The sequence below is a fragment of the Amphiprion ocellaris genome, chromosome 18 (assembly GCF_022539595.1).
Source record: "Amphiprion ocellaris isolate individual 3 ecotype Okinawa chromosome 18, ASM2253959v1, whole genome shotgun sequence".
Lineage (NCBI taxonomy): Eukaryota > Metazoa > Chordata > Actinopteri > Pomacentridae > Amphiprion > Amphiprion ocellaris.
This window is the reverse complement of record NC_072783.1, coordinates 20282036-20402834: the sequence shown is the minus strand read 5'-3', so window position 1 is coordinate 20402834 and position 120799 is coordinate 20282036. Positions and strand designations below refer to the sequence as shown.

General features: G+C 40.0%; 8 protein-coding genes across 15 annotated transcripts; 5 read left to right on the top strand and 3 right to left on the bottom strand.

The window, feature by feature from the left end:
* Positions 1 to 9125: 9125 nt before the first annotated feature.
* Positions 9126 to 26698, top strand: l3mbtl2 (L3MBTL histone methyl-lysine binding protein 2). Of its 2 annotated transcripts, XM_023278981.3 has the most exons (18): positions 9126 to 9261; positions 10004 to 10456; positions 10583 to 10700; positions 10861 to 10994; positions 14748 to 14823; positions 15147 to 15223; positions 15867 to 15984; positions 16288 to 16422; positions 17467 to 17555; positions 17724 to 17970; positions 19446 to 19513; positions 20503 to 20607; positions 21494 to 21641; positions 23420 to 23502; positions 23703 to 23937; positions 24195 to 24260; positions 24386 to 24535; positions 24617 to 26698. In XM_023278981.3, exons 2-18 carry the CDS (start codon positions 10106 to 10108, stop codon positions 24997 to 24999), a joined length of 2583 nt encoding a protein of 860 aa, XP_023134749.1. In that variant the 5' UTR covers positions 9126 to 9261; positions 10004 to 10105; the 3' UTR covers positions 25000 to 26698. The 2 variants fall into 2 exon arrangements, with proteins under 2 accessions (XP_023134749.1, XP_035808130.1); XM_035952237.2 differs by lacking the exons at positions 9126 to 9261; positions 10004 to 10456; positions 10583 to 10700; positions 10861 to 10994 and adding an exon at positions 12490 to 12911.
* On the bottom strand, positions 26593 to 35920 carry chadlb (chondroadherin-like b). 6 transcript variants are annotated; one of them, XM_055004780.1, is made up of 13 exons: positions 35763 to 35899; positions 35092 to 35226; positions 33746 to 33823; positions 32838 to 32999; positions 32523 to 32717; positions 31686 to 31841; positions 31444 to 31589; positions 30454 to 30735; positions 29944 to 30163; positions 28535 to 28808; positions 28018 to 28430; positions 27757 to 27923; positions 26593 to 27471 (listed from the first exon to the last, which is right to left on the bottom strand). In XM_055004780.1, the coding sequence occupies exons 4-13, from the start codon at positions 32997 to 32999 to the stop codon at positions 27162 to 27164; spliced, it is 2325 nt and encodes a 774-aa protein (XP_054860755.1). In that variant the 5' UTR covers positions 33746 to 33823; positions 35092 to 35226; positions 35763 to 35899; the 3' UTR covers positions 26593 to 27161. The 6 variants fall into 6 exon arrangements, with proteins under 6 accessions (XP_054860755.1, XP_054860754.1, XP_035808131.2 ...); XM_055004779.1 differs by having other exon boundaries at positions 35092 to 35410; positions 35763 to 35880; XM_035952238.2 differs by lacking the exon at positions 35092 to 35226 and having other exon boundaries at positions 35763 to 35896.
* A 263-nt stretch (positions 35921 to 36183) lies between these two features.
* rangap1b (Ran GTPase activating protein 1b) lies at positions 36184 to 46681 on the bottom strand. The gene is made up of 16 exons (XM_023278953.3): positions 46608 to 46681; positions 46150 to 46266; positions 45889 to 46016; positions 43910 to 43969; positions 43535 to 43714; positions 43297 to 43431; positions 42808 to 42966; positions 42595 to 42708; positions 42401 to 42500; positions 42079 to 42163; positions 41800 to 41974; positions 40799 to 40882; positions 40530 to 40632; positions 40239 to 40327; positions 37764 to 37885; positions 36184 to 37402 (listed from the first exon to the last, which is right to left on the bottom strand). The coding sequence occupies exons 2-16, from the start codon at positions 46259 to 46261 to the stop codon at positions 37324 to 37326; spliced, it is 1725 nt and encodes a 574-aa protein (XP_023134721.1). The 5' UTR covers positions 46262 to 46266; positions 46608 to 46681; the 3' UTR covers positions 36184 to 37323.
* A 2414-nt stretch (positions 46682 to 49095) lies between these two features.
* zc3h7bb (zinc finger CCCH-type containing 7Bb) lies at positions 49096 to 66404 on the top strand. The gene is made up of 21 exons (XM_023278952.3): positions 49096 to 49320; positions 50191 to 50252; positions 50374 to 50410; positions 50679 to 50876; positions 51366 to 51524; positions 51750 to 51890; positions 51977 to 52019; positions 52107 to 52348; positions 52471 to 52759; positions 54537 to 54595; positions 54780 to 54879; positions 55160 to 55321; positions 55452 to 55657; positions 55768 to 55868; positions 56086 to 56267; positions 57031 to 57110; positions 57904 to 58169; positions 58412 to 58517; positions 60219 to 60327; positions 60765 to 60898; positions 61256 to 66404. Exons 2-21 carry the CDS (start codon positions 50194 to 50196, stop codon positions 61289 to 61291), a joined length of 2709 nt encoding a protein of 902 aa, XP_023134720.1. The 5' UTR covers positions 49096 to 49320; positions 50191 to 50193; the 3' UTR covers positions 61292 to 66404.
* A 1003-nt stretch (positions 66405 to 67407) lies between these two features.
* tefa (TEF transcription factor, PAR bZIP family member a) lies at positions 67408 to 78357 on the top strand. Of its 2 annotated transcripts, none has more exons than XM_023278962.3 (5): positions 67408 to 67630; positions 72810 to 73181; positions 73702 to 73922; positions 74887 to 75098; positions 75777 to 78357. In XM_023278962.3, exons 1-5 carry the CDS (start codon positions 67555 to 67557, stop codon positions 75796 to 75798), a joined length of 903 nt encoding a protein of 300 aa, XP_023134730.2. In that variant the 5' UTR covers positions 67408 to 67554; the 3' UTR covers positions 75799 to 78357. The 2 variants fall into 2 exon arrangements, with proteins under 2 accessions (XP_023134730.2, XP_023134729.2); XM_023278961.3 differs by lacking the exon at positions 67408 to 67630 and adding an exon at positions 71170 to 71481.
* A 2489-nt stretch (positions 78358 to 80846) lies between these two features.
* Positions 80847 to 82735, bottom strand: phf5a (PHD finger protein 5A). Its single transcript, XM_023278992.3, has 4 exons — positions 82602 to 82735; positions 82265 to 82288; positions 81277 to 81443; positions 80847 to 81031 (listed from the first exon to the last, which is right to left on the bottom strand). The coding sequence occupies exons 1-4, from the start codon at positions 82651 to 82653 to the stop codon at positions 80942 to 80944; spliced, it is 333 nt and encodes a 110-aa protein (XP_023134760.1). The 5' UTR covers positions 82654 to 82735; the 3' UTR covers positions 80847 to 80941.
* A 796-nt stretch (positions 82736 to 83531) lies between these two features.
* aco2 (aconitase 2, mitochondrial) lies at positions 83532 to 92433 on the top strand. The gene is made up of 17 exons (XM_023278963.3): positions 83532 to 83682; positions 85778 to 85920; positions 86247 to 86505; positions 86593 to 86685; positions 86781 to 86939; positions 87068 to 87218; positions 87319 to 87423; positions 87767 to 87858; positions 88371 to 88476; positions 88632 to 88789; positions 88895 to 88968; positions 89063 to 89174; positions 89267 to 89545; positions 89628 to 89819; positions 89990 to 90122; positions 90372 to 90493; positions 90590 to 92433. Exons 1-17 carry the CDS (start codon positions 83647 to 83649, stop codon positions 90722 to 90724), a joined length of 2349 nt encoding a protein of 782 aa, XP_023134731.1. The 5' UTR covers positions 83532 to 83646; the 3' UTR covers positions 90725 to 92433.
* Positions 92434 to 100310: 7877 nt separating this feature from the next.
* On the top strand, positions 100311 to 112881 carry csdc2a (cold shock domain containing C2, RNA binding a). Its single transcript, XM_023278993.3, has 4 exons — positions 100311 to 100470; positions 106327 to 106680; positions 106805 to 106927; positions 110474 to 112881. Exons 2-4 carry the CDS (start codon positions 106493 to 106495, stop codon positions 110634 to 110636), a joined length of 474 nt encoding a protein of 157 aa, XP_023134761.1. The 5' UTR covers positions 100311 to 100470; positions 106327 to 106492; the 3' UTR covers positions 110637 to 112881.
* The last annotated feature ends 7918 nt before the right edge of the window (positions 112882 to 120799 follow it).

The window sequence follows — 120799 nt, the reverse complement described above, 5'->3', positions numbered from 1 at the left end:
TCTTCTAAAATATACAAAACACCTTCTGGACACGTTAACAAAGTGAAATACCTCATTTGTTCAGTGATTTGTGCTATAACTTGGGATGAACTTTGAATAAAATGTGTTTATAGTCAGCTGTCAGAAAGAGTAGCATTTTGTAGAAAGAGGAGTGAAGAACATATACAGGAAATCCACCTTCTAAACTTGTCTAATTTTGGCCTTTTGGCGATGTACACTGTGCCACTTACAAAACTGCAGATCACAATTAGCAGAACATACACTGCCTGCAACCGTTACTTCATTGGTACTTTGTCAGATTTGAAGTTACCACATTGAATATATAATCCATCATACATAACACTTTTTGCATACAGTCAATAGTAAGACAGAAGTCCTTCTAACTAAAAAATGTTCCAAACATTTAAGTGTTTGCTCTTTTTTTTGGCTTTTTCAGATCTATTAATGACATAAGTTCTGCATCCATAAATTTGAACAATTCAGTCAACTTTGATTTGGGGTAAGTTTTGTGAGAAACAGATTATAGTCAAGTCTGTCCACATCTCTCTAAAAGAAATGTCATGTAGCTGTTCAGTTTTGTCCCTACTTTGCAGCAGACACTATACTGTATAAAAGCATTTCAATAGTCACAGTGATTGTGTTGCCCTACTGCTATCAATGAATGGCCTTCTACTGCATACTAAAAACATATCAGGATTTCATCAAACCTACGTTATCCCATATTATGACATTTGGCGACAGATTCATATAGTAAGCTCAAATGTTGTACTGTACGTGAAACTCTGTTAATGTTGGCATCCTCAGTCACAGGACCAGGATCATGGCTGTATTAACCCACTAGACGGCCTCAGGGTGAAAAACCTCACTTTTACTAGCTATCAGCTTCATCTATTACAATCTTCATAAACTTAACATCCTGTGTAGGTTGTAGCAAATAGGGGTGTACTATTCTATCCAAATAAGCGTCAGCTAAAGAGGGCTTTAAAATGAAATATCAGCGTTGGCCCAAAATGCACTGTGACTGACAGATAACACCTGTCAGAGTTTAGTTTAAAAATCTTACATGAAGTAAATATGGCATGTTTTGTATTTAAGTTGAATTCTTTTTCTTATTATGCCCATTTTGAAAAGCATTACATTTTATGTTTGGATCTAAATGTGGGGCGTCATGACAAGAGTAGGCATAATAATATGTTGCTTCGACCATGAACAGACTGGATGTTTCTTTGCAGTGGGATGGAAAAAATATTTGCATATACACTACCAGTCAAAAGTTTGGACACACCTTCTCATTTAATGGTTTTTCTTTATTTTCATGACTATTTACGTAGTAGATTCTCACTGAAGGTATCAAAACTATGAATGAACACATGGAATTATGTAGTCAACAAAAACGTGTGAAGTAAGTCAAAACATGTTACGTATGTTAGATTCTTCAAAGTAGCCACCCTTTGCTTTGATTACTGCTTTTCACACTCTTGGCATTCCATGAGCTTCATGAGGTAGTCACTTGAAATGGTTTTCCAACAGTCTGGAAGGAGTTCCCAGAGATGTTGAGCACTTATTGGCCCTTTTGCCTTCACTCTGTGGTCCATCTCATCCCAAACCATCTGGACTGGGTTTAGGTCAGGTGACTGTGGAGGCCAGGTCATCTGACGCAGCATTTCATCACTCTTCTTCTAGGTCAAATAGCCCTTCCACAGCCTGGATGTGTGTTTGGGGTCACTGTCCTGTTGAAAAATAAATGATTGTCCAACTAAATGCAAACCAGATGGGATGGCATGTCGCTGCAGGATGCTGTGGTAGCCATGCTGGTTCAGGGTGCCTTCAGTTTTGAATAAAGCCCCAACAGTGTCACCAACAAAGCACCCTCACACCATCACACCTCCTCCTCCATGCTTCATGGTGGGAACCATGCATGTAGAGACCATCCGTTCACCTTTTCTGTGTCGCACAGAGACATGGCGGGTGGAACCAAAGAGCTCACATTTGGACTCATCAGACCAAAGCACAAGTTTCCACTGGTCTAATGTCCACTCCTTGTGTTTCTTGGCCCAAACAAATCTCTGCTGCTTGTTTCTTTTCCTAAGTTGTGATTTTTTAGCAGCTATTTGACCATAAAGGCCTGATTGGTATAGTCTCATCTGTACAGTTGATGTAGAGATGTGTCTGCTACTAGAACTATGTGTGGCATTTATCTGGGCTCTAATCTGAGGTGCTGTTAACTTGTCATTTCTGAGGCTGGTGACTTGGATGAACTTATCCTCAGCAGCAGAGGTGACTCTTGGTCTTCCTTTCCTGGGGCGATCCTCATGTGAGCCAGTTTTGTCGTAGCACTTGATGTTTTTTGCAACCGTACTTGTGGATACATTTAAAGTTTTGCTCATGGCACTTATCCAGGTTGTTTTCTAGACTAGATCCTTGCTTGTGTTGTATCTACTCTCAGATGTACATCGCTTTGGATAAAAGTGTCTGCTAAATGAAACTGTAGAATTGTACTCTGATTATACATCAACTGATGCCTCTAGACACATCTTCAGTGATGTTCCTGTAATCATTTTCAACATCATACACCCTCCTCCAGCTGGCCCAACTGGGGACGATCAGACCCCAGTTTTTGTCCAGAGGGCTAGCTAATATGACTCCATGGCTCTCCTCTCTTGAGCCACAGCCATCTTGAAGCTTTTTCTGCCACTTCAGAGGTTCTGCAGATGGCTCTCCTCTTCCTCTCTCCCTCGATGTCCAACTGGCTGAAAACTCTAGTTAAGGAACGGACTACAAAACCCCTGCATCTCAATTCCACTGGAAGACTCCTTGCTCTCCATCTTGCCTGCTGACAGTTGTTGAGCAGCTCTGCATATTTGCAGAGCTTTCATTCAAAGGCCTTTTCCAGGCAGTCTTCAAATGGGACTGTCAGCTCCAACACCACAACCTGCTTGGTGGATTCCAACACGAGGACAATGTCTGGTCTCAGGCTGGTAGCTGCAATGTGGGTGGGGAACTTAAGCTGCTGCTTGAGGTCCACCAACAGCTGTCAGTCCCTTGCAGAGGTTAGGATGCCTGATGTTCTTTTGGCAGGTTTTGGTTGCTCTAAAGCTCTGACAAAGGCAATGGTCTGCTTTGAGGTTTGGAGCTGCCTTGCCCACTCAACTCCTGTGCTGATGTCCTTAGCGATGCTTGTCTTGTAGAATAAACCACCAGAAATACAGGCACAGCAAAACAACAGACATTTTAATAAGAGTTGGAAATCACAAGTTTCATGACAATACAATATTATACTGATTCTTTGGACAACAATATGATATTTTCAAGTATCACAAAGTCTGTCACAAATCAGTTCAGTTCAGGCGCCTATGATCTATATGAAGACAACAAACACGATCAATTACATTTAAAACAACTCATAAAACCAAATAAAGCATAATCTGATTATTTGATTTCTGAACTACTTTCTGTTTTTGTCTATACAATGCCACACTGAAGTGCAAATGTTTACCATCGGTCAACTTAGAGTTAAAAAAATGCTGTTGATATTTCTCTTTCCATTGATCCTACTGGATTGCTGGATCGCATTGATCTAGATCAAAGGTTTGCTACACTTCAAATTTTGATACCTTAAATACAGAGCAAGTTAACAGGTTATTGCGCGTATATGAAGTTCTTAAATGGAAACAGATGTAAATTATGTCAAACCAACAGACACAGTGAATCTGAGGCCTTCTGGGTCCTGTAGCCACCTTTGACATGTCAGTGATCCAGCCGCCACCAGGAATCATGTTTGCTAATTTGGTTAAAATACAAACATATGGGCAACCCGTTGACCGGGTGGTTGTGGTTCATACCACAGTCGTGAATATGCCTTCGGGCAGCGAGTCTGTGGTCCCAGCAGGCCCTGACCTTTGTTGCATGTCATTTCCCTGCTCTCTTTCCCTACATTCCCTGTCTTTCCTTACTGGTACTATCCATTAAAAATGAAAATGTGCATAACAAACATAAGAACTGTTCATTTGTATTTATTAACTCTATTATTCACACCACACCTACCCTGCATCCTAGAATTTTCAATATTCAACACAGAAATTAGAAGACTGGAGTGTGGAGTTCCAGCAGTGAGAAAATCAGCCATCTAAGTACAAATACCAGGCTATAATAATATAGTGGCCCAACAGTGTATCAAGTGGTGCTGTAAAGACTTTAAAAGACATTTGATTTCATCAGTAAGGAACATTTAGAAATGATCATTCCACATGTTCTGCACCTTCTCTTCAGTGTCCTGTGCTGTTCAGCTGAACACGGTATCACTGGTTGTTCAGCACTCAACGGATCCTGTTACAAATCAAAGTAAATCGAATTACATGCATGTGCAGTGTGCTACCTCTGCATATATTGTGTGCATGTTTTCTGCTTAGAGTGTGCTGTATATGTGTGTGTATTGACTTCAGTGATGTATGAACCATGTCTGTTGCTGACTCTCTAACTGTCTATTAAATATACTGAACCTGTAATGGTGATAATGTAATATACTCCATTTGTTGAGATGATTTGTCATGTTTTGACTGATGGTGTCAGAGAGATATTGTCCCTTTGGTATAGTAGCATTATTTCCCCTCTCAAGACTGATGCAGAATCTATGTTTTAACTCCTTGAAAGATCAGTTGAAATGAGTAGTGCTCTTTTGAAACCACATTGTCAAAGGTTAATCAGTTTTAAGTTATGGGATGACAGTAATGATTGGTCAGTTGAACCCCTGACTTCTCCTTATGGGCCACCAGCTGGCTCAGATTTGTAGTTTTGAACAAAATGTCTCAACAATTATTGAGAATGTAGATATTTATACACGATTTAGACACAATTTTAATGAGACTCCTTAACTTCTGATCTAGAATCATAATCATGTAAAATTTGAATTTGTCCAATACTTTGATATGAGCAATGTTTATGTTTGTGTAACTGATTAACATGTACATTCCATACTATCAAAACTGGGACACATTTCTTCCATTTTGTCCGTGCGTCTATACATTCAAGTTAAAATAAATCAGTAGATTCTATATTCAAAAGCATCAATTTGAGTAATTTACATCAAGATGCAAAGAAGTGTGTGTATGATACAGTGATTTTAACATACAGCGACCAAACAGCAATGGTTTTAGCATAATTGGCAATGATAGAAGTATTTAGATCATTAAGTAAAAGTACCAAAAATATCAAATTACTCATAAAAGTCCTGCATGTAGTTACAGTATTAAGTAAATAATCAGATTTAGTCCCTCTGAGTGATATATTATTGTATGAGACATCATGTGGTATTAATACTGAAGCATCAGTGCATCAGCAGATTGTTACTGTTGTAGCCGCTGCATGTGGAGCTAATTTAGAACTACTTTATGTACAGTTTTATATACAGGAACAGCAGATACACCTGAGGGCTCCAAACATGATTAATATACTGTAAGTTCGGATACACAAATCTGTTTTCAGTTTTTGCACCATTTCCCCAATTTTTGATTTTTGGTGAGATATTGGATCATTTGAATATTTATTGTTAGAAAATCACATAACAACTTTAGATGGAAATCTTACTGTTTGGTGGACCCATTAACAACTCATCGACATCTGAAATGCAACTCTGACAACTCTGCACACTGCTTTTTGTAAGATAACAGAAGCCATAAAGGTTGGAAACCACTGGTGTAATCTTTAACAGTGTGCTGTTTTTCAGAAGTTTGTTACATTATTCACTGTTTAAAATCTTCATCTTTAAAGTAACTAAACTGTAAAGTAAATGTAATGAAGACAAAAGTACAATATATTGTCTGAAATGCAATGGAGCGGAAGTAGCAAGTAGCATAAACTAGAAATACTCAAGTTCCAGTGGCTCAAAATTGTGCTTAAGTACAGTACTTGAGTAAATGTACTTAGTTACTTTCCACCGTTGGTAACTGGAAAGACCCACAGACATCAGCAGATGCTAGTGATTCTCTCTCAGACCGTTATTGTGGCCTCCCTCTGCTCTTGATGTCTCTCTGCCTTTAGTTTGACCTTCAGCAAATAGAGTTTATACTTCACGATTATTTATTCCATCAGTTTGATCAAGGTTGATTTTTAGGAGTTTATTCGAGAACTTGACTGATTTCTTTCATCTCCACCTCAGTCTAAATGACAGCTCTCACTTAACTCTGAGCCACTTGCAAGCTCATTAATGAGCTAATGTTGAAACAGCAACAGTTACCCAAGAAACACTGAGTAGCCAAGCGTGTGATTGCTTTTGGCCCACTGTAAATTGCAGTATGTGTTAAATAAGCTATATGACACACAGTTTTTCCACTTTCTCCATATTCTTGCTCAAATTAAAGCTGACACTTGGCACTTTAATGAAGTATCCATTGTTTCAATTTGGATGTGATGCAGAACATAATGTGAAAAATAGTGTAAATTTCTAAATACTTACCCAGACTATAAGTTCCAGCTATGTTCCACATACAGAGGTGTGGCTTACAGGTGAAAAATTCCCATTTATGAATATTACGGACATCAACAACGAGTAAACAGCCAAATACCATTGTCAGATTCAGGGCTGTCTAGTGTTGGTCCCTGTGCTGATCAACCTGTCATTCAGTTTGGACTTTAATTCTGATTGCAGATTTGTCCTTTATTTTGAACTTTGCACCAAGAACAAGACCATAATTGAGCAAAACCTAAACATGTACCATGATTTTACAGATCAAATCACAGATCACTGTACTCTTTCTTTAGCGTCTTCTTCTTCACATCTGAAGTTTGTCCTGATGATGACCTGAGAAAACCTCTTCTGGTTATTAGGGTCCTGAAGAGTTCTTCTTCTGGTGAGTATGACTATGTTTCTTAAAATTAATGGCAGATGCAAATAAGATTTAGATATTTTTAGTACAAATGTTGGGCATAAGGTGGAACAAGAGGAAAAGTCTGAGTATTACCAAAAAATAGGACCTTTAATATGTACAGCAAATTGAATAGAAATCCTGCCGTTAGACTGAGGGACTATAAGTTAACACTGATAAACACAGAGTGGAAAAGTTGCAGATCTGAATGAATATAATAATGTAATATTTATATTCAAAATCTGTTGGTGTTGCTAAAAAACGAATTTATTATCTAGTGATTTCTGAAGAAGATCCTTTGACTTAATGCAAGTAGATATCAGTTGCTTTGTCTTGATGAGTAACTTTTAAGTGGATAAGAGGGACTTATCTGTCAATACACCGATAGATTCTACCAACAAATTCAACAGCAAGTGCAAAAAGTGACTTTTACTTGTTAAGATGTCATGAAATAAGTTAGACTGACTGTCATAATAGCACACAGAATGTTGAAGGAAAGGCAAAAGGAATCATTTTAAACATCCAGTTAAGCAACGTTGAGGGCTTAAAATCAGAAGCGCATTTTTGCAGTGCAATGTTCAAGGGATTATATTAACCTGATGATGGTGAAAAATGTAAAAACAAACTGATTGTCATCACAGCGACAGGAAGTAATACTAAATGTCATACAAATCTCAGCGCGATTGTACCTGAAGCTGCAAAAATATCTTGTTCCACTTAAAAACTGTGAACAGACCGAATGATTGACATTGTTGTCGCGTTGCCGTGCAACTATCATGGTGAAAAGATCATAGGCAGCTTAACAGAGTTCATGTGTGGCAAACAGCATTGATGAATTCCTCTGAAAATAAGCTTTTGTGATATTGACATAAGCAGAGGTGGACAGTGTTCATCAAGTGAAGACATCCATTGGCATATAACTTGTCTGCATACTCTGACATAATTATGAAAATTATAGGAGATTGCATAATTAATACTGATTGTCACTGATTGTATTTTTGTATTTTAGATCTATCTTGGACTCATCTTTGGTTTTGATAAGTTTGCGCTCTTAATTCTGTGATCCAGCTCCATGAGGTCATCACCTGCAGCTTATCCAACAGACTTGGAGGAGTTCACACACATGCTGAGAACTTTTTGAATGTTTTTCCTTCTTTCTGCAGTTCAACTCATCATATACCATCTCAGCTTGGTTTAGGTTAGATGATTGTGGAGGCCATTTCGCCTGATGCAGCAGCTCTCCACCTGATGCTTTCTGGTCTTTTGTCTCCTAAACAGTTGGTAGACATCTTCTTCGCTGGTCTTGAGTGCAGGTTGGGTGGTGGGAAGATGGGGAGCCGGGGCTGCAGGAGGTGTTGATGGCTGTGTGGAAAGATGGTCGGTGTGGGTGTGAGGTGGTTGGTTCTTTTCAGATCTGCAGTAAAACCGTTTCAGGTCGTCGGCCAACTGTTGTTGTTGGCTCCTAGCACAGGTGGGGGGGTGGTGGCTTGTAATTTGTGATGTCTTTCAGGCCTTTTCACACTGATGCAGGGTCATTGGCTGAGAAATGGCTCTTCAGCTTCACAGAATAGCTTCTCATATTTGCTCTGATCTCCTTTGTCGCTGTGTTCCTGGCCTGGTTGAACAACACTTTGGTCCCACTTCTGTAGGCCTCTTCTTTAACCTGATGCAGCTGTCTCAGTTTTACAGTGAACCATGGTTTGTCATTGTTGAATGTTAACCGAGTCCTGGTATGAATACACATGTCCTCACAGAAGCTGATGTAGGACATCACTGTGTCAGCTCAATCAAGGTGTCAGCAGCAGCTTCAAAGATGCCCCAGTCAGTGCAGTCAAAGCAGGCTAGATGGTCCTGCTCTGCTTTGTTGGTCCATCTCTGCACAGTTTATTACAACAGGCTTAGCAGGTTTTAGTTTTTGCCTGTAGGCTTGGACGAGATGGATCAGACAGTAATCAATCAGAGAGTCCCACAGCTGCTCTGGGAACTGAGTGATAGGCATCCTTTATAGTGGTGTAACAGTGGTCCAAAATGTTGTCTCTGGTGGGGAAGGTTATGTGTTGTCTGTAAGAAAACTAATGTTTCCCATTAAAGGAAAACCACTCAAATTTCTCCTGTTGTAAGTACTGCTACTACTAATAATAACCTCTGCTTTAATCATTGGTAATTGAACCAACCTTAACACTTGTACTAAGAGAATTGCTAGTTTTCTCTTTCCACTTCTGCTTAAAACTTCAATTCCCAGAATTCCGTTTCCGCGCGTAAGATGACGTCAGACCTAGGCGACCACAGTACAGTGCCGGGAGATGTGAAGAAACAGCGCAAACAGCAGAACAACTTACATCCAAATACTTTTGCTATTAAATGCGACACTTCACAAAGTGCCTACAACTTATTACCCTCAGTAAGTAGTAATTTAAAGTAATGACGAGCAAATGTCTGCTTCATAATTGGACAAACGTGCTTTTGGCTTTATTAGCAGTTAGCTCGTGTGTACAGTAGCATGTGAGCTAGTCACACTTTTGTTTATGTTGACTAACCTAGTTATGAACCTGCAACAGTGAGTTTAACAGCCGAAGTAATTGAAAAGTTTTTTTCATACTGGGTCTGTTAATAACGTTAAATTTCTGTTCAGTTAATAAATGTTTGGAATTCTATTTAAAATTTGTCTAGTTGTCTCATTGTGTGTTGTACTTGGTGTGTTGATTAGGCTCTTTGTTTAGGACTTACTCTTAGGATATTGTCAGCTAAACAAATATCAAGCCTCTTAGCCAATCAGTTTAGTAAAAGTATTTTAAAATATATACATACGTTACTAAAATGAAAATATTTTCATATTCTTTATGTTTATGGTTAAGAAAATGTAGATAACAGATATACTGGTAAAGGCATGACCCATCTCAATTTGAACTTACACCAATACTTTTAAGTGTAATTCAGCTTTTAAGACAAAGAAATACTGGACCAAGAATCTGCCTTAATGTTTTACCAGTTATGACCCAGCTCTATCACAATTGTTTTCTCATCTTTAGTGTCTTATAATTGGTGTTTCCTAAAGATAACTGTTACAAATTGTTTGACTTTGATTTATTAATGCTTATTTCTATCTGAGTTCTAACATGCAACCACTTCTTTCCCTTGCACAGCTCATAGAAACACTGCATCTCAAAACAAGAAAGAATCCTTTGAAACTGGGCCATGCATTAAGCTTTGAAGAATTGACAGTCCTCCTGTGAGCACAACACACGATGCCTTACCACTGTGTCGCCTATGGGTGTGGCAAAACTGCCGAAGATGGCGTAACACTGTTTAAATTCCCCAAGGACCCTGAAGAGTTTCGCAAATGGGAGAAGCAGGTCCAGCGGACCCGCACCCACTGGGTCGCTTCACCCAGCTCTTACCTTTGCAGTGAACATTTTGGGAGGGAGTACTTTGAGCCCAGACCAGTTACAGGATCTCTGAAGCTGAGGCCAGGAGCTGCTCCGACAGTATTTGTCCGTCCACACTGTTCATCCTGCAGTGGAGCAGGCTGTAGTAGCTGCCTACCTGCCATCCAACGCCGGAGCATTACAGCTGAACCAAAAGAGCGCAGCGCTAGTGTGAGTAATAGGGCTACTGCAGTGAGAGAAAGGCACCGTTGCTGCTGTTGTTTACAGATACAATTGCAATGCAAAGTCAGAATTTTCTTCATGCTCTCTAGCCACCATATTGTTTTGTCTTCACAGGGAGACCACCATGAAATGACACCTATTCAGTCTGATAATGCTGTTGTAAGAGGTAATGAAGAACATCTGACAGGATCAGGGTTGAAGCTGGGGGAAAAAAACAAAGATGATCGATCAGGTGAGGTTAAGAAATGAATCAAATGAGTGAAAAGCAGCAATGACACCCGACATTCAAAATCTCAGTCTGCTGTATAGGGCATGAACAAACTTTCATGGTGTTTTAAATTTAAAAAAACAAAACAAAACAGCTATTTTGACCGCTTTGTGTATTTTTACAGTGATGTGTGAGATGTGTGGAACCACCGGCACTATTAGCTCCTTCTTTTCAAAGACGAAGCGTTTCTGCAGCATCTCCTGCTCACGCTCCTATTCATCAAACTCTAAGAGGTCCTCCATACTGGCACGTCTACAGGTGAGAAAAAGACTATGTTTTTTGTTCATTTAAAAAGACTCATTGCTGTTTAAACTATGGGTCACATCAGTGGGACAGTTTTGCTTAATGGCTTTGATTAATTAAATAATGAGATTATCTTTTTGGGAGTTTGACACTGGGATGATCGTACTTATTAAGTAACAAGAGGTTTTCCCCTAAAACAGTCTTTGTGTCTGTGACTTAATCAGTTCTGTCTAGTTGTAGGTGACAAAATTAGTTATCCAGAGTTAGTATTGATTTTGAAAATCTCTCTAGCCTATCTTAGCTGGCACTGTGTGAGGGGCAGGGTACAGGTTGGAAAGGTCACCAGTCAATCACAGGACTAACACGGAGACACAGCCATTCACACTGACACCTACAGCCCATTTAGAATCACTATTAAACCGACCCTGCATGTCTTTGGACTGTAGGACGAAGCCGGAGCACCTGGAGAAAACCGACGCAGACACAGGGAGAACATGTAAATGCCACACAGAAAGTTTGTAGCACAGAACCTTCTTGCTGTGATTCAGCAGTCCTCACCGTTGCACGACTGTGTTACCCATTCATAAAATCTTAAATTTAAATAATTCATTATACAGAAAGGTACATTTTTCACATAACTATTTCTGTCCTCTCAACCCCCTCTGCTGGTCGCAGGACATTGATGGAGTCACTAGCCTTGGCTCAAGGCAAAGAAACCCTGAGATAGAGACAGATCGCCACACACATTTGTAGATTTCAGGCAGAGCAGTCGTGTATCCACCAGAGAGGTGCACTTGACGTAGAAATGAGGAATGTTTTTTCCAGCTCAAAGTTTTCAGTAATGAAGGAGCAATTCCGTTCAGTTTTTATCACATACAGGTTCTTATTACACGGTCAATATTAACTGCACTAACTAACCTTATGCCCCTGCACTAAAGTGATAGGGGCATCAGGGTAAGAAGAGAGGTGGATGAAGTGATGCACTCATTGTTCCTAGTGCCTACAAGCCTGTGGGGGTTAGGGTTATGATCTGGGGTTGGTCAGGTTCAGCAACATTATGTTCCCAAAGAATGAGGTCAGCTGACTACCTGAATATACTGAATGACCAGGTCTTTCCATCAATGGAGTTTTTCTTCCCTGATGGCACAAGCATGGTCCAAGATGACGATGACAGGATTCATTGACACACATTGAGAATGAGTGGATCAGGGATCACCAGACCTCAGCCCCCCTGAGAATCTTCAGGATGTGCTGGAGAAGACTTTGTCCGACTCTGCCATCATCAATAATAGATCTTGGTAGAAAATTAATGCATCTCTGGACAGAAATAAATGCTGTGACATTGCAGAAGCTTATCGAAACAGTGCCACGGTGAATGTGTGTCTTTCTCAGCGCTAAAAGCAGTCCAATGAAATATTAGAGTGCGATTTTATAGAGGCCACACGGTGGCAGTGTTTGCATACAGCTGTTGACCTGCAGCTGCCGCAGAATGACGGCAGTAGAAGAAGAGCTGGAGGACCGCGCTGGACTTAAATGTGTCAGCTGCGACCTGAGCAGCATCCTGTGTGTCCGCCTCTCATCGCTAAGGTGTTTGTCGTCTGTGAATCAAAGACGACACAAATGGTTGTGAGGTGCTGCGTCGACAGCTGCTACAGCACCAAGCGGCCCAACCTGTCCTTCCACCGGTTCCCTCTGGGAGACCCGGAGAGGCTGAGACACTGGCTGTCCTCTCTGGACATGGATGTGAACACGCCCCTCCGGCTCCTCGGCAAGCTCTTCGTCTGTCAGAAGCACTTTGAGCCCGATGATTACAACAACGATCCGCTGGATCAGCCGAGCCGCCGGCACCGGACCCTCAGGACCACCGCGGTCCCGACCCGGTTCAGACACTCTCAGCTGTCTGAGGCAGGAGACGTTTGCCGGAGGACACCGGTGAGTCCGGACAGAGAGGAGGCAGAACATGTAGATGGACCTGAAACAGCAGCTCCTGGTCTTCAGACATTTAAAATACATGTTTAAAAAATGAAAAAAAATAATGGGACTGATTATTAAAAACCCAATCAAAAGGCTCAATATGACAGAGAGCAACATTATAGTATTTTTCAATTCAATTTTATTTATATAGCGCCAATTACAGTCAAATTGTCTCAAGACGCTTTACAGAACCCATATGCCTGAACCCCCGGAGCAAGCCCCAAATTTTTATTTATTATTTAAAATAAACTACAAGCAGTGTGATTCATTAGTAGTCTAAAATATGCCCAATATAGTGAGCTTTTATATTAATTGTAACATTTATAATCATATTTAAATGTCACATTTCTTGTAGAAATGGCTTCAAACTTGCATTGTTATTATTTTCTGGTTTTCTCAGTCCTTTGATGTTTAACTGAACCTGCCTCTCTCCATGAGTTTCAGAGGATAAGCAAAAGAAGAAGTTTGAAAACCACAATTATAACTCTGGGTGAAATAAGTGCTATTTTAACCAATTAATTGCGATGCTCACTGGCAGGTTAACTGATAATGAAAGCAGTGGTTTCATGATTGCGTTCATAAGTGATCATGCACTTACTGTGGTCAGCCATGGCAGTAAGATCACTGATTGGTGATAGATATTATTGATTTTTATTCCAGTGGCATCTTCCAGTGGGTGGATACATTAGGCGGCAAATGAAGTTGATGTGCTGGAAGCAGAAAACAATGGGCAGCTTAAGGATCTGAGTGACTTTGACAGGGATCACATGGGTCGATAGATCAGAGAGTCTTCAATCCTTCAGATCTTGTTGGTGTTTCTGGTACACAGTGGTTAGTTTCCACCAAAACTGGCCTGAGGAAGGACAACCAGTTTAACAGCAACAGAGCCGAGTTAGCTCAAGACTCACTGATGCACGTGGGGAGTGATGGCTGATGTTTGTGATCCTATCCAACAGAGAAGCTACTGTGGCACAAACTGCGAAAAAGTCTTGCTGCTGCTATGATGGAAAATTGTCACAACACAGAGTGTACTGCAGTTTGTTGTGTCTGTCTATCACCAAAAGCACCGGACCATGGAGCAACTGAAAAAGGTGGCTTAGTCTGAGCTCCACTTTCTTTGACATCATGTTGTACGTGTTTGGTGTTCACCTGAAGAAGACATGGCAGCAGGTTGATCTGTGGGAAGAAGACAATCCAGCAGGGACAGTGAGGTCCTCTGGGAAATGTTCTGCTGGAAAAATGTGGGTCCTACATTCATGTGGGGGTTACTTTGACATACTTCATCTATCTAAACATAGTTTCAGACCACGTACAAGCCTTAAAGCCTCTTCATGCTACACTGCAATCATTGTTGAGGAAAGGTTTAAGTAACATGATAAAGACTTCAAAATGGTGATTTGGCCTCCAGATTTCTCAGATCTTAATCCGATCAAGCATCAGGGGGATGCATCACAGAACATTAAAAAAAAAAAACAATCTGCTGCTAGTACCTTGGTGCCTGATACCATAAGAGCCCTTTAGAAATCTGTGGAGTCCACACCTCAATGGATCGCTTGGCTGTGTGAAATTTTGTAGAAGCATGGTCTGACTAGTAGAAAATGTTATTTCTGACAGCTGGTAAAGCTCTTTTGACATTTCAAAGGCTGCAACTTATCCTTATTTTCACTTTCATGATACTCCTTGGCTGCAGTGATTAGACTGTGTCCCATTTATTCTCCTCTATTGCAGTTTGTGTCACCAGTGTAGAAGTTACATGATCTGATAGGTGTTTATTTTTCCTTTTTGTCTCTGCAGGGAAAGCCCCCCTCAAAAAAATCTACTGTGCTGAGTAAGATGAAAGGCACCCAGCCAGCCCCAACAGCAGTGGAAGGTAAAGATGCCTAATAAACACTTGTACAAACATTGTTTTCACAGGACCGTAAATGTACATGAAACAGCGCAGAATGATTTTAATATCTGTGTTTCAAACATTTGCACTTGATGCAGAAAATATCTGTCCTTACTTTCAGTTACAAACACACAAAACAGGAGAAATGTACACAATCTTTGGTCATCTGCACTTTTACATTGTTGGGAGAAGCCATAGTTTTTCATCGATAAAATGTAATGTAAGGCGGAGAAGCTACAGGTACACATTCAGACATTGCCAACTTAATACTTTAGCCGTATGATTCCTCTGTTTTTATTCTACAGCGTCTCCTGGCTTTGACTGGGGCTCCTATTTGGAGAAGGAAACATCTCTGGCTGCATCTGTCTCCTGCTTCAGACATGTGAGTTCTCTCTGCAACATATAAATGGAGAGTGTTTTGTGTAAAGACACATACAAGCAGTTTATATAGTGTATACTTGCACACGCAGCCTTTCAAACTGCATTTATATTATCATGAAATCTTTGTACCAACTCATGAATGTGAGGTGAGTCACATTTGTTAGCAGTTAATGATTGTCTGAGCGACTTCATGTTTTCAAAGCTATTTTTTTCCACATTGGAGTTTATAAAAATACACAAAACACAATCCAATAGTATTTTTACAATATGGGACTTTTAACAAAACTGTGCACATTAAGAATAAATTCCTCAAATTTAGGAAAAACTGAACTAAGTAACATGTAAAATGAAAAAAATACTAAGGTTTCACATGTTGTTTTGTATTGCTGTTAAGACAAGAAGAGAAAATAGTAATTTTATTTTATTTGAGAGACAACCCTCATTTTCAGAGGTGCTGAAGCACTTACAGTGAGCATTGCAATTATTAAGACAAATAAACAAAATGAACATAACAAACCATTACAGTTAGAAATGCACTGTGTGTGTTGTAATAATAACTCTTGAAAATCCTAAAGTTTATAATCAAAGTACATAATGAACTTCCCACTGATCTGTAAGGAAACCTCTGTTCTCCTCATCTTCAGGCTCCTCTTTGTGCCTACTGGGACGACATCAGTGTTGGGATGAAAGTGGAGGTCCTGAACACAAACGCAGTTCTTCCCAGTAAAGTCTACTGGATCGCTACCGTCATCCAGGTTGCAGGTGCGTACATCTTTCTGTCAGTTTTTATTTTAACACCGACAAACCATAAATTCTGTAATTATGATGATAAAATCATTCAAAGTAAGACTAAAAAGGCTACAGTGCCCTCAGTATCTCGAGATATAAAAATGTTAAATGAACAAAAACCATACGTTTTGTTAAGTAACCAACACTGAAATTTACATATCTCAGCAATTGCAGTTTCTTATTATGAAAGCATAATATGTGATCTTAACTTAAACTTCCAAATTTTGGCAAATCAGTAACATCACATTTCTTCTTCTTGCCCTCCCTTGTCTCCAGGATATAAAGCTCTGTTGAGATACGAAGGCTTTGAACACGACAGCACACATGATTTCTGGTGCAGCCTTGTTTCAGGAGAGCTGAACCCAATTGGCTGGTGCGCCATGACGAGCAAACTGCTGGTGCCACCACAAGGTGAGGAATCAAACCTGAAGCACATTGAGCTGTATGACCATGGTCACACTCATGTAGATGGAAATAAAGTATTTAGTGTCTTCTAAAGCGATATGTTGACAAGAAATGTGAGTTCCTACGATGCACTAGTGCAGGGGTGTCAAACTCATTTTAGTTCAGGGGCCACATTCAGCCCAATTTGATCTCAAGTGGGACAAACCAGTAAAATCAAAGCATTATAACCTATACATAACAATAAGTCCGAATGTTTCCTTTGTTTTAGTGCGAAAAAATACATTCGGAAAATATTCACATTTAATGAATTATCTTTTTACAAAACATTATGAACAAATTGAAATTTGTTAAGAAAAACAAATTCAATTTCAACAACATTATGCCTCAGTTTATCATTTACACATTACAACTTTTATCTACGAAGGTACAATACATTCACAGTTATCTGGAACTGAATGATATAGTATTTTACTTTTTAAAAGGCAAAAAACAAAAACAAGACAAAATGTTACAAAAATGAGACACAAAATGACAAAAATAGAAAGAAAATGACAAAAAATGAAGCAAATGACATGAAACAAAACAAAAAACAGTCAAAAAATTAGACAAAAAAGTTAGAGTGACAAAAAAATGGACAAATGACACGAACGAGCCAATAAATTATACAAATGACACAAAAATGACAAAAGCGTGAAACAAAATGGCAAAACGATGCACAAAGCAATGAATAAAGCAAAACAAAATGACAAATAAGACAAAAAAGTCAAGCGAGACAAAAAGGAAAAAAAATGACAATGAGACACAAAACAAAAGTCAGACAAAAGACAAAACAACAAAAACAAGACAAAATATTACAAAAATGAGACAAAATGACAAAAGAACAATGAGCAATCTAGTATTTTACTTGATCAAAACAGCTTGTCGTGGTCAGGAAATTATTTTAAATTTATAGTTTTATAAATTTATAATTTACAGTTAATGTCTTCTCTGTAATTTTATGGAATTTTATCGAGATTAATGTGACTAATTTGACAAATTGAATGTCTTAAGATGTGAATCCAAACATCCCAGACTGGAAAGAGTATCTGATGAAGAAGCTGGTGGGGGCCCACACTCTCCCTGTTGACTTCTACCTGAAGGTAAATTTAATGCTGCTGGATGTTACAATCAGGCTCATGAATGGGACCCTCATCTCTCTTGTAGAGAGGCGGAATTAATTAAATTAGATGAATAATTTAATTTCACTGAATTAATTAAACACATAATCACCATCTCTGTCACTTTGCAACTCTCTGTCCTCTTCCCAGTTGGCAGAACACATGAAGACCTCTTTCAGAATTGGCCTGCGGGTGGAGGTGGTGGACCCCAAACACGTGAGCCGGACACGCGTGGCCCTAATAGACTCCATCATCGGCGGCCGCCTGCGGCTGGTGTACGCAGACCAAGGTGACGCTCCTGAGAACACCATCTCTGATTTCTGGTGCCACATGTGGAGTCCCCTCCTGCACCCAATAGGCTGGTCCAGCAAAGTGGGTCACAACTTAAAAGAAGCTGGTGAGTGTAAAAACGAACATTACAGCCATGCAATCCAGAGTCATCCAAGGTAACATGAGGACTAAAACCCCATCATGGGAAGAACAAGTTGAGATGAATATTTAAATTTAAAGCCTACAGAGCCAGTGAATGAAGTAGTAGCAAAACAAGTTAGCCCTGTAAAAGCCATTGTTGCAAAAATAAAACATCAGTTTTCTTTTTTATTATTGCTTTCTATTATTTATACGTTTTTATATATATTATTTTTGCTCATTTTTTCTATATTTGGCTTATATATATATATATATATATATATATATATATATATATATATATATGTATATGTGTATATATATATATATATATATATATATATATATATATATATATATATATATATGTATATATATATATATATATATATATATATATATATATATATATATATATATATATATATATATATATACATACACACACACACATTTGTTTTATTTCTTTTATTTTTTGTGCTAATTTTTTCTGTATTTGGGTTTTTATATATATTTAGCTTAATTTTTTTTGGCTCCTTTTTTTATGATTAATTAATTAATTAATTTATTTATTTATTTATTTTAATAGATATTTGGGTCTTACAGGGTGATTGTGGAAATTTGTGGAACTGGATTACTAACCTTTAAAGGGGAACAAACTGGAGGTGTTAAGTTGCATTAATAAGAACAGTGAAACCTCCAAAATAGACCTCAGAATATAATGGTGGCCGTTTAGATAGTGCAGGTTATTTCTACCCACTTAAAGACAAGATAGATTTATGATATCTGTTACAAAAAATGCAATAATATTAAAAAGCAGTAGCACAACATGTGTTCTCATGTATGTTGACCATAAGCGTGTCAGTCAGCCCCTGAGAGCTTTGATGTAACGCAGTGAAACATTGCAAGATGCACTGATTGTTAACGCATTACTTTTATGGTGAGGTACAGGTCACATATCAAGAACTACATTTAATATTACCACTATTTTTCTGAGATCTGTCACAAGTCCTTTTAGCTTGTAGGACAGTCAAGTGCACATTAAATTACATTCCTTAACAGGTTCTTAAAAAAGGAAAACTGTTAATCCCCACTTGATTTTGAATGTCACATGTGTTGTCACCTAAATAATGTGCTACTTTTCCCGGTTTAACAGTTTGAATGCACAACTTTCGATGTCATGTTTTAGGTAAGAACTGTAGGAGGTCCAGAAGTGAAATGCAGGAAACCAAACACACGGATTCACTTTGGCTACTTGTGTTAAGACTGGCTATTTTCATGTCCGCCTTAATGGGTATTATGTGCTTAAAGTAGAATAAATCAAATAGATGGTGAGGTAAATGCATGAAATTTAACCTATTTGAAATTCGTGAGCTGCTGCTGTTAGTGGAATAAAAGTCGGTTTCTTGCCTTGAATGATTAAATGTTGTTGTGAAAATGCAGGTTTTTCTTTTTTTTTCTTAGCCAATACCATTGAAGCCTATGGTGGTTTAAGGAGTAACTCTGACAGCTCATTCCTGCTCTTTAAAAAGGTAAGGAAATGTTCATACTAAAGATAGGATTTATAACCTGAATATGCAGACATACTGTAGAGTCATGTTTACCTTCTGTTGTAAGGGAAGTGTCCATGTGCTAGATACTTAGCAGTAATATTAATACATAGGATTGTACAATTTCATTAAGGCACCTATTTTTTGATGCAGTTTTCTGTCAATTCATAGTTAGTTTTTACTAATTTAATTGTCCACTATAAAAAATTTACCTGTGAAGCACAATTTGTATGTGCTAATAAGAACTGGCATTTGCATTTGGCTCATACACTGCCTGGCCAAAAAAAAGTCACCACCTGGCTTTAACTAAACAAATAGATGAGAGCCTTCCATTGGATTATTACTGCAGTGATGAATACATTTCAGCTGGCAACAACTTATTAAAGCTTCTCATTTCCTAAACAATATTCATCAATATAAAATGTTGGTATAAAATTAATGCACATCTGGGCAGAAATAAATGCTGTGACTTTGCAGAAGCTTATTGAAACGATGCCACAGCGAATGAGTGCCACAGTCAAAGCTGAAGACAGTCCAACAAAATATTGTGTGCGACTTTTTTCTGGCCGGGCAGCGTATTATGCATGTCATTGTTGCACTGCTTTCTAGGTTCTGTTGCACCCATTCTGGGAGTCTGTATAGCTGCAGAATTTCCTTAGGGAGCTGCTTATAGTTCATAGCAAAATTAGTGATGTATAATTTGGTTGTCCTGCTTTGTCATAAAATGTAGAAAAACCAAGCGTGGAAGGTGTTTGGAAGATAACTGTTAGGCTGCAGCATGTTGTGATAGCTTATTGTATGAACATAATCAAAATAAACAATATTCTTAGTCCACGGTCATCATTCTGTTCTTTTTGGGGTTTTTTTTTTGTTTTTTGGAGTTTAATCTTTTTACTGTGTCACATGACTGCAGACTAGACACATCATGAGGGATAATGAATGTAAAGTAATTGCTGTCATCCAATCCACAGCCAAGATTTGTCTACATGGAGGGAAGTTTCTTTGAAAAAGGAATGAAGCTGGAGGCCATCGACCCTCTTAACCTGGGAAATATCTGTGTGGCTACTGTACAAAAGGTAAACTGTTGATGGTTTTGTTGCTGATCTAATCTGATCTGATCAGTCATGTAGGTGAAGATCTGCCAGTTGAAGACAGAATTATTAGCTGCCTTATGAAATTTTCATTTAAAAAAAAAAAAAAAAAAAAAAATCCCAATTGATGTTAAAGAGATCAAGGAATTTTTAACACAGCTTTTCCAGACATCCTAGTTTTATCTTGGATGCTGACATTATTTTACTTTGCACACAGAAACAAAATTATTAAACAAAAAACAAAAACTACTGGAGTCAAAACTTGGAAACACTGTGATAACTTAAGATTCTCTTCTCCTGCTTTGTAAGCATCAACAATTCTTTTTCTCAAGTCTAAACTGATTTCTTTTGTTTTTGGCATGATGCTTTCTCAAGTGACAGCTCAAATCCTAAATGAAGTTTTTATACTGTGTGTAAAGTGTAGGACAAGCTTCAGTTTTAACTTGACTGACTGATTGATTACAGGCTGTGAGTATTACAAAGTTAAAGTACATGATTGCACAACAGTGGTTTGTGGTTTGACTCAATAAAAAGGTCACTTCTTAAGGAGGTTAATAGTTTGGACCCTGGTAGTTTTTGTTTTTGTTAAATAATTTTGTTTCTGTGTGTAAAATATAATAATGTAAGCTTCTAAAATGAAACTAGGATGTTTGGGAAAGCTGTGTTAAAAATTCCTTGATCTGTTTAACAGCACATGGGGAATTTCAAATTCATAGGAGAGCTAGTGATTTTGTCTTCAACTCTATCCCTTAATTACTGTATTTTGTATAATATCACATTGTTTGAAACCCACTAACTCCCTCACTGTGATCAGTTTATCTGCATCCCTGTCTTTGCTGTCTCTCTGACTGTTCCTCTTCACTCTTCTCAGGTGCTGTTGGACGGCTACCTGATGGTGGGAATCGATGGCACCGTTTCAGACGTTGGGTCTGGCTGGTTTTGTTACCATGCTTCCTCTCATGCCATCCTTCCAGTGGACTTCTGTAAAAAGAACAACATCCCTCTCACTGTACCTCGAGGTAAATATCAGCTGCCTTTTTCTGCTACTTTTAGATTATAACTCAGCTCATGTTGTCTCCTACAGTGATGCAAATTTAAACACTTTCCCTGATAGTCGGCCACGTTTACAGTCAATAATCAGTTCATCTTGAATGAAATAAAACAAAATAAATCAAATATAGCAGACACTTTACATATGTTGATAAGAACATTTTTAACCAGTGACTCATCATGTTTGTTGCAAACTCAGCTCAGTTACATGAAGAATCTAAAGAACAAGGAAACACCAGGCTGCACAGCAAACAAACTGCAGTGTTCCACTGTAAATAAGCTGTAATATTAAGTTTTTCACAGAGGTTTGTTATCAGAATAATCCTCGTACCTCATCTGTGATGATGGAGTAACTTGTTCTCTGCAGTTAACGTTAGTCCAGCTGCCTAAACAGCTGCTCAGCTTGAACAGAACAAATATTGTCGCAACAGTTTTGTTAGTCCAGGAAAACTGTCAGTATTTAGAATAGAATAGAACAGAATAATACTTTATTGATCCTTTACAGGAAATTACTTTGTTACAGTAGCATGTTAACACACAGACAACACACAAACCTGACAGAACACCAACACTAACAGTCATCAGTATGACCATATACATAGTATATAAGTTAGAAAAAATTCTAAAAGTTACAACATATATGCACAGCACATACATCATAAGTTAAATTATTAATGTGAATTGAAAAGCCTGGTAGCAGCTGGTAGTAGGACTTGTTGCTCAGACCTGCTCTGAGAGAGGATGAGTCTGTGGCTGCTTTGCCCAAACACCTCTAGATTGTGTAGTGGGTGAGACACATTGTTCATAATAGAGTTCGCTTTTCTTAAGCATTCTCACCCCAGCCACCTGCTGGACTGACTCTAGCTCAGCACTAGCTGTGGAGCTCGCTTTCTTTATCAGCTTATTCAGCCGGTTTCTGTCCCTGGAGTGAGCCGTTTACTACCATCTTGAAATGTATTTATACTCAGAGCGGAGCATCATAGATACACTTCATCATTTTAATTGGAATATTGTTAGAAGTGTGTAATGAGAGTCCTGCTGTTTCTGAATATTAGCGGTATTAGCAGCTGCAGCTCCTCTCTGCTGACAGACACACAGCAAATAGCCTGTTGGTGTTTACAGATCCTAGTTTGGCGTTAGCATGAGCCTCAGGTGGCTAATTTAACCAGGCCGATAGATTTCTGTAATAACTTTACACTGCGGGTTCACCCAAACGATTGTTTGCACTTAGAAGCACATTTTATTCAGAACTTTTGGGCATGCAGCAGAAACACCTGTACCTCCATCTCATTAAAAACTCAGAGACATCACTTGGTGATACAACCAGGTACTACAGCAAGTCTACAAAACATTTTCTTACAGCGGGCTGCACAGTGCCTGCTGGTTAGTACTGTCGCCTCGCAGTGAGAGGATCACATCCCAGCCTGGGATCTTTCTGCATAGAGTTTGCATGGGTTTTCTCCAGGTACTCCAGCTTCCTCCCACAGTCTAAAAACACACTGAGGTTAATTGGTGATTCTAAATTGTCCATAGGTGTGAATGTGATTGTCTGTCTCTAAATGTAGCCCTGTGACAGACTGCTGACCTGTCCAGGATGTCCATGCCTTTACCCAAAGTCAGCTGTCCTCGTCTGTAACACTCAAGTCCTTTGTTCTGCTGGTGCTGATATGCTTTACCCTGCTGGTGCTTGATGAGTAAGTTGAGAACACTAAAAAACACTTTTATAATAATATCTGTTTCCTGGCAGGTTATGACTCTCAGACCTTCACCTGGGACAAATACTTGAAGGAGACGAACGCTAAAGCTGCACCGGCAAGACTGTTCAACGCTGTGAGTCTTCTGAAGCTGTTGAGCAACATGACTTTGAAAAACCAACTGCGAGTGTGATCACACCTACAGTTGGTTTTCATGGTCATAAGCTGAACTTCTTAATTGAGCAAGACAGTCTTTCTGTGAGCCCGTTTTTGGACATGTAGACTGAAATAACAGTGATGCAAACTGTCAGTGAATTAGTTTGGTTCTACTTCCAGGACTACCCAGGTCATAGCTTCTCCCCCAACATGAAGCTGGAGGCGGTGGACCTGATGGAGCCACGTCTGGTGTGTGTGGCCACTGTGAAGCGCTGCGTTGGCCGCCTGCTGCTCATCCACTTTGACGGCTGGGAGGATGAGTTTGATCAGTGGATCGACCACCAGTCCCCAGACATTTACCCTGCTGGCTGGTGTGAGCTCGTAGGCTACCAGCTCCAGCCGCCTCCTGGTCTCGGTAAACACCTTTAACAGAAAACGGCAATAGTACTGCAATATTTGGAGCAAATGTAATTGAACAGATTATAATTTAAGTCTTTAATAATTCAGATTATCGGTGGAATGATTCCATGTAAATACCGCATATAAATCGAATGAAGCAGAAAACTGTCCACCAAGCTTTGACAAATAGGAGCGACTGATGACGTCGTTTAGTAGTGTGTTGATGTTTTTGGGCCTGTAATAAAGTGACAGGTATTTTATTTTGTCTTCCAGTTGATTTAGTTGAAAACCCGGTGGCACGGAACAAGAAAACCAAGCCCTATGTGTATGGGAGAAAGAGTACGTTTTGCTGCAGAAATGTACATGGAGTCTTGTGTCTCGCCCGCCACAACACATAAAGTGTTTTTACCTTATATCTCATGTGATGTTTAAGGAAACTGACCTCACGGTATTGCTTTCTGTAGGAAGGAAGTACACAAGGAAGAGGCTGTCTCAGGAGCAAGCTGGAGACGATGAAGATCATCAGACTGAGGTCGCCAGCACCGACAGTCCTCAAGATCTTCCTCCAAAAATGCCGCTGATCCAGCCCAAGGCCGAGCAAGAGGAGCAGGAGAGTAAGTGGACTGTTTAGTTCTTCTCATTAGCATTTTATTTGGTCATTTTTGTAATTTGCTGACTTAATTGTGTCTCCACAGTCTTTGCAGTGGAGGTGAAAGTGGAGGAGATGGAGACTCCTATTGAAGACTCTGAACAAGCCTCTGTGGGTGCAGTCGAACAGGAGGGTGGAGGGCAGCAGGTTAAGTCAGGACTACATCAGGAACCAGAGCAGAGCAGTTTGGAAAATGCGGAACATGAGAAGATGGGGCAAAGCGAAACTGCAGACGACAGAGGTGAAGAGCGCAGAACGCTGGATGAGAGCTTTACCGGTGACGCTGACATGGAGCAGAGTGAAAATGAAGGCCGACAACTAAACCAAGAGGAGGGGAGCCAAGAAAATGATACCAGCACCATGGAGGAAACACCGGAGATCGACACAGAGCGAGACAGTGCAGGAGAAGCTGAAGCAATGAGTACATGAGACGAGTGTTTCTGCTTAAAGAAGGGAACGGTGGAAGAGCAAAGAGACTGAACTAACTACTTTAAGGAGTAAAATAAAACCAATGTGGGCAAAAAGCAGACTGACGTTCCCTTAGAGCAAACAGAGTTGTGAGAGCTATTGTATCTTTTAAACTCTGGTGGTTTACATTTATATTTTGGGCTTCAAACTTTAATCCTGGCTGTGTTGGCAACACCAGTGGTCAGTTTAAAGTACATTTCCTAGAATTCTGTGTGCAACAAATACTCCTTAAATAGCTGTGTTTTCATAAATACAACAGAAGAGTAGCTGGCCTATCTATTAGGGGCACAGCCAAACAAATTCACATTTTAAAGAGCCCATGTCATGCACATTTATGGGATTGAAATTTCATTTTTGTGGTCTACTACGATATGCTGCAACTTTTTAAAAAAAAACAAAAAAAAAAACCACATTGATTTTCTTCTGCACATTGCTGCAGCTCTTCTTCTTTCCATCTGTAAAATGCTCAGTTCTGTAGTACAGTTTGCTCTGACTGGTCAGCTGACCCGACGAAAACAAGGTGTTGCTAATTAAATAATCCCAACTCTCCAAGTACAGGTATGCAGCTCTGGCTAAAGCAGCTCCAGTTAAGAGATAACGGGAGACTTTGAGGAAGCTGATCTTTCTTTCTTTGAGGGCCAAACCAGCTGCTCGGCAGGTGTTACGCAAATGTGTAACGAAGTGATGTAAAGAAGTTATTAAAGAAAAGGCTGGACTAGCAGGTAAGGAGTAGTGTTTTCTGTGGGAGAGAATAGCTCCTTTGTAACTTTGTAAGTTTTCAGACATTTTAAATGCACAAAAAGCAGCTACATAACACACTAAAGGAAAGGGCAGCAGAATATGTGCTCTTTAATAAAGTCAGCAGACTGCATGTTCTTACCTTACTAAGAAGTTGACGTGCCGCTTGTCAGGCCAACTTAATTTCCATATCCATTAGTGATTGAGGATCTGTGCAACGTAAATTTATCTCTCCAAGCCTGCAGATCCTTCCATGTGCGGCCCAAAATTTGCGTCTGCATAGTAACAACGCAATAAAGGGCAATAGTGCTTGACAGCACTAAGTATGCATGGAATATATAGATACGACTTACTGTGCAGATGGTGTCGAGCATAAAAATGATCTGCTGCCAAAAAAGCGAACACTTTGCATGACCGTTAATAAAAGACTTCTGATAGTGTTTGGTTGTAAAGTTGAAATCAGAGTTCTAAAATTATAACCACTAACCTGGATTAATGGATATCATGCATAGGTGAAGTGTTTGACTACGAAAGCTGTTGTTCAAATAAACACAATTTTAATACAGTTGAATGTTTGATGCATAAAAATGTGCCCATAGATGGTAACAGTGTTCAACCCTAACTTTTGTGTTGTAGCTTAAAAGCTGGTTGCATATTGCTAACAAAGACCAGCTATGGCAGTTTTAAAACTACCTCTTCAACTACACAATGATGTTTCGACAGAAGTGACTGGTTTACTCATTTTGAGTTCAACACGTCTAACATCAAATCTGTAACTCTAAGTCTTTTCTGTGTTGTAATGAAATCAGCCAAATGTTTGTTGTAATGGTTTATTTTATATCCAGTTTTCCATACAGATATTTTCTGTTTTGTCAATAAGCATGAAGCGATTAAAAAAAAAAAATACAGTTTTCTAAATGAACTGATTTGATGCTGTCTTCTATAAACCTGGGACTTGATGTTTTGACATAGTGGTCAAGGATGTGTAGCATGAAGCGAAAGATTATTTCATTCACCTGATTGAATAACAGCAGTGCTGGATTTGTGCTTATGACGCTGACTTCATTTACCTCTTTTAAGATGCTAAAACTTCAACTGCAGTGAGTTTAACCAACATTACATAGCTGTGAACGTAACTAGAAAAAGTTCTGTATTAATTAGACAGCAGAAGGAAATTCTGTAAATAACTGGCTGATAAATGGTGTGAATGAAAACTGGCAAGATGTGTAAAATAGAGAACAGCCTCAGCAGCTACACATTTCATAGCTGGCAGATTATAGTCTTTTAAAGTCAGAGAGTTCAATCTGATGTTTAACCTGAAAATCTTTGTTGTCAGTTCACTGGAATTTCTGGAAAAAACAGTACAGAAGTGAGGTGCAGCAGATTTAAGCCATGCTGCGTCTCTTTGTGGTTTTGGAGGATTTCTTTGCTGCTCCCTGTTTTGCATTTGGACTCTTGCGAGGCTTGGATTTGGCTTTGAGCATTTTGACCTGCCGAAGGCCGTTGAGGTGCATCGGTTTGGGTTTGGTTGCTTTGGGGGCCTTGGCTGGCTTGGGGGTGGCGGTCGGGGCGGCGGGCAGACTCTCTCCCCCGGGGCAGGCTTTGAAAATGTGGACATCCTTGACTCTTCGACCTCTCAGTTCAGGAGGGTTGGCACAGGTGGCTCGCACCTTCAGGTTGACCTTCTCAATCCACCTGTATGAAGGGGAAAGATGGAGATATTAAAATGCCTAGAAACAAGTAAATTGATAATATTAGTAACAAATGCTACGGCTTTGCCACTGTATTTAAGCCTCTATATTCATGTTATTAAGCTAGTGGATGTAATATGTGCAACTTAGAACTGACAATCATAGAGACAGATGTATCACTGTAAATCTAAACTGGTTTTGTTCCTACACAGACACAATAAAAAGATGTTTCAGATTTCAGACTGCTGAGTCATGCCTGACTGCACTCATGGTGCTGCGATTGTCTTACATGCGTAGTGGCAGCAGAGGGCAGTCACACATCAGAGGGTTGTCAGCCAGGTTGATGACCTCCAGAGAAGTGAGTGGATGGAGGTCTGGCACCTCCTCCAGCTGGTTGCCCTCCAGAAACAGACTCCTCAGCCCTGGACCCAGTCCGGCCAGGGAGTTCTGTGACATCTGGAGGAAAAGAGATTGTATCAGGAATAGTGTTTGCAAAGCAAGATCCAGGTTACTAACAAAAATGTGCGTTCAGTTTACATTGGCCACTCACTTTCTCCAGTCCCATGTTATCCAGATAGAGCTCCTTCAGTGACCTCTCCAGGGGTTGAAAAGCATTCGGTCCCACCCAGCGGATTGAATTTCCCGATAGCCTGAGGTCTCTGAGGTTGCCAGCCTTGCTCAGGGCTTCAGTAGGAATCTCCTTCAGCTTGTTTCCTCCCAGGTGGAGTGTATCGAGATCGCTGGCCTGGTCCAGAGCTCTGGGTGACACACTCCCGATGGCGTTTCCGGTGAGGTAGAGGGCTCTGAGGCTCTCGGCTCCGCTCATGATACCCGGCTCCAGCTTAGTGATGGCGTTGTTCTCCAAGTGAAGTGCCAGCAGACCGGGCACCAGTTTGAAGGCTCCTTTAGGGAAGCTGGTGAAGCGGTTCTTCTCCAGGTGGAGGTAAGTGAGCTGAGGTAGACCTGAGGATTGACAGAAACTGAATTTGGATCTTGTTTAAACACACGTGTGATGATTCAATACTGTTAAAAATGGTCTTTTCTACTAAAATATCTGTGTAACAGACCTTTAAAGGCGTCAGGGCTGAGAGACGTGAGGTCATTCTCGGACAGGTAAAGGTATATGAGACCCTTCATCCCACTGAAGGCTCCTCCCTCCACCTCCACGATCTTGCAGCGCTGCAGGTGCAGGGACACCACCTGGGCGACGCCAGGGAAGCTGTTGCTGGGGATGTAGTGGAAGTTGTTTCCACGAAGGTCTAGGAGGCGTGTGTTGGGAGAGAAACCCCGAGGAACTTTAGTGTGGCCCCGGTTCTCACATGAAGAGTGGTGTGTCTCCCCCTGTAGACCAAGACAACATAGAAATGTAGAGGAAAAGAGGACCAAAATGCAGAAACAACGCCCCTTCCTCTCTCTTCTATAAATACATATTCAATGTCTCACTATGACACATTCATTTTTTTATTGAAATTTGCTTTTAAAGTGGCATATATGCCAGTAGTTCCTAACTTTTTTTTTTAGAGGCAATGTCAGTCTATGATTCCTAATGTCAGTGTACAGTGCTGTGAAAAAGCATTTGCCCCCCTCTCAAATTCTTATTTTTTTTTTGCATATTTTCCCCACTTTAATGTCTAAAATCAAACAAATTTTGCCCAGTCTCTTCCTTATTGTTGAGTCATGAACACTGACCTTAAGTGAGGCAAGGGAGGCCTTCAGTTCTTTAGATGTTTTCCTGGGTTCCTTTGTGACCTCCAGGATGAGTCATCACTGTGCTCTTGGGCTAATTTTGATATGCTGGTCACTCCTGGGAAGGTTCACTACTGTTGAAAGCTTTCTCCATTTGTAGATAATGGCTCACGTTGTGGTTTGCTGGAGTCCTAAAGCTTTAGAACTGGCTTTGCAACCCTTTCCAGACTGATAAATGTCAATTACTGTATTTCTCATCTGTTTTTGAATTCCTTTGGATCGCGGCATTTTGTTGCAGCTTTTTGAGATCTTTTTTCCGACTTCATTTTGTCAGACAGCTTCTATTTAGGTGATTTCTTGACTGAAAAGGTCTGGAGGTAATCCGGCTTGGGTGTGGTCAGTGAAATTGAACTTGCTTTCCAAAAAATGGGATTAGCCACAGCTAATTCATGATCTAACATGGGGGGAAATTAATTTTTCACACAGAGCCAGGTAGGTTTGGACAGTTTTTTGTTTCCTTTAAAACATTATATCATCATTTAAAAACTGCATTTTGTGTTTACTCTGGTTATCTTTGTCTGATATTTAAAATTGTTGAATGGTCTTAAACATTTAAGTGGGGGATATATGCAAAAAAAATAAGAATTTGAGAAGAGGGCAAACACTTTTTCACAGCACTATGACCTAATGTAATTGACAAGGGCAAGAAAGATACGCACCTACAAGTAAAACCAACTACAGTATAACTAGACAACAACTGAGTTCCGGTAAAAACAGTCTCCCCACTTACCTCACACACACAGTTGGCGGGACACTTGACCTTGTTCTCAGGCTCCTCAGTAGGCGGTGGTGCGTTCCTGGTTGCTTCCTCAAACTCTGCCTTCAGCATGGCCTCCTGGCTCTGGCAACGCAGCTCTGGAGGATAGACGGCCTCCAGATTCTCTCCTGAAAGATGAGCCGGTCCTCCACACGTCCCCATCAGCTTCACTTTGTTACGGATCGCCCACTCTCTGGAGTGTGGTGGAAAAGGAAAAACAAGATCAAGCGGTCAATATAGAATGCCTCTGAGTGAGGACAACACAGGAAAAGATGCTTTGGGTAATAATGGAATGGTGTTTTCACATAGTATGTCCAGCACAGCAGCTATGAATACATTGCTTACAAAACTCCCATTGACCAATATATCAATATAGATAACTGGAAATTTTTACTACCCATAAAATGTTATCGCTTTCTGCCCCAAATACCCAGTAACGGTCATTCTCTATTATACAGTATAATCCAAACAGGGGTGCTGTACTTGAGTGGACGCAGGTAGCAGTTGCAGTAGATGGGGTTTCCTGCCAGGTTGAGGCGTGCCAGCTTGGGTGAACCTTCAGAAAAAGGCTGGATGACACGCAGCTGGTTGTGGCTGATGTCCAGGTGGACGAGGTTGGGGGATTTAGATACAGCTGTGTTGGCCAGGTCCTGCAGGGACATGTGGTCCATGAAGAGGTGGGTCAACTTGGCCATGGACACCGCATCCTCTCCCAGGTACGTCATGGGGTTGTAGCCCAGATCAAGACGAGTCACTTCTGGCAGTCTGGATGCAGAGAAAATGTGGAAATAACAAAAGGAAATATGCAGCTTACATTAGTCACATATTACTGTAATGAAGGTTAGATCTGTTGTTTGTATATAATTTAGACGCCAGGAATAGTAGTGTGAGTTTAACACACGTCACTGTTACTATGACAACAAGTGAACGATCACATGATTGGGATCCTGCTACATATCGACCACTGCGGACTTATGAGGACTTATCCCTTGGTAACGATACAAGGAACAATTGATTAAATTGTGGGGGTGTTTCTGAGTCCCATTAATTCCCGCCGCCCTCTACATGCAAGGTCTTATTGTTTATGGGTACATCTAGATTAAATGGCACATTCTATGTTGCTGTGATTTCTGATCATCAATAACTAATAAAAAAATGCTGCATTTCTGACAATGTCATAAGGGGGAATGAGCAGCCTTGGCGGAGTACTGCGCTCTCTGAGTGCTTTCCTTGTTCTTGATGTTGCACTTGAGTTCTCCTTTGCTCTGCTTTAGGCTTACATTCATCCATTGATTTTCTATTTTATCCTTGGTGTTATATTTTATGTTCATTTATCAAACCCATGTTTTAAAGGTTTTTTCCTGTTTTACGTGCCTCTGTGTTTTATTGTGTTGCTCTAAAGCACTGTGTAACACTGGTTTTGCCATACAAATAAACTTCATCATTAAGTGTGAGAGTCGTGTGTGGTCTAACCTGGTCATGGTCTCAGTGGGGAAGAACTGCAGCTCGTTGTGGTCCAGACTGAGTCGGGTGAGCGTAAAGAGACCAGCAAAGGCCTCAATGTCCAAATAGTTCAGAGAGTTGTGACTGAGACGAAGCCACTTGATGTTCTGCAAGCCCTGAAAGGAAGAGTAGAGAGGTCGACTGTTTCATCCATGTTCCCACAACAGGAGACATTTTCTTTAAGCTGTGCACAGGTTGTTGTGTTTGTGTACCTGGAAGGCCATGTTGGGGATGTATACGAGCTGGTTGTGTGTGATGGAGAGCAGGTTGAGGAAGCCCAGCTGAGAGAAAGCTCCAGGCTGGATCTCCTCCACACGGTTACGGTCGATCATGAGCTGCTTCAGCGAGGACAGACCATCGAACGACTCCTGGACTCACAAAACACGAAGGAGCATGAAGCACTGCAAACACGTACATGGATGGTGGGTAGAGTTTGTTTTAAAAATGAAGGAGGTGACTGCAAATATCTAATTAAAAAATAAACATGTAATATTGGGATATACACCCATCAGCCACAACATTATGACCACTGACAGGTGAAGTGAAAAACATTGATCATCTTGTTATAATGCAATGTTCTGCTGGGAAACCTTGAGTCCTGACATTCATGTGGATGTTTGACATGTACCACCCACCTAAACATTGCAGGTCAAGCAGCCCCCCATCCCCCACCTCCCCTTGACAACAGCAGTCCTTGATGCCAGTTGCCACCCTCAGCAGGACAATGCACCCCGACACACCACAAAAACTGCTCAGGAGTGGCCCAGGGAACACAACAGAGCTAAAATGTTCACCCGGGTTCCACACTCCTCAGATCCACATCTTTAAGCATCTGTGGGATGTTCCAGGATCAGCCTGATCTAGATACGTCCCACTCTGAAACCCACAGGACCCAGAGAATCCACTGTCACCATCCTCAGAGGTCCTGTGTCCATGAACCACGGGGTCAGAGGAGTTTTAGCAGCATAAAGGAGACCAACACAATATTAGGCAGGTGGCCATAATGTTCTGCCTGATCGGTGTATGGTGGTTGTGAGAATGGTGATCACCTGGTAGAGGATGTCAATGTTGTTGTTGGCCAGGTTGAGGAAGACCAGACGACCGAGGCCGCGGAAAGCGCCCTCCTTCACCCTGCGGATGTTACAGCGCTGCAGCGACAGGTGGGTGAGGTAGGGAGTGTGTTTGAAAGCCCCAGTGGGAAGCTCCTGGATGTCGTTACCTCGAAGATCTAATTTCACTGTGATCTTTCGAGAAAGGAGATTACATATTAAATGACGTTATAGTGCTTTAATATTGTCACTAAAGTTTGCATTCTGTTTAACAAGGACACTGCAGAGATGTTTGTGTGTGTGTGAACAAGAAACCTCATCAACAGTAGGAGGAACTTGGGTCAGGTTCTTGTTGACGCAGGTCACGGTGAGCTGGATCTGGTCACAGACACACTGCTGAGGACATTTTGCTGTGTTAACTGTAGGGATGCAGAGGAGCAGCAGGATGCAGAGGGTGTGAAGGAGCAGGGAGGACATCTGAGGAGGAAAATAACAGCATTTACTTCATTCATATTTCTACATGTGGTGGTATTTCATGAGTAATAGTTTGGGCCAGTGACAGTAAACAACAATGTAACAGGGCCAAGCTCCAACAACTGGCAGCTGCTTTGAGGTTACTTACAGTATTAGATTCATTACTCATTCATTCATTCATTCAAGGTTTCAAGCTTCATTTTGCTGCTCTTACTGATTATGAATGCAGTTGCTCTTAATGTTTAATTTATTCTTGCTCCTTTATTTGTCTCACTGTTAATTCTCACACTTTATGGCATTGTTAAATTTAGTTTCAATCTGACACAGTCGTGTATTGTTTTATTGCTATTTTTTTTAAAAAAATGCATCTGTATATTGGATTGTCCTAAAATGTGTTTCGCTAAGGTTTTAAACAAAGACTAAAGAATGGTTGAAATGACTGAATGTGAGCAGCGCTTTACATCTGTGATACTGTGTGTGTTTTGTTCAGAAATGGAAAGTTTTGGCATTAATCTAATTTCCCTAAAGGTTAGTTTTTGTATTGTCTCTTATTAGACCTTAACTCTGCTGTCCTCTCTAATATGACTGGTCAAAACCTTTAGAACGCCCCAATTTTTACAGTTTATTGATATTCAAGTAGTTTCAAGTTCGGTGAATAGCTTAAAATGGTACAAAGGTAAGTGGTGAAGTGCCACAGGCTAAAAAAAAAAAAAAAGGTTCTGTTCTGCAGCAATGGAGGCTGATCAAACCTTGAAAGCTGGTGCTACCAAATCTTACAGGTGTCCCAACTTGTCTTGATTACTTACAACCTCCTCTGTAGTGTGTTGCTATGAAAAATGAAGAGGAAAAGGCAGTTAACAATAGAAGAGACAGACAGTCATGACACTTAAAAATGTAGGTCTTTCCTACAGGGAAATTGCAAAGAAAGTCAATGTGTCAGTGAGTAGAGTTTTCTTCTCCATCAAAAGGCTCAGAAACTGGGGGAAACTCTGACGGGAAGAGGTCTGGAAGACTCAAAGCCACAATGGAATCAGAAGACAAGTTTCTGAGAGTCAACAGAGTGAGAGGAACCCTGAACCAAAACAGCTACCACAGCATTCTGCAGCACCATGCAGTACTCTCTGGTATGTTCCTAGTTGGTCAGTGGTTCATCCTACAGCAAGATAATGACCCAAAACATAAGTCCAAGCTATGCCACAACTACATTAGGAAAAAAGAACAAGATGGTGAGCTTGAAAACATGGAGTGGCAGCACAGTCTCCAGACTTAAACCCCATGGAGCTGGTTTGGGATAAACTTCTACAACAGAGTTGGGAAGAACTGTGGTTTACCGAAACTAGCAAGAAAAATAGAATAATAATGTTAGTATGTACAGTAAGTAGAATCAAAACAGATCCTATACTTAAAAGAGGTTTCTACCTCCAAAATCGTACAGGCCCTGCAGCATGATGTTTGGTGAAGTTACAATGTGTACAGTAAATGACAGGATATATTACTTTCTGTACAGTTAATACTCAATTCTAACTGTATGAAAGAAAGGCGTGCATCACAATGATTTGTTTTTCCTTTCTAAAGCCTAATCTGAAAAGAAAAGCCTCCATCACCCTGTACTTTTTGGGATTAGTGCCATTTGGTCAGATTGGTCTGCCCTAGTCTTCACTGGAATGCCTTAAAACCACATTCCCATGTCGGATCAACAGTCTTGATCCACAGGAATGGACATGAAAAGCTTCACAGCCCCATACTCTGAAATTTGGAGTCTCAAAATGTTGACACGTGCAATGGTGCCATGATTAGACCCTTCTGTCAAAACTGCCGCATCATACCTGTCATAGACGGACCTTATAGAAACCCATGGCTGCATGACACAAAAATAAAATTAAATGTATTTAATTCATTCGTTCTTTGCATTTGAGGTCTTTCTGTTTGACTCCTGCAGCTAATTGGAAGAGCAGGTATGTCTGGATTTTTTAAAATACTTTTTATCTCACAAACTTTGCGGTCTGGTTTGAATGAACTACTTTTCAGGACTGTAAAGTAGCAGAAAAACTTAAACTGACTACAGTATGAAAAGTACTGATGTATAGCAGCATACCTTGTTTTGGTCATAGGACCCCCTGTACAGAAAGGGGCCGAGAAACTAGAGACGGAGGAATTTCCTCAGACCGGGCTGTTTGTCCGCGTCCCCCCGGGGATCAACAGTCCAAACCGCAGAGGAGCAGCCGCGCCGCTGCGCACAAAGACGCACAGTGTCTTTCTCTGCCAGTGTTGTGCCAAAACGCGCTTCCTCCGAAAAAAAATGTGTGTCCTCTGGCCAGGGACGGTGAGAAGACTGTTTCCAATCGGCTCTGAACACTTTCACCAGAAATTCCCTTGCATAATTCCCACCGCATTATATTCAATACTGCGCTGCCCTGTGCGTAAAGATGTTGATTCAGTTTAAGAATGGCCAAACTTGCTGTAGTTTGGGCAAATACGAGTCATATATCTGTTCAATTCAAGCACGAAATATCATTCATGAAAATATTGAGTCATCAGAATGTTAAAAAAAATAAGATTCTTTTATTTTGACGCAAAAAAAATAGCAAACTGATCAAATTCACACGATTGGATAACTGAGCATTTCATATTACGTGCTCAGTTTTGATTCAATCATAATAAATTGCTCATCAGTTTACCATTACAGTCGCTTGAATAAATATAGAAGTTTAAAATCCTGACTTTCTTCTGTTTTAATACAGGAATCCACTTTACGCACAGACTCACCGTGATTCGCTGTGGTTCGGTCCAGCTGCAGGTCGTTACTGGCCGTTGACTCTCTCACGGACTCCTGCTCTTCCCCCGGTTGTCCCCCATCCAAAACTAACTCCGTTTATCCCCTTCATCCACGACGGCTCCCTCCCGACGCACACACACCTCCACCTCCCACCGCTGGAGTCTGCACACTGCTCCTCTCAGCCTGTTAAAGGAGAAGTTCACCCCAAAGCGAAAGATCTCGTATTCCACACAGCCCCTTCAAACATCAAGAAAAGGTATTTACAGGTATCATCTTCACCTGTTCTCTTCACCAAGGACGAACTGTAGCATCAGGAATGAAGGAAAATTAGGTAAACTCTAGACCTGCACAGGTTTATTGCTGAGTAAATGAGCTGATGCAGACATTACTTGAGACACAAAGACAGAGTCATACTTGTTAGAGGAGCTTTATTTTTAAAAACAGAGCGTTCAGTACAATTCAACAACATATCAGGCAAACAAACATCCTCCCAACTGAATAAATGCAGATGATCTAAATGTCAAAAAAGTATGTTCCTTTCCCGTTTCCCTTAAATGCTCCATCACACCACAAAGAGCTATATGAGGTAATACACAGTGAGTAAATTTGTGCAACACAAAGTCATATAAGAGCACATTTTTCAAGTAGAACCATCAGATAAAAGTGATTGCGGTCTCCTGATCTCTGAAGTTCTACAGCTGGGTTCAGTTCAGGCTGATTTGAACACACGCTGTGTTTTCAGGTTCATGGGTGAGGATACGTGGTGCTTCTATTGTTGCTGACAGTGCTATGAATTGACTGGATCTTTACGAGCAGCAGTGGGGTGATTATAGCTGATGACAGATTGTCCCAAAAGTTTGTCATCTTTATAAATAAGCACTGTCAAGAAACAATAAAGTCACCTCTGTGCTTTTGACTAAGTTATTTTCATTTATAGATTGTATTTATTTTGGAATTACCATTTAGTTTCAGCACTCGTTAAGTTTTTACAGCAACAGAAAGAAAAATGCATGTCTAAAACCACAGCTAATCTGTCACTGTGTGCTTATTAAGACAATGTCTGCCACACTTTGCTTGTTTTTATTGTACCATTTCCAAATTTATCAAGACCTGGGCATAATCTCCATAAACAGATGTACTATTTTGTCATTGTTTAACAGTGAATTTTGAAGATAAACCTATCTAAGCAACAGATATGTTTCAAAAGGTGCCAGATGGACAGTGCCTAAATGTTAGCTTCACTTCAGATTACAGTCAGTTTTTTTTTGTTACACATTATACCCACGGCTAGATGATGTGCAGTTCTATATTTTTGTTTTTTGTATCTATTTTCTATAAAAATATAAGTCACAAGCAAAAGTAGAAAAATAATTAAGACATTCTGGACAGTCTTGCCTTCATAAACTATACAAATCAGGAGTGGACAGCAGCGGTTGTACTTGTCCTTTGTTCAAGTGTAAAGCATCCCTGTTGGTTCTGATGGTGAAAAAACATGAATGTCAGTACAGTGTGTCCCTGTGTAAGTACTGGCACTGGCTGGCTGGATCAGTGTTAGTTGTGGCACTTCTTCTCCAGAGCAGAGCTCAGCCGCTCTCTGGCACTGCTGCATGACTTCAGAGCTTCGCTGTTCCTGCAGAATCACACAGGAACGCAGAGCGGAAGACTTTAAGTACAGGTTACATTTATGCAACGTGTTCAACAGCACTACTTTATTGCTTTATTTGATCGTTACATTTACTCTCCCTAAACATAGCAGGTCAAATTTTTATTCAAAGTCCAAAGATAGACACTTTTTCTCCCTGAGTTTAGATAAAAACTAGAATTTAAAAAATGGTCTAATCAGTTAATATTTAAGTCCAGGTAGATGTTTACACCAGATGAAATAACATACAACCTAAAAATATTAATCCTCCAGCCACAGCTACTGCCTGAGCGGAGGCATAAAGAGTTAATCTCAGTCAGAGCCTTGTGTAGATAAAAGATTATCCTACTTGGACAGGAAGATGTGAAGCAGTGAAGCGTGATGCTGAGGGAAGTATTCCTGCTGGACGGCATGTTCCAAACATAACAGCTGACCCGGGACCAGCAACACTTTTTTCATTTTCCCCTCACCCTGAAAAGCAGAGCAGAAAAACTTAAAAATAAATAAATTCATAGAGATAATTAATATTGAGTTACATCAGAGCAAACAGTGATACAGACAAGCAAAACATTAAAATTCAGTCTCCTTCATGAAAAACACAAATGAACAAGCTAGCTGTTGTTTTTTCCACTTTGCACCCATTTCAGATAAAAATACAGTGATAAAATAATTAGTAATACTTCAGGCTTAGCAGCAGAGAAGTCTGTACAAAAAAGCTTTTCCACAATTGGTGAAAATTAGAAAAACGGTAGTGCTTAGAGGGCTCACAGCAACTTCAAATAAATGAATTTCAAGAATTATAATAATAATAAAAAAAAGTAGAATTAACAGAAAACTTTCTGTGGAAACCTGTTAAAGCACAGTGTGTTACAAACACATCACATTCATCAGCTACAACTAAAACAAAACCTTTGAACATCCATAACAAGGCTGGCTTCATAAAGCTGTTGAAGTGCAGGTTTTATTATTCAGACAGACACTGTATGACTTTTAAAAGTTGAAACAGAATGAAAGTGTTTCCTGTTCTCTCCCACAAGGTATCATAGATGGATTGTAAAATTATTTAGCTTTAGTGAGAATGACATCTGAGCGGCTACAAGACGAGATCTACAGGATACCAAGTTCGTAGTCTTGTTTAACTCCTGTTTGCACACATGCCGCTTGTGAAAGGTTTTATTGGATGTTCCTTTTTTCTTCTATGCAGCAGGCATGAATGAACACTGGAAACACAATGGAGAGACTAACTGGCCAGATTATTATTGAAAGATGTGTTTCCATAAACCTTGAGAAGGAGCTTTTTTTTAAAGGATTGATCTGAGAAACTCTTTCTATGTTCCATAGTTTATTAAACTGAATCTGTGCATATCAGTTTAAAACTGAGACAGGACAGTTAACCCTTTCATGCCTGAATTTATTTACAATTATATAAATAAAATTATTATTTGTGTTTTTGCTTTCCAGCTGATGCTAAATTAAGTGGAGATTGTTAATTTGTCTATTGCACATAGAACAGATATATAATAATAATAACAGATATATAATAATTAGGTCCCACTCCGACCAGTCCTATGAGAAATCAGTGCTTGCAAAAGGTTCCGAGGTACATATTGATTATGCACGAACCAGCATTGGGGAAATGCATACGCTCTCAGCTGCAGTCTGAATGAAAGTGGTATGATGCGAATTTGCGACGACCGGCGTCAAATGGTTAATACAGTGATATTAGAGGGTGGTACAATAGAGGCATTTCTTTATCTTTCCCTCTTCGTATGCACTGCTGCAGTCTTTATTTTAATCTGACAATTCAGTTAAATTCAGACTTCTGTTCTGTGTTGAAAGTAATATGAACATGTTACGAGGTCCAACCTAGTAAGGCCGCTATGGCCAGGGTGCTCTGAAGACGTGATACCAAATACCATGATTTACAGATTAAAAGTAAGGAGTGAATGAATGAATGAGGCTAAGTCTCTTATAATCGGGGAGAGTTGCTGTGAGCTCCACATTCAGCACCTTGGAGAGAGCACAACACACTATTCTGACATATTTACAAACAAGAACTCAGAGAGCACAGTACTCTGCCAAGGCTGCTCAGTTGTTGTATTATTTACGATGGGTAAGTCCGGAGAAGTCTGCAAGGGTTGATTTGTAGTAGGATCGTAATCATGTGATCGTCAGCAGGCAGCTGATGTAGTGTTCACTTACTGTCACAGCTACAGTGACGCCGTGCTGCTATCTTGCATTGATACGGAAATTGTTAACAAATCCGTGGATAATGAGGTGGTCCTTGTGTCATTTCTGACCTTCCCTGAAAATTTCATCCAAATCCACTAAGTCTGTTTTAGAGTAATGTTGCTAACAGACAGACTGACAGATGGAAAAATGTATGCTGATCATCACATAACTCTGTCGCGTTCCTTGGCGGAGTAACAAGATGACTGACTGCTGGGTTCTCTGACCCCAGGCTGTACTTAGTCCTGAGCTTGTCCTGTCCCCGAAGCCTCAATCTAATGTATTACTTTCTCTAAACATGGGGTTCCCCAAACTTACCACTATTTTAATTTGCTTTCTAATCACATTCCTTTAATCAGAACTGTTTTTGGTGCGTCATAGTTAAAGTTGTGGCAGACAGACAAAGCCCTGACTACTTCAACTGTTATGGAATCTAAAGATACTTGAAGAAAGTATGTGTAAAAATTCAGGTGATTTGTGTTTTTTTTTGTCTTAGACAATGAATCAATCATCATGAGAATTGGTGCAGTTGATGTTTTGCTGCCACTGGTTTTGTGTCAGATTCTGGCTCTGGGGAAATGTAGCAGTTCTGTACCTTGAGAAGTCCCATCATGACCATCAGTGTGGAGAGGAAACAGTAGGACTGGAGGGCAGAACCAGAGAGCAGCTTCTTCAGCACTGCATCTGTGGGTCACAGTAACACGGGGTATTAAAATAAGTCAACAGACTGAACTCTCACACAGTCACATCACTCTGTATAGAAACTTCAGAAGGAGACATCTGGAGAGGACCATAGTCTGCAGTTGCTCTTAAAATGTGCATTGTGTTATTAGATATACTGTATTACACTGTTGAATGACCGCAAAAAAAATGAAATTATATTTACCAACAGTTTCTAGAACAGCTGCCTTTGTTTCTAGATCCTCATTGTACAAGGAGCTAATTTTCAAAAGGACATCAGCCGCCTTCTGTGGCTCAGATGCATCGAACTGATGAGACAAGAGAAGAGGTCAGCAACAGGTTATACCCCTTTTTGCATATAGTAATATATCCATATACAAACCAGCTCAGTAAAAACAGTTGCATCGAATTGTTGCTTCCTGTTAGTACTTATCAGCCACATGCAGGGGAAATTTATTTGTGTAAACTTGTCACCTGTTGGTGAATGCTTGTCCTCATATCTCCCAGCTGAAGGAGCTTTTCTGCAGAAGGGCAGTTAAGGAAGGACATGACTTCTGCCTAAGGATGGAAAAAAAAGCACAATCAGAACAAATGAGAATCAGTGTTTTTCTGGTTCATGTAAAATAATTGAGTTGGCTTTTGGATGTAGGGCTGTAGTCTCCAGGTCAGCTTATCGTGAGGTGGTTGATATGCTGTCAAATTGTCACTGATTGGACAATGACCACTGTTATATTCATGAAAAACCACATCAACAGCCTGACAGGAAGAACACATTTTCAGCAAGTTTGAACTTGTCTGACCTAATGGAGGTTTATCTTAATTAACATTGATTAAACATTTACTCCACATCAGCAGAGATCCTGTTCAAGAAGTCGTCTGTATGGCTGCATTTTTTTCACACAAATGGCCAAAAAGTCAAGTGCAAACTATGTAAGCACCAATTCATGTACCATAGTTAAACAATCAACATGGCAGATAACCTAAGAATAGCAGGCTAACTTGTCTGTGTTATATTTCTCCACAGTTCTTGTGCTGCGATCACCAGAGAATAGCTCTATTTTCAGAGATCATATGAAGATGGCAGGCATACAGCAGGTACTCTAAGTCTTCAGTATTAAATAACCAGTATCAAATGATTTAATGTGCTGCTAATAATTGTTTTCAGAGTTCACTTAGAATTAATTTCAGCTCATAAGGCTTGCAGGTAGATTGCACTTAGGTACTGTGTCCAATTTAGTTCATCTAGAGATAACGTGCAGATTGAAGAGTAGGTATGATTTCAGTGGACCAAGGTTTTCTCTGGTTGCCTAGAGCCATAACTGAATGCATAATGAGCCATTTATTGCTGAAAATCAAGCCTTGGGTGGCAGTCAGTGCAACACTTGTTATTTTGACAAAACACAGGCCAACCCAAACAGCACATGAGGCATATAAATAACTAATTACATGAATTTTGTTTGTTTTCTGATTCTTACCGGACTCTGAGGTTTCACAGGACTGTCTTCTTTTCTCAATATTCCATTCTCCTTCACAATTTCACCATACTCCTCATCCTCCTCATTACAATCGTCAGCATCATCATTATTGTTTTCATCCTCATCATCATCTTCCTCATCTTCGTCCTCGTCATCTGGTTCTCCCTCATCATCACTGTAGTCAAGTTAAACAGACAAAAATTAAGATCTGCTATTTGAATGTTTATGCAGTTTAACAACAGATTCAGTGGATTACCTAATATCACACACACATCTTACCTGAGTGATGCCAGCATGTCTCCTTTGTCCATGTTCTCCATAGCTTCTCTCAAAGCCTCACAGCCCTCCTCTCCCAGACAATTACCTGTTAGAGTCACATACAGGACTAATGTAAACCTTTGTCCAAAAAAGTTATTATTTAACTCTCAGGTTTAAGAGAACTTGGGCTAACTGTAATTGAGCTTTTACAACATATTTAACACCCTTCCAGGAACATTTAGTTTGTTTAGAAGCAAATACACATAATATGGCAGGATTTTTATGATCCTGCTACTTCTGTGTACTTGGATAGCGGGACCAGTCCTCCAGTCAGTGTACGCACCGTTCAGATCCACTTTCTCCATGTAAGGCTTTTCCATGACAGCCTGAGCCACCACCAGAGCTGCTACCTCAGTGATCTCACCAAATGACAGACTGAGCTCCTGTAGACAGGACACATAAGAGAGCACTGTAACATCAGCTGTTGATGGAGCAGACAGAGGAACCTGACCATAAACACTTGAACTTGGGTGGCACCTTGAGGATTGGTAGTCCATCTCTCAGAACTGCAGCAAGGGCAATGGCTCCCTCAGAGCGGACCAGACAGTCGCCAAAGTTGATCACCTGGACGTTCCTGAGGTGCCTTAAAGCCTGCATGGCCAACAGGAGGGGAAAAACTACGGTATAAACAACCTAGACACAATGGATCCTCTCTGCTAACAGGATATTCCTAAAATGAACAGGCCTCACCTGAGCCATGGCCAGTGTTCCCTTCTTGGTGAAGGTGTTGTCATTGAAGTTGAGCACTCGAAGCTCTGGGTTTTGTCGCATGGCTGAAGCCAACGCCATCACACCCGCGTAGTTTATTCCATTCTGAGGCATGTGAACCTCCTCCAGGCTGCCCATCAACTGATTTGCAGAGAAGTTTAAGGTTACACAAGGCTGCATCTTCAAATGTCGCATATTGACTGACACTCCGAAATGCTATTAAACTTACAAAAAGTTTTAATTTAAAGCAAGACAAAACAGAGAAACTGCAACTATGTAATAGCAAAATACACAAACAATATTTCCTGAATAAGATATCAGTCCCACACCGATCTTAAATTAGCTCGAGCCTAGAGATTTTGCAGGTGAAAGTTCTGACTGAACGTTGCACATGTGAGGCTGGAAGCTCTATTCAGTCTGACTGCACTGAGAGCAAGAAAAGTCAGTCCATTGAGGATGAGTAATTTCTACCTGAAAAGCCTTCGCCAGTGCACTAGCTCCCTCGTTTTCCAGGCGGTTCCTCCCTGCGACGAACACTCTCAATTTAAATGGAGCTCCAAGGGCTGATGACTGTCTGTGACACTCCATCAGAGCTTCAGCCAGAATCTACAATAACCATACAAGTAAAAACATTACAGAACATTACAAAACCCATTTTATTCTTGGCTTATTTGGCTGATTGAAGGACCATCGGTGTTTGTAAGCTGACCTTTCCTCCGCCGATCCCCATGCCGCAATTGTTGAGCCGTAGCTCCCTCAAGGTGTGGCAGGAAGGGCTCTTCAGCAGCTGCTCAATCCCCTTAACACCATCTGGCCCGAAAGCATTATCACTCAGGTCCAACTCTGTCAGCCTGGCTCCAGCACTCATCAAAGCACCGCCCAGGGACCTCTGACGAAAGAACAGAAAGAGAATGTGTGAAGCAAAATTATAAAATGCATATAGGAAGACATCAAAACACTACAAACATGATCACAAAACAAATTCTTAAAACACAATGAATTTCTTAAACTGAAAACATATCCAACAGTGGGGAGAGACTCTTCCTTTAACTGGGACCAGTAAACTAGTGGCTGCAATTCTCACCAGGGCTGTTGGGATTTCAGAGCGCAGCCTGCCGGTGAACATGTCACTCCAGTAGCATCTCTGAAAGACACAAGGAGTTGTTAACATAATGAAAACATTGTGACATTGAAGCCTATTTCAGGCATGCACTTCTCTGTTTTAAAGTGACGACAGCTGAAAGTGTCAACTTCATGTATCAATGAGTTCCCTTGTAACTTTTCGTAAAAGTTGCAGCAGTAGTTTTGTCAGATATAGTAACATACCTGTTTCACTTTTAACATGGTACAAGTCTGACCCACATACTGTTGAATCCACAGGTCAGAATAACAAGACTCACCGATAGTGAATGTAATCCGGTTTTTGTAAAATGTTAGTGGATGCTTAAGTTTAGTTTGTTGCTTCCAGCTCTTTGTAAGAGTCTTTTAAGTTTCTGAAATACCTGCCACATCACATAGCAACATGATCCATGATTGCCCCTAACGGGAGAGTGCACACATTTATGCACATAGAACAACATTAACTTGATTATTTATACAAAACTGCAAATTATCCGCAACATGGAGACAGGATAAATCCCAATCTAATGGCAAGATGTGCCGTGAACTTTTTGAGGTGAGCTGTCACACAGTCACAGTTCAAAAGCTAAAGTTAAATCATTTCTTACACAGCAGATTTAAATTTAGTGTTATATTTGTTATCACATTATTGTATATTATATATCACTTGGTGCATCTAGCCTCTCATGAATGACAAATATCATGTGCATACCGCAACTCTCTCTGTCACTACGGTGGGTTTGTCTGCATCAAGCCATGAATGTCCATTAATGCAAAAGTGCCCGAGTCATCACTTTAACCAATTAATAAAGCAGCAATAGCACATATTCCATGTCTGAAAAGGGCTTAGAGTGAGTGGTGTGGCTTATTTACTGTAAGATTACACAGTATATGAGAGTACAGACACTTTAAGTCTGACATACAACCACAATACTTTGTGATCTGACCATCAAAATACAGTACAGAGAGTTGTATTGCTCAAATTGGTAGTTTTATTACCACTACATTATGGAGCTAAACATTTATTAAGCTGTTTTTTCTTCTTCACAACTGACATTGATGCATTTCACATCTAGATTAGATGAGAAAAAGAGTCTCAACAATCATGTGAAAATACATTCAGGACAACATTTAATGTTACTTGAATCAAAACATTACAATATTCAAGTAGTTATACTCCCAAGAGTATAGCTACTGACAATACCTTTCCAAGTTTTATGCTAGTGTGCAGATTTTTTTTTTTGTCTGCATTTATTCTCATTGTTTAACTTCACAAAAGAGGTGTCAACATTATATGAGATTGATGCATATTTTAGTCTTGCAGCCAAATATTTTAATATTTAGTGCATGTGTGTGACCATCACCAGCCCTCCCTGAAAGCTAAGCAGACATTCTTTATTAGAATTCCCTATTATGAGCCAGGGAGGGCAGTGCTACACCTCAGTGATGTGTGGGGGAAACAAATACTGGACAGGACGAACAGGATGAACAGGGATAGAAACTAACAGGCGGTGCTATTGCAATTAAAGATTGTTAGGTGATGTGTTATTCCCAACTACTAACTGCCCATCAATAAAACAGAAAAAAATACAAAAAACAAAAAAAAAAACACGAAAGAAAAAGAGATTCAATAAATAAATAATTAAACAAACGGTACTGAGCACCATAATTGTGGATGTCTTGACAGTATAGAATAGAATAGGCCAGAAGAGGATACCAGTGAAAGAGAGAATGAGTTTAGGGTAGAGAGTCTGGAGAGATTCTCAGCACATTCTGGCGGGTCCCATCATTCGCTGACAATGGGACTCGGCAGTAGCTGGCGAGACCTGGTCAAACATGCAAGTGTGAAGAACCCCGAAGCCCAGAAGTGTAGATTAAAACCAAAACATGCTGTGCAACTCATGTTTGCTTTACTATGACTAGAAACAATGAACTGAGGATTACCTGGAGCAGGTCTTTGTTCTCCAGAGCTTTAGCAATGGCTTGGGCTGCCTCCACTCCCACAGTGTTTCCTTCAAGACGCAAAGCTCTCAGACCCTGGTACTGCTCGATCTCCCGGACCAGATCCTCCACTGAAAGCACACAGAACAGGCTGTAAAGTCTCAGGAAAAATCAGGGGCTGGTCCTTTGATGTCAACAGTACACAGTTAGGGTAAATAAGCAGAGAACATAAATCGAATTCCTCTTTGCTGCCCAGTATCTGACCTGATTCTGCGTTGTCAAGCTTTAGTCCCAGGCCTTTGTAGCTCAACTCTCGATCCCCGACATGGGTCTTCGAGAGAACATCAGCCAGCTGAGCGATGTCATCTGAGGCCATGTTGACTGTTAGGAAGCAACCAGATGTCAGACAACAGACAGAGACATGACTTTACAGTAGCTTAATCAGCATGTAAATAATAGTAACCGAAACAACAAATAAAGTTCAGTGACAGTTGAGATTTCCTAATGGCAGATGAGAACTAGAACTAGCAACTACCTTGTTAGCTACGTAGCTTCACCGGTGCTAACTGGAAGTAGTGCGCAACGTTAGAACAGTTGACATTACTAAATAAAAACGACAGTTGGTTCGCGTTTTTGAGGTGAATAATTGTGTCTCTTCGTCTTTTGACGAGTCGTACAGCTTTTATTAGAGGACAGACAGCTGTTAATAGCGGCGAACTTACCACAAAGAGCACTTTACAGGAAGATACGAGCGAACACAAGCCACTTCCTCCGTACCGCGCGCCGGTTGCTAAATCATGTGACGTCATACGTTTTCTTTTTCGTTGAGTCCGTTAACGTCTATCTAACGGTGTGTTACCGCCGCCTGCTGTCATCGTGTTACCCGGTTTGAGGTAATAAACCCTAAATTTGTTTCGATTAATTACTTGAAAATGTAATTATTAGGCGTTCATGTTTTATTACCATGGTGTTTATATGTTTTATCGGTTGAAAGCGGACAGGGGACGATGGAGGACCGACACGCCCACAGTTCAGAGGAGAGTTTAGAGACCAGTGGAGGAGTTCAGGGAAAAGGTTGGTTGTCTTCACTTAGCACGACTGTAACTCATGTAGTAAAGGTTGCTCTATTACTTTTTTAAACTTTTACAGGGTTTCGGTTGCTCTTTACAGGGATATTTGGAAGTTTTAGTCGCTTCTTTACTGCGTATCAACGTGGGCCCCCTCCAAGAGAAAGTGACCCAGACACCCAGGTCTCGGATCCATCCGCAGGCCCACCTGCAAAGATGGAGACAGAGAGGAGCCACAGAGAAGACGATGGAGGCTCTGTGGTTGACTCCAGTGAGGGGTCAGAACTCTGGGAGGACTCCATTCTCTGGGAAGACCTGAGGCTCATGATCAACTCTGAGAGACCTTCACAGAGGACCTCTCTTGAGGCAAGGCTCTGTCTAAGATATATTTGTTCTGTCTTTGCTCAGTTGAGACTATTTAATTACCTGTAAACTATGTCTGACTAAAACACTTGTTCGCATCATATAGCCAAAATCACAGACAGTGTTAAGGGAGAACTGATTGGAAACTGAACTTAAAGCGCTGAGCAACTCGTTCTTTGTTTTTCCACATTTTAATCGTGTTAGACATTTGTTGACAAACCCTTCATGGTGTCTGAAACTCCCTTTCAAATCTGTGAAACATTGAGTCAATGTAGTCTTTGTAAAAAGTGAAGAGTAAGAGAGATTCCACTGCCTTTTTCACATCCTGACTACTTTAAATCACTGTATGTAGACTGGTTAAATCTAGACTAGATTGTCCTCCAGAGGATAAAGATTCTTGTCATTTTTTAAATTTTTTATTTTTATTTTTTTAAAGAGATTTCACCATTTTTTCCTCATTTGGACCACTTTAGACAAGGTCCAGGTGTAGAACCATTATATAGACTGGTCAGATCTGCCCACAGTGTCAGAAGGAACATCACTGCTGGTCTTTCAATTCTCCAGGAGTCAGACTTTTCAAAATGATCATGACATAATGTAACACTACCACTCTCTATAACTTTTAAAGTGCAGTTCTGCACACCATGTGTGTCTTACAATTATGAGTGCACCTATCCATCAGGCCATATACACTACTGTTGAAAAGTTTGGGGTCACCCAAACAATTTCATGTTTTCCATGAAAAATCAAACTTTTATTCATGTGCCAACATAATTGCTCAAGGATTTTCTAATCATCAATTAGTCTTTTAACATGATTACCTAACACAATGTACCATTAGAACACAGCAGTGATGGTTGCTGGAAATGTTCCTCTGTACCCCTATGTAGATATTCCATTAAAAATCAGCCGTTTCCAGCTAGAATAGTCATTTACAACATTAACGATGTCTAGACTGTATTTCTGATTAGTTTAATGTTGTCTTCATTGAAAAGAATACCTTTCTTTCAAAAATAAGGACATTTCTAAGTGACGCCAAACTTTTGAACGGTAGTGTATGTACATACACAAGGCATACAGTATATATCGTCTTTATTATCTCAATTTTACCTTGTATTTTTTCTCCTTATGCTTAATTTTTTATCTACCTGCCATAATCTATGGGTTTCCTCAGTGAGGGATTAATGATCAATGAACTGATCTTTGTCTTTATCCTACAGAGGATAAAAAATGTTTACAACACAGTTTCTGGTTTGTAAAATGTTTAGTCTATTTGTGAAAATGGAAGATTGTATTATAATTGTTTTAGATCTGGGCTGGTCTTACATGGTCTACATCCAAAAAGCAGTGGAATCTCACTTTCTCATTATCACAAACATAATAAAGGCCATCTTGGTTTCAGACAGCATCACCAGTTTACCTACAATCTCTAGCAAGGTTTTACATGACTAAAGTATCAACACAAAGGTGCTTTAAGCTATCCTTTAGTTCCCCGTGGCTTAATCTTGGCAGATTTTACTTGATGCACACGCAAAACAGAGAAATCGACCATTATTCAATACATCAAGAACGGAATAGATCATAAGTCATTGTAATGGAATACAAGTGTGCTGCAGTTAGTTTTCAGTCTTCACATAATTCTCACTAAAGTAACAGGTGTTTTGGAGATCACAGCCAAAGCTGTTAGGGGGAGACCGCATAACCAAACAGTGCTACACTTTGTGCTGCCCTCTTGTGCCCATACTTGTCCAGGAAACTTGTTGCAGTATTGCACTAGCCATAACAGCTAGCAGGTAGCAACGTTAGCCAGTCAGTAGTATCAGCAGCAGTCGTAGCAGTAGCAGAGAAACTCGTGCTCCGTCCACTCACCAATGACAGGGACACTAAACTCACAAATATGCGCCTGGACACTGACTGATATTTGGCTGGCTGCATTTTCCTACCGTTATCAACAACGCTCTGTGGAGCTCTCTCTGATCTGAAAAGCCCAGCAACTTAACTCTCGGTGAGTTGCCGTGCTAAGTCAGTGTTCGGCTACTAGCTTGGTCTTCACTAGTAAATTATGTCAGCTAACTTGCCTGGTAGCTAGTTAAATCTAGGTTACTTATGCACTGTGGTCATACATGTGAGCTCGACTAGCTACATGAGCCGATGCAATGCGAGTGGCATCGAAGAGAATTTAAATATTTTTTTAAAAGCTGCCCCTGCTTTTCTTTTCCTGAGTAAAGCTAACTTACAGTGATTAGCATTTAGCCCGAATTAGCACGTAGCATTGGCACGCTAATCCTAACTGCCGGTTAAACTCAAGCAGCTGTCCCTACATTAACGGCATTAGCATCTCACCTGATGGAAGATGTCTATATTACATGCATTTTTCTTGGAGTAATGTACAGCATGAGTTGACAATATGTACGTGTGCTTATTGCTCGCTAACGTTAGCTAACATTACCCAACATTGTTTTGGCTGTGGTTTAAATTTGTATGAGATACCCAAACGCCCTTTTTTTCCAAGCATTCCCTAATTTGTGAGTCAAATAGCGTTTTCTCTCGCCGTGCAGTGTCACCCTACGTTTAGCCTAAAATGTTAACGTTGCTAACACTAATTAGTCGCCAGCCTCAGCATTCCTTTCCCCGTCTGTTTGTTTACGCAAGTCCGATGATTGCAGAGCTTGTTTTATTGCAGGCCTTGGTTTGTCTAAGACCTGAGTAGTTAGCACTGTTTGCAAATGAGTTAATAATTGCAGAACCCAAGCTTATCCCTCAGCATTCTCGTGCTAAGTGTGGATATTTGACCGTAGCAGTCAAAGCTGTTAATGCTATTGTGCAAGAAGCAGAGTTTTAAGCTGCTGCACGTCAATATTGTCTTCTTCCTCAGGCTATGGATCCTGACCGACAGAAACGAAGGGAGGAGATTCAGAAGGCAATGAGCTTTATCCAGTAAGAGAACAAATGTTATTGACGTTTAATGCATCCTTTAAATGCCAAACGAGATCAAATCTAAAATGCTCACTACTTGTGTATGGAGGAAGCAGACATCCTTTTTGTTTTCTCTCCACAGGTCATCACTGCCTTTCCCAGAGCCAGAGAGTTATGAGGTTTGCATTGAACCTTTTTATCCATTTTTCACATCTTTTTTTTATTAACCATGTGCTCCTATTTACGTGATCCTACTCACATTTTGTTTTGTTATTAGCTGGATGCCGATATATATTAGGAGCTTCACATTCATTAGATCTCCTCTTTGATCTTTTTCTTACTGGCTATGCTTTTAATATTTGTTTTCTATGTGTCCTAACCATTTCATCATCCTTACGCAATATTTTACTTTTTTTTTGACCTACTTCCTTTGCATATTCCTTTCAGGCATTTCTGACACAGTTGGTGTGTAACTTGCTGGACGAGGGTAATTCTTGTTTTCGAGATGAAGATTGGCGTCAAGCAGCCCAGCAGTATGGAGAGGGGATCAGTGTTGCTCGATACGCCCAGGCTGAGGCACTCGTTATTCCCCATGAGCTGCTCGAGAGCCTCTACGTAAACAGGGCTGCTGCCTACTACCAGACGGTGAGGGAGAAGGGGGAAGAGGATGTGTTAGCTACAGATGTGTGTTCTTGCAAATGGAAAAAACAAAACAACTATTTTTTTCATAGTGTATACTAGCAAAGTTCAATTATTTTGTGTCACTGACATACAATTTGTGGTTAATCTGCTATTTAATGTTGCAATTTGTCATTGGCATTCATACAATACTTTATCTCCCTAGCAAGGTTTCTATGTCTGTCGTCTTTAAAGGACTCAACTTTCACATATATTTGAGTTTCACTACATTTACAGTTTAGCCAGCTGAGGTGCACACTCAGTAGCACTAATTTCTGTTCTATAATAGTGGATGTTTTTATGATATCTTTTTCAGAGGTTTGATTGAACTCTTATGATACTCGTTATTTATTTCTTTATTTCTTTGTTCTACGTGAAATGACATTTAAATTTCAATGCCTTTTTTGCTCTTAGTTAAATACCTACTCATATACTTGTGTGTTTTTTCTATTCCAGAGGGACTATGACCGCGGTGTTCAGGACTGTGACAGTGCACTGTGTGTATCAGAAGGCAGTCGTAGGGCTTTGTTCCGAAAAGCACTCTGTTTGAGGGAGCTGGGGCGCCTCAGAGAAGCTTACGAATGTGGAACCAAGTGTCTCCTCACAGCACCACACGTATGTTGTTAACAACTGAGGCAAATTATTTTTTACATCATTTTGAAGATGTAGTTGAAAATGAATGGATGTGATAAGCATGTAAGATGATGCAGAAATCTCTGAGTATCAAATATTTAAGTGCTGTTGCTTATGATGATTTTGTGGACTAAACTGAGTTTGTCATTATCATTCACCTGAAAATGAATGAAACTTGTGCTCTTGTTTTTCTAATTTGTCTTCCAGGACAGACAGGTGAGTGACCTCGCCCAGGATCTAGCCAACAAACTGGGCCTGAAGGGTCGGAAAGCCTACGTCAGCCCACAAACTGAGTCCACAGTCACAGAAGGGGAGAGTCTTGGGGAGACCTCCCCACCCACTGGAGAGGTAGATGCTGCTGTCATGTTATAGAGCTTGCAATGTAATGTAGTGGCTGACTTAGAGGCTCATGAGTTCTGCTTTTTTTTCTTTAGATGTCGGCCAATGGGCTGGAATCTCTGGGAGACATTGGACCAAGTATGGCAACCAACAAACCTTGCACATCTGCTTCCACTGAGATTTCTATTTGTTTCCCACAATTATCTCCCTATTCCTCCCTCTCAGCTGACCTCTCCAGCGCACAGTGTATCCCTGCTCCTTTGGCCACACCCATCCCAGTAAGTGATGACCCGGCAACCACTGTGGTAACCTCGTGCACTGACCTGTCGGAGAGCCCCAGCAGCCAGGCCCTGCCTCCCATGCCGTATTCTGTCCCAGTGTCCGAGCACATGGATGAATGCAGCAGCAGTGTCATTAAAGACGAGCTGGACAGCCTATTGGAATGCATCCCCAAAAAAGTCAGTGAGGTGAGTGAAGAACACAGAAAATCAACCAGTGTCACCACCTCACTGAGTGTCTAATATTTCTTTATGTGTTTTTATTTCATCAGCAAAGTGTGGTCTAATAAAATTTCTCTCTCGTCCTCCAGAGTCCAGTTCAGGGTGCTATCCCTACCAACCTTCCCAACACAGCCGTTGGTCTCCGGCCTCCTTACTCACCTAGCCTTCCAGCCCCATCACCCCAGCTTCCCCAAGCCTTCTTCAGCTCCTCCATCAGTGAAATGCCCTCTCTGGAACCTTACTCAGCACTGCGGGATCAGAGCTCCACCCAGGCGCAGGACGCACTGGGAGGCTTCTCCACAGGGGCCACAGATGGAGAAGGGAAGGCAGGAGTCGCCGCAGGCGGGCTTGACTCATTGTCCGAGTACACTCTCCCTGGTGAGCAGAGCCTGAAAGTTTTTATCTTCGCCTTTTTTTAAAAATCTTTTATTGTGTCTCTAAATTCTCTAGGAGTGGCGGGCCGCCATTCCTAAATCCTAGCCGCCGCTCCTTCAAATTTTTGTTTTTATTTTTTATTGTTGCAAATACACCACCGCCGCATGTCTCCACCTTCATGGCAGAGTCCTGCACTGGGTCGGGTACTCGTGAGTACTGAGTTAAACCACAGATAACTATCTTTCTCAGTATCTACTCTTTCATACATCGGGTTAATACGATGTTAATTACTCACGAGAGTGCGGCTTTGAAAGTGACATCACGTCAAGCACCCAGGCACCAGGTCAGAGAGTCAGAGGAGTGTCATCTTGGAAAATAGGGCAACAACTTAACGGAGAAAAGGTAAATTTATTAGCTTAAGATAACTCATAATAGATTTTACAAGTTAAATAGACATTCACAAAAATATTGATGGCCAGCTAACATTACTTAACATATTGGTAGCTTAAGTTAATTGGGCCCAGTGCCAACTCAGTGTCGCTAACATGCGTAAACTAATTGATAGCATTAAGCTAATATTAGTACACCATGATGTAACTGCCGACTGCATTTTCAGATGAGCTTGGTCAAATATTTCTCTACGAAGAGAAAGACACCTGATGAAGGTGACGCTAGTCAGGTTTCATTAGCTTTTTACTGACTCATAAATGGTTATGGTTAGGTAAAAAATTGTGTTCACACTTGTAATCAGGTGTGATGTGAGTGTAAATTATCTAACGTTAATGTTATATGTAATCTTATAAACAAGTAGCATTAGACAGGGAGGAGCAGTGTAACAAAGTGAAGGAGAGCAGAGTACAGCAGGGGGAGAGCTGAGTGAAGGAGAAGGAGAGCAAAGTGATGAGAGTAGAAAGGGAAGCCCAGGCTATCAGGCTGGGACCTGAAATGGGTTGAAAAAAATAGCCGGTTCCACTTATGGCTCTATCACACTGATAATGGTGAGTGTCAAACCTTTTTTTTTCTTTCTTATTTTTTTTTGCATAATATACATGTCAGTATTTCTGTTAAATAAAGAATAAAATACTAAATAAATTCAGTGTATTTCCATTTTAAAAGCAATGATCAATAGTGCCACTTTACTCTGTCCCTATAGGACAACAGACCCTCTTCTATAAAAAAAACCCAGAAAAATTAATTGTTGTGGGCCTGGGTGCAAACTTTGTCACTGATTCTACAGCTCCATCAAGAAAATACTATTTATTATTTTTATTTTTATTTAATTAATTTTATTGTTTTATTTTATTTTATTTTATTTTATTTATATTTACATTCAGCCTTTAAAAAGCCATTTTCAACTGGCCGTTCAATAAATAGGTTGCAAGTAAAATTTGCAGTCAAGTGTCATTTGTTTACGCCGTCACGGCTCTCGGGAGAACCTGCCCCCACTGTTGAAAAAAATCCTAGAGGAAACACTGTGATGTATATCATAATTGAACTGTTTGGTTTACACCACAAGAAAATCATCAGGAACGTTGCATTACAAACTGGACTCACCTCTTTGTTGCAGCCCTCTGATGATAAGTATAATACAAAGATCATTATCCCTAGTTGCCGCTCTAAGTAATTTTGACCCAGTACAATGTGTTAGCTTGTTTAGCTGCCAGAGCACAGTTCTTGGGGAGTTTTCTTTAACCTGAGGTGTGTCAGCAGCAGACAGTGTGAGTCAGCAACATTACAATATGGTGTCTGACATCAGTGTCCTTGTGTCTGTGGTCTTCAGGGGGACGAGTGTGTCACAGCTTCATCCCTGGAATGCGCAACCACAGTGCTGCACATGCAGTGAGTAACACACACGGAGTATTACAGTCGTGACTTTCTTTGAATCATCTGTTGCAGGAAAAACTGTTCTGTGATTATACTGTTATTAGTATGGTCAAAATAATTTAGAACCATTGGTAACTGTGCAGCTAAGTAGCCTTTTCTTCTGTTTCTAAATCGCATCCCCTACTCTCTTCTTCCTCAGAATGGCCCAGCAGGAACCAACCTCTCTCTGCTCTCCAGGAATCCTCTGGCACCCACACATGAGTTTCGGCAGGCCTGTCATGCCTGTTACAGCCGAATAGGTAGGATAAAGTCACATATGAACCACTCTTGTCTTCACTAACCATTGATAAGCACCTCTTTGTCCTATTTTTTGTGCATCTTTAATGTGGGATGCTGACTCCCTCAGCTTATCGACTATGTGTGTTAATGTGAAATATCCATACATCAAGTTTGCATTTGTCAGTCTCAGTTGCAGACATGTAGTAAGTGCAACATTGTTGACAGATATAATCTTACAAAAGTAATAAAAATTGTAGTTATTGTTCTCTTAAACGTTTCATCTTCGTGTCCTGCTCACAGGTCCACGAGTGATGGACTACAAGTATCAGCCAGAGGCAGCACACCGCTGCAAGAGAGATGTACTGCTGTGTCGTCTGAGAAATACAGATGACCCCACCTGGAAAAGGATCCGGCCCCGACCTGCACGGAACAACTTCTTGGGGGCGTTTGTTCTTTGTAAAGGTATAGTTACATTTTAATGTATGTTTTAAGCGGAAATTTCAAATTTGGAAATTTTAACTGTCAAACGCCGGAGCAGTCGGGCAAATATTGTGCTTAAATTTTGTTAACACTCTTTCTCTGGATCCCACAGAGGTGCAGGAACGTCAGGAGTGCCAGTATGGGGAGAACTGTACGTTTGCATACTGCCAGGAGGAGATAGATGTGTGGACGCAGGAGAGGAAGGGAGCGCTGAGCCGAGAGCTGCTGTTTGATCCACTGGGCAGCACCGAGCGACGGGCACTCAGCGTCACCAGACTGCTGCAGCTCCACATGGGCATGTTCATGTTCCTCTGTGAGGTGAGACCACAGTCTGACACACTTTCATCTGTCTTGTTTTCTAAGTGCTTGTTTGGCCTTCACTTTTGGAATTTGAAACCAGACCTTGACTTATCTTGCTTTTTCTATAGGAATGTTTTGACAGTAAGCCTCGCATCATCAGCAAACGCAGCAAAGAAAACTTAGCAGTCTGTTCAAACCTCACAGCTCGACACCCATTCGACGATAACAAGTGAGTGTAATGGAAGTTCTATGCCTTTCTTTTGGTGAAATACACAAAGTTTTCAAAATCAATGACATTTATTAATAGTGTGATAAAACTGTGGAAAAATGGACAATCAAAATAAAATTGCCTTTTGACAATGGGCCAGAAAAGCCGATGCTACTGCTCCTGTACAGAAAGGAGAAAAGTGTGTTATTGCACAATTCACACTAACTCTTACCTGCAGGTGCCTGGTGCACGTGGTGAGGTCAGCCAACGTGCGCTACAGTAAGGTCCGACCCCTGCACCCCCTCTGCCAGTTTGATGTTTGTCGCCATGAGGTTCGCTACGGCTGCCAGCGAGAGGACAGCTGCTCCTTTGCTCACTCTGTCATAGAGCTCAAATGCTGGGTTCTTCAGCAGGACACTGGTGGGTAGAGCACAAACATCAGCATATTTCTAAGGAACTACGTACATTTACTCAAGTACAATTTTAAATTGCTTGTACTGTACTTAAATATTTCCATATTCTGTTACTTTATACTTCACTACGTCTTGCAATCTATGCAAAATGACCTTTACCAGATTCAGCATTAAAGTGATGAACACATTAATGCATCAGTTATTATAATGCAATAATATACATCCTTCTGAAATACACCAGTCTACAGGAATACCTAAACTTCTGGTACTTTGCAGTATACTTTTTAGATAGTACTTTTACTTAATTTAATTTCATGACTTTTATTTGTACTTTATTGCTACATCGTGGTATTGGCACTTTTACTTAGGTAGAAGATCTGAGTAACACCTCTGCTTTTCAGTTTAGTAAAAATATTTTTTACTGGTTTTACAGTTAAAGAATGTAAAGTAATCAGTGTGCTTCAGTCCCCTTTTGCCCTCTTCAAGTATTATTACATTTATCAGCATAGATTAAAAACATCTAGCTCCTATCTGTAACGGAACAGAACCCAGTAAACAGTGTAGCTCTGTATGATTAAGAATAGGTGTTGCGTAATGTAATGAAATAGTCTGGCAAAATGTCTGCTGTATTTTGCTATGGAAAAGGTACTGTTGTAAACATGATAAAAAGTCCCCACCAACTGCCAGCTATTAACCCAGTGTCAAGAAGATTGTGTAATGATAACCATCTAAAAGGTTTTTCACTGAGTTGCGTCTGATATTTCCCTCAGGTATTACCCATGAAGAAATGGTGCAGGAGTCCAAGAGACACTGGCAAAGGCTGGAGCAGAATGCACAGAAGCAGCAGAAGGTGCAGGGACAGTTGGTTTTCTTTGACCTGCTATCAAAGAGCTTCCCCTGTAAAGCAAAATGAACATAGAGGTTCATGCTATTCTTTCAAAACCCTGCCCTACCAGACCACTAAGACTTGTCAGGGCAGTCACAAAGATTTGATCTCTTACCCACAAACCTGGCATAGTATTTGATAAAATGTATGACAAAGCCATTTAGGATTAAACTTAAGACTTGTAGTTATGGGTTGTATGCTAATCTAGCTGTCCCGCCCTGTGTTCTCAGCATAATTCACTACTGATTGGATTTTTAAAGGAATCATAGATTTGGAGTATACTATGACTTGTTTAAATGTATGAGTAATTTATGGGTTGTTCTAGCTTGAGATCACAAATCTAGTTTGCCATTGTTTTCTTTTTAATTTATTCAATTAAATTCGAAATAAAAGCTGGATCTAATAAATAAGCCACATTTTTTTTTTTTTTTTTTAGATCCAGCATTTTTTTTCTGCCAATCTAAGCTACAGTATACTGGCCTTCATGTATTCTATTATTAAAGTCATGTGTTTCTTTTCCTTTTACTATTCATGCCATGTGTCTCTATCCATCTTCATCAAAAATGTAGTTATTTGTTATTAGTTATATGTCATCAGTAGAAATACTGATATTGCATAGATTCTTGTATATGTCAAAGAAATTGATATTGTGCAGAGTTTTTCCAAAATGTCTATGAGAATAATAATGCATTAATTTAGTCCCCAGCTTGATTGTCATTTTAATCATTGCACTTCTTGTTTCTCTTGTCTCTTTCAGCCTGTCCATTTACCCCATCCAAACAGCAGCGTATCTGCTGGAGGGCTAGGGGGAATGGGGGGAGGTGGCGTGGGTGGAGACGGCATGGGTGGGGGTGGTGTGAGTCCAGTGGGAGGGGTTGGGGTGGGAGGGTTAGGAGCAGGGTCAGGTAGGGGGCGGCCCCTGAACCTGAAAATGAAGTTTGTGTGTGGTCAGTGCTGGAGAGAAGGTCAGGTCAACGAACCTGATAAGAACCTCAAGTACTGCACAGCGAAGGCGCGGCACAGGTGAGGCCTGACTGACACAAACACAAACTCAAATCTTATCTGAAATTCTCACTGTCCACACTGATTGTAAGTAATGTTTATAAGCCATGTCGTCGTATACTTTTTATACACTGGTAGTTGCAGTGAAGGCAGAGGCGTGTACAAAACTGTGGGCCAATTGTAACTTCTGTCTGTTGTTGGTGTTAGGCTGTGGTTTCATGCTTTTGTTTAATTCAGCTCAACTTTGCGCTACGTCGCTTTAGCTGGACAAAGGAGCGGCGGGTCTTGCTGGTGAAATCATTTGAAAAGAAGAAGTGGGTTGTCGTTCGGCCTCTTCCTTTCTCTCGCACCTATCCACAGCAATATGATGTGAGTTCCTCTATTTTTATTACTCTGTCTCTCTTTAAGTCCACAATATACAACATCACAACACCATATCAAAGAAAAGGGAAAAATAAGTTTTTCAGACCACAAAGTGTTTAATTAGCCATGTCATTGTTCTTTAGGTCTTGGTAGAGCAATATAATCCTACAACAGAAACAGATTAAAACACTAAAGCCTTATAGACTGTCAGTTTGAGTTATGTTTGACTTTACTTGATACCATGATTGTTCAACATTGCCAGGGTAGCTGCTAAAGAGTACATCTAAACAGCACATTCATTTAACAGTATACAGTTGTAATTACAGTCTGATCTACTTGTGTCCTCATAATTTGGCAGTGATATTGATAAGCTTGTTAAAATTAAAAATTTTGTTTACACAGCCTTTAACAAATTTTCCCTTCTGCTTTGGATGCTGCAGCTAGATTTTTAGTTTATATTATGTGTTAAAAATCTTACTTTTTCTCTAATAATAAAGTTTGTGCTTCATTTGAAAAATACTCTGATGCCAGTATAGTTGTTCATCTTTGCGATTGGTCATGTGGTGCCTACCCCGCCTCTGTCATGTGAACGTGCTCATATCAAGGTTCCGAAACCCTGGTTAACTTATGAAGTTTACAACCAGCTTCCTATGACCCCTTCACCTGACTGCAGTTGTCAGGTTTAGTTAAGCTAGAAAACGAAAAGATACCCAGGGTACATTGAACTTGATTCATTGTACAGGGTGCTGCAACAACTCCTTCTCTTCAACCCTCTCTGTTGCTGTTGCTCGTGTACAGAGAACAATGCATGAGGACAACCTGGTTAGTGAGGTTAGGAAATATCATCAGCTATACAACACACAATCCCGTCGTCCCGTTGGTGCTGTCATTGTACATCATTACTAAACGAGGATATTGCCTGGCAAAGATGAACTCTGGAAGTTGGCTCTTGAGGTGAAAAATCTAATTAGTAGTGAGTGTACAAGAGTAGAAGCAAATATCTGATCATTATTTAAAACATTTTAAGTTTGTTTTCCTGTGAATGTGCTGCAACACGCTTTGATTCAGACATAGGGCAGAACTGGATGCATGTTATACGGCACAGCGTTGAGGTGGCAATGTTTTCAGTTTAACTCTATTTCTGCCCCTCCACCTCTCTCACATGCATGTACAGCTGACTGCTTTGGCCCTAAGGGACAGGTGGGGCTGCAAGGTAGCGCCTAATTGTAGGAGTTTCGCATTCTAGTGCTTTGTCACATTAATTTGGAGGCGTTATAAGCAACTAGCGGTTGTAAAAGTAGTTCTTCAACATAGTGTGGTGTATAATTAACTTCATTCTCTCTCTGCTCGACCACAAACCCAACCGGTTGAGGAAGATTGCTGCCCTCCTTTAGACTGGTTTTGCAGAGGTTTCATCCTGTTGAAAGGGATTTTTTTTCTCCCCACAGTCACCTAGTGCTGTCCAAAGAGGATCTCTCCATATTTGATATTCTAAGGTCTTGAGCATATATTCTCAAGGCCAGTCAAGTGCTCTAAGATGACTTGTGTGTTGAAAATAAATTGAACTTACACTACTGCAGTTAACCTGTTAGATTTTAACAATAATGTGTGTACTGGCCAGTTTTTACAGAGGTCCAAAAGAAATATCATTAGCAAAAGAATCAGCTTCACTCTGTAACTCTTTATTTTTCCCTCTGTCTCACCCAGATGTGTGTGCATGTGATGAAGCAGAAGAAGTGCCACTATATTGGGAACTGTTCCTTTGCGCACAGTCTTGAGGAGAGGGACGTCTGGACGTACATGAAAAACAACAGCTGTAAGCTCCTGGTTTGATCTAGGGCCACATGAGATCAGTGCATTTAGAACTTTTAAGTATACAAGTCTGTTCATATTTCATACAACTAGATTCCAATTGAATCATTACATTACTGTTCAGACTAAAGGATGTATTTGAGTTTGTCATATCTAATACCCGTTGTAAGTAGATTCATTTGCAAGATTGTTAGGCAGTTTTACCATCTTTATCTTTAGGCACTGTTTAAATTTGTAAGGGGTGTACTAATTTTTTCATATGATTTTATGTCAGTTTCAAAAAAGGGGGACATTTGTGAAGATGTGCCTTGTGTGTAGTCATGACAGACCTATAATTCCAGTAATTTCACTCAACTTAACACTGATTGGTGTTTTACGTAACTGTCTCTGACGTTAATGAGGTTGTCTTCCCTTCTTGTTTCTTACCTCACTCGTCCTCAGTGAGAGACATGCAACAGATGTACGAATTGTGGCTGCAGCTCACCAATCAGAGTAGACGTACAGATAACTCCGCTGTGACCCCACCCCCAGAGGACAAGCAGGTTACCATAACAGCAGATTACACAGAAGGCATGGTGAGTAGTAAATAACACTAACATCAGAGGTCAGACCGTCTGTCAGTGGCTGAATGGCAACATTTTCCATCTGTTTTTCTTTACTGATACCTCCTGTAAAATTAAATAGATATTTTATTTATTTATTTATTTTTACCAATAAAACTAATTAACTTATTTCTACTATGGCAACTCGAGTAACTGTTTGACTATGTGATAGCTTATCAGAAAAAAGAAATTTGCTCACCGCACCTTTCATATAAAGGGTTTGGAGACCTTTGCACTTTAGTGTATAGTAACTCACTGCATCGCTGTTTATTGAGGTTGGCAGGTTATTGGTATGTGAGAGATGAGCTGTTTTAATATGTATCATTTCAGGGAGGCCGGCGGATGTCAGACGGAGATGACCTCTAAATGTTGCTGTGTTGACTAGAGGCTGCTGATCGCCACTGAGCTGCAGACAGAAAGCTAGGCCTGCCACACCAGCTACAACCGAATAGTCTGTCGTCTTGCCAGTCTGACCTCCTCCAGGATCTGTGAGAAAGCAAATGGACACAAAAAATGGTTGTCCCCACCCTCATATATGTATACACACAAAGACTTACACACAACACACACATCACAGGCACGAACGAACACAAAAATAAAGCTTTGTAAGTAAAATACAGGACTTCGGCTTTAGCATTTTGTTTAATACCATGCTGCAGTTACATAAGGCACTCTTAGGCTCCCCTTCAGCAGATTGTACCACAGAATTTCCATAGCCAATTAGTTCTGCTCTTACTAAAAAAATGTGCTAGTGTTCCCTAGTGTTATGACTGAGCATCTGTGTCCACCAGGTACCTATTTTCTTCTCAAAAAATCCTAGCACTGAAAAAGTACTTGGATGGGCGCGCTGGTCGCAGCTCTTACATTTTGCTTGTTGAAACCCAAATAAAGCTCAGCACTCTTACAATAAAGTTTGAATTTTAACTTTAGAGTGTGAAAAAAAGGCAAAGTTATCAGTGCTAATTAATGTTATGAAGCCTGAAGCATTGGAAAAACAGCTTCTTGGTGGACACACCTTGCTGAGCTCTGTAACGACCAAATCCTGTTCTCTTTCCTTCATGGGAATACAGTAAAAGGGTCAGAGCAACTTCATGGAGATTGATTTTGAGCATTTTTTTTTTCAAGGGGAGCTAAACTTCCCTGTTATATTGTCTGCCATATTGGTAGAACACTATGAATGTAACGCCTGCATGGGCCTTTAAAATGAGGAATTTGGTAGAAATTAAAACATTGCTGTGGTCGAATATGTGTGAGTAGACTTACATGCTCAACAAACTTGTGTAACATGACAGTCCCCCCCTCCCCCTGACAGAAAAAAGGCCCCTTGCTAACTGGTTATGTAATCATACCAGCCCTCCCAGTATAGGACGAGCACAGACATGCACACACTCACGTTTACCTTAAAATTGCTGCCTGAGGTGAATTGACACATCAGTGCAAAAGTTAGGCTTTGGCAACCTGTGTCTAAATTCAACATGACGATTGACTCAGAGCAATCAAGGTGATATTTCCCTGAAATACCTGAAACCGTGTTGGTGTCTAGCTGTTGGTGCTGGAGAACTGCAGCACACTTAGAGTCCTGGCAAGCGTTGCTCTCAGCAGTAGATCAGATCCAATTGCAGATCCCCATATAAAACCAAAATAATGACCTCGCCTGGACTGAAGCATAGTGAAAAGACTGACTGTGCAGAACACTTATGTTGTTATGGAAAAAAGTTAGGAGATTAGTAATAATTTAAAACAAGATGATGTCAAGATGAACAATAATTTAAACACAGGAAAGTTGTTTGAAAATGTTTAACAGAAAGGCTGATAAAGATGATTAAGAATATATTTTTCTAGCTGATGGTGGAGATATTTAAGATAATTTGAATGTGAGGGCAAGTTGCCACTTCTTCAGTTGAGCTGGGGTCATTATTTCAGTGAAAGCCAATCGTGTTCCCACAGCCTTCAGATGGAAACCTGGGTTCCATGCAGCCAGATGTTTTGCTCCTGATAGCTAACGGTAGCCCCAAAGAAAACTCTTCTCTTTATGGGAAACCTGCTAGCTTGAGACAGGGACATGATTCGCACCACATATTGTGCCTATGAACAACACATCAACATCTGACACAAACACACATGCAAACACACACACACACGGACAGATACATACAGGCAGGATATCTGTTGCCATCTTATTCTAGCCTTTAATGTGGACAGACACGATGAAAGTATGTCTATATTCAGATACATACATATTATACATATTTACAAATAATGGTATACTACTAATAATAATTGATAACTTAGCGGTTAAGCTTAATAAATATATAACCTGAAAACCTGTATTGATCACATAGAAGAACTTCTTGTTATTGAGGTATTGCTATATGACATGTATCGCTGAACTAGATGACTATAGTGAATTTTTTTTTTTTAAAGATTCTTTTTATTTTGAACATTTTCCTTCTGTGTGGGTTGTTCCAGACAGGGTTGTTTGAGGGGATTTCAGCAGAGGTTGATAAAAGTTTCAGGCTGAATGTGTAGAGATGAGATTAAATCTTTACACTAAGAGCAGAAGGTTAGAAATCATCTAAGTCACCCAACTCTAGGTTTTTAATTTCTTCCTTCACAATAGCAGCAGTCAAATCAAATGTACAGAATGTGGAACCTTTCCTGTTTTGCAGTGCGTCTATGAAAATTCAGAGAAACTGCACTTTATATTTTAGGTAATCGACCTTGACTCAGTCCATAAAATCAGCTTTACTTTACACAACACTGATGTTACACTCAACCAGTACTGGAAAGCATCATGATCATTAGGAGCAAAATATTACAAAGACCAGAACATCAAACCACAGGAAACTCTGCATGTCTTTTGTAATGTTCCATTTTGTCTGCAGTCCCTTCATTTCAGTCAGTGGACAAGTCGAAAAAACAGGAGCAATGGTTGTTATACCAAAGGCTGAACTGTCTTAATTATCCAGCCCTTGATAAACTGAATGAAGGCAGATCACAGGTCAGTTTTGCTGGTCACTTAGCAGAAGTTTGACCATTACTGGTAACCAGCCCTCGTCTGGAACAGCCCAGGTATTAGCTTCTTTGAGGGATCGTATTACTACTACTCCTAGTATTATGATGAATATGATGACTATAATGATTGCTATCTATTGACTATTTCTATTTCTCTTCTATATGCTATTGATATATGTATGTTAATTGCAATGTATAACTCTCTCTTTATATATGTATCCATGTATGAATATAATAATTAACAGTAAATATGCGTCTGTGTATGCCACAGTGCACAGCTCTGTCTGGGAGGCAGTGAGCAGAAAACATTCAGCTTCTGATTGCTACTGTAAAGTCCTTGAGTTTTTAAGTCCTACAGATTGTTGTATTATGGGCTGCTGTGGGATGTCAGTAGTACAAGACTTTTAAATATTAATGTCGTCTGAGCTGTTTGTAGGCCAAAGGTGAAAAAAAAGAAGATGATTGAAGTATATATACTGTAAACCAGTTCCTTTGCAATGTCTTTGTTTGATCTAACCATCAGAACTCGCTGCTCACTGCCTGTGCTGTGTGTTTTTATTTGAATTGACTCACCAGGCAAGGACAGATCTGGAAACATAAGCATACATAGAGGCCTATATACTCCCGTATAGCGCCTTATTCAATATACTACACCTATAAGATGATACATACCCCTATTGTATAATCCTGCTTACTATATACAGTATATGATACCTGATACCTATTATAATACTTAGACACCCTTATAAGGTATTTTAGATAGGAGATGATGGGCTGTCTTTTTTTCTGTGGCTAGAAAAGTGTGCTGTGGTCAGAGATGTGTTCTCATCTTGTTTTTCAAGGAGTTAATTTGGAAAAGTTTGAAGAGCGACGCCTGCTCAAATGCTCTGTCATTCTATTGTTGTCAGTTCAGGATATTTACAAAGCAACTGACATGGAAAATGAATGTAGACCAAAAACTGGTGGAAAGGAACTGTGGCTGGTAAAGAAAAGTTGGAATTTTTAAAAAATTTCATGTAGCCACATAAAGTGAACAAAACTGGCATTTTTTTTAATGCATTCGTCGGTGTGACAAGTGGACAAATGCATTTTTAAATTCTTGCACTGGAATACCTGTTGTAAACTGTTAAAGCAGAAAGAGCATTTGAGGTGAGGCTCCTCTTCCGGTGTTGGTGAAAGGCCAGAATCAATGATGTAACTGACGCACACAGAAAAAAACTGGATGCCTGCGCTGCATGTTGGTTGTGTTGTTAAAGGCAGACGAATCATGACACAAACTTACTGCGGAGGCATTTGGCTGAAATACATCCTCAGATTTGCTGTCTGAATAAACAGGAAGTAATAACATATTGTATACTTTCACAGCTACTTTACTCTGAAAAGGGGAGGAACACCATTAGACCTAAAGTTTGTTTGGCAGAGAATTTGAATCTGGTGCCAATCAGATTTTCATGCTGATAAGTATAATCACGCATAAGAGATCCTGCATTACATTGTTCCAGCGCTGCTAAGTTTCCTGTATCCTGATCAGTGCTGTGCACCAATCTGACCCAGCTATGCTATTTTGTTGGCATAATAGCTAAGACGACGTGTTGATTTCACTTCAGAAGTAGTGAAGTAGTCCAGTTTGCATTAAGCTTTGAAAAGTGGTTATTTGATGCTAAATACTTTGAACTTTCATATGTTCTAAGCTTGAAAGACCTAACTATTGAACAAGAAGCCTCTATTGTGCAGGCTCTCTTGTTGCCTTCCTTACAATACACTAATTATATGTACAAACCTTTTAGTTTTTTATTCCTATTCAGAAAGTCCATGTTGATGTCTATGTATTTTTTTTCCGCGCTAGACGTCAGATCTCAGTTGTAGATAAATCAGTCGGAGCAAAATGCAGTAAATTGTGCTAATTAATTCTTTAATGTGTTTATGAAGCTCCTGGAAAAAATATTTTCTGTTTGGGCATGATTTAGGTTAATATCACTTGATTTAAAAAAAAAAATTCTGTGGCTTTTGGTTTGTGAATGGGTTCTGGGCTAATACAGCGTGCTACAGTTTAGTGAAATGACAGGGTTCTCTGCTGTGAAAAGGTTTCTGCTCCACAAATATTCATGTGACACACCAACCCCTGCTTTGTCTTTCCTCTCCAGTTTGTGTCATTTGATTCGCAGCACCAAGACACACCTACACAGCCATGAAAGGCCGTAATGAATCCGTTTTCAATAAGTTAAAAAATGTATGGGTTATTTCACTTGTTTTCAACAACTTAAAATGAAGAAACCAGGGTTGTAAGAAGTGGAAAAAACAAGGCCTCTTTTTGTACTGTATTTTTACATTTAGTTGTTTCATGTTTTGTTTTTTCCTCTTGACTTTGTTTTCTCTTTTCTCCTCCCTGGTTGGAAGTTCATGATCACACACGTGGACCAAATCTCTTGAAAGCATTTAATAAACTGTTTTAGGAAACAAAATACTACAGTTTTCTTTCTCCATTTATTAAAGCACACAATTAACACTACTGCCCAACGCTCCTGACTGTTAAGATGTATTCACAATTGTGTTTACTCAAAAACTGAGCAATTGAATTTGACAGAGACTGGATTTTTTTTACAGAATGGTCTGCCTGTCACGTTCAGTCAGGTTTACGAGCTTCTTCACGTGTCAACAATAATCTTACAAAACAGTCTTGCACGTGTGAATATACTCTAACCTGTCAAAGAGCCTCAGTCAGGGGCCACAGGTTCTGTGGCCACAGGGCATTTGCACCTTTTGTACAATAGATCCTGCTGTCAAGAGAGACTGGAGAAACTTTCATCATTAAAAATAATTAGTATAATACACGCAGGTGTGTGTTAGTTGCAAGACCCTCGAGCTGGTCACGATTTTATAGCATTATTAGTTTCACTGTCCTGTTATAACCAATCATGTCTGCAATGAGAACACGTGTGTTAACTGTATACACGTGCCTTATATAGCCTATACCTAAAATATACATTTGTCACGGGTCCCTTGTTGATATTTTAGGACATTACTACTCCAGCTGGGACTTAAAATTAGCTTAAATTTAGCAGCTGGTAGAGTGTTTATTAGCTTTTCCTTGGCTACACTTCTTGTAGTGCTACTTAATAAATATGTTTGTAATTAATTAAGATGCTTGAATACCTGTTCAAAACTCAGCAAGTGCTCGTTGCAGTTGGTTTCGTCAAGACATAGTAAGCTGTATCGTAGCTAATTCTGTTTCATGTGTTTTGTATGTAACAGCCCACTACTTTTAGGGTTTATGCATTTAATCTTAGGTAACTCTGGCGCGGCTCATCATTTGCTGCCAGCGCCGTGATGAACACAAGCGCGGACCAATCGGTGCTCGTTCCGTCCGTTGCCTGGTGTAAGCACTCTTCTGATTGGCTGCAGGGCGCCAAGGGAGGCGGGCTGCATTAAGTAACTTGTTGTCCAGAGTTCATAGTAACTCTTCTCTGAACACTTGATGGAAGCTGTCAGGAGAAGCGACAGCCATCCGGGACGTTTTGCGGTCTTCTCCGGTCTTTTCTAAAGTTACTGCTTGTGAGCTGCACGCTAGCTCTCAAACATTTATTGACTTAACTGCATTTTAAAAGAAAAAAAAAATGACTACAGAAATTCCAGAGATTTTCAAGGCTCTCCTTGATCATCCATTTACCCTCCCAAACTTTGACGAGAATGGTAAGTGACGGCAAAGCCTGGTTTAAATGTTGATTTAAGATACATGCTGCAGATTAGGAGTTCGTTTTTGTGCAGATGATGTTTCTGAAATAGAATAAACCGCTTTCAACGAGCTCTGGCGTTTTTGCAAATAACTGCGTGTGTGTTGTGTAATCTGTGTCAGCTGAGTTGCACTGGAATTAGTCCTGGCTGCAGGCTTTAGTTACAATTTACAGGTTGGCAGGATTCTGCAGATACAGTTGCAATAGGAACTAGAGCCGCTAAAAGATTCTGTAGCACATGTAATGTAGTGACAGGGCCTTTAGGTACAACGTGTTCACTATTTCTTCCTAAATAAAACTCTTTAGTCGTCCCTGGGTTCTTGAAGTGGTGATATCAGGGTAAAGCATCGAAATATAGCTTTTCATCTTACCTATGTTGATTTGATGATCATCATAGTATAGCCTGATGATAATGCTGTCATTCATTGCCTTAACTAACACAATTCCTGACTTCTTTTAAATGCAAGCAGATATATTTTTTGGACATATTTTTCTACTTATGTGTATCATTAGATTTTGTACTTTTCATATTCCTAAGACTTTAAATGGGAGCAACTGTAACATAAGCAAGATCCCCTCTGGATCAATACAGTATTTCTGATTCTGATTCTGTGTCTTTGGCTTGTAAATCACTGATATAAAATATAAGCTACAGGAGTCAGAACTACCATTATCACCACGATATGCCCAGTCTGGAAGAGATGTCAGTTTATTGAATAAATCCATGCACATTCTGTGAGGTTTGTCAGCACGGTCACCAGATAGATGCGCTCTGTCAAACCAACATCTGCCCCCAGAAAGTCATTTCTGTTCAGTTTTGCCACAAGGGCTACACATGTATTTGCCCTAGAATGCTTTCATCAGATAAGTGGGATCAGCATGACTTAGAGGAACATTATGGTCACATTATTGTTAGTCCATTTGATGTTTTAATACTGAGTGAGTGCGGTGGTGTCTGGTAAGCCTGTGTGCATCTGTGTTTGTCACCTGCTTTTGTGTGTCAGAGTGGAGTGGTGTGTGTGTGTGTGTGTGTGTGTGTGTGTTCAATAATTAAATCACTAGATTGCTCTGTGAATCTGGACTGTGTTCCATTAAGTCAGACTGCAGTCATGTAACATCATTATATTAAGAGGAGTGATGCTGCTGGTCGCCCCATTTAGCAGGATTTCTTAGTAACCTCTTACTCTGTCCTGTTTTATAACAAAAGCTGCAAAAGATATTCACAAAACCGATATATGATGCTTTTAAATTACAGTTCTCTCTTTCATACTAGTAAAATTCCCCTCATTGTTTTCTTCTTGCCAATATTTAAAAGATTTCACAGATAATTATGTAACAACAATAACATACTTGGATTCATAGTGCTGTGCAAACTATTTGATTGTACACTAGGAACAGTCATGTTGTGGATATTATGGATGTATGTTATGGATATCATGGCTCAGAACATTTTTGATGGTCTCACAAATATGCAATTAAATTGAATTATTGGTATACTGCCCCTTTATTTGATTTATCCAATTATACAATCTATTGGCCTTGATCATAGGTTGCAAGGCCTGTCAGTAAATCCAGACCCAGTGTGTGGACTGACTGTGAACAGGGAGCATGTGTAGCACCACACAAACACACACACATGACATGTGACAGGAAGAAGCACATCTTGTAATGATCTTGGTTTATGAGTGTTGCTCCTAGACCCTCCTACACGCATTTGCAATTAGTTTGCTTTGTTGGCTTTGAAGTCAAGGCTTCTATGTTTTCGGGTTGTGTTGTTAGCACAATAGTAGTATGTGGGGGGAAAGCAGCCAGAAGTTTGCATCGTGAGTGTCACGCTGCTTTTTCTGTCAAGTGGGTGTGTTTATGTAAAATTAGCATGTCTGCCGAAACATACATCATGAAGGTCAAATCGAAGTGGTTGTCTCTCAGCCTTATTCACCTATTTTACAGTGTCTGCAGACGTGCAGTACTGTCTTGTCTTTGTGATGCAGAGCACAGCTTGTTATTGATCACACATAGATGTGCACTGGGCAAATGGAGTGTCACGAACATTCTCATGAGAACGGAAATTAAGGAAAACGTGGAAATGCTTTGAAAACTTTGAGTTTTAGATCATAATTGCAGTTTATCATTTTAGTTATTGATAACAATTAATGAGTAAGTTGGATTTTTTTTGTTTATTGGAAGCCAAAGATTTTAGATGAGCTAGTGTGGTCACATGGAAGACAGAAGATGATTTCAGTGCATACCAAGCAACCTTCCCCGGTCACATGTGCACTTACTGTTGAAGCTGACCTTGAAGGCTGCATTTCTTCTCATAATGTTGTTCCTAAAACAGATTCTCTGTGGCACATGTGAGCAACATGAGAGGAAAACACCCCCTCCCACAGCCGCCATGAATTCCTGCATCACCTCAAGACTGCAGACATAGCCACGTTTGGCAATTTATCGTGTCAGTGTTGGTGTAGGATCACACTGACTGTAAGCCATGTTAGTATGAAGGCTGCTCACACTGGAGGGAGTGCTGATGTATGTGATGAATATGTCATGCTCATCTAAAAATAGAATCTGAGTGGTAATTCATTTTAAATGTAATATAGATCTTCTGTGGAGGATTCAGCATCCCCATCATATTTGGAGGAGGATTTAAGCAGCACTGGCCATTCCCATTTAGCTGCTACATAATAACACAACAAGCAGCTCATTAATGCCTGAGGGTGATGTGCCAGTGTCTTGCTGTCATGGTAACCCTGGACTGCCTGGGGACGTGCAGATCTTTGTCCTTGGGATGTCCGCTCCAGAAATGACTGTAACTCAAACCTCAAGGTGCTACTTCTGTATGACCAATTACACTTTGGCTCTGCAGCGCCGCCCTTGCTGCAGATGCCTGTATGTGGATGACAGTCCGGCGCTGCTTCAGTGGGCGGAAACTGTATATGTAAGCTGCAGCTGCACGTGGTTTTGCACGTGAAGTGTCCCAGCCGCATAAACACATATGGCACATATGTGCTGCAGGTACTTTTTGTTGTGTTTTCGTCGGAAGTTGAAGGTTAAATGAAGTTGACAGTTTTGTTTAAGATTTATTTCTGAAGATGATGTGAAAAACTTATGAACTGACATTAAGTGAATCCACACTAATCATATCTTAGTAAAAGTTGCACTAGGACCTGCCAATCGGCGTTTGTATTTTCATGTAATATGAAAATAATTTAAAATAAAGTGAAATTGTTAAACTAAGGCATTGTACGTCGCTGATTTTAGATCAGAGCAGTATTAGTTCATTGCTTTGACTCGTGGCACGTTTCTTTTAATGTATTCATTGGAACATATATAATTCGGTCAACCAATGACAGTCCAGCTCCTGGCGGTAGTTCCCGCCTCTCTCCCTTCCTCGTGAATATTCATGAGCTGAGGGTCCAGCTGGCCAATCAGCACCAAGCAGGGCGGACACGTTTGAGCGGGAGGTGCGGTTTGTTCTCGACACCAAAACGTTCCGAATTACCGGGAAGTGGGTCGACGAGGCGAGTCGTGTCGGATGCTCTGACGGCAGAAGTGAACATTTAGTGCTTCATTTGTGAATTTACTAACAGTCCGTGACGGCGGTGAACCTCGCTGGAGAGCTAACAGGACGACCGCAGAGTTTTCTTCTTTTGTAGTTACTGCCCGGTGACAACAACAAGGGGTGAAAAATGTCGGGAGAGCCTATTCTCATCACGGTGGAAACGGCCTCCGGGGCTCCCAGCTCGTTCCCGGTGGTTTTAAAGAAAATAATGGAAATGCCTCCGCCGAATATACTGGACGGTGACGACGGTAAGAGCAGAAGCCTAACTGAGAGGAAGCAGCGAGAGGTGTCGGTTAAAAACGAGTGTAGCCGATGGGGAAAAAAAGACGGAAAAGTGAGAAAATAGGTTTAATCACATCTATATAGCGGTCAGGGCGGCTCTAGTAGATGCTGACTGTGATAATATATCTGCAAGGACACTCACTTGTACAAACCGCATGTTGCTGATGGTAGCTGTGTGTTGGACACGATGTACACTGGCCTCTCCTCCCTTTAGTTTGTCACCAAACTCTCCATCCTGACTTTCCCAGACTATTCCAGATGATTCTGCTTCTGAAAGCAGTTTTTCTATCCCAAAACCTCTTTTTTCCGCAAAATCATTATTGGATTTTAGTAACTTTATATGTGTATGTGACGAAAAGTGCGTAAGACGTCAGCTGCAAATGTTGATGAATGTCATTAACTGGCTTGTTTTCTTTTTTTGATGTTACACGTTTTCACGAGAGATGCAACTATTAGTCGATTAGCTGTCAACTAACAAATTAATCTCCAGTTATTTTGATGATCAGCTCATCGGACTGTAGTAATTAGTTAAGGGAAAAAGTCGAAATTCAGTTTTTTTACAGCTTCTTTCTTTCATTTGGATATTTTCTAGTTTCTTTACTCCTTTATGACAGTAAACTGTATATCTTTGGATTGTGGCCAAAACAAGGGGTTTGAGGATGTCTTCTTTGGTTTTGGGTAACACTGATCCACATTTTTCACCTTTTTCTGAAATTTTATGAGCCAAACAACTAGTACATTAATCGCGAATGATGAAAACAATCCTAGTTTTTACTCTGGTAAAACCATGTGCTCTGATGTCCAGTAAAGAGTTCAGTTTAGCCATGAGTTGACTCACAGGCATCACAAATCATGTGCATTGTTGTTGTTATTATTGTCATAATTATTGTGGTAGCAGTTTAAATTGCTTGTATGTTACATTCGGTTTTATGCGGACTTGGTTAAGTGTTTAGGAGTCCAATTAAAGTTTTCCACAGACATCCTAAACATTTTGCAAGCACTAAAGAATGTGATGCTCATATAAAGACGGACTCGTAAACCTCTCCAAATTACAGCCTTTCTGCGAAGTTGAGATGTTTTGTTGCACATTGCTGTAACGTGAGGGACATTTCTGGAGGGTCTCTTTGCAATGGAGAAACAAACACCTCCTTCTCAGAAAAGGTTTAACTGTCTGTTGTTAATTCCATCAACTTTGACACACGAATGCCTTCTGCTCACATGTCATGGCAACGACATGTACCCGCATTTGAAAAACGCTCTATTTTTATCTGTTTGTGTGTCTTTACTGTTTCAGACACCGACAAGGAGAAGCTGTGTCTGGGAGATAATGTCGACCTTGGGGGAGGAGGCAGTGATATGGGCCCTTCGGCTGCCCTGACTCCTGCTATCTGGGAGAAGACCATCCCCTACGATGGCGAGACCTTCCACCTGGAGTACATGGACCTGGAGGAGTTCCTCATGGAGAACGGCATCCCCACCTCTCCTGATGACGACGCCGTGAAGACAGGGAAGTCACAGGCTACTCCCTCTGCACAGACAAAGGTTACCAAGGCAGCAAGTGTATCTCCGGTGGCCCTGCTGCCTATACAGGAGTTGGACAAATGTGAGGAGGAGGTGTTGATCATCACCAAGAGTGACTCTGATATCATCTGTGATGTTACTGCAGGTGAGTGGAGGTGGAAGACGTTAGAGTTATAGTCATTACAGTTTGTTGCATCATACAAATTTACACTAAGAGACTAACCGAAGATTTAAATGTGCTGATGTTAATGCAGGGGAAAATCCTCTTACTTACATATCATTACTTTTGAGTAGTTTTATCTCAGGGAAGCTTAGTCATGCAAATCAGGTCAAAGATTAGAACTTCCAAGGGCAGTTTCTATACTACAATTAATTAAAGGTATATAATATAGGTGTCAGATAGATGTCAGGCAAACATGATGTGCTTTGAAGCTGATTTTGTCACTGGTGGGAAATAAGAACATCTGCATTGTGTAGATATGATTAATATTATCATCAGCCTGTACATGGAGGTCAAAGCACTACAAGCAGCCGTGGTGTCGGTCACCTGCATCACTTCTTTATTAACCAATTATATGGCAACTAGCTGATTTTGCCAGATGATGGTTTCATCTTCAGCTATCTAATATATAATACATTTTCCTTTTCCTAATCTATCTGCTCAGAGGTGACCATCGAAAAGGACAGAGTGACCCCAGAGCCCATCAGTCCAGATGAAATCGAGGTTGAGATCAACTACGAACCCGATCCTACAGACCTGGTCCTGTCAAGTGTACCTGGAGGTGAACTGTTTGACCCACGCAAACACAAGTTCAGCGAGGAGGAGCTCAAGCCGCAGCCCATGATTAAAAAGGCCAAGAAGGTGTTTGTGCCTGAAGAACAGAAGGTATGCTGGGAGAGGAATGAGGAACACCACAAAGCTTACTGTCAGTCCAACAGTAGGCCCCATTGTGTTTGTATGTCTGATAGGTAACCAGTAAAACAAAAAAGAAAGCGTTAATTCAGCATTTAGGTTTGTACTCTCTAATTTTAAAAAATTTTCTGTTTTACTTATTTTACTAAAGTGAGTGGAAAACCTTAACATGAGACCAACATGCATCAGTACCTGAATCCATTAGTTCTGCTGCTTTACGTGTTCAGATGTAGTAATGAGGGAAAAAGGAAAATTTGTCCATTTTCTTCCGATGTTTGATTACCATCCTGAGAGTAATTAAAAGAGTCTTATCTGGCAATATTTCAAAGTATTTTCAGTTTGTTTCACGTGTACTTTATTTACTTATTTGTGTAACTTTTTGTTACTATTCCATGACAATAGTTGGAGGACTAAGTAATGAGCTCATACACCAAAAATTAGGACAGTTTACCAACCTCAGCACGTTGAAAAAAGTCCTGGAAATGTAATGTCGTAAAATCATGCTTCCTTAAAGAAATAGAAAACAGCAGCTATATTGCCTTGTAATTTCATCAGCCAGTTTTCCAGCACAGTGGTGCTATCAGGGCAGCAGACACGAGCATTTGAGTGTCTGACTTGCAGAGTTCAAAAGGAGGCCATCTGAGTTCTGGCAACTCACAGTGACTCGGCAGTCTGATGATGTTAATCAAATTGATGTTTTCCTTCCTTCTGAGCCCACCAGAGAATACTCGTATTGTTTACATGCAAAAAGGAACTTGGCAGTCAGCAATATTATGAACTTAGTCGAAGTCAGGATTGGGCTAATGTGCACTCATAGAATACAGTGAGCTGATAAACTGGGTTACCGTAGTAACTGAGCTAAGGAAACAAGGTAGGGTCTGTCGGTGTGTTTCTGTGACTCAGTCCAATCTTGCTTCTTTCCTGACTTTTTCTCCAGGACGACAAATACTGGCAAAGGAGGAAGAAGAACAACATGGCTGCCAAACGCTCACGAGACGCCCGCAGGTTAAAGGAGAACCAGATCACTGTCCGAGCAGCTTTCCTCGAGCGTGAGAACGAGGCGTTGCGGTCAGAGGTCGCCGAGCTTCGGAAGGAGTGCGGCCGCTTCAAGAACGTTGTGGGGCGCTATGAAGCCAAATTCGGAGCACTGTAAGGGAGCAGATAAAACCCCCAAATACATAGAAGTGTAAATGGACATCCACATAGCAGAGAACACAGTATCCGTTTTTGTCTTCACAAGTCAGACCTTATTAAGGCCTCATTGTTAGTTGTGTTGACCGACATCACAACTACTGTTCTGCTGAGAGGCGCTACCTGGGAGGAGGTGGGAGGGTTTATAACCTTATATGACTGATACAGTGTGTGATCAGATATGGGGGAGATGCTGGCTTTGGTGAACACATATTCCTCTAAGGAATGACAATATAATGATTGGCTTCCCAACTTCCTTAGAATAGTGTGTATAGAGTTACAGTTGCATAATAGAGTCTCTGAAGTAACAAGTCTCATGTGAGTGGATAAAATGTTGGTTGACTGCATGTTCGGCGCCACGCTTGCTTCTCCTGTATGAAAGTGGTATAAACGTCAAGGAGGGAGGCAGGGAGAAAAGAAAAGACATTATACCCTGCAGAATATGGACCATATATACAAGACTGGTCTTTATGTTGAATCTTCTACTTTACAAAAAGAGAACTTCTTGATTAATCTCACCAAACCGGCCTTCAGAGTTGTTGCTTTTGCTGAAATCTTGTAAATATCGCTTGTATTATCACTGGTCTCCCCCCTCCTCTTCCTCTGTCATTCATCCTTGTTCTCTTCTCTTTCAAGTGCGGTGCCAGACGACCTATAGACGGCAATTGATTTATTCATTTATTTTATCCAATGAATAAATCAATCAAAACTATTGTGGTTGGTACATGGGAGCGCTAGAGTCGATCAGATGACGAAGAGGAAGAAGAGGCAAAGAGCATGTGTGAGGGCAGGACTGATGTTGCCATGGAGATGTGATAGCATGTTAAGATATCAATATCTGGCTTTTCTTTTTCTTTTTTTTTTAATTAAGTGTGTTTACCATCTGTGTGAGTGAGAAGAGTGTGAGGATGTGCAAGTGCTTCTTCAGTGCACCTCATTTATGACGTGCATTTTTATCATGTTTTGTACAGCTGCGGCCGAAAGAGATCATTTGTGATGTTTATTTTGGAGAAACTCTGGGTTTTATTTTAAGTTTTTAAATAGTCGATATTTAGTTAGCAAGATGCAATAGCTTAGACTATAGATGAGTCGTTATTACGGTTTGCAGGTATCTTCCATTTTTCAGATATAAATGACTTCTGAAAATGTATTTTTCAAATATATATTATTTAGTGGCAGATTTTTGTTAATAGCTGGGCTTTTCTTTGCCCACAAAAACTTATGACTGTGACATTTCCAATAATTTAAAGCAAGACACTACAGGTGAATAGAGTAAAAAAGTAATGTCCGCATTGCATTACTTCAGGTAAAGCAGTAGTTTTTCTGAAATGTTTTGTTTGAATATACAAATGAGATATCTCATTAAATAGGCACTAATTTGCTTTTGAGGCCAAAGTTATTGTTTCATCTTGTTAATATATTAAAGGTATTTACAGGGACGATTTTGGATATTTCCTTTTTTGAAATCAAAATCATAAAATGTTGTCAACAGCCTGGAAAAGTCTGTCTTCACCTTGTTTTTCAGGATAAAATGTTCTTCAAGTCAGGCTGATACTGATATATCAACAAATCCCCTCTATAAAAACATAAATGGCAGTAAAAGCTGGAAAGTTATAATTGCTACTGAAGTTGAAACGTCCAATCATTGGAAAAAGCAGGCTTGTAAAATGTATTCTGCTTATGGGTGAAAATTTAAACGAACAAATATCAGTTTCCCCAGTTGATTACTTTCATAAAGAAATCTGAAATGTTAAGTTGAAGTATGCCAATGAGATATTAGCTCAAAAAATGTTGCTAATTTGCATAAACATCCAGCAGACAAAGACACCTAAATGTGTATTTTGGACGTTTTCTTTGCACTAGTCTGACAGAAGACATGCTATGGAAGCAAAATATCCCAAAATGTCCAAATTGACCATTGCGTGAGTTTTTGCCTGTAGTGTCTCGCCTTTAGCGTCTTCAGGGGATTACAGTGACGTGGCAAAAAAAACAAAACAATGTAGCCATGTTCGCTTCTCTTCATGTACAAGCATTCATTACCAGCGGTGCAGAGCTGTGTGTAAACGCTCTGTCCTCCCTGTCTGAATGTGATCTTTCTGTCGCTCTTGTGCCGTGTTCGTCAGCAGGTTGGACGCCTGCTTTGCTCTCTGCAGCTCTGCAGAGTCCAACTTGTTCACTTATGTCAGTAGCGCTTCTGAAGTGTCTTGTGTAAGTTCTACTGATGGATGTGTTGTAAATAACTCTAGGCTAAGATTATACTATGTTGTCATTTTTCTTTCTTGTTTTTAAGTAAATAATTTTAAAATGTATTCATTATCATAGGAGATAAATATCCAGATACAGATCTTGTTAAGTTTTTCGTTATTCTTCATTTACTTGGGGGAAATAATCGAGCAATGCAACTGTAAATTCCCTAAATGCTGAGTTTGTCATCTCTGTGAGGAGCTTACACTCCGTCGTCTTTGTGTTTGTCACATTTGTTGACAATTTCTCTTGTGAACAGTCAATTTTTTGAAACCTGGCAGTCTCAATAATACAATCTGTATTGAGGCATATCTTTCATAGATAGGTAACCTTTAAATCTTAGAGTGTCTTCTATGTCTAAAGCCATTTCAAAGCAGGGTGCAGTCTGCCAGTTTACAGGCATTTATCCTGTAACATTACATCCAGAAATTACAGTTGTGGTCCTACTGTCCAGTTTTGACAGAAAGGGAAAGCTGTTTTTCTTTTACTGCTGTGCTTCCAACCATACATAGGTTAACTTTTTATCTAAATAAATGTAATATTGTGAAAGGGATTCCATGTGTGCAGATTGTTGCACAAGGAGGAAAAACAGAGCGCAGTGATGTGGAGTAAAACTACGAGTCAGGATTTTGTAGAAATATTTCAGGCCTCTAACTCCATGAATAATTTCACTTTAGGCCTCAATAATTTTAGTCAGGTTATCCATAGTAAAGTGTCTTGAAGCGTCATTTTTGAATTCCATTTTTTGGAATAATTCTGATGAGCTATTTTTTAAATCCTTCCTGTCATAACAAAGGCTGCATCTGCCTTCTCTCTGAAACAGGTCAATTTGTTACCTTCTGAGGGGTTATTTTTATTGTTCCTGGTTATGTCTTTGTATTTCTTTGTAAAGAAATATGTTGGCATTTATGATTGTGGCTGTCTTTTGTGTCTTGTGTATAGGGTCTGTATAATTAAAGCCTTGCTGACACAAGTCTAGAAGTGTTTGGAGTTGTTTTTTTCTGAATAAGAGGCTTGTTTAGTCTCACATCCAACAATACAGTTGGATTCAGTGTGAGATGGAAAAAAACCAAAAACACTGCCAGTCAAAAGTTTGGACACACCTTCTCATTTAATGATTTTTCGTTATTTTTGTGACTATTGCATTGCCTTCTCGCTGAAGACATCAAAACTATGAATGAAAACATATGGAATTATGTAGTAAAAAAGTGAGATTACTGGTTTTCACACTCTTGGCATTCTCTCCATGAGCTTCATGAGGTAGTCACTTGAAATGGTTTTCCAACAGTCTGGAAGGAGTTCCCAGAGATGCTGAGCACTTATTGGCCCTTTTGCCTTCACTCTATGGTCCATCTCATCCCAAACCATGTGGATTGGGTTTTGGTCAGGTGACTGTGGAGGCCAGGTCATCTGACGCAGCACTCATCACTCTCCTTGTTGGTCAAATAGCCCTTCCACAGCCTGGAGGTGTGTTTGGGGTCACTGTCCATGTCACTGCAGGATACTGTAGAAGCCATGCTGGTTCAGGGTGCCTTCAGTTTTGAATAAAGCCCCAACAGTGTCACCAGCAAAGCACCCTCACACCATCACACCTCCTCCTCCATGCTTCATGGTGGGAACCATGCATGTAGAGACCATCCGTTCACCTTTTCTGTGTCGCACAAAGACACGGCAGGTAGAACCAAAGAGCTCACATTTGGACTCATCAGACCAAAGCACAGATTTCCACTGGTCTAATGTCCATTCCTTGTGTTTCTTGGCCCAAACAAATCTCTGCTGCTTGTTGCTTTTCCTAAATTGTGGTTTCTTCGCAGCTATTTGACCATAAAGGCCTGATGGTGCAGTCTCCTCTGAACAGTTGATGTAGAGATGTGTCTGCTACTAGAACTCTTTGTGGCATTTATCTGGGCTCTAATCTGAGGTGTTGTTAACTTGTGATTTCTGAGACTGCTGAATCTGATGAACTTATCCTGAGCAGCAGAGGTGACTCTTAATCATCCTTTTCTGGGGCGATCCTCATGCAAGCCAGTTTCGTTGTAGCGCTTGATGTTTTTTGCGACTGCACTTGGGGATACATTCAAAGTTTTTGCAATTTTCTCATTCTTCGGGAACATAACGCTGCTGAACCTGACCAACCTCAGATCATAACTCTAACCCCCACAGGTTTGTAGGCACTAGCCATGATGAGTGCATCAATTCCTCTCATCTTATCCTGATGCCCCCATCACTTTGGAGCAGGGTAAATCTGGACTCATCAGACCACATGACCTTCTTTCATTGCTCCAGATTCCAATCTTTATGCTACCTAGCAAATTGAGGCCTTTTTTTATTTAGCCTCACTGACCAGTGGTTTTCTTAGAGCTACAGCTGTTTAGTCCCAATCCCTTGAGTTCCCTTCACATTGTGCCAGTGGAAATGCTCTTCCTTTCACTATTAAACATAGCTGTGAGTTCTGTTGATTTCCTACGATCATCTAAGAGTTTGTTCCGACCACATTTGTTCCTCGAAGATGATGGTTCACCACTATCCTTCAGGTTTTATTAATCATATCATATCAAAATGCAAACTAGAGACATATAGCTAGTTAAATATACCAAAAAGAATTGGTCACCTGGAGTGGTACCGATACTGGAAATTTTGGGTCCGGGCCCATGGACTAACTCTGCTGTTTTCTGATGTGGTATAAGCTGAATAGAAGTGAGTTTTAATATTAAAAAAATGCTGCCCACACACATTCCTTTATGTGATTTATCAGTTAGATGCCTCAACATTATGCCAACCTACAGTGTTTAATTTGGTTCTCCCAGGTATGAACTGTAATCCACAAAATATGATATTATTCAGAAGGTGAGGTCAATATTAGTTAGTTTCAGCTCAGATTTAAGGCCAGTGTGAGCAAAGGGCATGATACAAGTGCACAACATTGTCTGGTGAAAGTGAAGGGTATTAACAGAAGGAAGCTGGATCAGCCGACACTGACAGCTCATTATGTTTCGCTGGCATTAAGCCATCAGGACACACGCTGACTGAGATATAATCTTTAAAATACCGTAAGCAAAGATAAACTCAGTGTTCAGTGCACAAATGCGTCTCCCTTGGTGTAATGGAAAACACATTATGCTAAACGGACAAACTGTTCTTCCTAGTACTCAGCTAAAATTAAACATGAATTTCCATGACAACTGGCATCTGCTGATTAAGATCATGTAAATTATCTAAGCTCACAATGTCTATCATTTCGTCACTTAGTAAATTGCTGCTTCCTCAAAGACAAAAACTTTGAAACCCCAGGATGCCTGTTTAAATCTAAATTATAAAACATAAAGAAATGTTAGTGGTGACTCTTATTTAGCTTGTCTGTGTCAAGTTCAGTGACTTTTAAATATTATTATGAAACGCTGAGTATTTTAAAGTCTCCAACAGTTTACGATTTGAAGCAACACACAGAAATAACAACAGAAATATAAAAGCGAGCTTTATTGACAAGTCAAAAAATGTTTCTTGGAAGTTTTTAAGAAAATCTGAAAAACTAAGACAAAGACTGGCCCGCCGTGTCTTCACCTCTTCTTGAAGCCATACTTCTTCCTTTCATAAAACAGATCTGTTTTGGAGCTGCCCAAGTTTACAATCTTAGGACACCCATCTCGCTGTGGAGAGAACAAAAAGAGAAAAATTGTTTAGAAAACGTTTTCATCTCAAAAGGAGCTGCACAGCTGGGTTCATTTTAAAATCTAAGTACTGTTTATTTTTTTTGAAGGCTTTGCTAGATCATAGTAATTAATGCAAGTGAAAAAATCTCACAAATGCAGCCTAGTTAAATCCTTTAACAGCCTCTTTTCACTTTAGTTGCTTTAGTTCTGAGGGTCAAAGTAAAAAGGGGGACGACACTCACGTCTTTCTCCTGGATGGTGCACTCTTTACAGTAGTAGGCGTCAGACACACCAGGTCCTCCACAGATGACACAACGTCCCTGATAAGATCCGTAGTTACACTCATCACAAATACGGACCAGCGTACACGGCCTCACATAAGAATCACAGATGACACACTTTCCATCACCTGAGACGAACAGGGAGAGGACAGATGAGATAAAGGACTGAGAATAAAATAAACCAAATACTATGAAAAATGTGGTCAAAGAAACACAAACAAAACAGACTTTTGACTTATTGACTAAGTAAAGAGAAAATAGTAGCATACAGGTTTATTAATGATGAAATGTTTCTGTATAGTGTAAAAACAACACAACCTTCTTCATATCACTGAAAAACAACAGTAGCAAAACAAGACAAGCACTCAGAGAGCTCAGTATTCCACCATTTCCCACGGCTGCAACCTTGATAAAATTCGTGCCAAAATTCACAGCACTATAGAATGTGGCCATTTAATATAGATGTTTCCACAGACAAAATGACCTTGCGCTGAACAGAGGCATGTGTTCTGCATGTGTACGTTATGTACAGATACCGAATCGCGTGACCTAAATATGTAGCAGGCGGTGGGAATTCACACTGTAGTATTTGATTTGATAGTTTTTTGATTGATGTGAAGCTGTGAGATGCTAAAGCACTTTATGTCTTTAATGGATATGGTTGTAGAAGTTCAACAACTATGTGAAGAACTGTAGCAGAAAACAGAGTATCCGTGTGACTGCAATAAATGTGTAATCAATAGTGAAATACATGAAAATAAACATGACTTTTTAGCTAATAACCATTACTGGGTTATGGAGGTGGTGTAAAAACAAAAAATAGCTAATTAAACTTGTGCAGAACTGTTGCTGAGGCAGATGAAAAGGAAGAATCACGACGATAAACTTTAAAAGCAACTTAAAAACACTATGTTTGTCATATTTATGAATCATACATGGAAACACTCACATTTCTCGCAGAGCCTCCCGATAGCTGCAGGATGAAAACAAAGCAGTAAGTTTTACGCTAATTCACGTTACTTTGCTATATTAGTCTGAATAACCCCTTATGTACTACCGTTCACAGTATCTGTCAATAAACACATTTAGGCAATGTTATGTGTAACAGGAAGCACAGACTCGTAGATATTCTGAGGCTAAACACAGCAGCTAAACACACTTTCAATGAAGTCCATGCTGGAGCCGTTAGCATAGCAGCTAATATTAGCTAAACCACAATAGAGACATTTAGCTGCAGCAGAAATCACAGTGGAGCTTCGTGAAAGGAGGGAAAAGTTAAAACATACCGACACCGGCTTGTTTTCGGCAGAAAATCAGGTCTGGGTGATGTTTAGCCATGGTCCGCTAACGTAAGGAGAGCGCTGCTAGGTCGGTTCAACTTTAGCCTTTGACCGCAGAAACCTGCAGGAGGAGCCGCTGCAGCGCCACCCGGAGGCTGGAGGAGGAACTGACACGAGTGTTTGTTGAAGATCCCCATTAGCTTTTGCAAGGCAGCAGCTATTCTTCATGGGTATGAAGTCACAGGAGTGCCACAATAAAATAGAAATCTGTTAAAAAATAAGGAAATAAATGTGTAAATATAAAGAGAAATAAATTAATAAACAAATAAGTAAATAAATAAATAAATCTGTTAAAACATAAAGAAATAAATATGTAAATATAAAGAAGAATAAATAAAAGAATAAATAAATAAAATAAATATAAAGGTAAATTTTGTCTTTGCTTTTCCATTTTTTTCCTTTTATTTTTCCATTTTGTCATTGTCTTTGCCTTTTGTCATTGTCTTCCGTTTTGCTTTTGCTTTTATTTGATGGACTGAGCTGTCAATCAAATGGCTCTGGGTGGGGCTTTCTGTCCAGGGTGAGTAGTCAATACCTGATCACAGGATTCCTGCCTAATGCAAGCTCCTAGCACGGTCACAAAAATTTTCCTGTGCCTAATACACAATTTTCTTTTAAATAACAGCAAATATGTGTAAATTAGTAACATTTTCTGCTAAATTAAAAAATAATTTTGCAGTTGAACACTGTAAAAGAACAAATTACAATGTATAAACACATTTTCATGTGCACATTATTCAAATTATTATTTTGTTTTTACGGTTAACATGTAAATTAATATTTTTTTGTGATTTTATTGGTTGTTTTCTGTAACTTAACCAAATATGAAGCATGGGAAGCTGGTCAGAAGTGGACCAGCACTGAGTCTGCAGCAGCTCCAGCAGGCGGCAGCAACAGGAAGCAGGTCTGCGGCTGAAAACCAACGAAGAAGACAAAAGCTTACAATTGCGTGACGTCACCGGCGACCCTCACATCTTTGTCAGTGAACAAAATGGCAACCTACTGTCTGACTGTCGCCCGGCTTCAGGTAAGACACCAAATTCACTCATTTTACCGCATTTGTTACCCAGAGACGAATGTCACCTGCTACCTCAGATTACAGAGCTGTGATATAACCCGGTTCTGACCCAGTTGGAGGACTTGGAGCGGTTACAGAGGATAAATGAGCCGACTAACTGTCACGGCTAGCTGCTCAGGTCATCGTGTCCGGGCTGCTCTGAACGCATCCAGCGGGCGACAACTGGTTTTACACTGGTTCAATAAATCACAGCTAATGTTTACGTTGACAAAGATTTAACATCCATATTCACAGACTTTAAATGACCACGGTTAGGGCTGTTGTAACGGTGGGGTTTGGTGTATATTAGCAAGGTTAACCACAAGGTTAGAGCTCCTAGCAGGCACACGGGCGCCAGTATATCACACAGAGAGCGATACATATTGAAAAGATATCCAATATTACAGCAACAAATCTCTGTCTGTGATTTTGTTGGAATTGGTCCAGAAAAACGGATTCATTCTGTCTATTTTAAACTTGGGATGTGTGTCATAAATCCAGTAACAGCTCGGTGCTGTTCTAATGATAATAATAGACTACCAGGTGTGAAAACTCTCAATATGTGACCTAAAGTGAACTCTGATGGACAATCAATCAATCAGAGGATTGACACTCACTGTCCTACCTCTGGCTGGGTGATATAGATAAAGAAGTCTGTAAACCCACAGCATCCCCTTTGAATATGGATATAAAACAGTATATTGTAAGGAATGGAAAGTCACATGTTGACCAGTCCATGACCTTGGACTGGCATGCATTAGGTGTTTGAGAAACTCTGTACTAGTATTTTAGTCATAAATCGGTGAATCACCACTCAAGAAGAAAGCCACATTATGTTTGCCAGTGGAAATAAACAGGCAAGCTTCAATCAGATGCCTTCATTCGCTATGTGATTGATGTCTAAACCTATAATTGGATTATAATGTATTAACTCATGATTTGCTCCTTAATAAACTGACACCAAAGTTGAAGTATTGTATTCTCAGCTGCTGACCAGATCTTACCCTGAATGACAGCTAATCTTTAGCACATATCTTCAGCTGCTGACAGTTCGTTATTGAGTCGACTTTTCCCTGCTTAGACAAACCCCAAAAGAGGTTTTAGCCAGTCACCAAAGGCATATCCCCAGCGCCACTGTTCTAATAACTCCCTTTAAACCATTTTTTTAAAATTAGAAATGCATTAAATTTAGTATGAAAGGCATTTTATGAGGGAAATGCATATATTTTTGTCAAATAAGGTAACACAGACTCATTGTTTTTTTCTCTACATGGACCCATCTTAATGTGATGCAGTCACTCCCCACTCTGAGCTACAAAAAACCCTGGTTGAGTGTCTTCTTGGATTTTTTTATACAGAATCTGTCAAATTCCTTGCTTTGCAATCATGTGTATAGAATATAATCAAACAGAGCTGCTGCTGTAGACGCCTGGTCCTCTCCTGGAGCTAGTTAGCAGCTTCACTAACGTGAGTTTATGGGTTAAGTGCCCTGCTTAAGGGCACATGATCACCAGATGATTCCAGGAAGTTGATCAGACAGTCTTCTGGACACAAAGTCTCCACCCCTCTTGTTCCTTTACCTGCTGTGACCTCCACACACTATAAATATGGTCACACACACAGTGTCATATGTAAATCATTAGACATAGCTTCTCTGACAGGTACGGTTATTTACAAATTGACAAGAAAGACTTGTGAGAGTGTTACGGGCGATTGAGGCCAGTGTTTCCATGTCTTCAGATTGTATTTGTGGTTGACCTTATAGGGGGTTGTTGCATCATGGTCACTGGGGAAGCACTGACATCTGACACTTGAGAGCAGACTGCAAAACAGCATTGCAGTCACAGGCCCACCTCCTATGATGGAGGTTTTGTTTTCATTTTCAAATATTTATACTACACACAATATTTAAAAAGCTCTTTCAACTCTGCTCCATGAAGACACAAGATTGATAGAAAATTTTCAAATGTTTAGTTGAGGAATAGTCTTTGATACACTATCAAAATCTAGTCCCTGCTCTGTAATTATGCTCATACTTGTGTGTTTATGATGTTACTGTTTTCAGCTGGCACTGGGCCATGGTGCACGGCGCCTCCATGTGTCAGCAGCTTACAGAGCCAAGGCCAACGTGTCTATGAGCCGCTTTGAGCCCAGTTCCTTCATCAACTACGAGAAGCTCCAGTCCAACGTTGACATTGTGAGAAAAAGGTCAGCCTGCTTCTACGCTATATTTGCTCTGGCTCACAACCGCATTTCCTCCAACGCTCTCTTATCTGTATGAATGTTTGGTCTGTTCTGTAGTGTTTGTTTGCCCTTTGCCACAGTTGTTCATCACAGCCTTTACCAACTCTTACCAATCTGCCTGACCCACAGTGCACAATCTACTCTTTGGTTTCTTTTTTTTTTATTCTTCAGCTACTTTTTAATTAGTTATTTTATTACTGTACTTATATTCATATCCTCTACCTCCTTGTCTGAAACCTCTTTTGCTGCATCCTACTTTAATAAAATGTAATTTAATGTTTTCTCTGCAGACTTAACCGACCTCTAACCTTGTCAGAGAAGATCGTGTACGGCCATCTCGATGACCCCCACAACCAGGATATTGATCGTGGTCGCACCTACCTCCGGCTGCGTCCCGACCGTGTGGCCATGCAGGACGCTACTGCCCAGATGGCAATGCTCCAGTTCATCAGCAGCGGCCTGCCGAGGGTGGCTGTGCCCTCCACCATCCACTGTGATCACTTGATTGAGGCCCAGATTGGAGGGGTGAAGGATCTGGCCAGAGCAAAGGTTTGGAGGATTTGTCTTTGTATGTTATTGTTATAAAATATGACAAGTAACGCTTTAGACTGAGCTGTGGTTATTGGTCCCTTGTAGGAAGTCAACCAAGAGGTCTACAACTTCCTGTCCAGTGCTGGGGCCAAATACGGAGTTGGCTTCTGGAAACCTGGGTCTGGAATCATCCATCAGGTACTATTACTTAAAGTTTGAGTCAGATTTTAGCTTGAATGCAAGCTTCAGTTGCTATAATTATGCTAACAGTATGATTTTTTTGACTTAAATAGATCATCCTAGAGAACTACGCCTACCCAGGAGTGATGCTTATTGGCACAGATTCCCACACACCAAATGGTGGAGGACTTGGTTCCATCTGCATTGGAGTTGGAGGAGCTGATGCAGTAGATGTCATGGCAGGAATCCCCTGGGAACTCAAGTGTCCCAAGGTTAGCAGATTACAGCATTTATCACCCATTATTCCTGCTGTCTTTCTTTATTTAATCTATTCCTCACTTCAGAGTAACTTTACTTTGTGTCTCTGCACTTCTAACATAATAAATTCTCTTCCTCTTAGGTGATTGGTGTGAAGCTGACGGGCACACTCTCAGGCTGGACATCTCCTAAGGATGTCATCTTGAAGGTGGCTGGCATCCTCACAGTAAAGGGAGGCACTGGAGCCATCGTGGAGTATCACGGACCAGGAGTTGACTCCATTTCCTGCACCGGTCAGTAATAAGTCTTACATAATGATGCACTTTAAAGACTGTAAAAATGTGAATGAATACCAACAATCTGCCTCACTATTGTGTGTTTTTATGTATGCAGGAATGGCCACCATTTGCAACATGGGAGCCGAGATTGGAGCCACAACCTCTGTGTTCCCTTACAACCACCGCATGAGGACCTACCTGGAGAAGACTGGACGTGGACGTAAGTTTAATGCTCATAACTGATGTGTCATTGCACAATATTAAATCACAGTGATGAAAACTAGCTGGCAAAATTGTATCTAGATATGATTGCACTAAGCTTGAATCTGGCCCAATTCCACTGTTTATAGATGCCAAGTAATTACACACATAAATAAGGGGATTACAGTAAATTTGAAGTCTGAAATGAAGAAAGGATTGAGAAAATAAGCTTATATAATCACCTAAAATTATCAGTGTGGAAGTGAATTATTTGATTCTGTTTTCCCGGAAGACTTTAATGTTAAAATTGTAAGTTTTGATGTGTCTCAACACTGCTTCCACCTACTTATGTTTCGTCTCAGAGATCGCTGCTCTGGCTGATGAATACTCAGACTTGCTGGTACCTGATGAAGGCTGCGAGTATGACCAGCTCATCGAGCTCAATCTGGATGAGGTATGCCTTGTTTTGAAAATGGCCAGAGTTCACTTAGGAGGTGTACCCTGAAGAAAATGTGAAATTTTCACAGTGAATTCAGAATTTGATATGTATTCAAATTATTTTTTATTATTCTTTCAAAATGAGTGTGCTATCAAATGTATACATTTCATTTACTCTGATGTCAATGAAGCACCTGGAAAGGCAATTTTGACAGCTTATACTGGTTGTTGCATTGTGGTCTTGGTAAAAAAAAAAAACAACATACAACTATAACTATATAACTATATATAACTATAACTATATATAACTATAACTCCTGATTGTTACCATTACTGCAAAACCATGATATCTCAAGAGTCCTGGTTGAGTTTGTTTTTTTGATACACCTCCCAATAGTTACTACTCTGCTACAATAGCACATGATGGTAGTATTTCACAGGAAAGTGTGTAAAAAAAGTGAGAGTTTTAATTTGATTTATGTGATTTTTGGTTATTTTTATTCACTTGCGTGCTGGTTCTTTCTTTAGCTGAAGCCCCACATTAACGGACCGTTCACCCCTGACTTGGCTCACCCGGTGTCCGACGTCGGCGCTGTGGCTGAACAGAACGGCTGGCCACTGGAGGTCAAAGTTGGTAAGAACTGAGCAGGGCTGGATGAACTGTACGTCTGCACTCAAACTCCTCCTGTTTATAAAGATAAATTACAGAACACAGATGGCAATTACAGGGCTTCTTTTTTGAGACTAAAGCTGCTATTAAAATTCTCTATGGTTCTTTCTTCCTTTCAGGTCTGATCGGCAGCTGCACCAACTCCAGCTACGAGGACATGGGCCGTGCTGCTTCTGTTGCCAAGCAGGCTTTGGACAAAGGCCTGAAGTGCAAAGCTCAGTTCACAGTCACCCCCGGCTCAGAGCAGATTCGTGCCACCATCGAAAGAGATGGATATGTGAGTGCTGGCACATGCAGAGGAGGGACGTGAACCTCCCTGGTTGTAATGATTTGGCTCCAGGTGGAGTAATGGAAGCCTAAATGTGTGTCTCTTGTCTTGTAGTCAAAGATCCTTGGAGATGTTGGAGGTGTTGTTCTGGCTAACGCGTGTGGACCCTGCATTGGACAGTGGGACAGGTAGCTCTGCCAGGTGTTTGTGCCAGGACTTTCAGTGAGAACAGCTCAAATTGGCTTCGGTCTTTTAATACATTGTGTGTGTGTTTTAATTCAGGCGCGATGTGAAGAAGGGAGAGAAGAACACCATCGTAACTTCCTTCAACAGAAACTTCACTGCCAGAAATGATGCTAACCCTGCTACACATGCCTTCGTTACCTCACCAGAGGTAAACTCACACCTATCCAACCCCAGCGACGGTTCTAAAGACACACAAACTGACACTTCAGAGCTAAATGCCTCCATTCTCTTCTTCCTCAGATTGTCACTGCCCTCGCCATCGCCGGCACCTTAAATTTCAACCCTGAGACAGATTTCCTTACAGCCCCCAATGGAGAGAAGTTTAAGCTGGACCCCCCCAACGGAGATGAACTGCCTGCCAAAGACTTTGACCCAGGCCAGGACACCTACCAGCACCCACCTGCTGATGGCAGCAGCATGAAGGTGGACGTCAGCCCTCAGAGCAACCGTCTACAGCTGCTGGAGCCCTTTGACAAATGGAGTGGAAAGGATCTGGAGGACTTGCGGGTCCTCATCAAGGTCTGCTCACTGAAGTAAAACTTGAGCCTGTTTTTATCACTGAGAAGAGAACTGGTTCATTATCCTTCTTCTGTCTCTGTAGGTGAAGGGAAAATGCACCACTGACCACATCAGCGCTGCAGGACCTTGGCTGAAGTTCCGCGGCCACCTGGATAACATCTCCAACAACATGCTGATCGGTGCAGTCAACAGCGAGAACGACGCCGTCAACAAGATCAAGAACCACCTGACAGGAGAGTACGGAGGAGTCCCTGATGTGGCTCGTCACTACAAGGTGAGGATCACAGAGCAGAAACGTTCAGGTGCTGGACCATCAGCACCAAAGTGGCTTTTCTTTAATAGCACAACACTTGTTTACAGCTAGTTGCAGAGCCATGTGCCACTGAAATTTGGGATAAATGAACACAGTCTCTCACTACGTGTTCTCTGTCCCATTGCATTTAGGCCAACAGTGTGTCGTGGGTCGTGGTTGGAGATGACAACTACGGTGAGGGTTCCAGCAGAGAGCATGCAGCACTGGAGCCCAGACATCTGGGAGGCAGAGCTATAATTGTGAAGAGCTTCGCCAGAATCCACGGTACTACATAAACACTACACAGAATTGGAACAATTCAGTATATATGAAAAGTCTCAAAGCCCCGTTTATATTGAGTGTCCACTGACTTGTTACAACCCAACTTGTTCCTGAATTTATATTCTTATTCATGAGCTCCACCAAATAAAACAAGCTTTCCATCATTGTTTTTTACTTGCGTCAATCAGCATTGGAAGTCTCAGACCATTTATTCTGTCCCAGTTAACAAGCACATCTCCTTCATGTCTATAGAAACCAACCTAAAGAAGCAGGGTCTGCTGCCGCTGACCTTCAGCAACCCATCAGACTACGACAAGATCCGCCCGGATGACAAGATCTCCATCAGAGGACTTGAAACCTTCACTCCAGGAAAAGTAAGCACAGCTAGAAAAGATAACCTGCTTACACTTAACTGTTAATGTGCAGCATCTGTACTCAAGATTTTTTTCTCTTCTTCTCATCCTCCTCAGCCTCTGAGTGCAGTTGTGAAGCACAGTGATGGCAGCGAGGAGACCCTGGAACTCAACCACAGCTTCAATGAGACACAGATCGAATGGTTCAAGGCAGGTTCTGCCCTCAACAGGATGAAAGAGCTGCAGCACTGAGGATGAAGAGAGAAAAATACGGAGGAGGATTTCCAGTGGGAAAGCAGGGTGGTGAGGATTGTAGGGAAGAAGGAGGTTGAACATTGTTAACGATTGTTTCATCATCTGCATTAGCCTACAGTTCTGACTGAAGTGATGTGTCACTGTAGAGCAAAGTAGAGTTACTTCTAAGTGTTAAGATAATGTCGATGATGGAACAATAGCTGATCTGCGGTCAGATATTTGTTCATTTGTCAGTGCATAGCATTTCGTGAAGTTAATGTCAGCTGCTATGTTTCAGTTGAGCAGTGATAACCGGTTACAGATTCTAATGTAGAAACATACACTTTAACACAGAGCTTTGACCTGAGCGGTGGTACGCTGCCAGCTGATGTGCTTCCTGTGTTTTTTGCAGCTGTTCAAACAGGCCTGGAGGCCGCTTGATGCTGCAGCTTGTTGCTTTGGGATTGTTTTGACCACTGCATGGCAATAATGAGCTTTACTCAGTCACTATCATTCAGCTTGCCTCTGTGTTATTTCAAGCGCACCCTAAACAGATGGTTGTAGGTAAATGCTGCCATTCCTTGTGTCTCTGGGTCCATTTAGTCTGTTTTGTGACGTTGCAAGGATCAAATGGATCCAAAAAAAAAAATACACTCATAGGTACAGATTTATTCAATTGCATACTGAAGGTGAGCTTGTCTATCCCCAGTGGCCATGAGGAGACACTGTTCAAGGCATCGCAGCTTAATGGTCAAGACAAAGCAACAACAATCTGACAACTGCTTTCTGTTGATTGTTAAAAGATGTACTTAGAAACTAAATTCAAGTTAACTTGTAGGATGAATTTAACATCACAGATTACTGTCTATCTAAGAGTGTGAGACCATTAGAGGGTATTTCTCTATTGATGTCTTGTACAGTCGTATATTTGATTCCTTACTGCACACATCCTCAGTGTGACACATGGTTGTAGACATTTCCTAACATACAAAGGGAAAAAATATGCTTTAATACTCTATAAGATTACTTTAACTCACCCTCTTCTTCCCCACTACTATCACTCCCAACACCCCCTCACCTGCTCTCCTGATCAATCCAAACATCTGAACATGGTCAAGCACATCATACGTCTTCTTGAGTTATTTATTTTCATTTTTTTCCTGCAAAATCCAGATCTCACATGCGTTTCCATAAACATAAGGCTTTTTGTCTTCATGAACAGGGTCAACTTGGACTTATGTCCACTTCCATCCTGTGTTTTCAGTGCCCTTTTTTGTAGGGTTTTGTGCCACATTTTGTGTTATTTTTACCCTGAAAAAAATAAAACCGTTGTGGGGGAGAAAAGAGAGTAGCAGCAAGTTTTATAACAGAGAAGAGAAATTGCTGTTATTCAGTACTGAGGCTTTTCATGAGAAACCTAAAATTACTGAGTCAACTGGATTTGGGCTTCTGTCGATATAATTAACTGAAGTTCGCTCCACAGCCACTAAGTGAGCGAGGTCATTTTGTCAGATCAGAAACAGCTCTTCGCTTCCTGCTTCCTGCAAACCTAATACACCAATCAGATGAAGGCTTAAACCACCCCCTTCTTCTAAACCACTGTATGTAAAGTGTCTGGTTTCATGTGCATTTAAGCGTTTGTGTTTCTTTTCTCCAGGTTATCTTTTCTGTATTACAGAAATACCAATGGGTTGTAAAAATAAAAATTCACAGATCTCATTTATCTACATTGGCTCCAGTGGTATCACTAAAAATCTGATGAGGGTTGAGTGACTGATATTTACAGACATGTACATTGTTAGAGTGAACCATTACTACTTACGTGACGGTTGGCGTTGGTTAGTCTGTCTGTCTGTCTGTTAGCAACATTACTCAGAAACGGACTAACAGATTTGGATGAAATTTTATGGGAAGGTCATAAATGACACAAGAACCAAGTGATTAGATTTTGGCAGTGATGCGGCTTATAGTCTGGATCCACTGATTTGTTAAAGATTTCTGTATCATTGTGGGATAGTGGCACGGTGTCACTGTAACTATGACAACAAGTGAACACTACATCAGCCGCCTGCTGATGATCACATGATTGCGATCCTACTACAAATCGACCACTGTGTAATTATCGGGGCTTATCCGTCTGAAATGATACAAGGAACAATTGATTAAATTGTGGAGTGTTTCTGAGTCCCATCAATTCCTGCCGCCCGCTACATATTTAGGTCACGTGATTCGGTATTCGTACATAACGTACACATGCATAGCCGGTGGTGGAAGTAACGAATTACAAATACTCACGTTACTGTAATTAAGTAGATTTTTTTGGGTACTGTCGTACTTGTACTTTTAAGAGTATTTTTTTCAAGTGTGTAATTTTACTCATACTTGAGTACAATTTACACCCTGTAATGTACTTCGCTACTTCTAAAATCAAAAGTCGCTACTGAGTACACCCACAATTTGAATTAATATTCAAACCTTTAATCTGCACCTTTATAGCCAATAAGGTGCGATCGCGACCGCGCCAATCAATCTATGACGTAAGGAAAGGACAACTCCGCTGCAGCAGCAGGCAGGTTTGTGGAGGAAACATACCTACACAGCGGTGTAGAGTGATTCATAGAAGAGTTGAAGACAATAAAGCCAAAATGGAGACAGAAGACAACACTGCCAACAGTGAAAATGACGAAAAAGAGATGAGGAGCGCCCGTGGCCGCACCTGGAGGAATTTTTCATGTACAGAGGGAGAAAAGGCGACAGCGTCCAGATACAGTGCAAACTTTGTTTGACCTCTACGGTGATATCAGCTTACAAGACTTCAGCGTCTACTCTCAAAAACAGTAAGGTAAGAGGGTTTACAACTGTACCTGTATGATATTGCTTTTTTATTTTTCATATGTGTTACGGTTATTAGTTTGGCTAAAATAAGTCTGCAAAGATATTGCTACTGCCATTGGTTAGCCTGATATAAAAAGACGAAGCTAGCTAACGTGTGCGCGTGCGTGCACAATTGAGCTACAATTCTTAGAAATGTTTTATCTTAATATTTGGACAACCACCGTCATTACAATAAATTAAATCTTTAGTCATTTAATACTCACAGGCCTACATTCAGCAGCCCTATATTTTGTGCTGGAGTGACGCCATGTTATTTGAAACTAGAGCACCAATTGCATGTTGGCATGTTAGCTTCCTGTTATGTTAGCTTGTCGGTAAGGGGGGTAAATAGTGCTTCACATTTAGGCTTTGTCCACACGTAGCAGGGTTTTTGTAAAACCGAATATCCTGCTCCCTCCGTCTAGAAAAAAACTTACGTACACACCACCTCGTTTTTAGAAAAGAACTTCATCCACACCTAACCGCATAAGTGCGTTTTTCAGCACATTCATAAGCATGCCGGATCTTTAGGTGGCAGTAGTTCCCCAAATCCTATCCAATCAGAGTAAGAATAACCGTCCTTAACGTCGTCCTTCGCCTGTGTTGTTGAATGTGGAGCGGTATCTGGTCTTGTAAAAACAAGCAAGTAAAAAGCGCCTGTACAAGAAACAGCGCCCAAAACCTTGTGAGAGCATCCATACTGTTACCGAATATAAACACAGGTCGCATATGTGACGTAAGAACATATTTTGTCGCAGGCGGTGACGTTTCAAAACGCAAAACCCCGGTTACTGATGTCCACATGCAGACGCATAAAACGGAGAATTCGCAAATCTTCACTTTGGTCGGAGTTTTTAAAAAGAATCGTTTTTGATGACGTAAATCTGCGTTTTCGTGTGGATGATAGGCTGAATCGTAGAAAAATATCTTTGTTTTGTGAGATACCCGGCTACGTGTGGACAAGGCCTCAGACTAACGTTTAGCAGAAACAGGACATGAGCAAGGGGTCCCTTCTTCTCTTACCTGAATGAAAATGTTTTCATATGATAAGCGTTACCCCTTTTGTTTGAACACATGTATAAGTGAGTATATTTAACATCTCAGTTGTGGCTCACCTAATAGGTTGTCAATTTTTGATGGTCTGTCCTTAATACCAGAGAATCCTTTTTGAGAATTAGCTGATTTAAGTTTGTGTGTGGACTGTACAGTGACATAGTGGTTAGTACTTTTGCCTTTCAGCTAGAAGATCCCTGGTTCGCGTCCCGGCCTTCCCGGGATCTTTCTGCATGGAGTTTGCATGTTCTCCATGTGCATGTGTGGGTTTTCTCTGGGTACTCCGGCTTCCTCCCACAGTCCAAAAACATGCTGAGGTTAATTGATGCCGCCCCAAGTCAGCTGGGATAGGCTCCAGCGACCCTAATGAGGATAAAGCGTGTATAGATAATGGATGGATGGAAGTTTGTGTGTTCAGGATAATTCACTGAAATTAAAATTGTGTTGTCTGCTTGCAATTACAACCTTGACATACATCAAACATCTTGAAACAACGGAGCATGAGAGTGAGGATCAGCAAAGAGAGTCATCCGATGAAGATGATTTCTTCTCCAGACCAATCTCCAGAAGGCTGCAAAGTCCAGTGGAGCTTTATGGTTATCTTGCTTGTGCCACAGACACCATGGAGCTGCTGCACTCCTTCTCAGCCATAAAGAAGCGCTCTCTCCAGCTGAACACAGCTCTGCCTGCCTCTGCTGCATGTGAACGAATTTTAGCTGTGCTGATCTACTCTTCACAGCCAAACGAAGCTGGATAGACTGTTAAGTTAAAAACCAGCTCCTGCCGAAACTGAACAAAAGGTTCAGAAAGTGATGTGTGACAGAAATGCTAGTATGTCTAAGAGTTTAAGACACTTTTCCCCCTTTTTTTCAGTGTATTGGGAAAAGTTTAGACTGTTCTGTGCAGGTTCCAAAACATTTTTGTCATTCTTTTAACAAACAAAATTCCTGCTTTATATCTACATTTGTTTACAAAACAAATTGCCTTTGTGTAATTTTTCTATACATTGTTTGTCTAAGAAATGTGCTTTGAACTTAGGTGTTTTATACAGGAGAATCAAATCAAATGCCTGCAATTGGTGACTCAAAACATCCACTGGTTAAAAAGTAATTAATACTCTGAGTAGTTTTTGAGAAGAATACTTTGTACTTTTAATCAAGTATATTTTTAACACCAATACTTATACTTGTAATTGAGTACAATTTAAGCAATGTAACAGTACTTGTACTTGAGTACAAATTTTCAGTACTCTTTCCACCTCTGTGCATAACACACACCTGTGCTCAGTGCAAGGCCATTTCGTTTGTGGGTACATCTATATTAAATGGCCATGTTCTGTACTACCGTGATTTCTGATCATCAGTAACTAATAAACAAATGCTGCATATCTAACAATGCCGTATGGGGGAATGAACAGCCTTGGCGGAGTACTGCGCTCTCAGTGCTTTTCTTGTTTTTATTAAAACTAAATATGTATACCTAAAGTATTGCAGCTCTGTGTAATATAGGATATGTTGGAATAGTGTTGTGTGAATTGATCTGAAGTCAATTTGTTGCACATTTACAGAGTTGAGGCTCTGAAAAAATACTAGATTTTTTTTTCAGTGCACACATCAAGGACATTTACTGGACTTTGACAAGATATTTACTGAATTTGCCAAAACACGTTCTGGATTAGAGTCACATACTTCCACTTTGAAGCAGGATTACTGCAAGACCATCAAATGTTTTTCATCCTTGTAAATGCAAAAAATAGAATCCTCGTATTGTCTTTTTGAGTGACAGGTTCTTGACAGCTCAGATGTATCTGCAAAACAGAGTTCACCCATCAGGAAAATAACTGAATAAATCAGGTCTGCATCGGCTGCACAGAGGAGAAAATTTGCATTTGAATTTAGATTTCTGATAAAAAATGAGTCAAAGCATGTTTTAATTGTTTTAAAAGTACACTTCACAGTGGGTCAAGGGTCAGTTTCTGATTTGTTTTGAATCACAGTCAGGAATTATACTAATATGTACACAGAGCTTATCAGCAGACCCAGTGTACAGGGTGTCTCTAAAGTCTGGACACATAGGAAATCTCATTAACTATAACTTTCTTTGCTTCCACGGATTAAATATTGCTATTATATTTAGTTTATATTTGGTTAGTTATCAAATATATATATTAATTTCAATATATAAAAAAAGTATATATATATTGAATAAAATGTTGTTAAAAAATTCATTTCTTGAAAATTTGTGTTTTTGCCTGTGTCCAGACTTTAGGGACACCCTGTATGTGTGAAAATGCTGCAAATAAATTCCCTAATACTGCTCTTTACTTAAAACTGCTCTTCAAACAAAGATTAGCTGAGGAGAGGTTAGATATTCTAGATAGAAAACCAGCCTGCAGGGCACTTGAAATGCATATTCCTACACATGTCTAACCTGTTGTTGTGAAATGTTGCATAAACAAGAAGCGGTAAAAAGGCTTGGAAATGCTTCACGGGGAGAACAAAGGGAAATGAAGAACTGCAGTATGTTGTATAATGACAGCACTAGGAATATATATTAATAATAATATACCACAGATTATAAATAGCCAAGTGACAAATTAAAGGAAAAACAAACATGAAATGTCTTAGGATGGTGATGGGCCACTAAATCACTGAATCAGATTCAGTGCTTGTTGGCATTGATTCTACAAGTGACTGGAACTCTGCTGGAGAAATGAGCATTATTCCTCCAAAAGATATTCCCTCATTTGGTGTTTTAATGATGCTGGTGGAGAGTGCTGTCTAACATGTCGGTTCAAAATCTCTCATAGGTGTTTAACTGGGATGATATCTGGTGACTGTGAAGGACCTAACATGATTCATATAGTTTTCATTTAACCAATCAGTGATAGAACTGGATAGAAATGTCTCATTATAGGATAAAGCTGATCACTCAGAACTTGGTATTAATTTGCAGTGACTCTTCCCCCAAACCATGTCAGCTAACAGCATCACAGAGCACCAGATCGCCTCACTGTAGCCATCGAGGGTTCTAGTTTTTCCTCTAAGTCGTCAACTGCCTGCACAAAACAATATATTTGACAACCAATACAAATAAAAATACCACAAAATGTTCAGTCACATACTGCAGCTTCTTTATCATACTCTAACTGAAGGATCCAAGCTGTCAAATTACTTGTGTAAACTGAACTTTGAGTTGTGATTGACTTCCAGACTAGTGTCTCTTCTGTCATTGATTTAACCTCTAAAAACTCTCCTCTGTGTATCAGTTGCATATTTAGATTTATTTCCTGTGAAAATAATCCTTTCTGACCTAAGATGACTTAGATACAACTCTACAACTGTTGCCTCCTTTAAAATGTGCAGATCTATGAAGTCCCCCCTAACGCTCCATCCACTCCTCTTTCTAATCATCAATTAGCCTTTCAACACCATTAGCTAACACAATGTAGCATTAGAACACAGGAGAGATGGTTGCTGGAAATGTTCCTTTGTACCCCTATGGAGATATTCCATGAAAAATCAGCCATTTCCAGTTAGAATAGTCATTTACCGCATTAACAATGTCTAGACTGGATTTATGATTAACATTATCTTCATTGAAAACATGCTTTTCTTTCAAAAATAAGGACAATTCTAAGTGATCTCAAACTTTTAAATGGTACTGAATATATACACTGCCCATACCAAAAAAAAGTTGCATGTTGTAATATTTCATTGGACCGCCTTTAGCTCTGAGAACGACACACATTCACCGTGGCATCATTTCGATAAGCGTCTGCAAAGTCACAGCTTTTATTTCTGTCCAGAGTTGCATTAATTTTCTACCAAGATCTTATATTAATGATGGGAGAGTCGGACTGCTGTGCAAAGTCTTCTCCAGAACATCCCAAAGATTCTCAATGAGGCTGAAGTCTGGACTCTGTGGAGGTCAGTCCATGTATGAAAATGATGTCTCATGCCCCCTGAACCACTCATTCACAATGTGAGCCCCATGAATCCTGACATCGTCATCTTGGAACATGCCCATGCCATTAGGGAAGAAAAACTCCAATGATGGAAAGACCTGGTCATTCAGTATATTCAGGTCATCAGCTGACCTCATTCTTTGGGAACATAATGTTGCTGAACCTGACCAACCCCAGATCATAACTCTAACCCCCACAGGCTGGTAGACACTAGACATGATGAGTGCATCACTTCATCCACCTCTCTTCTTACCCTGATGCACCCATCACTTTGGAACAGGGTAAATCTGGACTCAGACCACATGACCTTCTTTCATTCAGTCCAATCTTTATGCTCTGTAGCAATTTGAAGCCTTTTTTTCTGATTAGTCTCACCGATCAGTGGTTTTCTTAGACCTACACAGCTGTTTAGTCCCAATCCTTTGAGTTCCCTTCACATTGTGCCTGTGGAAATGCTCTGACTTTCACTATTAAACATAGCCATGAGTTCTACTGTTGATTTCCTACGATCATCTAAGAGTTTGTTCCAACCACATTTGTTCCTCAAGATGATGGTTCACCACTATCCTTCAGGTTTTAATGATGCATTGGACAGTTCTTAACCTGATTTTAGTAGTTTCAGAAATCTCCTTAGTTGTTTTCTTTGTTTGATCCAGGCCAATAATATGATCCTTCTGAAACTGATTAACATCCTTTCCATGACCACAGGATATGTCTTCCAACATGGTTGTTCAAGAAATGAGAAGCTCCTCACTGCATCAGCTAAGGTTAAATAAGTTGTTGCAGCTGAAACATATTCATCACTGCAGTAATTATCCAATGGAAGGCTCTTATCTATTTGCTTAGTTAAATCCAGGTGGCAACTTTATTTTGTATTTTGGACAAGCAGTGTGTGTATCTATCTATCTATCTATCTATCTATCTATCTATCTATCTATCTATCTATCTATCTATCTATCTATCTATCTAATATATATATATTATATATTTATATATATTTATATATATATGTATATATATATATATATATTTTTTTATATATATATGTATATATATATGTATATGTATATATATATATATATATATATATATATATATATATATATATATATATATATATATATATATATATATATATATATATATATATATATATATATATATATATATATTCAGAAAGTGTCCCATTTTACTAACACTCACTCCATACAAGATATAGCCGGATCTCTGCAGAGTGACTTTTTTTCTATGAAGATGCTGTTTTTCACACGCTCCATGATGTCATGAGGGACGTCCCAGGAGGAGGAGGTCCAGTGAAACTGAATGAGACTTCAGAGTTTAGGGGGAAGTGGCCAGAAAAACTGTCAAGTAGCCAGCTCTGTTTCACTCTTAAACTGTATGAGGAGCTGTTAAAAGAGAAAATGTCATTAATATGAGCAGATTAGTGTGTTCAAGTTATTAAAGGACCCTCAGCACACGCAGTTATTTGTTAAATATACAAATAAACATCCTGAATCTGTGGTGGAAGAAGCTGAATAAACAGATCTTCCGTGTAATCGAAGCTCCCCTCACTGATAAAGCATTAAGAAAGTGTTTCCCTCCCTGCAGAGAACAAAGCGCTGACTGTGGCCCGATGAAGCCCGCTGTTGTCTCCCTGCTCTTCCTCCTCCTCCTCCTCCTCCTCCTCCTCATCCCCGCTGCCTGCTTTTCATTCGCTGCCTTCTCATCCCGCCTGTGTGCGCCGCATCCATACCAAGATCCCGTTCACTTATTCACCACATGTCCCCGCAGCTTCCACCCCATTTAATTACATAATTGCCTCCAGTCACCTCCTATCGTCCTGACTGACAGCTGATCGCCGCTTTTCACGGTAAGTGATCGATCGGTTTTATGGGTGATTTGCAGCCTTCGGGTTTTACGCATCCTTACGCAGCCGTTTTTATTCTCTCCTCTGAGCCTGGCTGGACAGCGGCGGCTCGTGGCAGCATGTTGTGGCAGATTTTTTTTTAAAATTCCTCTGTTGTGGTGTTTTTTTAAACTGAGAGCTCAGATTCATCAGGATATCTCTTGTTTTTATGGCGAGATTTCACCGTTTTATCCATCAGGGGAGCATCCTTCCTGTCTGAGCTGCCACTGTGTGAGAATGTTCTGGAAACAAGCCGCCTGAAGGGATGTGATTGTTAATTATTTAGGCTCCCAGCTTCACGTTTAAGCAAATTGCAGCACAAAAGAGGCCGTTAGTGTGCGCAAAAAGGCTGGTTTAAAGTTTAAAGGTGCGTGTGTGTGCGCAGAGGAGTTGACGTGTCCTCCATGCTGATGCGCAGACGGCCACAGTGCCCCGCTTTCACACCGAGCTGCTTTTGGCCTTTTGTTTGTCTTTTCCAAAAGCTCCTCCAGCTCCCCTTCCTTCCTCCAGCCCTTCCAGGCACCCTCCTGATTAAATCTTCCTACAACTCCTCTGACAGCAGCCCTGCTCACTCATTAAAGAGGCCATTTGCAGGCCTAATATGAGGAGGTGATGAAAGAGCAGCTCAGCCCAGTCAAGTTTGCTGAATTATTTAACAGCTGCATGCCTTGTCATCCATCAGTCATGCAATCAGCCTCGTCCTCAGAGCCACCAAGATGACAGATGTGTGTGTTCATCATCACTGCACTTCCAGCACAATACCTAGAGGATAATAAGCCTCACTAGTCAGCCATTTTTTGCAGCATCTTTCCCATTAATGAGCTTATGAAGTGGAGAGATTAATGCCACTACAGTGGTGGAGCTGGAGACTTCTGAACCCAAATGTGTTTGTTCTTCCTAAATCTGTCCAGTACACGCTGCCCTTCTCAAATCCTCTTTTTGAAATGTGTTTCATGGAAAAAAAATATGCTTTCCAAGTAATAATATTAGAATCATTAGGCCTTTTTAAGAAGACATTACTTCATTAACAAATATATTCCATTTCCTTATGCATTTTAAATGGGTCGACTATTCTGATTTCCTCAGGGATAATATCAATTATTACTAAATCAAGGTGGTTAGTTACCAATATTTGCAGTAAAAATGAAAATCTTGGTGTCAGAGTTTAGAATAGCACAAACTCCAGCGCAGAACGTCATTCACCTGCCTTTGTTTATAAATGTTTTTCAAAAGTTTGGTTAAATAGAAACTTTTCAGCATTTGTGTTTAAGCCTTAAACCAGGATTCTTTCTAACAGAAACAGTGGGCGTCTCCTCTGGTTACAAAAATAACTAATTGTTTAGTAGTCTGTGAAAATATTAACCTACTTCTCTCTTATTTTTGTTATGTCAGACAACTTTTTCATAATAAGTTTATGGTCTCAAGCATTAAATTTAAGTTTCCTTCAATACAGCATGATGTTGATTTTGTAAGAGGAAAATATATGATAAAGCAGTGTGTGTTTTAGGACCTTGTGATTGACAAGTCGCTACTGTATCAGTGATCCATCGCTCGCTCATTATATTCATTTTCAAAATATGGACGAACCTCAGTTTCGAGGCATGAAAGCAGTAGTCCACGTACAAGTGGGTGACGTCATGGTGGCTGCATGTGTCTTTTAGGAAACATTAAGGTCTGCAGTTGAAACCCTATCCCATATTACAAATTAAATATTAATTTTTTTAAAAAAAGCTCCATCAATGAAAAGTTTTTCCACCAACTTTATGAGTTGTTGGTCTGATCTGAAGGATGTTTACAGTATTTTTCCTTGCTGAGCCATTTAAACTAAGATGGTGAATGTGCACATAAACATGACATAACATCAGCATGTTAGCTCTGTCATTGCTGGTGTTAGCGATTAGCTCAGTTCACTGCTGTACCTGTTGTAGCGTAGCAGAGCTGCTAGCATAGCTTCAGGAGTCATTTTCTTTTCTTTTACCCATTAGCAAAGAGGCTTTTTAAACATTTTAAGTTAGCTGAAATGGACTATTACTTTTGTTTTACTTTTCAGTAATATATTTCTGTTTGCAGATGTCCACACTGCCTATTTTAAATAAAATGCTGTCTTTTATTAGAGCAAATGTAGCGTCATATTAATATCCTATTTAAATGCAGTAGCAGATATTATCACAATTGAGACTAAAACTAAAATTATTTTATAGATCTTTGATGCAAAACATCCCACAAAGGCCTCTCAGAGTAAAGGCCTGTAGCTTACACATATGTTTGTTGTTTACATCCCAGTCCAGATGTGTTGTTAACCTCTGGCTCAGGATCTTGTGGTCCATTTCAAAGATAGCCACCATCCCAGCACACATCTATATATAGCCTGGCAGTGAGAGGCTCAGAGTGTGATATTGGATGGAGCCGGTGGGATTCACTCTGACACACTCTCATCATCGACATCATCCTCAGTCTTTGTCAGACGTTCAACTGCAGGAGGCAGCTGCTGACGAGCCCAGCAGCACATCCACCCACATCTGTGTTGTTAGAATAAATCAGGCTTCAGTGGAGGTGTTTAACCTCTGTAGAACAATGCCCCGTAGCCCTTTATGTTTGTGGAGTGTCACAATGATGAGCCTAGCTAATGATACACACATCACAGCTCCCAGTTACGAGATGATAATTGGGTTTGTGTCGCGGCACGGTGACCGAGCTCAGAAATGACGATACAAAACGGTTCAGAGAGCAGCTTGTTGTTTGAATACGGAGCAATCTGGTAATGGATGTCAGTCTTCTGGAAGCGGAGGATTAATATAATAACGTGTGATGAGCCGAGCCGAGGCCCTCCAGCAGAGGATTGTTATTTACATCAGACTGAGACCTTTTCAAATCCAGAGAGATCACAGTCTGGCACTCAGAAATCTAATTTCTTTGTTATTTTCATTTTCGCACAGCAGCTTGCAGCTGTAGCAGACCAAGTTGTTTGACATCTGCTCTAAAACACTTTAATACTGTAAAAAAAAAAAAAAAAAATTAAAAATCACCTGTTGGACATTTTCAGAGCCACAGTCCTGTTGATATTTTTCTTACAGGACTAATGTGATAACATTCACCAAACAGTGGAGTCGGATTAAAAAATCTGCAGTAAATGTCAGAAAGCTGTGGTGGCCCTCAGAATCAAGAAGGCCTGTGTACTAACATTTAGCAGGAATACAACAAGGCCCAACAAACTGTTTGTACCCAGAGAGGACACATTTTAATGCTGTGTTCATTATTTTGGTAGAGTATGAACAGAACACATAAACAGTATATTCATATAACAAGAGGTTTTTAATCACATGAACAGTTTGTATCTTGTACTGACATGAATATACTGTTTTCACATGAGAAACATTTTGTCATTACAGTAAACTTTCCACATCATAACGTTCTACTATGGCAACAGCATGCAGCCGTAGTTCATAGTTCTGCCTGATTTATGACTCTGAGCTCATTATTAATTAGAGGGAACTCGTGTGCTGCTTTAGCTCTGTAGTGATATGTTAAGATAATCCCATAAACCCTCTATTGGTTTCATTATTTTGAGGGTTTTCTAAGCTCTAAAAGAGCATCTTTTTAACATTTCTTTTCAAAATCACAGTCAGTCAGCTTTATTTCTCTGCAGTAAGACGCATACATTCAGCACACTTAAAACACAGGGAACACGAAGACAACGCAAAAGAGAAATACGCAGCAACATATTCTGTTCAAAGGATAGAAAATCTAAGCGTTCTATAAGTTCCAACCTTTTCCTCCTGGAGTTTAGATGGCAGAGAGAATAAAGTAGCTTGTGGAAGTCTGAGGAGACAACAGATGGCAGAAACTGAAACTGGGAACAATCAGTCAGGTGGATTCTGTTTTCTTATATAACTGCCTGTTGTAAAGATGCTGCAGTGTTTCCTGTGCTGTTCCACTTATTTTGCTGCAGACATTAACCACCTTGCTGAGTACGTGTTTGTGTTTGACCTTGCGATACTGATACCAGTATATGAAAGAGAGAATGAGCACAGATTGACAACATATCATCAGGTTTCTGTCAACCTGGAAGTTAGAGAGTTTTCTGCGACTAAAGAGATGTTGCTGATTTTCTATGAAAACCACGTCTGTTTTTTAATGAACAGTGACAATAAATGTGCTAGTTTTGGAGAAGCATTGATATGTAACTTTATGGGTGGCCTAAAACCTTATTTTGATCATCCATCCATCCATCATCTATACACCGCTTAATCCTCATTAGGGTTTCAGGGGGCTGCAGTCTATCCCAGCTGACTTGGGGCGAAGGCAGGGGACACCCTGGACAGATCGCTAGTCTCTCACAGGGCTACATATAGAGACAAGCAATTATGCTCTCATTCACACCTACGGACAATTTAGAGTCACCAGTTAACCTCAGCATGTCTTTGGACTGTGGGAGGAAGCCAGAGAACAAAAAGAAAACCCACGCATGCACAGGGAGAACATGCAAACTCCATGCAGGAAGATCCCAGGAAAGTCGGGACAAGAACCAGGGATCTTCTAGCTGCAAGGTGAAAGTGCTAATCTCCAAGCCACTGTGCAGCCCCTAGCTCTCTCAATGAGCTGGAAAAAATAAAAAAAAAACACAAAGATGAGTTGAAATGTCATGGCTTTGTCATAGAAAATCACCACAACTGCACCATTCGTCAGCTTAATCGTCGGATTATCAACTTTCCAATGGTCCACGAACATATCATGAGACATTCAGTTCCATCACGAAAAACAATTAGGTCTACTGCAAAGCACTTTGACTCAACAACTGTTGCTTTAAATGCGCTGTATGAATAACCTTTTACTTGACATAAAATTGTGATATCTCATCTAAATCGCTTTATTATACACATCTCATCCAAGAATGTACCAAAAAATTCCTGTTTGCATCAGACTCTATGAAACATCAAGGAATTGCTCTCCTCAGCACACTTAAGAAGCCCTGACTGACACACCTGTAACTATGGGTCACATGACAAAGTTTCTGGATGAACTGCAGGCAGTGTTTACACAGAGCAGAGAGGAAGCAACAGCAGAGACCAAGATTTGAATAACAAATGCAGCATAGCTCTAAAATGGTATTCAGAGTCTGAGCAAGTCGTTGGAAGATACATTCTGCATGGTGAAATATCTTTCTAGAGTTGATATATGGAGTTGCGTATTAGTGTATTTGCAGAGGTTGCAAAAATGTAACTAGGATGAGTCTAGCGTATCTATAACGTGGAGCCCCCTTTCTTCACATGTTGGTAGCACCTGTTGGCACTTGGAAAAGCAGCTTGAGTTTTTTTGTTTTTTATGATTTATGGCATCAATTATACTGCACCTCAGCCATCTTAGAGTTTACTTTGCTTCTAGTCACTGTTGTGTTGTTTCCATAGAGGTAGAGGACTTTATTTTGCAGTAAAAAGTTACCCCACAGTGAGTTAAAAATGTGGCGAGAGTAAAAAGCACAGAAACTGCTTGGAGTTGAGAGAGGAAGGTTTGGAAACAGTGCAAAAATAGAACTAAGTCAGGATAGGTACCAATTCATCTGTTACATCTACAACTACATCAAGAACACAACTTCCAACATGACTATGACTTTTTTTTCTTGTTGTTTTTAATCTTTTAGCACTACCTTTTATCCATTAGAAACACTTGTCTAGATGTTGTTATTCAGAAATTTATGTAACTTCCCATGGAAATGAAGTAAACAGCACTTCAACCAACATTTGAAAGTTGTGAGTTCTTGTGTGTCTCTGATATTAAACAAAATCTTTCCTTCTCTCTCTGATATCGCCTCCTTCACTGCAGTTCTCCTGCTGCTGCTGCTCCACCATCTCAACATCTCCTCGCCGACACTCGTGCCATGCAGGAGGTGTAGCCCTCCTTCTTTTTATTTCTGCACCGTTGGAGGAAACCCAAACGAGGAAAAAAAAAGAAAAGGAAAAAAAGAAATCTCCACCAGTAGCAAGTCAGGATGTCAGACCCCGAGCCCTCCTCGCCGGCAGATCCCCCGCTGCCTCTCACCTCCCCACGCACCCCCCTGCAGCTCTCCTTCCCCTTCCTGAGGGAGGGCAGCCGGGTCTGGGAGAGGGAGAGGAAGCCGCCACAGCCGGGAGAGCTGCCCAGCCCACTGCCTACCAAACGCACCCGCACATACTCAGCGTGAGTCCAAACTGTCCTTTTGATGACTAATTACACAAAAATGGTTCGTCAAAGTAAGTGTGGTAATGATTTATGATGCACCGTCCTCTTCTCTCTCTGTTTCTGTCCGTCTCTTTCTCTGCAGGACAGTGCGAGCCAAATCAGGTCCAGTATTTAAAGGGGTGTGTAAAAACTTCTCCAGGTCTCAGGGTCATGGATTCATACGTCCTTCTCGTGGAGGAGAGGACATCTTCGTCCACATCTCTGAGTGAGTCAACAAGCTGGTGAAGTTGATCCGTCTAGTTTACAGACCTGATATCAAATGGTTTTGTGAAAGTTGGAATATAGTTTGGATGATGGAGAATGCAAGTATTGAATTTTTAATGCATTGAGCAATGAATTGATCAATCACAGATCAGTAATGACCAAGTTCAAACAAGCTTCAGGCAGCAAAAAGCGTGACCTGGTTTCTTTACTTTGAGTCTGTTTAATTTATGTCACATTTAAAACAAAGCATCCAACTGTGGCAGAAACAAATGGCAAAAGAGATGTTAATGATGAATTTTAACTATTTATTCTTTTCTTCTTCTGTTTTTATTAAAAATGCCATGTCTAAAATTATTCATACTACTGAAAAATGGCTGCAATTTTTTTAGAAAATGCAGCTTCTACATAATTTCTAATACACGATAAATGTAGAACATCTGAGGCACCAGTTCTCATCAGTTAATCGTTGATTGCAAGTCATGGCTCAAACAGCTCAGTGAACTGCAATTAGTGTCCATCAGTGAGAGAGAGCTGCACATTGTGGCTGCTTACAAGACAGGGAAAGGCTATAAATTCATATCCAAGTGTTTGAAAGTGCCAGTGGTCATAAAGCATCTTCAAAAAGTACAAGGAGTTCCATCCCAAAGGGCGTGGTAGGAAGACAAATGTGAGCCCTGCAGAGGCAAGAACTGGAGAGGCCAGAAAGAATCCAAAGATCAGCATTAAGAGCATCCTGATGAATCTTAGCGACTCTTGTACCAACATCTCAGTCAGCCACTAAACAAGGCTGATCTCCAGGGATCCTGAGCAGCAAGGACTCCACTCCTCCCAGATGGACACACAAAGGCTCAGCTGGACAAAGAAAGAAGCTTTTGGTCATCAGTTCTGTGTTCAGATGGGATGGAAAACTGAGCTGTGTGGACACAAGGATGAGGTCTTTGTTTGGTGATAGAAAGGAGAACAACCCTCAGTCTAACATGGTGATGAAAATGTAGTAGTATTTTTTTTCAATGTCCTTTATTATTTTCAGCATTCATACAGGGAAAACCTTTGTTATATATTGCGTTTTCTTTTCGTTCTTTAACAAACACAACCCACACCTCCCACACACAAAACCAACTTCTCTCTCTTAGCATCTCCGTCATTGGAAGATAATATGATGATAATAAACTGTTTGTTGGGACCATACAAAGTAAAAATGCAAAATAACATCAAAGAAAGCATTGATGAATAAATACATTTACAGAAATTAAAAATTATAATAATAAAGAAGTTTAACAGTAGTCAAATATTATAAACAAGAAAAGCATTCAGAGAGTGCAGTACTATACAAAGGCTGCTCAGTCATTGTATAATTTCCAACGGATGAAATATTGAATAAAAAATGACCTTGCACTGAGCACAGGCGTGTGTTATGCATGTGTACGTTATCTACAGATACCGAATCGCTTGACCTGAATCGCGGGCGGCGGGAATTGATGAGAGTTGAAAACACCCCCACAATTTAATCAGTTGTTCCGTGTATTATTTCTGATGGATAAGTCCCAATAAGTCAGCAGCGGTGGATTTGTAGTAGGATTGCAATCATGTGATCATCAGCAGGCAGCTGACGCAGCGTTCATTTGTTGTCATAGTTACAGTGACGCCGTGCCGCTATCTCGCAATGATGCAGAAATCTTTAGCAAATCCGTGGATCCAGACTATAAGCTGCATCACTGCCAAAATCTAATCAGTTGGTCCTTGTGTCATTTCTGACCTTCCCTGAAAATTTCATCCAAATCCGTTAGTCCGTTTTGGAGTAATGTTGCTGACAGACAGACAGACAGACAGATAGACAGACAGACAGACAGACAGACAGACATGCGCCAATTGTCATCTAACTCCACCACGTTCTTTGGCGGGGTAGTAAAAAACATGCCTTCAACGTTGTTCTAGTGTTTACCATTGCTTCGTGCTTTAATTTCTATCTTTTGGGTTTTCCTCTTTTAGAAGCTCTTTTATGTCATCACTCCTTATGAAATCACCAAATGGTTTCCAAATATCCATGAAGACTTCCAGTTTGTCTTTTAAAATAATTGTCATTCTCTCCATTGACTTACATTGTGCCATATTCTTATCCAAGCACTAATTGTAGGTGCGGAAGTTTTCTTCCAGTTAAAAGCTATTAATCGCTTTGCATGCAATACTGAGAAATCAGTAAATTTATAATGTTTGGCGGATATACACTCCCGTTCAACAGTTTGGGGTCACCCAGGCAATTTCATGTTTTCCATGAAATCTCACACTTTTATTCATGTGTTAACATAATTGCACAAGGGTTTTCTAATCATCAATTATCCTTTCAACACCATTAGCTAACACAATGTAGCATTAGAACACAGGGGTGATGGTTGCTGGAAATGTTCCTCTGTACCTCTATGTAGATATTCCATTAAAAATCAGCCGTTTCCATCTAGAATAGTCATTTACCACATTCACAATGTCTAGACCTTATTTCTGATTAATTTAATGTTATCTTCATTGAAAAAAAATGCTTTTCCTTCAAGAATATGGGCATTTCTAAATGACCAAAAACTTTTGAACGGTAGCATAAATGCAGCAGTGTCATAGTTTGGGGTGTTTTTTCAGTCGATGTGTAAGACAACCCTGTCAAACTGAACAGCATCATGAGAAAAGAGACGTAAAGATTCTGGAGGAAACAGTTTGACCGGCAGTCTGCAGAAGAATGTGCAGCATCGGAACTCCCAACAAGACAATGATCTGAAACATAAGAAATAGTTCACAGAAAACAACCTAAACATGTTGGATCAACCCGGCCAGAGATCTGAATCTTACAACATCTGTGGAGGAACTGATGGTAAGGAGCCCTTCAACATGGAAGACCTGGAGATCATCACAAAGAGGAGTGGAACTAAATCCCAGTAGAGACATGCAGAAAGATTGTTAGTGATTATAAGAAATAAAGGCTTTGCCATTAATTACTGAAAAACAGTATAAATCATATTGGACATGACTCTTTTAGCTAAAAATAGGAGCAAAAAAAATTGAAATTGTTTAAATTTAACATGGTAACTCTAATAAACACAATTTCTTACCATCTTTTGTCACTTGTGTATGTCCTTCAAGAAACTTATTAGCTAAAAACAAGTCTATAAATCAAAATTCAGCAAGGGCATGAATAACTCTGGGATTAATTGTAATTCAGACAAGACAGCTCATTACATATGGATATTTTAGCATTTATTTAGGGCTTTTATAATTAGTTGTGCAGTAACAGGTAGTTGTTGGAACTTTGTATGGAATTGGAGATCAGTGAAAAATGCTAAAGAAATTTCTTACCTGATCTTTATTTCTTACTCTACAGAATTTAATTCTTACATCTAATTATCATTAATGTGCATTATTGCAGCAGCTTCACGTCAGATGTCTAAATAAGTTCACACGCTTGAAAGGTTTCTCATTTGGGTTTCAACAGACTCATGCTGCAGTTGACGGATAACATCAAAGCTTGACACTTAACACTTTTTACCTCTCTGTTTCCCGACAGCATCGAGGGGGAGTATGTGCCTATGGAGGGGGACGAGGTCACGTACAAGGTTTGCCCCATCCCTCCAAAGAACCAGAAGATCCAAGCTGTCGAGGTGGTGATCACCCACCTGAATCCAGGCACGAAGCACGAGACCTGGTCAGGTCAGATCATCAGCTCCTAGAGCAGCAGAAGGCCAAGAGGGATTTGGATTTCATTTTCGGTTTTATGTTTTCGTCGCGTTAAGGGAAGGGACCAGGTCTGGGGTAGAGGGATCAGGGCTTGGCGAGCCTTAGGTGGTTTGGTTACGGAAGGTGAACACTTGAGTATAAAGGATAAGGTCAGAAATTAAGCTTTGAATGTATATTTTTGAATGTTTTCCTTTGAAGGTCATGGGTTTATCATTTGGATTTGAATGTTTTAGTTGAGGGGTTCAAAGTTGGGTTTAGAAAGTTGGGGTTCAGGGTTCGGCGCTAGCATTTTGACCTGGGGAGTATATTTCAGTCGGGAACTCAGTGGTTGGTAGAGAAGTGATGTCTTGGATGAGTTGGGATGTATTAGAGGCCAAAATGCATTTTGAGCAAACCTGAAATGATTTAGCCATGTTGGCAAACTGCAAGAGTTTAATATGAAGGGACCAGCTCAGTGGAGGTCTGTCTTTTACAACCACTTTTATTTTTCCATTGCAGTCTCAGCTGATGTACAGTTATGTGCCATCGCTGCCAAACGTCATTGAACAAATCCATCTGAAACGTACATTTTAGCCATACTGTGTCTGTGTTTACAACAACGGATGGAGCAGAGCAAGGATTCAAAGGTAGGGAAAGCACTTTACTAACAGCCGCCAGTAGGCTTGGCTTAACGTCAGAAGAACAGCTTGTCAGATCTGCCTTCATAAATTCAAAGCATAGGTTTTTTGACGTGCCACTAAGGTCTACCAAACGAGCAAACACACTTTCAAGTCGCTCTTAATGCGTTTTGGCCTTGAGAGCCGCGAAAAGCTCCACTTATTAGGAATTATTTTCCTTCTTAATATTGTAGCACTATAGTATTTTGTCTACTTGGCAAGTGTAGAAATCCAGTGTTGTTGTAGCCAGCTCCTATGACGGTCTTCAGTTTTGGTGGTAGAAGGATGTTGTGAGGCCTGCCGCTGGAAAACCAGGCCAGAGGGTTTGGGGTTTGGGGAGGAAACCAGAGAGGAGAAGAGGGTCGGGGAAGAGGATGGAGTGATAATCTGTAGAGGTAGTTGAGCATTGATGCAGCTAGATTTGAGATGTTATAAAGCAAGTGGAAGGAAGAAGAACAAGATTGAAGTCAGCAGTTCTCAAACTGTCGGTCATCTGGAGAAGTTAGTGACATTTGACATTTTGGGAAATACGCTAATTTGACTTTATGCCGAGACCGACTGTTACCACTGATGTCTGTGTAGACAATATAAAGATATGGCCCACAGCTACTTAGCTTAGCTTAGCATGAAGACTGGAAACAAAAGAAAAGCCTGGCATTTATTTAATCCATACAACAAACAGCACTATCTTTAGGCTAGGCTAAGCTAACTAGCTGCTAGCTCTAGGATCATTCCTTCTGAAATCAGCAAATTTCTGCTCAGCCATTTTAGGTTTGCTGGAAAATTTTATATCACAAAATACAGATATTTAAAATGGTATGTGTGAAATTTTATCTTGATGTATCAAATACTTTCGGAGATAAACTCTTTTTGTACAACTGTCCGTCGACTCACTTTCAGCACATTTTTTTGCACATTGAAATTTGAACAGTTTGAACAATGATAACTCAGGAACTATTAAAGATAAAAGCCTGACATTTTCATCGTTATTTTTCATCAGTAAATCTAAATCTGAAATATTGTATTGACAAATAGAAAAAAAATAAACTCTGATTATGAATGAATTGCAACAAACTTTTTAATATTAAATACTTATTCACAACAAATTGGTGGATAGCCTCATATAAGTAGAACTGAATTTTGGAGTTTGAAAATGATTCTCTAAATATATTCAAATATGTTTTGTCATAGGGCCATAGTTTTCCTTTTCAGACCCCATTTTTTCAAACCTAATCAATCTTCAGTGCGCCAAAAAGTTGGACAACTTAAAAAGCAATTAAAAACAAAACCCCTCTCAGGAAGTACTTGATTTATCAATCTAACATTTTATAGATAACAATTTAAATATCTATAGTTTATGAGAAAAAAGTTTCTAGCAAATCAGGGATGGTCAAGCAGAATGCCCGTGATAATTTGAGTGAATGACCCTGTAGCTTGCTCTGTCCCTACTGACCTCTTTTTTTTTCTTTTTTCTTTTTCTTTTTTTTACACAAGTCAAATACATCCGTCCATATGGATGCAAATGCCGGAGTCGGATCCAAAACTCAGTTAAAACTTTGCTACAACTCGATGTCTGACATCAACTTTAAGTAGAAATACTTTAAAAGAAAACTGTCATATTTTCTTGCTTCCATGTAATTGTCAGCTTGAAACAAACTTTTGAAATATTACAAGCAAATATTTACAAGAAGGAAATGTGCATTAGGCTTGTTTCCATCACCTGCTTTGGTAAGAATAAACTCTGGTGTGTAGTGATGTCAGACGGTGGCAGTAAAGACTGAGTTATTATGACTGGAATAAACACAGTAGAAGAAGATGAAATCAAAACCAGTTGTTTGCCAACTGCAGACTGCAAAACAAAACAAAAAAAGACAAATAGTTGAAAAACACACAAATAAAATCAGTCACTTTCTTTATAGAAGCAATAGAAAACCCTTCAGGAATTGTTTTCAGTTGGTAAAGTTGTAATTGTTTGTTCATGTCAGCTGCCGTTGGTTATATTTTATGCTGTCTGGACACAGAGACAAAGAAGCAAAAACAGCTGATTGTGAGTTAAATGTTTGTTTCAACACAACTTATTCAATAAGGTGTTTAAATAATGGGATTCTTTCAATAACAAAGTGCATTAGCTCTTTATTGAAATGATCAAATAATAACTCAAGCGATCGTAATTTTTAATTTTGTTTGCAACAGTGAGCAAATTTTTCTCAGTCCTTGTTGTTTCCATCAACCCTGTCTATTGCAACATTTCAAAATGAGCCTGAAAATCCCTTCTGGAAACAGCTAATGAAGACAGAAATGTGTGTTTCTGTAATGTATTTATGGGTGCATTTTGAAGTGTCACATCAGAAAAGGTTGATGGAAACAACAAAGTTCGACAAAAAAACTCGTTCAGGTTTGCAAAACAAAAATAAAATTCTGCTTGCTTGAGGTGTTTTTTGACTGTTTCAGTAAGGAGTTAATGTACGTCGTTACTGAAAGAATCCCATTATTTAAACACCTTTATCGAATTAGTTGTGTTGAAACAAACATTTAACTTACAATCAGCTGTTTTGCTTCTTTCCTTGTCTTCGTGTCCAGACAGCATAAAATAAAACCAACAGCAGCTGACATGAACGAACAATTACAACTTTACCAACTGAAAACAATTCCTGAAGAGTTTTCTCAATTTTTTCTTAAAGATTGTGACCGATTTGGTTTGTTTCTTTTTCAACTGTTTTAATTCTTCTTCTTTTTTTGTTTGTTTTGTTTTGGAGTTTGCAGTTGGCAAACAACTGGTTTTGATTCCATCTTCTTCTACTGTGTTTATTCCAGTCATAATAACTCAGTCTTTACTGCCACCGTCTGACATCACTACACACCAGAGTTTATTCTTACCAAAGCAGGTGATGGAAACAAGCCTAATGCACATTTCCTTCTTGTAAATATTTGCTTGTAATATTTCAAAAGTTTGTTTCAAGCTGACAATTACATGGAAGCAAGAAAATATGACAGTTTTCTTTTAAAGTATTTCAACTTAAAGTTGATGTCAGACATCGAGTTGTAACGAAGTTCTGAGTTTTGGATCCGACTCCGGCATTTGCATCCATATGGACGGATGTATTTGACTTGTGTGAAAAAAAAAAAATTCAATAACTCAGTAGAAATATGTACAATTTGTACCCATCAGCCTTTTTCCTTTCCACTTATATAACATAACCATTTCCAGTGAAATAGGATGGAGATTAAAAGTGAACTACTGTTTGATTCCAGGATTTAAGCATACAGCAATGAAAGCTTTTTTTCTTTTCATTTAACTCGGTATTCAAGCAAATAAACATATTTCCTAAAATTTAGAAATATTTCTTGATGTCAGTTAAAAGATAAAAGTTCCATTTCCAATTTTTTTTCAATTTTATTTCTCTGCGATAAATGATTCCCTCTTGTGAAATAAAGTATTTGCACTCTGTTTTCTTTTTCTATCAGTCAAATAAAACAAGCTGAAAAAGAAAAACCAGAACAAGGAGGATGAACTACTGATTTTTAGTTGGAAGGCTGATAAAGTTTCAGATGTCACGTCAAACGACTGTGAAAAATAAAAAAAACTGAGCAGCAAAAGCTTCCAGATGTAAGTTTAAAAAAAACAACTATTTATTTATTGACTTATTTATTTTTCTTTGTAACTACAAGAAGATCAGGTGTTTGGTAATTAAAAGCTGCATTTCTAAGTATTTGTGCAAATTGAAGCCTGTTTGAAACACTGCACACCTCACTCTAATGATGCTACCCTGTTAAAATCCCTTTGCTGCTGTCACATCATCATCGACAGGCCAAAAAATTCATTTTTCCCAACACAAGTTTCTAATTTCTACATGATTCTTGTCTAATTTTTAATACCTGTGATGTTCAAACTAACATGCAGTTTTGTTGTTTTGGAAATCAGCATGTTCTGTGCTGTTTGTGGTCACTTTTCTGTAGAACGTGTTACTTCTGTTTGGTCATGCAGTAACAGCTGGAGCCTTCAGAGAGGCGTCGTCAGGTCTCCTATGCATCTTTGATTTCTCGCCACGAGTGCGACTTAACATCATAGTAGCACTGCAGCTGTTTGGTTTCTTTACTACGAGAGGAACAAGTCGGATTGTGTTCGAGCACTTTTCATTTTTTACATTTTCTTTTATTCCTTTGTCAAATCACTGTGACACTTGTCTTTTGTCGTTGAGAAAAAGTTTGAATAAAACTTACTACTGTATTCACAGACCTGTGTGGAAGTCTGTTTGTGTGATGGAGAGCAAAGACGTCTGTTTTCAGAATGGAATTTCTCTTTGCTCCTTGCCGGTGTTGGAACAAAGTGGAATAACTGGGGCAGTTATTTTGAGAGGCCTTTTAACTATGGAAAACGTTTTGCACTGAGCTCTGCCTCAGTTTCTCACACATCTGTATGCAGTTTTGGGAAATATTATTGTTTTATGTCCATATTCTGTCTAGTGAGAGGGCATGCCTGCATAAAAAAAGCTTTTGGATACATGGCTCCTCCTCCGTGGTGCTGAGCGTCTCTGTGGCCACATGAGCGGAGTCTGGGAGCAGCAGCGGCTCTGGGATTTACTACCGGGACTGAGGGAGCATCTGGATTAACACCACACACCAGATTTCTTATTTCTCTTTTTGTTTTGTTTTTTATTATTCTTTTTTTGAATTGTTGAAGCTTTTTCTTCTATTTCTGGGCTGAAGAAACAACCTGCAGTCATGTCTCGGGGTCCGGATGATGTGAGCAAGCTGACAGAAAGTACCTACAAGGTGAGTGAGACCACAGCTGGTTTGTTTTTATGATTAACACAGAGAGCACAAATCAGCTTTTTACAGTGAGGTGAGGCTGGTTTGTTGTCATTTAAGGAAACCCCAAAGGTAAAAAAAACTATTATATATATATATATATATATATATATATATATATATATATATATATATATATATATATATATATATATATATATATATATATATATATATATATATATCGTAACACGGTGGCCGAGAGGTGCAAACCAAATTTACATAATGCAAAACACTTTTACAACCTCCAAGACAAATTTACAAGCGACAAAACACTTTTACAAGTCCGAAAACACTTTTACAAATCCAAATTTAACCGGAAAGGGAATGTCCCAACTCCGGGGTATAACCGGAAGTGACAACGAGGAGCGGGCTGATGCAACTTTTCGTTGTTGTTAATGGTGAACCAAGCGAGCGGGTGATTGTTGCATCGTGGCCCAAATAACTTTGCACAACATCTCAAGTTTAGTTCAGTTGTTTTTACTGAAGCTCGTGCACAATCACCAAGCACATATCTTTTAGGTACCGCTTCTTCTGTGGTTCTCTCACAACAGTAACATTCAGTAGGTAACATTACGCTCGTGCGCCCTCTACTGGAGAAACCGTATAACAACAATATAACATTGTAATAATTACTGTCCACAGTATACTTGTACATTTAACTTGGAACAAGCCTTGGTATAACATTTAAAACAATAATATTAAATCTCAGTATACCACGGTGATGTTTTGCCCGTTTTGTGGGTAACATATGAACCGATTGACGCGGTTTTGGTTTTCGTGTGGTCGGTCTTTAGAGTGTTTAAATGTCGCAGATCAGACCGACAGAGTGCATTAGCCGCTCGTCGTTGTCACTTCCGGTTATACCCCGGAGTTGGGAAATTCCCTTTCCGGTTAAATTTGGATTTGTAAAAGTGTTTTCGGACTTGTAAAAGTGTTTTGTCGCTTGTAAATTTGTCTTGGAGGTTGTAAAAGTGTTTTGCATTATGTAAATTTGGATTTTGGATTCGCAAAAGTGTTTTTGGACTTGTAAAAGTGTTTATCGCTTGTAAATTTGTCTTGGAGGTTGTAAAAGTGTTTTGCATGATGTAAATTTGGTTTGCACCTCTCGGCCACCGTATATATAGCTCATGTATCAATAAATCTAAATCTAAATGCTAAATCTAAATGTTAAATCTAAATGTTAAATCTAAATCTAAATGTTAAATCTAAATCTAAATCTTAAATCGTTCGCCAAGTGTAAAGCTAAATGTTTAGAAATTATACAAATTAGGCAGGTTAACGCCTGTCTTCCACGCCCCTTGCCGTAGCCTCAGATCACGAAGCCCCGCCCACACCTCCGACTGCGGCTCAGTGGGTGATGCTAGGAGAAGAAGCAGACATGGCGGGCTCGCTCCAATCAGACCAACTCGAGAGGGCGGTTATGGCCGGTGTACGGGCTGCACTTCAGTCCACACCACAAACGGTAAGTGAAGCGGTTGAATTTCAACTCATTAACTCATTCTGGACAGAGTTACTGTTAACTTAATTAGCCAGACCGACAGGCTAACGTTACCTTTCGTCAGTGTGATGCCAGCAAAGGTTATGTGATTCACATTAAAGATTTCCTATTGCTGTTTGAAAAACGTAAGCTCATTTAATCACTGCTTAGTGGGTACCAGTAGCAACAGTGACCATGCTGGGCTGTGATTAACATGTTAAAATGTAATTTACAAGTAGCTAACGTTAGCTTGATTGCCAGCTAAGGTTTACCTGGTCTTTACAGGTCTAAAATTCCTCCACTTTAGGCCGCAAGTCTAGGAGTTAAGCTACATATCGTTCGATCTTAAATATGTTGGTATTAAATATATTTAATATGTTGTAATATGTATGTTTTTATACACGCAGACCTTTAGTGATTAATGAGAGATCTTTATTTCCATCTGTAAAATAAATCAACCCTGATCCACTTCTAAGTCATCTTGAAATTGATTCATTTATTGATAAGCCAACATTTAGTGTAGTTATTTGAAGTGATTTAAGTGTAGTGACTTGAGACACAATGTAGAAAGAGATATTAACCGAAACATTATTTTATAGGTTCGTAAGTAATTAACTACTTAAAATTGGATAATTACTTTTGCCCAGTCTTTAACCAGTCTTCCTACCCTGTGTTAGGGACAGGGGCTTTTCCGCCACATCTGACATTTAAAATATGGCCCTTTGTTTCAGGTTTCCACACCACAGATACCTCTGGCCGGGCCCTCACGTACTTCAAGCTTTGCTGCGACCACCACTTCACTAAGATCGGTAAGTAAAGCTGTCATATGTGGCCAAATAACGTAATGTAGGACACACTGGAAATGAGAACAGGTTGATATGTTTTGTGCAAATCAGGATACCTGTTGGCAAATTGAATTAAGCCTAGGATTACTTAAAGACGCACTTGATAGAATTAATTTTTTTTATTAATTTTGAAGTTCAACATTGGTCAAAGTAGGTTTATGTAAACAGTGATGTGGATTTTTTTTTCCTTGGATGGCATATATTTACATTCTGTGTGATACAAAAGCCTCCACATCACTGAATTTCCGCATATAGCATATAATTCAGATGTGTTGAATGTTTTAAAAGCAGCATCAGGTTTGTCAAAATGTATATTTAGTATTTTTGTTTTGAAGGTCTGCGAGAACTTTGACCAAAGAAGAAATCATAGGGAATAGTATGGGGCACATAGTGAGAGGGTGGTCACAACAGCCTACAGACCAATCTACATGAGCCGAGGGAATGTGTGGACAACTGCCCTCCGACAGTTTAGCAGGCGTAGATTCGCTGACAGCACAGACATGCTGTATGTCACTTTTGCCAGCGATGAAGACACCAATGAGGATGCAGAAGACCTTGGAGGCCCCAGACGAGAATTCTTCCATCTACTTGGAAAAGCTGTCTTTAAAGACAGTGGAGCATTTGAAGGTAATCTTTTTTTTGCATAAGTGCTGTGTAAAAAAATGTCATAGTATAGCATGTGGCTCAAAAAAGTCATAGTATAGCATGTCGCCCAAAAAAAGTCATAGTATAGTATGTCTCTCTAAAAACGTCATAGTATAGCATGTCCCCCAAAAAAAGTCATCGTATAACATATCGCTCTAAAAACGTCATAGTATAGCATGTCGTTCAACAAAATGTCATAGTATAGCATGTGGCTCAAAAAAGTCATAGTATAGCATTTCGCCCAAAAAATGTCATAGTATAGCATGTCGCTCAACAAACGTCATTGTATAGCATGTCACTCTAAAAATGTCATTGTATAGCCTTTGGTCCAACAAAACGTCACAGCATAGCATGTTGTCCAAAAAACATCATAGTATAGCATGTCACTCTAAAAATTTCATAGTATAGCATGTCGCTCTAAAAACGTCATAGTATAGCATGTCGCCCAAAAAACGTCATAGTATAGCTTTTGGTCTAAAAACGCCATAGTATAGCATGTCGCTCTAAAAACGTCATAGTATAGCTTTTGGTCTAAAAACGCCATAGTATAGCATGTCGCTCTAAAAACGTTGTAGTATAGCATGTCGTTGAACAAAATGTCATAGTATAGCATGTCGCTCTAAAAACGTCATAGTATAGCCTTTAGTCCACAAAACATTGTTTTGTCCTGGCTGTCTGAAGTAGGTGTGGAGCAACACAAAAACAGTCCAAACGCTGGTTTCCAGAGGGTTAGACGAGTATTTATTTGAAAGAGTAAGTTTACAACAACACAACATGTGAGGGGGTTAAAAGCAAATGGGTGTTAGTGAAATAAAAATAAATAAACAGAACTAAAAGTGAACTTCATGTTGACATTGATGGGCATTCCAACCAGGAACAAAGTAAAAGATAATCAATACAAAAAAACCTCTTCCTGTTCACCTCTTAAAACCCAAAAACACACCGCAGTAGCACCCTAAACTAAAACTACCAATGGGTTTCCTGTTTTCCTTTCTGAACAATTCAAAGGTCCCTCTCTATCTCCCCACACATCCACCAACCACTGGAACATATCTCCAAAGTTCTGCTGGGCCAGCTCAGCTTCCCCTCAGAAGAAGTGCCGCCACCTGCCAGATGAAGGAGCCTTTTGAGAGGCAGCTGGCATCGTGATTGGACTGTACTTTGGTCTGTTCCAATCCAGCTTCAGCTCTAGAGACGGCAGGCGGGACGAGTCAACGGAGGCCGGGTGGACGAAGGCATGCAGCTGAGTACAATCCAGAAAACAACAGAGGAGGAGTGCAGCGGCCCAGAGCCAGAACAAACACAGTAGCATCGTATGTCTCTTAGAAAACATCATAGTATAGCCTTTGGTATGAAAAAAACGCCATCATATACATCGTATATTGTACAAATAACAAGTCAAAGGAAAGAGACATACATTGTAGAATTGTAGTAATTCTGGGCTGACTGATTTACTGATTATCAGTATTTTGTTTTTTACCGATTTACGGTAATAAATCAATTTAAAAATGACGCTACTTTGGCTCTGAACCTTGATCTACCTGTGATCGCTCTGTCTTCTGGAGTGATTTGATTGGTTACACGTCACGAATAAAACTCCTTTAACTTAACATCTGTAAACAAAACAAAATCGTATCAACAAAGTTTTCTGTTAAAGTTTGTGTTCTTGTAAGTTTAACTCCAAGATTTTAAATACTTTCATTTACTGCAAATGAATATCC

Excerpts from the sequence above, each read along its gene's own strand:
- l3mbtl2 (XM_023278981.3), top strand. The coding sequence starts at position 10,106 with ATGCCTTACCACTGTGTCGCCTATGGGTGTGGCAAAACTGCCGAAGAT. Across the intron at positions 15,224-15,866 it reads CTGTCTCCTGCTTCAGACAT|GCTCCTCTTTGTGCCTACTG; the intron begins GTGAGTTCTCTC and ends CCTCATCTTCAG. Across the intron at positions 19,514-20,502 it reads CATTCCTGCTCTTTAAAAAG|CCAAGATTTGTCTACATGGA; the intron begins GTAAGGAAATGT and ends TCCAATCCACAG.
- chadlb (XM_023278983.3), bottom strand. The coding sequence starts at position 32,999 with ATGTCCTCCCTGCTCCTTCACACCCTCTGCATCCTGCTGCTCCTCTGC. Across the intron at positions 32,718-32,837 it reads TTCCTCCTACTGTTGATGAG|ATCACAGTGAAATTAGATCT; the intron begins GTTTCTTGTTCA and ends CTTTCTCGAAAG. Across the intron at positions 30,164-30,453 it reads TGCTACCTGCGTCCACTCAA|AGAGTGGGCGATCCGTAACA; the intron begins GTACAGCACCCC and ends ACCACACTCCAG.
- rangap1b (XM_023278953.3), bottom strand. The coding sequence starts at position 46,261 with ATGGCCTCAGATGACATCGCTCAGCTGGCTGATGTTCTCTCGAAGACC. Across the intron at positions 46,017-46,149 it reads GCTTGACAACGCAGAATCAG|TGGAGGATCTGGTCCGGGAG; the intron begins GTCAGATACTGG and ends GTGTGCTTTCAG. Across the intron at positions 42,709-42,807 it reads GAACACTGGCCATGGCTCAG|GCTTTAAGGCACCTCAGGAA; the intron begins GTGAGGCCTGTT and ends TTGGCCATGCAG.
- zc3h7bb (XM_023278952.3), top strand. The coding sequence starts at position 50,194 with ATGGATCCTGACCGACAGAAACGAAGGGAGGAGATTCAGAAGGCAATG. Across the intron at positions 54,596-54,779 it reads ACCACAGTGCTGCACATGCA|AATGGCCCAGCAGGAACCAA; the intron begins GTGAGTAACACA and ends CTTCTTCCTCAG. Across the intron at positions 58,170-58,411 it reads ACAGCGAAGGCGCGGCACAG|CTGGACAAAGGAGCGGCGGG; the intron begins GTGAGGCCTGAC and ends ACGTCGCTTTAG.
- tefa (XM_023278961.3), top strand. The coding sequence starts at position 71,361 with ATGTCGGGAGAGCCTATTCTCATCACGGTGGAAACGGCCTCCGGGGCT. Across the intron at positions 73,923-74,886 it reads TTGTGCCTGAAGAACAGAAG|GACGACAAATACTGGCAAAG; the intron begins GTATGCTGGGAG and ends CTTTTTCTCCAG. Across the intron at positions 75,099-75,776 it reads GAAGCCAAATTCGGAGCACT|TGCGGTGCCAGACGACCTAT; the intron begins GTAAGGGAGCAG and ends TTCTCTTTCAAG.
- phf5a (XM_023278992.3), bottom strand. The coding sequence starts at position 82,653 with ATGGCTAAACATCACCCAGACCTGATTTTCTGCCGAAAACAAGCCGGT. Across the intron at positions 81,444-82,264 it reads CGGGAGGCTCTGCGAGAAAT|GTGATGGAAAGTGTGTCATC; the intron begins GTGAGTGTTTCC and ends TGTTCGTCTCAG. Across the intron at positions 81,032-81,276 it reads GCACCATCCAGGAGAAAGAC|CGAGATGGGTGTCCTAAGAT; the intron begins GTGAGTGTCGTC and ends TTCTCTCCACAG.
- aco2 (XM_023278963.3), top strand. The coding sequence starts at position 83,647 with ATGGCAACCTACTGTCTGACTGTCGCCCGGCTTCAG. Across the intron at positions 88,790-88,894 it reads CCATCGAAAGAGATGGATAT|TCAAAGATCCTTGGAGATGT; the intron begins GTGAGTGCTGGC and ends CTTGTCTTGTAG. Across the intron at positions 89,820-89,989 it reads ATGTGGCTCGTCACTACAAG|GCCAACAGTGTGTCGTGGGT; the intron begins GTGAGGATCACA and ends CATTGCATTTAG.
- csdc2a (XM_023278993.3), top strand. The coding sequence starts at position 106,493 with ATGTCAGACCCCGAGCCCTCCTCGCCGGCAGATCCCCCGCTGCCTCTC. Across the intron at positions 106,681-106,804 it reads CGCACCCGCACATACTCAGC|GACAGTGCGAGCCAAATCAG; the intron begins GTGAGTCCAAAC and ends CTTTCTCTGCAG. Across the intron at positions 106,928-110,473 it reads ATCTTCGTCCACATCTCTGA|CATCGAGGGGGAGTATGTGC; the intron begins GTGAGTCAACAA and ends GTTTCCCGACAG.